Below are 121,896 nucleotides of genomic sequence, written 5' to 3' on the forward strand. Positions count from 1 at the left end.
TTTTTTGGGAGTTAAAACCCAAAGGTATTTAGAGAAGGTTATTGTCTATTATTCACACATTACTTGAAGCCAAAACACAGATTACAGTCTTTATTGTGCAATAATTATTTCAAAGAAATGAAATCAGGACGTTTGACTCAGTAGCTACCTTACTTACTGGAATCTTAACATTTCATCAGTATTTCTAAATTATCCATGGCTTCATAGTGTAGTGGTTTACACATTCACCTTAGAAGACTCCTGGGGATTCTATTAAATCAAATCAAATCAAATCAAATCACTTTTATTGTCACATCACATGTGCAGGTACATTGGTACAGCACATGTGAGTGAAATTCTTGTGTGCGAGCTTCACAAGCAACAGAGTTGTGCAAAATACAATAATGTAAACAAGCAAAATACAAGAATGGCTACATCTGAAACTAATAAATATATGTACAATATATAATAGTATATGCATTTCTGGATGTGTATACTAAATATTTTTCTACGTGTGTGTGTGTGTGTGTGTGTGTGTGTGTGTGTGTGTGTGTGTGTGTGTGTGTGTGTGTGTGTGTACACATATTTTACAAATTAAATAGAGTAAACAATGAATAGAATATATAAAATAAATAAAATAAAATATACAGAGTGAGACATGTGCAAAACAGTGGCATTACTGTACAGTATGGAGTGCATAATGTTAAAGTTCCAGTAGTGAAGCTGAGGTGTCTATGACGTGTTCAGCAGTCTGATGGCCTGATGGAAAAAGCTGTCTCTCAGTCTGCTGGTACGGGACCGGATGCTGCAGAACCTCCTTCCTGATGGAAGCAGTCTGAACAGTTTATGGCTGGGGTGACTGGAGTCCTTGATGATCCTCCCCGCTTTCCTCAGGCACCGCTTCCTGTAGATGTCTTGGAGGGAGGGAAGCTCACCTCCAATTATCCGTTCAGAGCACCGCACTACTCGCTGGAGAGCTTTGCAGTTGTAGGCGGTGCTGTTGCCATACCAGGTGGTGATGCATCCAGTGAGGATGCTCTCAATGGCACAGTGATAGAAGGTCCTGAGGATGCGGGGGCTCATGCCGAATCTTTTCAGTCTCCTGAGAAAGAAGAGGCGCTGCTGCGCCTTCTTCACTGTTTTGTTTGTGTGTACTGACCACGTAAGATCCTCAGCCAGGTGTACGCCAAGGAACCGGAAGCTGCTCACTCTCTCCACAGCAGCGCCGCTGATGGTGATGGGGGTGTGTACTTCTCTGCACCTCCGGAAGTCCACTATCAACTCCTTTGTCTTTGCGACGTTGAGGGTGAGATGGTTGTCTTGACACCAGTGGGTCAGGGCGCTGACCTCCTCCCTGTAAGCTGTCTCATCACTGTTGGTGATAAGACCCACCACTGTAGTGTCGTCCGCAAACTTCACAATGATGTTGGAGTTGTTAGTGGCTGTGCAGTCGTAGGTGTAGAGTGAGTACAGGAGAGGGCTCAGTACACACCCCTGTGGAGCACCAGTGTTCAGTGTGACGGGGGATGAGGTGATGCTGCCCAGTCTGACCACTTGGCGTCTGTCAGACAGGAAGCTAAGGATCCAGCTGCAGAGGGAGCTGCTCAGTCCTAGATCCTGCAGTTTCCTGTCCAGCTTCGAGGGAACGATGGTATTGAATGCTGAGCTGTAATCTACAAACAGCATTCTCACATACGTGTCTCTCTTCTCCAGGTGTGACAGGGCAGTGTGTAGTGTCAGGGCTATGGCATCATCAGTGGACCTGTTGTGGCGGTATGCAAACTGTAGAGGGTCCAGTGAGTCGGGTAGTGCAGAGCAGATGAAGTCCCTGACCAGCTTCTCGAAGCATTTGCTTACGATGGGAGTCAGGGCTACAGGTCGCCAGTCGTTCAATGAGGAGATGGTGGAGGATTTGGGTACAGGGACGATGGTGGCCATTTTGAAGCAGGCTGGGACTACAGACAGAGAGAGGGAAAGGTTGAAGATGTGCGTGAACACTCCAGCCAGCTGAGCCGCGCATGACTTGAGGACGCGGCCGGGAATCCCGTCCGGACCAGTAGCTTTGCGTGCGTTCACCTTCCTGAAGCACCTCCGCACATCCTCCTCAGACACAGTGTGCGCACTGACGTCATCCGTGGTGCGATGGGAAGGGTATCCAACGTTGAAAAACAGCACAATTACCCATTGCATGGTATGGTCTCAAACACAAAGAGTGAAATGTTACAATTAACCCCATAGTCTGGGTTAGTTGTAACATATCCTGGGGTGAAATGTAACACAATGAAATAAGGGTACTAACAAAACATTAACATGTAATCTTTGTTTATTCAACACATGAATGCACTTAGAGCCATTTATGTAGCTGTGTGTGTGTGTGTGACAGAATGCAGAAATCTAGCTTTTGAACATATTCCAACCCCCCAAAAAAGACAAGTTATGGAATTTTCTGCAACTGAATATTTCATTAATTTTGGTTGGTCTTCCTTGAGTTTGGCCTCATTGGCTCAGTGGGCATTATAACCTACAACTCTTGCACCAATTTTGAACATAACAATGAAGCTGGAAAAATGTAGTTGTTCACCAGCATCGCAATTCCATTACTTTTTATCATGGCTTACCTTGGTGTGGTTTGCAAAGTGCTTCAGAAAGATGAGGAAATCTGTTTCTTGCACCCATCCTGATTTATTTCCACTACCAGTACTTCCTACTGGTCCATCTCTGACACAGTGGTCTGCATAATGTATGTGTGGGAACACAAACAGTGAAGTAATTGTGTTGCCAATGGCATTAACCGCATATACAAATGAAACCAGTGAACCTCTCTCTGCTGATGTCGTTGCCCCAACTTGTTTAATATAAGTTAAAGTAATAGTGTGGTAAGTTGTAACATCTGCATTATTGTTACAACTAACCCAGACTGTTGCTGTTACAACTGACCCAGACTCCTATAGCCATGAACTAGCTAACATTACAGCCAACGGCTAAAACATTAGCACTAAAGACCTACACAGAATATATCCCCATAGACATACAAATAACACAATTTAAGTTTGATGAGTTTAACTGAAAAGCAAATAATGCTATTAGAAATTGAAATAAAGTAGAAAAACTTACTTTTTGCCATACAAATGACTTTTTTTCGTGTTAAATTGTCTGTGTTTGACAAAATGTGCTGATTTTTCACATGTGATAGCAGAACTGAATTGGGCATGCACAGGATGAGTCACATCATTTGAAACTTAGCCCTGACTGGAGAAATTGGAAGTGTTACAACTGACCCACGTTACAACTATCCCCGGTCTCCCCTACTCTGCTAGGACTTTACTGTAGTTGTAACTGTCTTCAGTTACTGCTTGTTGTGCTTGCAGTTTTGACTTGAGTAATTGGCCATTGAATAATACAGTATGTCTTTTATTTGCGTTGAGAAACCGTTGACTTGCTTTTGCAGTATTATTTTCTGTTGAGATGAAGTACCGTCTGATCAACTTAGCTGAATCTGAGCCGAGAGTATAGTTATATTTGAAGAATCTCTTAATGTTCACCTACATAGAGCGTTGTTCAGCCGGCTAGATTTTGGAAGGGGTTTTTCTTCACTAAGGCAATAATTCTGTCGCTATGTACTTTAGGTGTCTTCTATGGTTTTTCAGGTTTTTTGGTTCTAAAGCTTATTGCACAGCAAAAAAGTGGACAGGGCCAGCCTTTTCTTCTTGTGTCCACGGTTTGTGCTAAGATGACAAGAATAATAATTCTCATCAGCTCAACCAGAAACCTTTACTGTAACTACTGGGCCCAGTGTCATCAATTAAAGTATTAAAAAAAATTAGACCCACCAAAACGCATCAATTTCTTACACAGTAGCAGGATGTTTTAAATGATGTTCATGGTTGGAAATGAGGAAAATTAGCAGGGAGCGTAACGTATTAGCAAGTCATCAAAGATGATTTGTTAACTTTATAAAATATGACAAACCTCTAAGTTTATTGTGTTTTCTCATGAAGAAAATCAAAGCAATAAAAAAATTGTGAGAATCATCCTGCAAACTAGTGTGAAAGTGAAATAATGGGCTTTTAAAATATGTACATAACTAACAAAGAAATTTTCATTGTGTTATGTAAAATGTTAATGTAATTCCAGTTCAGCAGTGGCTTTATGAAGAAAAATCTCTGAATAAATATATAGAATAACTATAAAGATTTTTGTATATTATTAGTTTTATTCATGTAACAATCCATGTTAATATTCTAAAGCTTAAATTGAACTGAAAATTAAATCACCAGGTTTGACATCACATGTCAAAAAAGAGAAAACTAACTTAATCAAACAACAAACTAAAGGAGGTCTTTACTGTGATTCTAATTATTTTTACTTTTGAATGCTGCTACATATGTTGGTCGTATCAAGTAACAGAAATCAATTTTTTCATATATTACAGGAGATTATCTGCAGTCATACTTCAACACGTGGCTATAAATATTATTATGTTTTATCATTACACTGACTACTGCATTCAGACCAGGCACATTTACAACTTCCTGTGTAGGCAGAATCTGCTAAATTAATGTCAACAGAAGGCAATCTTCTTCCCCTCACCATAATCGATGGGAAATGTCCCACACTTATTACAGTTTTTTGACAAAGATCCTTTGTTCCCTTCAATATGTTTATGTTTGTAATACAATCAAATTCAGCCTCTGTTGATAGCCCAACCAATCCTGTGTTTTGTACAATAAAAATATTTCTAGTCTAATAAAATAAAAAACTTTAAAAACTGTTCACACTGCAGAGTGCAGATGATTTCCCGTTGCCATAGTCACTTTGAGCTTATTTCACAATCATTTTATTGGATCATCAGCTAGCTACTTTATTATTTATCTATATGCCACCAGATTAGCTGGAAATAATATAATAGGGGAACTCTGAAATGCCACATACTAAATCAAAGGAAATATATTTTCCTGAACTTAATCCAAGAGTTGATGTTGCTAATATCACATATTTAACACATGAAGCAATAGCAAGCTGTTGACTGACTTAGTATATCACAGGGCCTAAAGTCCAACACATGATGATGCCATTATAACTGTCAGTTAGCCAATACTGTGGTTTATACACAGTATAATTTGGACTCGTGAAACACTTTGCATCGCACACAAGACACATTGGTGATTCATTTATTATCACTTTCGCCTTAGAACAAGACGATGGTTTGAACCTACTGGGTTTTGTTTTGTTTGCATGCTCTGCATGTGCATGCATGGGTTGTCTCTGCATACTCCTGTGTCCTGTTACATTTCAAATACATGCATGTTAGGTTAGGTGGTGACTATATGCACTGCGCATGGCCGTGGATGCAAGAGTGTGTAGTTAGTGGATTCTCTGTATTAGCACTGCAGTGGACTTGCAGCTTATCCAAGGTCTACTGGGCACTGTCAGCAGAGATAGGCTCCAGAATCTATTATCTTAATATGATCACAGATTACAAATATACCTTATATGGATACTTCGTAATTGGAGAATTGAGGTGTTTTCTACTTTCTTGTAGTTTGCAATATCTCTAAAACTAGAACTATCCTCTTTCCTGTACCTCTTCGCTGGACTATCATATCATGTGATTTTTATTGTCCTGCAATAAAAATCACATGATGCAGCAAGAGTAGTGACAGGGACTAGAAAGAGTAACTGCATTTCTTCCATATAAGCCTCTCTTCATTGTGGATTTAGCTACCTGTTAAATCCACAATTGAATTTAAAATCCTTCTCTTCACATACAGGGTCTTACATAATCAGGGCCTTCACACCAAATCATTACCATATTGGCAAAATAAAGCACTTTGCTTGCAGGATGTTAGCTTACTTGTTGTTACCAGTGTTTCTATAAGTAGAATGGGAGGCATTCAGCTTTCCAACCTGTCTTCTGTGGAACTAGCTCCCAGTTTGGATTCGGGAGACAGACATCCTTGTTACTTTTAAGATTAGGCTTGAAACTTTCCTTTTTGATGAAGCATACAGTTGAGGCTGATCAGGTGGTCCTGAATCCTCCCTTAGTTAATCTTATGATGCTGAAGGCTTCCCATCATGCACTGTTTCTTCTTCACTCACTTCATTTCACTCTCCATTTGTTTATACAACATATTTTATTTTTCATTAGTAACTCTGGCTCTTGTTCCTGTGTGTCTTTTGTCCTGTGTGCATCTGCTCTCTTGTTTTTCACTCTTTCCCAACTGGTGGCTGTCCCTCCATGCTGGATGTTCCTCCTTGTTAAAAATGAGATTTTCTGTCACTGTCGCCAGGTGCTTGGTCTTAGGGGGTAGTCTGAGACTTGGATTTTATACTCTTTGTGTTTATACACCACTTTGCATTTACCTAAAAAAAAATGTTATGGTTTTGAAAGTTTTTTGTTTTTGTTTCACACAAAGTCTATGGAAGCATTTTCATGCCAGTAAAAATAAAAATAAAAATCTGTGACTAGACTAAAAAAAAAAGCAAGAAAGAAAAGAATTTATCCAACAATAACAGCCCAAAACAAAAGAATTGCTTTTCGTGCCCTTGCTCTCCCTCTCAGTGTCTGGGTCATAAGTCCTGCAAAACTACTCACTTTTCGGTCATAATGACAGCAATTTCCCAATTTATATTTTTCCATGTTTCAGGAAGCTACATAAACAATCAGCAGAGCACACCGGGTAACACAGAGGCGCGCACATTTTAAATTACATGATTACTTCAAAACAAAATCGCACACATTATTGACCCTCATAATGAGCAAAGAGCTCTACATGGAGCATTGCTCATGTAATAGCAGCTCTCATGCTTACTTCGCTTTGGATGACTAGCATGTTCTTCTTTATGTGTAATTTGCCAGTGATGAGCAAAGCCCTCATGTTGGGATGAGGTTACTCAAGTGGGATGCCATTCATACAAGTTTTCATGTGAGTGCTTTGCTGTGTTGCTCCAAGAGTCAAGTGTCACTATCATTTACATACTTGATCCATAATTTAACAGCTAAAGAAACATGATGGGAGTTGAGAGGGAAAAGAGTGGCAAAAGAAAACTTCCATCAACATACATTTGAATAGGAGTTTATTACAGCTTGCTGTCTGATTTTCAAAAAAAAATTAAAACAACTAATAAAAGACTGCTGCCAATAAAAGACCAATAAAAGTTACCCTGTATGAATACTAATTTAATATTTTGTGTGAGTCCTGACATTACAATAAATATGAGTCTTAGATACTTACTCGGCAGTACCTTGGCTTCAAGTAACACTGTGAGGAATCTTCAACTCATTTTTGACCAGAATATGTCCTTCAATGTGCATATTAAACAAATGTATATGACTTCTTTCTTGCATTTACATAATATCTGGAAAAAATAGAAACATCCTGTCTGAAGTGAAAAACTGGTTCGCGTCTAGTATTTATTACTTCTAGGCTGGAGTATTGTTCTTGATTACCATGAGATTGTTCTAAAAACTCCCCGAAAAAACTTCAGTTGATCCAAAATGCTGAATTTAAAATCCTTCTCCTCCCATACAAAATTTTGAACATTCAGGCCCAGTCTAATCTCAAAGACCTCATAGTACCATATGACCCCAAATTAGTACTTTGCTCTCAGACTAACCACAAGTTAGCCTGCAGTCTAAGTATTTCAAAGTAGAATGGGATGCAGAGCCTTCAGCTTTCAAGGCCCCTCTTCTGTGGAATCAGCTCCCAGTTTGGATTCAGCTGACAGACACTTTTTAAAGGTTAGGCTTAAAACTCTAGTATGCAGTTAGAGCTGGATCAGGTGGCCCTGAGCCCTTAGTTATGTTGCAATAGTCCTGGGCTGATGGGGGCTTCCCAGTTTCTTCTTCACTCACCTCTTTTATACACCACTATGCATTAAAATCATCCATCCATTCGCTTCCGCTTATCCTTTTCAGGGTGGCGGGGGGTGCTGGAGCCTATCCCAGCTGTCATAGGGCGAAAGGCGGGGTACACCCTGGACAGGTCGCCTGTCTGTCGCAGGGCTAATACATAGGGACAGACAACCATTCACACTCACATTCATTTGCACATTCACACCTAGTGGCAATTTGGATTATCCAATTAACCTATCCCCACAAGCTGCATGTCTTTGGACGGTGGGAGGAAGCCGGAGTACCCGGAGAGAACCCACGCAAACACGGGGAGAACTTGCAAACTCCACACAGAAAGACCCCGGCCTGATGGTGGAATTGAACTCAGGACCTTCTTGCTGTGAGGCAACAGTGCTAACCACCGTGCCACCGTGCTGCCCGCATTAAAATCAATTATTATTAATTATTATTAATCTCTGGCTCTCTTTCACAGTGTGTCTTTTGCCCTGTCTCCCTCTCCTCACCCCCAATAAGTCATGGCAGATGTCTGCTCCTCCCTAAACCCAGTTCTGCCAGAGGTTTCTTCCTATTAAAAAGGAGTTTCTCTTTCCCACTGTCGCCACAGCCTTTACCTTATAATATGTAGTGCCTTGCGGCAACAGTTGTTGTGATTTGACAATATATAAATAAAACTGAATTGAATTGACTTGAAAACAATACCAATGATGCCTTCTTCAAGCATATTAAAGGCTGCCGAAAATGTCATCCTGATACCAAATGAAACAGACACAGAAGCAGAAAATGCTATCAGCCTTTAATCACCAGTGTGAATGTCAAATGTAGATTACACAGATGCAATCACCGTCCTCTGACACTGCAGCACCAGCGTGAAAAGCCCTTTTGTTTTGTCACATCTGCATGTCACCCCGTGCATGTCACCGGGGCGCCCACATCATAGAAATGGCCTCCTGACACGAGTTGGGGAAAATTCTTACCTGCAGGTTCCACTTTGTTTTGTTCCTCTAAATTGAGTACTTTTAATTGATGCTATGCCCACTAAACGGCAGTTATCACAATTCAGTAAGTTTGAAGTTCCTGCGACTGCAAAAGCATCGCTCTGTTTTAGGAACATCAACGTCAGTACCGACCATTATAAACTTTCGCATTCACATAAAAGGAAGACATACGTGGAAGCTCTGAGTGAACCCTTAAAATGAGGTGGTGGTGGAAAAAAATGAAGACAATTACAGTGTGTGTATATTTTGTAATGTATGTGTGGCTGCGAGTTGTTTTTAGCTGGAAAAATAGTTAGCCTTTTAATGCTGTGCTGTGGGTCATGTTACAGACTTGTCCATAGACAAGAAAACAATAAATAAATAAAAAGGTGTATATTGCACACATGGGCTGTAAACAGTGTTATTTTTACACAAAAAATAACCCCCCCAAAATACACTAGTTCTTTTTCTGTGACTAAATGTGTGTAATTGTCACAAAATATTTACAGATTAAACGTTATTTAAATGTATGAAGCAGAATTGGCCAAGACTTAAATTCCTCTACATATTCCTCTATAGTGTATTATACTCCGTGGATATTTCCATTATTACAGCCATAACTCCATAAAATGTTTTCATGTCTGTACAATGTACATCAATGAGCTACAACAGAGGTTTTCATCACATCCTACACTGATGCTGTATTCATTTCCCTAAATAATGCATGACTTTTATAGTTTCTTTAACTTGGACATATGAGGCACAGTTTATGACACATGACAAGTGGTGGAAATGAAAATATGAAAGCACCCATTGTACACTTTGGATGTGTTTTGAAATCTCCCCATTTCATCACACTGAGCAAGTAGCTCTGAAGCTAACTGATGGTGACAGTGCACGCTACATACGCCAGCTGGGAGATTCAGCATTGTCTCTGCACAATAACTTCAACACAGCCATTTACCTCAAGGCATTGTCTGCAGATCAATGTTAATCCTTGATCTTAATCTGTGTCACATCTCTGACTCATTGTGTTGACATTCATTTGACTTGTTTATTGGTTTGCTTCGGGTCTCTGTATGGCCTCAGTGGACTTTTGCTATAAAACTGGACCACAAATATAATTTTATTGATGCAAAAAAAAGGCAAATTCATCTGTACAATACTGACAACACCCTCGTGTTCTTAAACACATGGTGTTTGGCCAGTGTATTTATGAAAAAAAAAAATACACATAAGCCATTGAAAGTATAGAAATAATATCTATTTCGTGGCTTAATAATGCCACCTGCTGTCCTTATCATGTTTGATCATGTTTGAATGACATGAAATTTTGTCATCGCCTGAGAAAGTTGAGCCACCAGCAAGGAATGAAATATTTTGGTAGCTAGGAAGGCTCCTATTTTTGAATCTCAGTTCAAAGACAATGTATATAACTTCACGATGTTACTTTAATTTACACGATATTTTAGTCAATATCAAAATGGTTATTGCACTTTGGCAGTTCTAACCATTTTATGCACCCCTCCTGCTGTCCAGCTGACCTATACTGGGTAAAGCCATGTTCTATTCAGCTGGTCATGGCAGATGGCTGACCCTTCTTGAATTAATTGAAGTGACAGAAATGGATGTCTCACTACAAAACTTTCCTCTTTCCTCTGTTTAGGGCATAAACCTTTTTTTCTCCTGCCATAATTAAAAAGTACATAGTTATGAGATTATGAAAGCTACATATATTCAGATCATTTATTTGAGCAAGGGTGTCAAAGTTATTGCTTTGGTAAATTTGACTTCTTTAAGTCATAAAAGACATATTTGGTTATCAAAACTGCACTTATGTGTTCCACAGCTTGACACTTGATCACAGCAGACTCAATGATTTTGATTTTACATTTATTTTTAAGACAAAGGGAATACTCACTATCAGAGAAAAATAATTTAACAGAAAATAAAACATTTTGTTGTCTGGCAGTGTTTTAGAGGAGTAGTTTTACAGATATCTCAGAGTTTCATATTTTGGTTTCATTTATCATACTTGAATCATACTTCAATGAATCTTGTTATTAATCTCTGGCTTTCTTCCACAGCATGTCTTTTATCGCATCTTTTTTCTCTCTCCCCGGCTGGTCATGGCAGATGGCTGCCCGTGAGCCTGGTTCTGTCGAAGGTTTCTTCCCGGTAAAAGGGAGTTTTTCTTTCCCACTGTCTCCAAAGTGCTGGCCTATAGCGGGGTCAGATGATTTTTGGGTTTTTCTCTGCATGTATTATTGTAGGGTCTACCCAGTGGCGGTCCTAGCCTGTTTGGCGCCCTGAGTGAACACTCCCTCTGGCGTCCCTCCCCCCCTCCTCCCCCCAACCACATAAAACTGTTGTCAGAACCATACTGAATTTCACCAGAGAAAAATGCGCACACACACGAACATGAAGAGAGAGAAAGTATGCATGGTATGCAAACAGCTACCAAACAGCCATCATAATTCGTCATACAATGAGAACAGGACAAATCAACAATTGACAATGACTAATTAATATTAAAAGCTGTAACATTATGTATTGTACTGTTACTATTTTTACCATTTCTTTTTGGAGCAACTGTAACCCACATTATTTCCTTAGGGATTAATAAAGTATTCTGATTGTGATTCTGATTGTTTCAGGATACATGACCTGCCATTATCCAATGACACATCTGCTTACCTCTATCTTTTGCTCATTTCTCTTCCTCTTTTTTTCCCCTATTTTTTCTAAACTGAGCACCTGATGGCTTTCAACTTTTCTTGTCCATCTTCCATTGGTTTTAATTTTGCACTCCAGTATGAACCTAATTGACCTACACCCTAGTTCACAGATTCACTTTGTCTAAGGTGTATTTCTGGAATTTCGCACAACCCAGGAACAAATCATGAATACATAATGGGCTTGGATTTACAACATTATGAATGAAATGTGCTCTATTTGGAAGCAGCCGGCCCCACTGCCCTGTCGACAGGTTGTGTGTGAGACTTTAAATCATCAAACTGTAAATTATAAATTTTAAATCGTTATTGATCCCTTTACCCCTGGTCCTAAAGTGTATATTTATTTTCTTACTCTTCTTATATTTGTTGTTTGTTTATTTGCACTGCTGTAACTGGAGCCTCGTCGTCTCGTCTCTCTATATACTGGACTGTATGTAGCGGAGATGACAATAAAGTTTACTTTGACTTCAGTGCGTGGGACATTGCGTCAACATGTGGTACAGGACTCAACTAATAAATGCTTTGTTGTTCAACATAATGAACATAAAGAACAAATCTACACTTCTGTAGCGAGGAGATCTGTTATATTACGAGGAGCAACTGTTAAACAACTGCACAGAATCTATGTGACTTGTAGTGTTATTTTTAGCGTTTGCTGGTGGAGGAGGATGTTGCTGTCACATGACCGCTCCATCTGAGGACCAGGAAGTAAGAGGGCGGTGCTTCGTAGGGCTGGAGGGCTGAAAAAACAAGGTAACCGCTATTGTATTATATCTCTGTTAAAATGGACACAGAGTGCATTTTGAATAAAAACCCTGACAGTGGTTTATACGAGTATTTCGCGGGTGTACGCACTCTTTTCGCCTGGTTTATGCAACCGGCGTCATTTATGCTAACAGCAGCAGCTAGCTTTGTCCAGCTAACAGACGCTAACCGACAGAGAGGACAGCAGGAAGGGTCACCGATGTCTCTGGGTTCAGGGCTGCAGTATTCACCAGCTGCCTCGAAAGCACGTTTATTTTAGTTTTTGGGGCACTGTGTTGTAGTTTTAATCGACGTCCTTTAAATATGTCAGCGTTAGAAATGCACAAAGACACAAAGCGACTATTTATGTGCATTGATGTAACCTCTTCAGTCAGGGATATGAAACTAAATGTACATCTTGACCACCCTTCATTTTGATCTTAATTGGGCTTAAAGTAACACAGCGTTTCAGAAAAAGAACATCATACCAACAGTAAAATGTGGTGATGGTGGTGTGACGGTCTGGGGCTGTTTTGCGGCCTCACAATCTGGAAGACTTACTGTGGTAAATGGACAGTAGAATTCATGGTTCTATCAAAACATCCTGAAGGAGAACGTCCGACCATCTGTTCGTGATCTCAAGCTAAAGTCCACTTGGGTTCTGCAGCAGGATAACAATCCAGAATACACCAGCAAGTCCACCCTTGAATGGCTTAATAAGAACAAACTTGAGACTTTGGTCTAGTCAAACTCCTGACCTGAATCCGATTGTGGCTGAATTACAACAATTCTGCAACAATGAGTGGGGCAAAATTAATCCACAGTGCTGTAAAACTTGCTGCCAGTTATTGCAAACACTTGATTGCAGTTGTTGCTAAGGGTGGCCCAACCAGTTAATAATAAACACCTTCATTTAGAAACTGAATTTTGTTTACTTATATTATCTTTCTCCAATATTTAATTTTATTTGATGATCTGAAGCATTTAAGCGTGACAAGCTTACAAGAAAATGGTAAATCGGGAACGGGGCAAACACTTTTTCACACCACTATATATAAAATAAAGAAATCAGTTTTTCTAGTATCCTGATGACTTTGCACTATTGTACCTACTCCGTCTTCTACATTAAAAGATCTTTATGGAACTGTCTTGGAAAAGGCATTTTTAGTGTCAGTTATACTTTTTACCTCGATAAATACAGGATATATAAATGTGAAATAAATATAAAATAATATAATAATATCAAAATCAAATAATTTTTATATGATACTACTTATCATTTTTTTTGGCACATCAGTTATAGTTAAGGCAGTGAAATGATGTTACCTTATTAAACTGCAGTGTGCATCCTGTTATTTCTTACCATTTGATACACAAAAATTTCCCAAAAGAGTATAAAAACCTCTTTGGGAGAGGCTAAACTTCTTTGGGGCAATCACCAAAATTTTCTGTATGAAGGAAATGATAAACTTTATTTATATAGCATTTTTCTTAAAAAGTAACAATGTGCTTCTAGGAAACATCCGATTAAAAAAAAACTTGCTTGGGCCAAGCTGCTGTGTTTTGGACCTGCTGTAGTCACCCAGGCAGTGACAGACTGATACTTGAATAAAATCTATTCAAGTAGTCCACTCAGGATGAAATTAAGGTGTGGATAACCATTCAAAGTCCCTAAAACAGACAACCAGCTTTAACTTTCCAAGTACCTGAAGTTGAAAGAAGCATTTATTTATGTCATGGTCTCTGTATGACAGCATCCATCATGACAGCCATAAAGCATGCTCTCCAGAGGGACATCTTCACACCCAATGATGAGCGTCTCCTTGGCATTGTTAATGTCTGCAAAGCAGGAAAAAAGAAGAAGAACTGCTTCTTGTGTGCTACAGGTAGTCACCATATAAATGGCTGTAAATAATGTGTAAGGATAAGAAGCCTTTTGAAGTAATTTTTTAAGTAATTGGTTTTTTTTGCTCTTCCAGTTACCACAGAGAGGCCTGTCCAGGTTAAAGTAGTAAAAGTGAAAAAATCGGACAAGGGGGACTTCTACAAGCGACAGCAGACCTGGGAGCTCAGAGACTTGACAGAAGTAGATGCCAAAGATGCAAGCAAGGTGAGAAATAATACATTTCTCTGACCTTTTTTTTGTGTTTTCACTTAGAAAACATGTTTTCAAAGCTGATATTGTTTTTTACTTTTATGGTTTAGGAAAATCCTGAGTTTGATCTTCATTTTGAGAAAGTTTACCGGTGGGTGGCCAGCAGTACAGCTGAAAAAAACTCCTTCATTTCCTGCATCTGGAAGCTGAACCAGCGTTATCTGAGGAAGAAGGTGGAGTTTGTGAATGTCAGTTCTCAGCTGCTTGAAGGTGCGTAAATAAATACTCCACCATTAGCCATCCCTGTGACGGCATGCCTCTTGCTACAATTTGATTGCATTTGCTTAAAGGTGTGTCTGTTTATCTCAAACCACTGCCGTTGACACTAGAGTGCACATATTTGAGGTAATCTAATATGGAAGTGAGAATTCCACCTGGATTTTTCTTTTTAAGTAAAATTTTTAATGGCATGTTTTCAAAAAGATTCTGCCTCTTCTCTGTTTCCTGGTTTGTGGTATGGTTTTCTGTGTTAAAGTCTTTCTTTATTCTCACTTTTTTCTCTTTAACTTTCTCTGGCCAGAACTTCCTAAAGCGGAAGGTTGGTAGGACTTAACTTCCCCCTCCTCGTTCCTCATGTGTTTTCATTACATCAAACCACCATTCTCACCAGAGACTTTCACCTCCTTAAAACTGCTGCTATTTGGCTCGTTGTCCTTAGAAAGTAAATAGAAATGATTCATTTTGTTTGTCTACAGACATTTAGATCATGTTTTTAATCTCCTTGTTTCCCATGTTCGTTCCACATTAAAATGACTGTTTGTATCAAAATCAAATTTACATACTTGTCCTCTGGCCTGTAGCTGTGTATCTGTTTATATTGTTTTGAGTGCCATCGCCTTAGAGCAAGAGCGTGTTTGAATTAAATCTGCATGCTTCCCTTGCACCTGTGTGGGTTCTCTGTACCTCTGATTTCTTCACACAGTCCAAAAGCATGCATGTTTAGTTGATTGGTGATTCTAAATTGGCCATTGGTGTGGAATTGAGTGTGAATAGTTGTATGTCTCTATGTGTTATTCCACCTCTCGCACTATGACAGCTGGAATAGGCTCCAGCTCCACAACAACCCTGAACTAAAAAAATTGGATGGAAGGACTCAGTTTTGGAGGAAATAACCAGTCTTCTCTTGATTATAATTGAACTAGATATCATGTGAACTTTGATGTGCACAGAATATTTTTGAAACAATCAGCAGTATACCTCTTTCTAGAAATCATGAGCCAATTACTCAAAAAAAAAAACAAGCGTTATAAACAGTTTGATGTTGGGACTATTTGCCTTTTGCTGTCTATACTGACCAAGCACTCTTACTTCTATTTGACATCATAGAGATACAAGAGTAAAAAAAACCCTCTTAATTGAGCATAAATGTACTTAAAAGCAAGCAGGTTGAAGCATGAGCCTTTGGTTTATCGGGTTTTCTAGCATATATATACTGACTGACTTATTTGAAACCTTTCTTAATGAGTAGCCACATCTGAAAATCGTAGGAAAGTATAATAGGTCTCCTTTCATGTGTAGATCCTGTGTCATTTTCTTGAGCCTTGAGCATGAACTTCTTCTCATGACTATGTGTGTACTTCCTTTTGTTGGGTGTAGTTTATCAGGTTGAAAATAGTTCCTACATGAAACTGCTCTTAACCTGGTGGGTACATTTTTTAAGTAATTGGATCATAATACTATGGAAAGATATTGATGCAGAGTTTTAAAATGTACTTATGTTGTTACCTGAGCTCCTCAAGGCATCTCTACAGCTGTTTATCTCCAAAACTGGGCAAGTCGCACTCTAGAGGCCAGAGTGAAAATATTTATATTTGATTTTGCTGTGAATTGTCCCTTTTCATACATATGGATATGTCAGTATATAACCTTAGTAATATATCCCACACTATTTAATGCACACCTGTAGTTTAATTGGAGCTAAAAGAAGTAAAGTACATTGTTAGTTCAGTTGTTTCAGCATACAGATTAATTATTACAGTAATTTCTTTACTTGGAAGCTGATAGACATGCTTCATATTTTCAACCTCCTGCCACTATCTAATATTGTTTTTCATTTGTTGCTCATAGTCATGCTACGCTTTCATCACTCATACAAAATAAGTACAGCTTTACTCTTAAAACCATGAAAGATCTGGGTATCCCTTACTCAGTGTAATTGTGCCTGTAGATGTTCTTTCAATAATGGAAGAAAACTGGATTGAGTCTGAAGATGCCATATCATGTGTTTTGAACTTTGCCACTCTACTTATGTCTCGCACATGTTTTTGTTCTCTTCTCCTGGGCTTAGAGTCTGTGCCAAGTGGTGAGAGCCAGAGTGTTGCAGGGGGAGATGAGGATGCTCTGGATGAATACCAGGAACTCAGCACCCGTGAAGAGCAAGACATTGAGAGCATGATGGTGACATGCGAGTACGCCATCTCCAATGCAGAGGCTTTTGCTGAGAAGCTCTTCAAGGAGCTTCAGGTTTTAGATGGGGTGAGTAAAGCCAGTTCATTGTCCATTTTTAAGAGTGACATCTGTTTAATGACCTAAAACCACTCTCATTAGTAATGAAAGAAAATGATAGTAATTATATCTCTTTATCTGTTCTTACAATAAGGCCAACATTCAGTCCATCATGGCATCAGAGAAGCAGGTCAATATCCTAATGCAGCTGCTGGATGAGGCACTGGGAGAGGTGGACACCATCGAGGGCAAGCTGAGCAGCTATGAAGAGATGCTCCAGAGTGTGAAGGAGCAAATGGACCAGATCTCACAGAGCAATCGTCTCATCCAGATCAGCAACACCAACAATGGCAAACTACTGGACGAGATCCAGTTCTTAGTGGTAAGAAGCACATTAAAATGTTTTCCAAAATAAGCAGCAAACTTTAAGCCTCAGTGGATCTGAGGGTATTGGAAATTTAAAACTTTTTGGGGAATGGCCATGTTGTTTTTCAGAGGAAGAAGAAGTAGTGAAGTAACGTACAAAAAGTCTTTTGGGGCGCCTTTTTAGTTCAGTTAATCACACGACAAGTAAAATTAAGGTGAAGCCACCCATGTCCACTTCATAGTCAAAGCAGACACACTCCTGATTTTTAGGACTTGATAAAGTTCAAAAGGTTGCGTTTATGAAATTCACTTTTAGAACCAGTCTAAAAAGGCCACTTGAGGATCAGTTGAGCAATTCTACTTTCAACCAAATTTAGATTTTGCTAGACAACGACACTTTGATTTGTGACTTTCATTTTGTTTTCCTTGTGTAGAACTACATGGACTTATCAAAGGGACACATCAGGGCCTTACAGGAGGGAGATCTGACATCCCCTAAAGGTATAGAGGCCTGTATCAATGCCTCTGAGGCTCTCCTGCAGTGTATGAATGTGGCTCTCAGACCAGGTAAGTTTAAAAATGACGTTTTCTTGATTACTTGCTGACTGGGTTGATGAGCCGGTGCTCTTTAAAAAAAACAAGTAATGAGATTAAAGTCTTGTTGTTTTCTTTCTGCAGGCCATGAAAAACTCATGGCTGTGAACCAGCAACAGCTCCTGTTTGCTGAACTGAGAGACACCTTTGCTCGCCGCCTCACGAATCATCTCAACAATGTGTTTGTTCATCAGGTAACAGGCATAGCTTGGTCAGGAATATATTTTCATTGTCTTATTCTAAACATTTAAAGAAGGAAAATCTCATCAGAATAAATGTCTCTTGAATCTCCCAGCACTACTGAACTGTGAAATTAAACAAGGTGTACTGATAACGTTGAAATTTGTTGGTTTCGTAAATGTTTGGCTGAACAAAGTAGTGTAAGCAGATTTAATAATGAAATGTTTTGGTATCCTCGTCCCTGGTCTGCTGTGAAATGGAGGACATCAGTCTATCCTTTGCTTTTCCAAGCTCTTTGTCTCTCTCTTTCTCCTCTACTGAGCTTTCTGTTTAGTTAAGACTTACTTCCTGGGCTTCCTTGTATCGTCTCCCTTCACCTATCCTTGATTCTCTGTGTATCCCACTTTGAATCATCCCACTCTGCTCTTTGTCTCTGTGTCAGTTCAACCACTTCAGTCACTTCAAAATGACCATCCCTCAGTTCTATAGGTCCTCCTGTCTGTCACTTCCAGTGAGTACCCTCACAGCAACCCCCACGTGCCCCATTTTGCTAATGTTTGAATTCTCACATATAACTCAAACATACATGCCATGAGAGCTCAAGCTTTTCACCATAGCACATTATGTATTGCATGGGATATATTTCTAACTACTGAACATCTCACATTTGATCTCAAAGCTGAAGAGGCTCTGTCCATCCTCCTCCTCCTCTGGCAAATGCCTCGGCTCAGGGCTCATTATGTTTGTGTGCTAACGTGGCTTCTTTGCTAATAGTCTCATATCATAAGATGCTGTGCCTGTCTGCGTGCATGTCTTGAAGAGACTGAACAAGCTTAGGGGAAAGTGGGAAGAACATCAGTTCGGTATCAAAAGAGATGCAGTTCAGGAAGTTGGCTGAGAATGTGGTGGCTCTGGAGTGTAAGAACGTCTTAGATTATTTACTTTAACATCATTTGGATATCCAGTACACTAAGGTAATGCTTCAGATGATTGTAAGAGGAAGCAGGCCAAGTCTTCCTTTTGCATAACATGTGTTTGCGTGCATATATGGAAAAATGCATATTATAACTTTTCTCCTGTAATGTATACTTCTGGTGAATATACTGCTAATGATTATCTGTTCTCACTGTGATCTTCAGGGCCATGACCAGAGCTCAACCCTGTCACAGCACACAGCTGAGCTGACCCTGCCCAAACACAGCCCTCTCCACAGGGACTTACTGCGCTACGCCAAGCTCATGGAGTGGCTGAAGAACACACACAGGGAGAAGTACGAAGGCCTGTCGAGGGTCAGTGCAGTGTTACTTTGCAAAAATACTTGAGAAACAGTTTGACATTTTGGGAAGTGTGCTTTTTGTGGGGTTTGGATAGTACAGCGGACATTTGTGAGCATTATTAATACAGTTAAAGAAGCAGAGAGTGGTTAAAAAAGACTAAGAAATAAACTAGAAGCAAAGAAAAGAGGAGAGAGCACATGATTCTTAGTATAATATAATGCTTTCCTAGAATGTATGTTTTCCAAAATGTTAATACACATTTTAGCTGTAACAAGTCGTAAATCTTAACAAATATTCTCTCATTTTTTTACAGACATATGTTGAATATATGAGCAAACTGTATGAGCGAGAAATCAAAGAGTTCTTTGAAGTTGCCAAAATAAAAATGGCGGGTACATCCAAAGACCCGAAGGGCAAGTTCGGTAAGCGCTATGATTCCCACGTTAAACTTAACATGAACTATGCTTGTCTTCCATCATGTAGTTCACTCAAAAGGAATGAATTTTGTTGCATTTCTTGACTGTTTTATCCTCTTCTTATATTATGTTCTCACACCTTTACAAACATTTCTGCACCATGTCTGGTACCAAAAGCATTACCAAAATCTTTTTAGAACAGGTCTCACAGCTCTGCATCCTTGGCAGCCTTCTTGATAATCCCTCTAGACACTTATTTGGACAGTTATTTTGAAGCTTTATCTAATGATCACGGCAGCATTAAAAACTGCATCTGTAGAATCACCAGTTGAATATGATTTTAAAAAACAAAACACTTGAAGATTTATGTGCTTTAGCTTTTAAAATAAGATTATAAATAGCTTTTTTCCCCCTGAAATTATTCTTATACCACCATCTTTGCTGTTGCAGGCTTCTCCATCTTATAATCTTATGCCTGCATCCAAAGTTTGTCTTTCAGTAATGTCTCCTTTTCCCTTTGCACAGGGACTTTACATGCTTTGTTTCTCAATATGTATAATCTGCACAGAACCCCTGGATGAGCTTAGGTTTTGGCAGATTTATAGGACTCTGCTTTCTGCACTCTGTATTAGCTTTTCCTTCTGAAAACAAAAACAAAGACTTTGTTTTCCAAAGGTTTTTTCGAGCTACTACCTAAGTCACTGTGGTGCACGTCAGCATATGTGTACATCTAACATCTAGCCTTACCCCTCCCATGCTGCATGTATTAAGCCTAACCTGTGTCTGTCTTTGATGCCCGCCTTTCTAACTGGCTGCAGCTACGCTTCCGCGGAAAGAGAGTGCACTCAAACAGGAAACAGAAAGTAAGTACGACATTTGAAATGGAGCTGTTCCACTGTCAATTTTCAACTGTGCTTCTGATCACTACATGGCTGTACTAAAATGAATCCTCTGATCAAACCCCTTTGCTGTTCCAATACAAGCCATTACCTCACCCTGTACCTGGTTGGTTGGGCTAAATCATCACAGTACATTACCACACATTCTGTAACAAATGCCAAAAATCTAACCATTTAATTTGATGTTAAGTTGGATTCCTTCACTGTAGAATTTTTGGAAAACTGACTTGTATTAGCCTTCCCACAAAACATAGCCATTAACTCATACCATATTTGTTGTGCTACATTAGGCCTACATGGCAGCTCTGGGAAGCTGACAGGCTCTACTTCAAGCCTGAATAAGCTCACAGTGCAGGGCTCCAACAGCCGGCGTTCCCAGTCTTCATCACTACTGGACATGGGCAACATGTCCGCTTCTGACCTCGATGTGGCCGACAGGACCAAGTTCGACAAGGTAACACTACCAGAAATTTAAGTGGAGTGGAAATAAAGCAACATGTGTGTACATCCTGAGAAATTACATTTATTTATTTATTTATTTATTTTTGTCTCTGCAGATATTTGAGCAGGTCCTCAGTGAGCTGGAGCCTTTGTGTCTTGCAGAACAAGACTTCATCAGCAAGTTTTTCAAGCTGCAGCAGCATTTGACAGTTGCACCCCCTCTCGCACAGGTATTTTTTTGATCACATACTGGAAATGGCTGTAACAGAAAGATCAAATGTCATCTAAATGAATTATAATACTTCACAACAATAGCAGTGCTTGTACTTGTGTGGTAGCATCTGAAACTGGAGCATTTGTTTCTCCTGAAAGCGTAGAATAAAACAGTGATGACAGATGTTAGCGTGTTATCAGATCCAGTGTCATTCATATATGCATCCACAGATGTTTGTTTAGGTTTGTCATGTTTGATCTCTTTTGTCCTGTCAGCCAGAGGCGGAGGATTTCGATGGAAGCTTGCCATCTAAAAAGCCTCCCCAGGCAGAACACAAACACTCCTTGTCATCAGAGTGAGTTCTTGCAGATCATTGCTAATATTTCTGATGTAATTTTTTATTTTTTTTAAATGCAATTGTTCGCTTCTTTTTTCTATTTCCAGGAAAGATATAGTGCGGCTGATGATGAATAAAATCTTCCAGAGCATCGAGACAGAGCTCAACAGCCTCATCGCTTTGGGCGACAAGATTGACAGCTTCCACTCTCTGTACATGCTGGTGAAGATGAGTCACCATGTGTGGACAGCTGAGAACGTTGACCCGGCCTCTTATCTCAGCACAACTTTGGGAAATGTGCTGGTGACTGTCAAGAGAAACTTTGACAAATGCATTGTGAGTAGTGCCTTTTTTGTTGTTGTTGTTGTTGACATCACTAAATTCAAGTCTGGTTAAGGAATATTATGTAGGTTTATTGAAGGCTGCCACACTATGTGTCTGTCTAATTTCTTAACTGCCTATCCAACTCCAGACCCACAAGCAACTCGGGGTCATGTGGAGGGGGGGTACACTCTGGACACTCGCCAGTCCATCGAAGAGACAGAAACACGCTCTGACATCCACACTTCCAGCCAATTTAGAATCACCACTTAACAAACACATCTTTGGCTTGTAGGAAGAAGTGAAAGTAGGTGAAGGAAAATCAAAAAGGCTGAGGGATAACATGCAAACTCCACAAAATAGTATAAAAGAGGGACAAAGTTTCTGGGTCTGAAAGGTAAGGGCAACACAGACGTGCCTTAAACCTGGAGTCACTAAAGTGGTAGAAAGCCTTGCAGCTGGGTGACTGTGGGTCAGGAATGGTTGTGCAGCACGGCTACTCATGCCTGGATATTGCATTCAGTGTTGTGACACCAAACACGTGAGTTTACAATGAAGTCATAAAGGCAAAGTGTAGTTTTCTGATGCTGAGGAATTTATTTATAGCGATCTACTCCTCAAAAATCATAACAGTAGTATCATTTTGTGAAAAGGCCAAGCAAAATTTTACTCAGAATTCATTTTCTGTGATAATCCAGGGCCTGTGGGAAATTACTAGTGTTGTTGTTTATTTGTTTGTTTTCAGTCAAAGGAGTCATTGCTGGGCTGAATTTGGGAATAAATTTTAACTTTCTTTCTTTTCTTTTTTTACAGTCTAATCAGATCCGACAAATGGAGGAATTTAAGATATCCAAGAAGAGCAAAGTTGGTATCCTGCCTTTTGTCACTGGGTTTGAGGAATTCGCTGAACTGGCTGAAACCATATTTCGCAATGCAGAGCGTCGAGGAGACCTGGACAAAGCTTACGTTAAGCTTATCAGGGCCGTCTTCATGAACGGTGAGACCACTGATCATTAAGCAAGTTTTTATTTATTGGAAAAGGATCATGTGAAGTTGATGTGGTGTCCTGGAATTTCTGACTTGTTTATTGTCTTCTCAGTGGAGAAGGTTGCCAATGAAAGCCAGAAAACACCACGAGATGTCGTGATGATGGAGAATTTCCACCACATCTTTTCTACGCTGTCACGTCTAAAGATTTCCTGCCTGGATGCAGAGAGACGAGAGGCCAAGCACAAATACACAGACCATCTACAGTCTTACGTAATCAATTCTCTGGGCCAGCCTCTAGAAAAACTGAATGTGAGAAGAGTTAAAGTGACCACAAAATTCAGTCATCTTTATTAGCCTGAGTTGGAGTATTACGAATATAAGCAGAGTTTTATAACAGGCAAACTGTCATCTCGCTTGCAGCATTTCTTTGAAGGAGTTGAAGCACGTGTAGCCCAGGGTGTTCGTGAGGAGGAGGTGAGCTATCAGCTGGCCTTCAACAAGCAAGAGCTGCGAAAAGTAATCAAAGAGTATCCTGGTAAAGAGGTGAAAAAGGGACTCGACAATCTTTATAAGAAGGTGGACAAACACCTGTGTGAAGAAGAAAGTCTGCTGCAGGTGAGAAAAAAACAGTTTAGGGGATTAAAATCATTGCATGCCTCTTCCTGCCTCTGAACTGTTGCACTTCCTGTCTATTCCTCTAGGTGGTGTGGCACTCCATGCAAGACGAGTTCATCCGTCAGTACAAGCACTTTGAAGATCTCATAGGCAGGTGCTACCCTGGCTCTGGGATCACTATGGAGTTTACAATCCAGGACATGCTGGAGTACTTCTCCAGCATTGCTCAGTCTCATTAATCTTGCTGCTATGCACCTTTCCTTAATGATTCATTACTGGCTCACACTGGCTGAAGATACACTAGCAATTTACAAACTACCATCTAATGCTTTTTGAATTAAGAACATTTCCTCTTTGTGTTTTTATTTGAATGAAAGGGAATTTGTACATAAGACAGTGCTAGGGATATTGCTGCATTTTTGTGTGTGTGTGTTTCGTTGAGATTTAACAACAGCTCTCTAAATACTTCTTGTTTGTCATATTTTTATTATTTTTTGATGCCATATGTACATAATAAATTAGCATCTGCACAACCCCTCCTAGTATTTGTCGCACATTTCTGTTTGTTTTACCGTTAAGTCAGGGGAGTGTCCTTGCTCTCGATACTGGATGAGAGCAGGGATAGGACCAGTGGTGGAGCGTAACTTTACTGAAGTACAATTTTAATATACTTTGTTAAAGTATATCTGTGTTATTTTGCTTTTTCTTTACAGTTGAATGCAAACATTGCATTTTGTACTGCGCACATTTACTTTAAAGGTTATACATCTCCAGCTGCATCAATAAAGTGATGTATACATACACTTGGTAGTGACTACTTTTGCTTTAGGTAATTTATTTTTTTTATGCTAAAACTTTTATACTGTTAGGCTACTTGGTTATGATAACTACAGTGTGTTTAGGAAAAACAACCCATCAATGGTAATAGTCACCCTCCTACTGAATACTCTAGTTAACACAGTATTAATTTAAGCAAATTTTTTATTGGTAATTTCAGTATTTATTTCCAATTTTTTGGTCAAATAAACTATTCATATTACAAAGCTATTAAATAAACCTTTGTGAGCCAAAAAAAACCCCATTAGAAATATAGTATAGTAACATGGTTAAAATTAGATTAACCAAGTTGAACAAGTTAACAGGGCTAAACTGATATTTTACTTTTAATTGAAGATCCTGACATAAATGTGGCAAATAATACTCAGGACCACAGAAATGTTGTTTCTCAGTTTTAGCAGAAAAAGATGCAAGCTGTGTGTTTTGTAAACCTCTGTGAAAGTCCAGGATAAATATAACTAAAAGAAGGAAATTACAGAAAAAACAAAAAGGTCGGCTGGGCCTATTAAACGTTTGTGCCCGACGGTCTGTGACTGTTTTTTTCAATGGTTTTCCAGTTCTTCTCTTCAGATGTTCTGATTTCCTGTTGGGTCCTCCCCTGCTTGATATTAGTCCCCCCTTCCCCGTTCGAAAATATCTGGAAACGCCCTTGCGTTAATATTTACTGTTTGGGCTAAATAACTTTGTCGACACCACCCGTCCGCTTTCAGAACGGGCAGCACCGGTGCTCAAAACACGCAGCTCCAAATACTTCCCCTAGACTCTTACTTCCATGGTGACGAATCCAAACCGGAGACCATCGGCGCTCTTTTCAAACCACTTTACCGCGGAAACGTGTCAACTCAGAATTGAAGATTGTCTAACACTACCAGAAAACATATATGATACGTTATAATGTGGCTCGTGCAAGTCATTGGTCAAAGGAAATGGAAACTTACTGTCGGTGATGTAGAATTACGCTGGACGGGCTAACGTTAGCCGCTAGGAAAGCACTTCCAGGGTAAGACAAGCTGTGATCGTTCTGGGATTTAACGCTAGCTCGTTAGTCGTCAAGCTTTGCTAACTAACAGGCTACTGCAGGCGACAAAACGACAACAAAAAGTTACCTCAGTGTTAATAAACGCATAAGGCTAATGTCTCTGATGAGCTAACATGCTTAATGTTAAACTTGCTGCTTAACGTTAGCAAACATTAAAAAGACTTGCTAACTTCTTTTAGCCATTCTATAAACTCAACACAGTCAATTATGAATAATAAACATTTTAGTAAATATCTTATGAATTTGTTTTCTTGGCTGTTCTTGCCACAGGCTAAATGTCAAAGTTGGAGTGGTCTAACTTGATTTGATACTTTATTTGGAGAGGAAACCTGGTTAAATGTGATCAGTGATAAATAAACCTGTCTTAACTCAGATGTGTTACAGCAAAATGTCTGGTCATGTTAAAATCATCTGGCACATTCAAAAAAATGCATTAGGTTAAGTTACTTATTGTTTAACGCAATAATGTTACCTCCAAAGTAGCTGGCAAACTAGAAGACAGTGATTGTATTTTTATGTTTAGCAGAAAAATTCTAAAATATTAACTTATGTATTTTTTTTTCATAGGTAGGTAATGTAAGTTCCATGCAGATCAATTGTGCTTGCATATGTAATCATCCTGAAGGGCCCGTTTTGAAGCACAAAAGTGTCTGGAACTTGAAGTTCCTAAACACATTTTGGGAATAAACATGACCCATTCTATGAGAATGTTTCTTTGATGAGTAACATTAAACCTATTGGAGGGGCAAACGTGTTTTAAATCTTTTGGGGCCTGTGTCCCCTGCGTATCCCCTGAAATTTACATTCATTTTTAGAACAGCAACAAACAGATGTGAGACAATACTGACATCCTTTTAACGTCATCTTATTTGCGATTAGGCTGATAGCAGTCACCAAGGTCAATATCGGCTCCCAACCATGACCAGCAATGCAGAAAGGAAGTTTGTTAATTTGCGAAAACGTCTGGACCAGCTGGGCTACCGGCAACCGCTGGGAATCGAGTCACTGCCACTTGTGGAGAAACTCTTCAGGTGTGAAACCTCTGAACCATGTACCCTCATTCTCTTAATATCACCATGTGGTCCAGTGTAGTTCAGCCATGTCTTTCTTTGTGTTACAGTGACTTGGTCCACACAACTGAAAGCCTGCGCAATGCCAAACTGTCAGCAGGGAAGTCTGACAAAGAAAACCGAAACGTAGACTCTCTTCTGGAGCCATACAGGACAGAGAATGCCCGGTTGGTCAGGGAAAACAATGAGCTACACCTTAAGCTTCTAAAATTGAAGGACGAGAAAGAGCGTGTCATTAGTGGTAATAACTGCGTTATAATAAGCAAGCACTGGCTCTTCAGCACAGTTTGAATCATTTTCCTCATATTCATCACCTGCATACACAACAGACAACATTTTTTTTCCTGTCTGGCTCCAGAGCTCAAAACCAACATCAGAAAACTGGACCATGAGACGACTGATCTGAAGTTTTTAAATAATCAGTATGTGCACAAGGTTCGCTGCCTGGAGAAGGATAGCAAGGCTAAATCTGAACGCATTCAGCAGCTTCAGGAGAAGAACCTGCAAGCTGTTGTTCAGACACCAGGTACTGACAGGGGAGGGGTAAGGCCTAAACTCTTAGATAGTGGACTTAAAATGATATTCCATCTAGGTATATTTAATCTTGACCCCTCTCGTGCTTTTAACAGGTGGAAAAAAACGCAGTATTCCTTTCAGACGGCAGAGAATGCAGATTGACGAGCTAGTACCTCCGTCTTCAACATCAGCTTATCCTGTGCAGCAACCTGATGATCCGTACATAGCTGATCTACTGCAGCTGGCAGATGGAAGGTTTGTTTTCTTTTGTGACTGAAAGTTGTTGTAGTTGCTTAATTAAATTGTTGATTATTAATGTTTGTATCTGCATTTATTCTGTCTGACTCGCTCCAATTTTTGTGTAGAATTCAGGAGTTGCAGGAAGGTGTTGTCAAATTGAAACTAGACCTTGGAAATGCTCAAGAAGTTGCAAAACATTTAAATACTCAGGTACGTTAAGTGGGTGCTTGTTACGTTGTGAATATTTTAAGTTGTCATAGAGGTAATCAGCTCTATTTTTTAAAACGCACTTCTGTTAGGTGGAGGAGAGGGACAAAGAGATTGACCGCCTGAATGGCGCACTTCATGGCGGCCGACCTCATGACATAATTTCTCTTGAGGCTCAGAACATCAGCAACGAAAAACTAATCGCCCATCTTAACCTGCAGGCAAGCTCTACAGTCACAGCATAAAAGTGGAGTAAAGAAATTTGGTTTGAATGGTTGCTGGTAGTTTAGTACAATCTCTTGATATGTTTGTGTGCAGATTGATTACTTACAGGAGACCAACAGGACGCTGGAGCAGAAAATAGACGGACTGCAGCAGAAAAAAAAGGACGCCTCCACCGAAGTAGCCAATCTGTCTTTAAAGAACCTGGAACTGTGTGAAGAGCTGACGCACATCGACGACCTCGCAAAGCGAATGGAGATGGACAAAGAGCGCGTGCTGGAAACTGCTGACATGGAGCTACAAGAAACTAAAGTAAGCAATGTGATGATCCTGGAGTTCTTGGCTTAAAAGCATTCAGTGTAATTCATCCATTAAGAATGGACTTCAAACTGTTTTCTCAACAGAAAGAAATTCAAAGGCAGCAGAAAATGATCGAAGATCTGGAGGCTATTATCACAAAGACAAGAAGGGTAAGTAGTAGTATACACTGTTCTAACTCTAGATTTCCTACTTTACAGTATAATATACCTTTTGCTTAAACTTCTATTACTTATTTACTTCAGGAGCAATCTGAAAGTGACTTTGAAAAAGATCGTCTGAGAGATCAGCTGGTGGAGCTCAAAGAGCAGAATGAGAAGATGGAGGGACTCGTGAATTTCTTGGAGGATGAGAAAAACAGGCTTCAGGACAAAGTAGAGAAAATGATGGCAGCTGGTGAGCAGCAGTGGAAATACCTCAGCAGCTATATATGCATTGCAGTGTTTATATACGCACTTGATGTTATATCCTAGACAAAGAGCTGGTGCTGGAGTTGGAGGCCATGCGTACTAAATATGGCGTTTGTGGAAGGGAACGCTCTCCGTCTCGTCTCGATGCATTTGTCAAGAGTCTAGAGGAGGAGAGGGATTACTATCGCAAAGAATCTGAGCGTTACAAAAGAGCCAGAGGAGCTGGCGGTGTTGACATAAGCCCTAGCCGTAGCCCAAGCAGGGGCAGGAGTCCTGGGTCCAAAGTAGTCAGGGTAAGAGTCAATAAAAAAGAAACTAGCAAATTTCTAATTGAGGTAGTTTCATGTTAAACTGATACTAAAGAACAATGACTTCAAATTTTCAGGGAGGTGCTGCAGAAGCGGAGCTGCTTCGTGTAATTCAGGAAAGAGATGAGCTGAAGGTTGCTCTCTTGGATTTTGAGAAGCACATGGAGGACATTCAAAATAATATAAAGGCCCTGAGCAATGAGAGGGATCATTTCAAAACCCTCTTTAAACAAGTAAGTTTTAGATGCTTTACATTTGCACCAATAACACATTTGAATAAATCTTTTTGTTTTTACATGATATGATTCTGTTTCATTCAGACTCAGGATGAGCTGAAGCTTACCCGCAGAGTAGATACGTCGAGTAATGTTGTGAAACTACAGGAGGAGATCAAACGAGCAGAAGCAAAGCTCGAGCAGATGACGACTGAAAGAGACACACTGATGGAGAGGTTAAAGGTCAGTGCAAGAATACAGCCTTTAAATCTGCACGTGATTCTGATGCGCCGTTACAGCTCTGCAGACACATGCTGTGCACATGTATCTGCAGGTTGCACAGACTTCAGCTCTAACAGACAGACAAGGGGAAGAGAGGAAGATTCTTAACCTGGAGAATGCTGTAAAGAGTGTGAGTTGGGATATTTCATTTAATAGGTTTAGTTATTTGAACCTTCCAGCACTTGAATTCTCACTATACTGTGATATTTTGTAATGTTCATGTATATTTTTGGAGTGCAGCTGGAACGGGAGAGACTGGATCTCCAATCACAAGTATCCCTGCTAAAGGAGAGCAAGGAGGCTGCAGAGGAGGAGCTGAAGGTTCAGTCTGCTGCTATGGTCCACAATGGAGAGGAGGTCGCCCAGCAGAGGGTTGAGTCTAATGCTCTGAGGTTTGAATTGCTGGTTATATCAGCGGTGTTCACTTCCACTTGAGGATCTTTATAATGTAACCAACTAATGGTGCCATAGTTCAGTTCTGTAAAATGCTTTATAATATTGTATCACAAATTTATCACATTATATATGTGGTGCAGTGGAACAGTTTCTCGACACTTCACAAAACAAAAAGTTACCCTATTTAAATTTGACCCTGGAGGATACAATTGTGTGTAAATCTGTGTCTAACCCTGTGAATATCTAATGTCTTTAAACAGTATTCTCTTGGTGGCACTCCTGACCACTGGGGTTGGATATTGCTGGGTTTTCTAAAGAAAACTGCTCATTAGTCACTGACTGGATCATAGCCAGATACACAGCTTTCATCATCAGTGATGATTCTTAGCATTAAACTTCTAGTTCAAGTTTATGTTTGCTCTGTGTGCAAGTCTCTGCAGATGGTTTTCTGTGAGTGGTCCGAACAGAACTTCTGGGAGCTGTGTTGGAAGCTGTCCTCGTGCACAAAGATATGACCTTGATTTATGATTTTTATAGGACGGAGTAGCAACGTTTTTGTTTTTTGTTTATTTTTAATCACACCAAATACAAAAAGTACCCAAAATGTACTAAGCTCAAAAATAGAACATATTGGTTTCTTTAGACTTCCTCATCTGAAACGTCATCATTCTTGATGCTGCACTAAGGGATTGTTATACTTGTCACCAGTTGTTGGAGAGCTGATGGGATTTTCCCTGCCTGTCTGTAGGCTGCTACAGGAGCAGATGGAGAAGTCACTGTCTGATACTCAGCACAGGCTATCTGTGAAGATGAATGAGCTGCATGCTTCCCATGTGCAGATAGAAAAACTTGAGGAGAGAATAGGTGAATATGTTGAAACAGTCATTACGCTTTTTTCTTTTTCCGTAAGGCTCTGTTTCCTGTTTGCTGAATTTTAGTTTGCCTTCCAGGGGAGCTGAGTCAGCAGAGTTCCAAGCACAAAGGGGAAGTAGCTGTTCTTCACAAGTCAATCTCTGCCCTGGATAAAGAAAAAGATGCTCTGCAGGATGAGGTGGATCAAAAGACTGAGAAACTGGTTGCTCTTCAAGAGGAACTATCCAACAAGGTAGTATTTTTTATTTTATTTATTTATTTATTTTTTTAAGGTTCAAGATTACAAACTTTTATGAAAGGATCGAATTTCATGTCCATATGTGAAATCTTAAAGGTCAAATCTCACATCTGACCCCTAATGTCCAGTTCATGTGACGGGTGTGATCGCTGGATACTGTGCCAGCTGTCTCTGTGAAAATTGCTGTCAAATAATTAACTCTTTGAGGCATGTAAGACAACCACTTCCATAACCACTTCCAAAAGAAAAATATTTCAAATAAAATCATGAGCCTCTTTGTGCTCTACAAGAGCACTTTTCAAAACCATGTGTGCAATTGAGAGCAACTACGAGAGAGGAGTTGAGATGCTGAGAGAAACACAAGCGTACTTGGACCTGGATGGGGAATTGTGCTTGGACGCTGTGTAAGTCAACTGTGCCTAGTACGCGTACACCAGTTCAGTGTTTTGTGGCCCAGTCTTTTGGGTCAAAAGAAGAGTGGATCTAACTAAATAGCTCTGTCTTCTTTGTCCCTCCGGATAAACTTAATGGATTTATTATGGGAGTAGTGGGTCTGAAGCTGAGACTGAATCCATGATCGAAACATTGAGTGTGTCACACAAGAACCGGTTTATAACTGAAAGCTTTTACATAACTAATGGAGAGATGTGTCCACTCTAGCTATTGTTTGCAAAGAACATATTATATGAACTAATCTGTGGCTCAAGAAACAAACCATGGATTTGTACAAAAAGAAGGCTTTGGATGATGAGTTGTACTCATACACTGGAATCACATGAGGAAGGAATAAATACAGTAACTAAATACACATGGGTTTTCTATTAAAATGCACTTTGCATTTGCATCTAAAACATGTTATTTAAAAAATTAATGAGGTAAACTCTTGATATTTACACAGGAAAAGACCCTTGAAGACGTGAGACTCGCAGTCACAAACATGGACAGCTCGTTAGCGTGAGTACTGTGTTCTTGGGGTTCAATGTCGGTTTTATTTAAGTAAATATTAGGATAAAAACCCAACGTAAGAAATAAAGTTTTTATTTTTATGAACCAATATTTTAAATTCTTTCAGTCAGCTTCAAGGAGCGTTAAACAGTCGTGAGAGGGAGTTGAACAGCCTCAGGAGACAGCTGGATGCGTCTCAGGAGGAGCTGGCTGGACTCAGGAGAGAGAAGGAAATTACAGTCCGAGAGAACAGGAGACTGCAAGATGACCTAGCCACAATGACCAGGGAGAACCAAGTAAATAAAAAAAAATCACAATTACTGTAATCAATGTTGAGTCTTCTGTGTCATGTACCAAAATAATAGAAGTGACACTAGCTACTTGCATCTTTTTTGTCCAGGCTGTACATGCAGAAATGGAAGAGTCTTTACATGAGAAGGATGAGCTCAAGTTGAGGCTCCATTCTTACATTTCTGAAGTGGCCAGAGTAGAGAAGCTGATTGCCACAAAGGCAAGAACATATCCCTTTGCTCCTGTATTTTATGTTTGCGACTTTACACATATTATAATTACCTGGAAGCCCTTGTAGAAGCCTTCTTCTGACAGCTCTGTTGACCCACAGGAACAAGAGAACAGGGATTTGTTGGAGCGGTTCAGGTTGTCCCACATGGAGATGGAGGAGCGGAACCAAAAGTTACAGCAGGCTGAAGGCCTCAGCAACTCCATCCGCCTGGAGCTGCTCTCTTCAGACACAGAACGCAGACACCTCCGAGATGCAGTCGGCCAACAGGAAAAGGAAATCCAACAGGTGAGATGTGGCACTGGAAAAAGATTACAGAGACATTTCTAGCTGCTATTCTAGGTAAACAAGTTAAATGAATGTTAATTTCAGTCTTTAAACAAATGTGTCTGAAATGCACCCTTTTTCACTTTTCTGTTTATCCAAGCACATGCAGGCGATCCAGGCTTACGAGGCGCAAGTTTCCTCGTTGGTTCGTGGGATGTCCCGATTAGAGGAAGAGCTACACAAAGCACAGGAAGAGAAGGCTGCTCTCCTCGCAGATCTGGCTTCAGTTAGGGAGCTATGTGTCAAACTAGACTCGAGCAAGGAGCTCACTGCACGTCAGCTCACCTCCAGGAGCATGGACCTCGAGCGGGTGAGGCTTGCTGTGGTGCCGGCTTATTTATTACAGTGTTTTTTCTGGTCTTGGCAGGAAACTGTTCACATCCTGTTTTCCTTCAAACTTAATTATGATATTTGCTTTTTGTTTTTAGGTTACAGGAGAACTGGAGGATGTCCGGTCAGAGGCGGAGATTCTCAAGAAGCAGTTAGCCAGCGAGCGGCTGACTGTGCGTAACCTCGAGACACTGCTCTCCACAAATCGGCAAAAGGAGTTTCAAACACATCTGACAGCCAGCGAACGAGAGTCAGAGCTGAAAGTGCTACGAGACAGGCTCACCTTGGCTGACAGCAAAACGTAAATAAATCCCGTTCACTCTACTTGTTAAAAGAAATCTCCTTCCTAAAGAAAAAGTTGGTAACTTGTGTGTCTGTGTAAAGTGCAGAGCATGCCAGGGAGGTGTCCCAGCTTCGCGGCAAAGTCTCTCAATTGCAGACAGAGATTGACGTTCTGAAAAGGCAGCTGACCACTGAGCGCTTTGAGCGGTGAGCTACACGACTGTTTGTCTTTACAGTGATGCTTATAACAGCAGTTTCTCTTTGGGGATTAATAAAGTAACCTATCAGTCTATCTGTGGGCGTTATTGATGAATCTGATAGCAATTGTTTCTAGATTAATCAAAAAGAAATCAATATTTTCATTACATGAGACCGAAAATCTCAAAAGTGCCAAAAAAAAGTATTTTTGCAACTCTATCCATCCCATGAAACCACTTACTAATACAGAGCAGGTGATATCAGTGTGTTGCATTGGAAAAATGTCATTATTAATTTTTTGGGTAATCACGTAATGTTAACTCTGAACCAGAAATGTTTGGTTATCAAAATTTCACCCTGAGTGCACCACATCTGTCAGGATTGATGCAATATTCCATCATATCACTCAGCTACTGCAGCTTCATAACACGAGTAAATACAGCTGATGTAACAGCAGTCTTAAATATCATTCCACTAAAAAAAAAAAAAAAGAGTAATTACATTGGGTTTTTAATTTTAGCTGTAAAAAACTGGCCAAATACATTTGAAGTTGGATGAAACGATTTCTGACATTTAATTCTCCAAAACAACCTCACTCTTCATTTTTACCCCTCAGCCGTAGAAGACTGATGGGGTTTTGTCATCACCCCATCAGGTCAGATCAACTTTGTAGCTACAAGGACGTGACCGCAGATACAAATATTCTGATGCTGTTTTGTTGCCTCCTTTCTCTCTCTCACCTCAGTGAAAGGGCAGTTCAGGAAATGCGCAGACAGGGTCTGTCGTTCTCAACCCTGCAAACCTCATCATCCCTCAGCGTCTCCAGCAGCTCTCACCACATCTCACCAGAACGCTCCATCCTCCGATCTCTTGATCACTCCACTGATAAATCAGCAGACAAGTAAGCCATAAACATAACAGTTTGGGAAATAAGGTGAAAGACATTTAAAACCAATATGATCTTAAGTTGAGGCTGAAAATGTTGAGGCTTGATTTATTGCCATTATTATGACTATTATCATGTGTTTAAAACCTCTCTTCCTCCCTTCTGTTTTTAGGAGTGTGAACTTCAAGGATTGATTGGAACAAAGATTAAATGAAGGCACTGACAAGTGAGTCAGAACCCACTAGAAGCTTGTGAGTGATGTCTTGACTTTGGACATAAAAAATGAAGGCCTCTGTAAACCACAGTTTAACCTGTGGAGTACCTCATAGAAACTTTATCGTTCCGTTCAACAAAAGGGCAACCAGGGCTGTTTAAATAACGTTTGTACTAAAGGTGAAGATTTTTCTAACATTTCTAACAATGTTTTTTGAATGTGTTACTTGCACTGTAGATTAAGTATTTTCTATTGATTTAAAAACAAAAGCTTCATAAAGAAGTCCCAAAAAAATGAATGTGATTCCCACCATCTTTAACCACATGTAGCAAGTGTTCATTTTGTGTGAGGTTTTTTTTGTATTATGTATATTATGCTTAAATTATTCATAAATAAAGTAATTAAAAACTGCAAACGAACATCAGAAAAGGTAAACTTCAGTTTTATTACATGGTAAATAATCTCAGTTACATCAAAGAGGGAGAGGAGCTGGCAACGAGAGGCTGCGATTGAGCATTAAATAAGCTTGATATGAAACCCTTGACCATCCCAGCACATGGTGCGTGTTTTAGCCTGCTAAACCACTGAATGCCCACTAAAACCACTGAACAATTTTTTTCTAAGGTCTACAGTGTATAAAGCAACAAATAACAACAGAGTTTGGTCTTGCAACCATATTAATATTTCCATTGTTGTATACTGAGCAGATATAATTACTGTAACAGCTGACATAACGTATGGTTTGGTTGACCTTTTCTTTTGAATTTGATTTCAAGCTTTAGTGGTTCTGAAGTCAGGTCTTTCTCGTCCAATAATCAGCACTTTTAAAAGGCACGCGGACATCAAGTAAACCTGTGTAACAGCTCTGAAAATACAATTTGTTCCTTAAAAATAGTACAAACGGTTTTCTATAAAAAAAAAATACAACTTTAAAGCATTGCTCATTTAATGCCGACAGTGTGCAGCGGTTGTGTTGGGGAGAGGGTATGTGAATAGAGAAAAGTCTAAAATGTACTTGGGCAGGAGTTCTCTCAGTAGCTTCTGTGGTAAGCTGCATAAATAATAGTGTATTGTTTCCGTGGTGACCGGCTTGTACCACGTTTGCCTTTCTGGAAAGTGAACATGAGGAGGCGCTCCAACATGCTGGAGCACAAACTCCGCGTCGCTTTCCAGGTGCTCGTAGGACCCGATGAAATCATAAGAAACAGCACAAGGTTGGCATAAGTTATATATGGGCATCCAGTGCTCATTCATGCGCTCCACGTCCTCGTCTAACAAGTAACGAACAAACTCTGCAAAAGTCACGTCGTCTCCTGTTATAGCTGCATCCTTAGTGCGGCCTTTTCTGTAACGCTTTATGATCTCCACGCCGTACTTTTTCTGGTAGGACTCTATCTCGCCAAACTTGTTCCTGTATGCGGAAAGCAGGCGCTCCATGGGCTCTCGCACAAACATGAACTTGAAGTAATGCTTGAGGCGGTAGCGGATCTCTTCGGGCTTCAGAGAGGACAAGAAGACCAGGTCGCTGCGGTGGTCCATCTTGATGTTGACGTCCACGTTTTCCAGGGCTCCGCTCAGGACCTTCAGAACCCTCTTCCAGTTGGAGCAGGCCACTTTGGGGACGTAGCAGTAGAGGAAGCGGTGCTCGTCGTTCACGAGGACATGCTGCAGCAACGTCTTCCTCTGTAGGAGGCTCAGTGACCACACACTGTGGGGCATGTTCTTGTGACTGCACATGGTTTTGATGGTCCGGTTACGGATCTCCTGGAGGATCTAAAAGTGAACAGAAATCAGTGACTTCAAGCTGTGTTCCATTAATTTTACACAGTAAGAACACTCCCTGTGTTCATATACCACTTTGCATTTAATCATTACTTATTATTTGTCTCTGGCTCTCTTCCACTGTGAGTCTTTAGTCCTATCTCCCTTCCCTCACATCTGCCATGGCCACAGCCGGTCTTGGCAAGCTTCCTCCTGTTAAAAGGCAGTTTCCTTCCCACTGTTGCCAAGCGCTTGCTCATAGAGTATCATCTGATCTCGTTTTCTCTGTATTATTGTCTGGTCTTTGCCTAACATTACAAAGAGCCTTGAGGCAATTGTTGTGATTTGGCTCTCTATAAATAAAACTGAATTTAATTGAACAAGCATCAAATAAAAAAAAAATACTGAAACATTTGTCACTGAGGTTCAGGATATCTCAGTCCTTCTGTTTTCCTCGTATTGTGTTCGCAATAAACCTGAAGTTGGGTATGGCAAATACATGTTTGCACAAGTAGAAAATACTTTGCCGAGCCAGCCTGAAGAAATTTTGACCGTGTCTATTAGCTGATAGACTGGATTTCACTTGTGATTCTACCAATCAATATAAACAGGGAAACCTTAATGGTGCTGTTTGAGGACAGCTGGACCATTTAAATCTTTTTATATAGATATTTGACTCTGGCTGTTTCTTGTATGTCTCCTCCTCCCATTTGTGGTTACATGTCAGTATTTGTGGGTTTCCAAAGCATTTCAGCAACTGTATAATTGCAAATAAAGCCTCGTATATGGTGTGAATCCCCTTTAAGAGGCCTCCAGTGGTGTGAAAGTGCAACACTTTTTACTGGGTAGATGTTTTGCAGAAAAATGTCACGATTTAATCTTTCGTTACAGACTCTGGCCACTTTAAACTTTTTATAGGTGGATGTGACTGGTGAATTTACTAAGTTGTTATTATAGTTGATTTTTACTTTATTTAATTACAATTTTTAATTTGAAGTCCCATTAGTTTCCAGTTTTAGTTTCTTTAAAATAATATGGACATTGAATTTAAGAATATAAACAGTGCTTTTTCAAGGCATTTGACTCAGTTGTGTGGACTTCCTGAGTGTCAGTAAATATCTGCACCAAAATCTCATGAGGCAGATAATGACATGGTCGTTTCCTGTGTATTTTTCCATTTCAGTTCACTTTTGAGTGCTTAAAATGATTTCTGGTTTGAGTTAAATTATTTATCCCAAAAGTTGGAAATGTGTTAAAGCAGATAAAGTATGGAAAAACATCTCAGAAGGAAATGTCTCAGAAATGTAGAATATTACACTTAACGGGAAAATCTCAGTAATTCACAATGTAATATGACAGTAAGGAGCTTTAAAGTTAACGTGAATGCTGGTATTAAGGTGGTAAACACTTTGTGCATCTGTCCCTGTTAGAGGGGAGCTGAAACGTGTTCAGAGCATGTCCAGTAAGTGTTACCGAGGGGTGGTCGTGTATTATTCACAGCCACTCACCAACTCCTTTTATTTCTAATTTTAGTTTAGTTTTAGTTCACTAAAGATCTTTAAATATTATTTACTGCAGTAATGTGGACAGGGGCATAAGTTCCAGGAGGGTTATGATTCCCCCCCCCCCCCCCCCCCCCCCCAATACAGTTATTAATAAATAGGCTGTTGATTTTGTTTACTCATTTCAGTTATTACCAGCAAAATAGTTGCATGTTTAATCATTTGGGAATTTACCCAGATGATTACACCCCCCACCACCAATGTTCAGCACAAAGTTACGCCCATGAATGTGGAGTGAAACTACATTTGATCAGGGGTACCATGATGTCAAAGTTGGCTGCAGGGATTCAAAGATGGTGTTTAAATCGAGCGTTCACGGAAACCAACCAAAAATCTACCTTTCAACCATTTCACTGAGGAAACTGCTCTAAGGCTCTTAAGCCTCCGGCTTATCACCGATCAGCAACTATTACGAAATGCTGAAATATTCAGACTAAATCTAAGCTAAATCTTCATGTGGGGTTACATTCCTCTACCTGGGACTCCAGGTCCGCCGCGTCTGGGCTGCGTCCCCCCGCCTGCCCCCGGTGGAAGTCTAGTCGCCTGCCGTTACTGCGGGGTGAAGGCGTCTCCATGCCGTTTAGCATTCCCTTCTCTATCATGAGCAGCAGGCCTCCGGATGCTACGATGACCAAGAAGGTTAACAGCGACGGCAGCACGGCGGAGCTGCGGCGGCCAGAGCTCAACTTCATCGCTGACCTGAAGTTTATAACCGAACCGCTCCGCGCTCCTCCGCTCCTCTTCATGCCGTACTCCTGCCTCCGAGGGAGCATAGTTTGTGTCCGGCTTGTCTGTTTGATGTCTACCAGGTTTTCTAAGTTGCTCTCTAACTACAGTAATACCTACCACGTACCCATACTTAAGTTCAAAAGTGCACGAAAAGTGTTTTTGTGTTTTAATATAAGCACTTCCTGTTTTGACTGTCAAAATAAAAACCCCTTAATCAGGGGTAAATCGGAGTCTCAGTTTTTGCTAAGAAAAAAAAACACTCAAAATTGCCTAACAAACCACAGAAGGTTTCATTTCTAATTTATTGAGAATACACTTACAACATAGACGGTAAACTACTTGAGATTTCATAAGAGAAATAAGTGCAATTTTTAGTGTGATGATTTAAGTTTTCCAGTCTTCGTCTGCATCATCTCTGAATACATGTGCATTAAGTTACAGATCATAGGAGAAAGGCACAAAACTTTGTGTAGTTTTTTTTCCCCATGTAGAATTTTTGTAGTAAAACAAAAAATGTATATTTTTTAAATTTATGATGCAAACTAGATTGTTTGACGTTGAAAAATAAATGTAATAATTTCTGTAAAGTGCTTTTGCTCGCTGTTTTTCAACTGCGCAAACTGATCAAGCTAACTAGAATATACAGTTTCAAAATAAAATCCTTACTGCTTTGTTTTAGGGAACCAAAGTATCCCTATGCATGCTGGTGTATGTAGTCCAGTTAGCATTTTCTGATTTTTATCTCCGCATTCAAACATAGCTTGGTAGATCCTCAACTAATCTATGGTCCTTAGACTGAAAACATTTATATAGTATGAATCAGCTGTGAACACAAACTGTTTATATTTCAAAACTATACATCCTGCTAGGCACTCAATACAAAGCCTAAAATGTACAGCATTCCTTGTTTTTATCCACCTTTTCAATCCAGCTGCACCTTACTTCTCCACAAAACTGTCTGGCCCAAAGCTGGAATCATTGATACCACTGTATATAAGAGAGACTACAGCTAGAAATTCACCAGTGACTGGCAGGAGATGCAGCCAAAAGTTAAAAGAACAGCTGAGCACCTCGGAAAGAGTTCAACACACCGGCTGGTAAAACACTGCCCCCTGGTGGTGAATTTCTTAGTTAAAATTTGCCAAAGTAGTTTATTTTTGTGATCTTTGTGTATTTCCCTTTTCTATGGCAGTAACTTTCAAACTACTGACACCTTTGCTGCTTTGCTGATTACAGATGTCTTTTCAAATCTTTTTTACTTAATTAGTTTTTGAGAGACTCGCATGCCTTCTTGCCTTTTGAAGATTGGAGACAAAACATGAGTCTTTCTCTTAATATGCTGGATGGGTGAACGGGGGGTGAATATATGTGCCCTTCTCCGGTTATCCTACACGCAGCCCACAGTACGGTGTAAGCGGTCTGCTGTGTAACTGTGATGCTTCAGGGTTGTATTATCACTGGGCATCATACAAGAAAACCACAGACTCAAGACACCCTTGCAGGATTTACACCTGCAGGAAGACCACCCTGCCCTCCCTTCCCTCCTTGGTGCTTTCACTTCCATTCAGTTCGTCATTCCTTTCATTACCACCCACAGGCACGAGCTTACGTTACAGTAACGTGCTCGCATCGTGACCGGAGCTCATATATGCGCTGTTACTTCGCCGACACTCGCCTTTCTCTGGCAGCCACACCCTCCCATCTTCATCTCCATCTCTCACGCGTGCAGCTGTGACCGTCGGGCGGTGCGTGCGTCTCCGTGTCGGGCACCCGCAGCATCAGCAACACAAAAGGGTCGGAGCTGGAGCTGGGTTTACCTCAGCGCGGATCGGAAGGAGGGGATCGCGTTTCCGAGCAAAGGTGGTGGGATTTTTTATCTTCTTCTCTTCCATGTCGGTTTGTGTTTATGGTTACTGACTTCCATTTTCACGACGCTATTGACCTTGTCATTGTAGACCACCCCTCATTTTACCCATTGACCTGCTCAGATCTTCTACTCCATCCATCGCAGATCCGTGTGTGTTCGTCTGTGTATGTGTGTGTGTGTTTGCTGTAAATGGGCTGGTACTTGCAATTTGATCCGGTTTGAAATGCGCAAACGCCGATGTCAACAGGCCAGGTTGTGCTCAATCGTTACTTTTTAAACCCCAAAACAATCCTCATCAATTAAACGCCGTTTGGATGCTATCAGTGAAAAATGTGAGAAAAGCAGAGGCCACATTCTTTGTTCTCCACGCGCTTTTTAGTCTGCAATTAATAGACTGTAGTCCCCGTGCGGCGGCATCCGCTAATCTGCAATCAGCGGTTAGGTATCGATCGGTGCCTTTAGGGTGTATGTTGATGTTCTCCTTTACTTTGTCTTCCCCTAAACGATGGGCAGTCGGTATGAATTATAAGGATGTTTATGCCAGCTTGAAAACCATGCGCAGGCCATATGGTGCGGGCCTACATGTGCGGGGGGGAAATGAAGGAAATTATGGATTTATTTTCCCACGCGTCATTTAAAGCCTTTAAATCAATGCTGCAACACTGTCGTACCAATGGACTTTGAGGCTGAGACACACAGGCAGCGAATATTAATGTCAGCTTGCCAGATATTAATTCACAGGTTACTGGTGCTGGGTTTATGGTGCTGGTGTGGAGTAAACTGGTCTGTTTTCTGGTTGGCTGATTCAGTGCTTGACTGACATGAAGATGTAGACTGCTGTAGTATTTATGTTTTAGGTCATCAATAGAAAGACTGAAGCACGTGCTTTGCAGGAGAAAGATATGATAGTAAAGACGATGATAGCAGATAAGTGGAGTTACTTAGCAGCTATAACAACAAGCCGCTTCATATCCAGCCTTTAGAGTATCAGAGTGTCTTTGTAGTGCCAGACATGAATTTATTTTATTTGAGTCATGTATGGCCCTGGGACCTCAAAATAAAATGATTTAATTTGAAATTCTGTAAGATGTAAAAATGTCTGTCTGATACTCTGGTCTCTGTGTGTTTTAAATATCAGGAAAAACAGAGCTGAAAAACCCCATGATAACCTAGAAAGGTTGGTTGTTCATTAAACGAGTGACTGTCCAAGAGTATGTGCACAGCGTGTGATGCACTGACCGGATCCAGCATTTGATTGTAGTTTGCATCTTACTGCATGACCCACCTGACTCTGTATACTGAAATGAAACAAGTACTACGATTTGTCCTCCTTTAGTTCAAAATAGTAGCAGAATAACTCACAGTATGTTATTAACACAAAACTCAATTGTATTCCATTTTAATTTATTTATATGGCACTATACAGACCCTACTGCTTCTAGTGAGTCAAAATGCCCCAGGGTCCTTTTAGACTGCCTAAATGATTTGATAAAAGTACTGGATTCTGACACCAGCCCGTACCACCAGGCTAACCAATACACCAGCCCCTGTAAAAAATGTAAAAATGATAAAGAATTTGCTAGATACCTAACCTGATTAAATAATCACAGTTTTAATCATGTTGTGCAAAGCTCCGCACTGCCCATCTAAAGCATAAGTTCTCTTATTCTATACAGAGGTTTGCATTACGATTATTGCTGTTCTTCTCCAAAGCTAAAAAAAAAATGTAATTACAGTCTGGCAGTCAGTTCCTTAGGAGGCCTGTCCTAATTATTCAGTCCTCTGTGATGCAAGTTAATATCAACTCTTTAGAAATTTCCTTCCTGGATGATCTTAGAAATGTTTATGTAACACATCTCTGACCTAAATAATATGACCGCACAGTGTTTATTGTGTTTATGTTGTTATTCTTATTTTCCTGACATGCGTCATATATTTAGGTCACCACAGAAATGTTAGCATATATCAAAATGACAAGGGATTGCAGCAGGCTGTAGATCACATATCTGTGTAGGTTTGTATATTTAATGAGATCCATTCAAAATGTTCTTATTTGTGGACATTTCCCCCTCTGTGTATTTCTTATAAATCACAAGATGACATCACATTGCATCTATACAAATTTCCGTGCTACGGAGAAACATATTCAGCCATGCTTTCCAATTTCCATAAAAAATTTGAATGGCTGCTTTACCACATGCCAAGTGTAGTGGCTGCTACAGTATCACTTAGCATAGAGAAGGCTGTTTGATCCTGGCCTTTTTCGCACAAAGTGGAATCGTTAAGACACTCTGCTCGCCGTGTGTGCGCGAATACACGAGGATGTGAATATCTGTACTAGAGCATGTTTGCGCTGCTTTACTGGGAGGTTTCTATTTATGCACATAGGCAGTCAGAGAACAGTCTGTCTTTGAAGTGCTGTGCTGCTGTAACATAGGCGGCATCCAGGTTGGTAAAGCCCCATCATTACCATATCCCTGTGAGACTGCAGTGTGATCCTGCCAAAACTGGAGAGTGGGGGGAATAGCCCTTATTACACAGTAACACTGTGGTGATTCTCTCAGCCATTATGGTACCACGTCACATTATTATAAATGTAAAAAAAAGGATTGAGGGCAATTAGCTCCTTTTGTTCTCCTAAAAAAGGATATTTACTTTAAAAAAAGCCACTAAATAGTTCCACAAGCTGACTTGTGTGTGTTGGATAGTGTTGGATAGCTCTAAAGGCTGTGAGCTTCACAGACTAGTCTATTACAGACATTTGTGACCATAACACTATTAGGGAGCTGTGATGGGGCGCATTACAGACCTTTATAATCACACATGTGCATCCATGATTGCAGTTAACCCACAAAGAAAGTCTTTATGAGCATCAGCCAGTTGAAATGCTGAATGCCACTCTGTTCTCCTGCACTGGATATCTGGCGGGGAAAACAAAGTGTCACTTTGTGCCTCCTCAGCACAGCAGCACTAACAGACACAGGAGAACGCCCATCTCTCTTCGCTAGGCACTCTCACTGCCCCTGTACCCACCGACACACCTCCTCCCTTCAGACTGTGCGTGTGCTCCACTCTCTGACACACATGAGCCAAAACTGACATGAGTTTTCATCATATGACGTCACCTCACAGGGACAATAATATTCTCATCAGCGTGAGAATATCAAGGGATGCTTACCGAGTCATTCTCCCGTGCGCCCACATACATGGACGTACATGCGCACACAACCGAGTGCTCACCGCATTTGACACCTGACTCCAGGTAATGCCCTAGATCCAAAGTGACAGCAGGCAGGTGGAACAGGCACACACTCACAGATCCCCTCGCGCACAAAGCGACTTCACAAGGGTAAGAAAGCAATCTTGAGCACACAGTTAGGTTTGCCTCTTCTATGCTGTTTGATGGTTGACTTAAGCTGTAGATTGGTGTAGACAGTCTCTCTCTGCTTGAAAGACACCTATCATGTTGCTCATGCTGTACAAGGTTATTATGTGCAGTAATGTTACTGTATGTTATTTGTCTAATAAAATATGCTGAGTCATGATGTTAGTGTGTGAGATGGTCAGGCAGGAGAAAAGGGGCTTTTTGCTTATTTGCAAAACTTAAGCATAGTCACTTAACACTTGCCTAATGTGGAAAATATAACCACGGTCATGTGATACATGTTGCACGTGACTCCTAAATCCATTGTTACACCACACGCAGCCTTTGGCTTTCAAAGGAGGGGACAAATACCAAGAACACTGCAGCTGGTGTTTACTCCAGACCTGTCCGACCAAACTGTACATTTAGTGCTTCTGTTAAGGTTTTTCAACACTACGCTTTATGGCTGCGGAGTTCAGGCAATAAGTTAATAATAAGACCATTAATGAGGTCCATGGAGAAATGTCAGTTACAGTCAGTTAACAGCTATACTGGCAGTTATACTCCCCAGATGGTCAATGATATTGACTACCTGCATCATGTTAGTTTGTCAGCACTGGCATTATGAGAATTTCAGTACAGTAATGTTAGCTCCAAGCACTACTGTGCACAGGTGCATCCTCATGAAGCTGTATGTAGTCTTCTAAATGCCATGTGCAACTCCAGTTCCACAAAAGTTAGAATGCGCATAACATGCCAATAAAAGAAGAATGCAAAGATTTGCATATCTCATATTTTTTCACAATAGAACATAGAAAATATATTAAATGTTTAAATTGAGAAAATTTACCATTTTAAGAATAAGAAAAAAGCATTTAGCAATGATGATGCCTTTGCAATTCCACAAGGACTACTGCACCCCTTTACAATCAGAGGCTTTTAAACTGAGTGCTGATAGCAAACTGGACTGTCCTCCTCCTCTTTAGTCTGAAAATAAATGTAATCTTTGCCTCATCTGAACACACAGCAGTATTAAACTGAGTTTTAACAGAGGTTTTTCCCCAGAGCCGACAGTGGTTTTTCTAGATCATGTTCAGATATGGCTTCTTATTTGCATGATACAAGTTTAAACCTGCATTAGTGGAATGCACGGCTGTGTTCACAGGTGATTTATGGAGGTGTTCCTGAGTTCATGTCCATTTTTAATGCAGTGTCCAATATTGACTTTCAGCCTTGTCCTTTACGCACAGAGATTTTTTCAGTTTCTCAGACTCTTTAATAATATTGTGTACTGTAAACGATGACATGTTCAAAGTTGTGGCAATTTTACTTTGAGCAATGTTACTTTTAAAAAGTTCCACAATTTGTAGATCAGTGTTTTTGAAGATTGAACCTCTGCCCATCTTTACTTCTGAGAAATTCTGCCCCTCTAAAATGCTCTTTTTATACCTGTTTTTTCAGTCTTTTGTTACCTCTGTTGCAAAATTTTTGAGACATGTTGCTGCCATCAAATTCAAAATGGGTTAAATATTTTTTCATTAAATAGTAAAATGTCTTAAGTTTGAAAATTTTGTACGTTTTCTATAGTCTATCAAAGATAAAATATGAGTCTATGAGAATTGTAAATCGCTGTATTTATTTTGTACCCAACATTTTTTGGAAGTGAGGTTGTAAATATCGGTGCTACTGCATCATCCATAAGAACGTTTCCTTATGGCAGTTTTTTATCTTTTGTCAGTAGATTATGCCTTAGCTCTAACTCAGGCAGAAGTAGGTTTAGATCTAACTCGCACAACTGAGTATGTTCACTAACTCACATGGGGCTCTGGTTTCATGGCAGCAGAAACAGCATCAGCACATGTTGGTGTTTTGATGTTTATGTTTGTCTTCCTTAAGCCCTGTACAGCAAGTGTGGTACAAAGGTTGTAAGAGGGGAGATTTGCATTAAAATTAGCTGCAAAAAAAGCTTAAAAAGACACATGTGGACTGAAATCAGCTTAGAGCATGGAGCTAATGGTTAATCCACCTTTAAATGCAAGTGAAAATGTGCAGCCCTGACAATAATGAAACTGCTAACAAATAATTTGATGAAATACTTTGCATCATCTTTAGATATTCAGGTTAAATTTAAAGTTGACTGTGACAGTAGAAGTCAAATGATCTGTAATTAACTCTGAATCCATCAGTGGACGACTGGATGGTCTGTATGAAAACCAGCCTGCTGCTGTAAAACCACTGCATTAGCAGGTGTAAGTGCGTCTGTCCACAGATATAGAAGACTGAAATAAAAAATAACAAATCAAAATAAGATTGTAGTACAAGTCACCAGCAGGTATTGATAAGCCATAGTCACTAGAAGTGTCAACAGTTTATGACCCTGGCGCCTTTTGCAGCATTTTCAATGCAACTGCCTAGCAAATTATATCTTTGCATACATATATACAGTGGGGCAAAAAAGTATTTAGTCAGCCACCGATTGTGCAAGTTCCCCCACTTAAAATGATGACAGAGGTCAGTAATTTGCACCAGAGGTACACTTCAACTGTGAGAGACAGAATGTGAAAAAAAAAATCCATGAATTCACATGGTAGGATTTGTAAAGAATTTATTCCTAAATCAGGGTGGAAAATAAGTATTTGGTCACCTCAAACATGGAAAATCTCTGGCTCTCACAGACCTGTAACGTCTTCTGTAAGAAGCTTTTCTGTCCCCCACTCGTTACCTGTATGAATGGCACCTGTTTGAACTCATCATCTGTATAAAAGACACCTGTCCACAGCCTCAAACAGTCAGACTCCAAACTCCGCCATGGCCAAGACCAAAGAGCTTTCGAATGACACCAGGAAAAGTATTGTAGACCTGCACCAGACTGGGAAGAGTGAATCTACAATAGGCAAGCAGCTTGGTGTGAAAAAATCAACTGTGGGAGCAATCATCAGAAAATGGAAGACATACAAGACCACTGATAATCTCCCTCGATCTGGGGCTCCACGCAAGATCTCATCCCGTGGGGTCAAAATGATCATGAGAACGGTGAGCAAAGATCCCAGAACCACACGGGGGGACCTGGTGAATGACCTGCAGAGAGCTGGGACCAAAGTAACAAAGGTCACCATCAGTAACACACTACAACGGCAGGGAATCAAATCCCGCAGTGCCAGACGTGTTCCGCTGCTGAAGCCAGTGCATGTCCAGGCCCGTCTGAAGTTTGCCAGAGAGCACATGGATGATACAGCAGAGGATTGGGAGAATGTCATGTGGTCAGATGAAACCAAAGTAGAACTTTTTGGTATAAACTCAACTCGTCGTGTTTGGAGGAAGAAGAATACTGAGTTGCGTCCCAAGAACACCATACCTACTGTGAAGCATGGGGGTGGAAACATCATGCTATGGGGCTGTTTTTCTGCCAGGGGGACAGGACGACTGATCCGTGTTAAGGACAGAATGAATGGGGCCATGTATCGTGAGATTTTGAGCCAAAACCTCCTTCCATCAGTGAGAACTTTGAAGATGAAACGAGGCTGGCTCTTCCAACATGACAATGATCCAAAACACACCGCCCGGGCAACAAAGGAGTGGCTCCGTAAGAAGCATTTGAAAGTCCTGGAGTGGCCTAGCCAGTCTCCAGACCTCAACCCCATAGAAAATCTGTGGCGGGAGTTGAAAGTCTGTGTTGCTCAGTGACAGCCCCAAAACATCACTGCTCTCGAGAAGATCTGCATGGAGGAATGGGCCAAAATACCAGCTACTGTGTGTGCAAACCTGGTAAAGACCTATAGTAAACGTTTGACCTCTGTTATTGCCAACAAAGGTTATGTTACAAAGTATTGAGTTGTATTTTTGTTATTGACCAAATACTTATTTTCCACCCTGATTTACGAATAAATTCTTTACAAATCCTACCATGTGAATTCATGGATTTTTTTTTCACATTCTGTCTCTCACAGTTGAAGTGTACCTCTGGTGCAAATTACTGACCTCTGTCATCATTTTAAGTGGGGGAACTTGCACAATCGGTGGCTGACTAAATACTTTTTTGCCCCACTGTAAGAGGTGTCTTTGTTTTTGGTATGCACCTATACAGCCTACGTCTGACTAGCTGGTGCTGTTTGGATTTTTTGGAACCATATTTGCATATTTGCTGCACCCATATGGGTGCAGCAAATACGTACATGGAAAGCCACCTGCTAATTAATACTATGTAACAGCAACTAATAAAATTACAAGAATTTCCTTCACCAAAATTAAAGCACAAACTTCATAGATGAGCTGTACTTCTTAGTGGACCATGACATTTGCTCGATAGTTCCATTAAAAATTCTTCAAAAGGCGCCAACGCTACAAACGCAATAGCGAGGTCGTATTCAGTTATTCAGATCAGTGGAGTTGAGGCCTAGCAGGCAGCTGCTGTCTGTCTGTTTGGCACACCTGTCAAAGCTTTATGAAAAGTGCAATTGTTAAGAAAGGGGAAACTACACATAGAGATCAAAGCTATTTTTTGTAGCAGGCTGTAAATGTGATGTTAATTCTGTTAAACTGGTGATTTTATCATGGCTGCAAATTGCCACACCGCAAACTGCAGTTTTTGTCATTTCTGTGGCTTTCGGCTCACTTCATAGAAACATTTAACATGAGGAACTGATTACACCATTACACTTGCTTTGCCACTGATATTTATTTTAACCAATATAGGGTGCACTAGATAGCAAGTGCACATGCATGCTCCTTTTACTATCATTGCTTGCCACTTTGTGCTGCTCTGTGCAACTGTTCTTAAAACAACTACATCAGGAGAACCAGGAGCAGTGTTTGCACATATGCAGGTGTGCACCTAGAGAACCATTTCAGTCTATTTGTAGTGATAAGCACTTGTTCTGTGTACGTTCTCGGTCTCCTTTGGCCCTGCCTGTTTCTATGATTAGTATAGGCTGAGACACGATCGAAGTCCAAACCCTAAGGGCACCTAACAGATCTTGGGATTGCATCTCCTTCCTCATCCATCGCTTACCATCTCACTTTCCAATCCATGCTCCCATTCTTCAGTCTACACCTGATGCTTATACACCTAACAAACCCAGACCTGTTGTTTTGTCACTGCACTGTATTTATTTCACCGTTTTTCTCCCAAAGACACAGCGGAGGCAGCAGGAACATTCATCTGGGTAAAACGAGCTTTGTGCAAAAGGGCAGATCGATGTTCCCTAAGGTTTTACTGCAGTGGTGCGCAGCCATCTCGAGCTGCGCAGCTGAAATAGGTAAACTGTTAACACAGCTCCAACACGTTCGTCTGTCTGCTTTGTCAGCAAGCTACCTGTGCTGTGCGATTATGGCACATAGCTGCTACAACTCTGAGCTATGCCATCAGGACTCTGGTAGCTGTCTGGCCTGAAGGATGTTGAGCTGCTGAGTCGTTCAAAAGCGCTGAGACGCAGCATCGTGTTATGCCACCGCCATACTATGATGCAGCTGTATCCTTGTCAAAGGCATTTCTCTGCTTCTGTAGAGCACATGGCTGCTCCTCGTGCTTCTCTCATCCCATCTCTGTCCTCTGCAGCAATCGGACTACACATAAACGCTTCTCGGCACACAGACACTTTCTCAACATTGGCACAAGCAGCCAAACAGACAAACAATAAAACAAGATTCCACAATATCTCCGTTTATAGACACAAACACATGCAGTCTCTTTCCTCAAAACACGCTCTCTCTGTCTGTGTTCACACTCCTACTTCCAAACATGCTTGTTTGCTCCTTGTCCTGTGCTGGCTGGAGTCAGACAGGACAAAGAGCCTTTTTCTGGAGCGAGACATTTCTGAGAGAGTCTGTGCAGCTCTGTCACACTCAGGAAGGAAGCCCACGACATGCTGATCCCACTGGAGGCAGCGGGCTTCTCTCCAGCTCTCTCAGTACTGTCTCTGATATTCTCTGGTTTTATCCTGACCACTTGTGGTTTTTTACAACACAACACACATTCTGCTGTACATCAGAAAACCTCTGGCTCGGCCGGCGTGCTGCAGACAGGTGTTGACCAGAGGACGCTGGGGTTTCAGGGTTCAGGAAGCCATCTGTGGTGTGTTGGTTCCTGCCAGTTTAGGAGTTGCAAATAAGAGGTGGTTTGTGTGGATCTCTAATTATGAGGCAACTTATAATACCTGCATCTTAGCTGAGAACTATTACTTTGGATAAACCTGAGTTGTTGGGGGTTTTAATCACTATTTTTGCAGCCACAGCAGAGAGACTTCAGAGAGCTCATCTTGTTTTTATCATACCCCAGGAAAGCCAATCACAAGAGCCATTCTGCAAGAGCTAACAAAGCCGACCTTTCTGATGAGAGTAAAATGGAAAGCGCACAGGCCCTTTCCTCTTCCTCCTTTTCCCTGAATTAAAATCTTAATAGCAGCATCCCCATGTTCACTTCCTTTTTTCTCTCATCACAGCCAAGGTGGGCAGTGATCATAGCAACGGACACCATGGAAACTAAGCATGACATGGTCCTAGAGGTAACCGAATCCAAAGGCCCAGGTAAAGTAGTTTTATAGACATCTTAAAGAGACGGCCTTTTAAAAAAACATGTTAGGTTCATCGCATCATGACCTTTTTTTTTTTTACTGTCTCTTTAAGAACTGCATGGTGTGGTGATGGGTTTGACTTCATAGAAGAGATTTACTTCATTTGTGGTGTGGTGTGTCCACATTCTGACTTCTTTAATCGCCTTGTTCTTGCTTGTCTGTGATCCCTGCAAGGGTCACGATGACCCTCATGGAGAGTGAGTACAGCATAGTGCAAACTGAACAAAGTAACACATCAATGTTAAAACATCATGAAAACACATTTGTGTTCAGGAATTGCAAGTGTACAGATTCTGTACATTTATTGGTGGACATAATCGATAGCTGTCTTAATGATAATGTTAACAGATTCGACTATTTGACATATATGCTGTTTCAGTGGTGGATACTTTTACTCTTGGATCTTTGTGATGTCAGTGAGACTGGATATCCCTAATAAGGTCATCTTACAAACATGCAGTGCAAACCTTTTAGTTGTGAGGGGCAGCCAGTCAGCTTACAGGTGACTTTAAGTGAGAGCAGATAAAATGTCACATTTCAGACAAAGATAGAACCAAGAATGAGGGGGAAAGGGAGCTGAAAAGGCATAATAAGTGTATATAATAAAATATTATGGACACAAAATGAAAGAATTATCATGCCCTTTTTGCATGCACTATTTCCTGGCAGCGATCACAATTTGAAACTGGTTGTAAATAACATGTCCAGGAGTTTATAGTGGCTGTAAACCCCATCCTCTATAGGCAATTTGGGAGTTTTGAATGTTGCTTATTCTGAGAAATATTTTTTAAAAATGTCCCTCATCAGTTTCATACCGCTTATTAGTGACTGTAAGATGAAAACCATGGCTTTAATGGTTCACTGCTCTGCTGATGCTTTAAGTAAAAAAGCTACAAAACTCTACTTTATACTACCTGCCCAGCTATAGACAGTGCATATTTTTGCTGTTGTTATAAAAGCATAAAAACATTTGAAAAGATTAGACACTAGTTGGGTTTTTTGTAGTTTTTTGAATCTCCCAGCCTTCGATCAGGTAATTCATTTACAGCAGTTTGAAGCTTACAGATAAAACAAAAACAACAACAAAAAAGAAATGCACAGGAAAAAACTGAAGAAGAGCTGAAGAAACCAACTATTTAAAAGATGAAAAAATAGGAAAATAACTCATTAGATTATATATGGGAGTAAACTTTTCATCTTAAGGGTCTAGTGAAGAGATGGCTGCGGACATTAGGGAATGTACTAGTGTGAGATGATGTAAAGGGTGGGAACAATCAGACATGATGGGTTTTGCTTTCTTATGTAACTGCAGGGTTTTCAGTGCTGTTCCAGTTATTTTGCTGCAGATATTAATCACCTTATTCAGTATGTTTTCTGTTTGATCTCGAGAGACTGATTGCAAATGACAGCTTGGAAAGTGAGTTCAAATTCAATAAAAGAGAGATAAAGTGTTGTCACCAGGGCCCTGTCAACCTGGAGCTTGAGGAGTTTGTCGATATAAAAGAAACACTGTAGGTTTTCTTATTCTCATGTCAGTATTAATATTACTATTAGAGTGGACCTGTGATGCTTCATATTTTCTGCATTAGTGGTTAAACTTATATATATTAAATATGACTATGTTTTGAATAAATAATTTCAATTAATTTACATGTAATTCTTGTCAGCTAAACGTTTCAAACTGCCGCAGATTCTTTTCCCCACTTTTGGCTCACTATGATGTAAGTGACAGCAGATATTCCTCATATAGTCATCTCAAATCAACATAATTGGTTTTGAGCTCATAAGTATGGAAGCCCGTTTCCGCCACTAAAAAAAAAAAAAAAGGATCCATAACTCAAAATTTTGAGTTATTTTCTTGAAATTTCGAGTTATTTTCTCGAAATTTCGACATATTAACTCAAAATTTTGAGAAAAGCAACTCGAAATTTCGAGTTAGCGCTGCCAATCAGTAATCTACGTGAATGACGTCATTTCCATGTTACCCGGAAGCTGAAGCCCTCAGCTACAAATGCTACAGCTAAGCTACCGGTATTACATCCAGTCGTGAATGCACAGATTGCTGAGTGTTTTCAGCCTGGCTTCACAAATGATGTGTTATTAGCTGAATCACATGGTGTTACTATCAGCAAACATACTTTAATTTGTTGGGATCCGTTTTTGAGTGCGCGGTCCTGCGCCATATGCTTCCGGGTAACAAGAAAGCGACCTCATTCACGTATATTTTTGATTGACAGAGCTAACTCGAAATTTTGAGAAAAGTAACTCGAAATTTCGAGTTATTTTCTCGAAATTTCGAGTTATTATCTCGAAATTTCGAGTTATGGATACTAGCTTTTTTTTTTTTTTTTAGTGGCGGAAACGGGCTTCCATACATAAGTCCCTCCTGCCTGCTCTTCAAAGTGTTGTTTTTAAGAAGCAACCAATCAGGAGAAAGTTAGCTTAAACGAGGGGAATGAGGCCCAGTATAAGATAAATAGGGATTATTGTGAACTGTGAATGCTGCAGAGCATTACGTTTACCATTAAAAGTTGTCACTTTGTATTACATATGAGGGCTAGGGTTACATAAGACATTTCTATGGCTTACACCCTTTCTGTCTGAAATATAGCAAGTTTTAGTTTTAGTCTGGCACTGCTTGTTTTGTTATGATGAGATAGAAATGAAAAGTTTGAGTCTAAAAGTAGTTTATTTTATATTTATTGTCTTTAATATGGTTTCCAAATACATGTAGAATTGCAGTGTTTGTATTATTCTGAGCATCAATCACTTTATTAAAAACCAAGTCCACTATGTGCCACAGATTCCTATTTTAGGAAAAGGAAAGAGTGGACATCTTATACTTCTATTTCCTAGCATGGTGGCAGGGGCCTAGGGCTGTGCAATATGAACAAAATCTCATATCCCGATATAAGAATTCTATCGTCCTGATAATGATATAAATCACAAAAATGTAACATTTTCTGTAAATTCTGTGAATCTCGGGCAGCTCGACTTGCGGGAAGTGTTTCCAGCTGCGCGTCATGTAGCTGGAGTCGAGTGTTTTAACCGATGCATGAAACGATACATTTTTAGACATAAGTTGTAACGGCCGCCGTTTTCTTTGTGAGTATTTATTACACGGCGTGCTGCGGGGAAAAGCCTGTTCTAACGTTTGAGTCTAAGGTTTATTTTTTTTAGCACCCGACGGCTCTTTTTTTACTTGTCATCCGTAAATAATCTGCTCTTTCATGTGATTCAGTTTATTTTGAAAGGTTTCAACAGGCTCTTGAGCTTTATTGTGAAAGGTTTATGTGGAACATAAACAAGCGGACACGCGATGCTGTTACCGTCGTTGTTGCTAACCGCAACGCATAAAAACAGGCGCTTGTCCATCCGTATTGTGGTTATATTAAATATACGAGAAAGAGAGAACTTTAAGAAATTAATATAGCCACTACAGTGACCATCAAAACGATGAAAAAATATTGCCGTAAACAGTTTATTTTGAGAAACCACGAAACAAACGATAGCGTAAAATGAAACAATAGATGTTTTTATATCGTCATCTGATATATATCGTTATATCGAACAGCCCTACAGGGGCCTACCATGTTTACAAAAAGTACTATATTTCAGCAATGCTGCACTGGTGTGATCCATTATGTAGCAGCATGGAAGGAAACTGAATGCAAAACAATAACCGATATGCATATACAGGCAGTTCTGGCAGATAAAACTCTACAGGACTTGATTGTTAAAACAGGAAATCCATGGGTAAAAGCCACACTAGAGGTTTGGAAAATGGTAATAAAAGAAAATAAGTTGGATATAGATAAATACTTGGTGTGCTGCTGGCTGCATGTAAAAAGGCACTGACCAAAGGGTGGCTAACACAGGATTCACCAAGTGAGTCTTAAAATTAAGGTATGTGTCAAGTGATGTACATTTTATTTCAGGTTTAACTTCAATAAACACTTAAATTTAAAAAAAAAAAAAAAAAAGGTATTATCACCTGAATATTACACAGCTGCTGTGTTTTGGTTTCCCCCTTACATTTATGGATCAAGGATCACAGACTGCATACTGCATAAATAGTTATTTTTAGCTTGCTTCCTCCTGCTTTGTTCTGCTTCCGTCTTTTACCTTCACCAGATGTGAAACAATCCCAGATCGAATGGCTAGAATGAAAAAGCAGCAAGATTTTGAATCCTGGATTACCAGGGTCAAAGCATCCTGCATTGCGAGCACATGGGAAGCAAGACGTAACCCTCAAAAATAGGTTGTGCTGCTGCACAGTCTTGTTCTCTGCAGAAAAAATGTGTCCTGCCTTGTTTCATGCATGAGTGTGTGAGCATGCCCATGGCGGTGTATTATGAGCTTTGTACCACTGGATTGGCCCTCATGCTGGAAGAGCGTGCTGCAGGGAAACAGAGCATCACCGTCGTACCCATAATATGAGTCGCTGCACTTGCACTGAGAGTGAACAGGTCGATGCCACCAATTTGATCAAAAAGAGACATAAGAATGGCATGAAAAGAAACAAAGCCAAGATAAAAAATATCAGAGGCCTCCTCATAATCACTCTGTAATATATCCCAAAAGTACTGCTTTGAGATTATCCACAGATTAGGCAGTCCACTATTCTGTCATTCAGTGAGCTGTTTTTTACCAAATTTAACCTGATTCCAAACTAGGGTGTTACAATAGTGGAAATTTACACTCAATACTGATAGAAAGGAATGTATTTGATTCTATTTTGAAAAACCACAGGGGACAAATGACAAAAACATAAGGTATTGCACAAAAAAAAAAGATAACATCAGTGACAACACTTTTTAAGCTGTCTGGCGCAGTGCAAAAAAATGCTGTAACTGTAAGGTATCTTATTCTTTCGGCTGCTCTCTTTATGCGTCATCACAGTTGATCATCTGCCTCCATCTCACAGTCACACTAACCCTCTGCATGAACCTCCGCTCAGGTTTTCTCATTTTTCTCCTGCCTGGCACCTTGATATTCAACATCCTTTTTCCACCATCTTTGCACCATCCCTCCTCTGTACACGTCCAAATCATCTCACTCGTTCCTCTTTAACTCCCACTTGAGCTGAGCTGTCCCTCTGATATATTCACTTCTAATCTTGTTCATCCTGGTCACTCTCAGCGAAACTCCTAGCATCTTCAGCTTGGCCTCCATCTCCAAACTATACATCACAGCAGGTGTCTCTATCACCTTGCAACCCTTCCTTTTCATTCTTGCTTCTATCCTTCTGTCACAAATCACCCCTGACACTCAACTCCACCCACTCCACCCTGCTAGCACTCTCTTCTTCATGTCTCTTGCTTTTGATGTTTGACCCCGGGTATTGAAGCTCATCAACCTTTTCTTCCTCTACTACTGGCAGCTCAAACAGCTAACAGATCATCTGCAGAGGAATGGCTTATTTGAAGAGTTTCAGTCAGGTTTCAGAGCTCATCACAGCACAGAAACAGCTTTAGTGAAGGTTACAAATTATCTTCTTATGGCCTCTGACAGTAGACTCATCTCTGTGCTTGTCCTGCTAGAGCACGCTGTAGGTATTACAGATATTACAGGTACTGCAGTGGTTTGAATCATATCTATCAAATCGACTCCAATTTTCTGCACGTAAATGGAGAGTCCAATGGTCCTTTGGAGGTTTCTGTTTACATTACATATGCTTCCCTTAGGCAGTATCATTAGAAGACATAGTGTACATTTTCACTGCTATGCAGATGACACCCAACTATGTCAATCCATGAAGCCAGATAACACACACCAATTAGTTAAACTGCAGGAATGTCTTAAAGACATAAAGACCTGGATGGCCACTAACTTTCTGCTTCTTAATTCAGATAAAACTGAGGTTATTGAAAATCTTAGAAATATGGTATCTAACCAGATTCTTACTCTGGCATTACCTTGGCCTCCAGTAACGCTGTGAGGAACCTTGGAGTCATTTTTGACCAGGACATGTCCTTCAATGCACATATTAAACAAATATGTAAGACTGCTTTCTTCCATTTGTGCAACATCTCTAAAATTTGAAATATCCTGTCTCAGAGTGAAGCTTAAAAACTAGTTCATGCATTTATTACTTCCAGGCTGGACTACTGCAATTCATTATTATCAGGAAGTCCTAAAAACTCCCTGAAATGCCTTCAGTTAATCCAAAATGCTGCAGCAAGAGTACCGACAGGGACTAGAAAGAGAGAGCATATTTCTCCTGTTTTGGCTTCCCTTCATTGGCTTCCTGTTAAATCCAGAATTGAATTCAAAATCCTGCTCCTCACATACAAGGTCTTAAATAATCAGGGCCCATCTTATCTTAATGACCTTGTAGTACCATATCACCCTATTAGAGCACTTCACCCTTGCACTGCAGGCTTACTTGTTGTTCCTAGAGTATTTAAAAGTAGAATGGGAGGCAGAGCCTTCAGTTTTCAGGCCCCTCTTCTGTGGAACCAGCTTCCAGTTTGGATTCAGGAGACAGACACTATCTCTACTTCTAAGATTAGGCTTAAAACTTTCCTTTTTGCTAAAGCATATAGTTAGGGCTGGACCAGGTGACCCTGAATCCTCCTGGATTGAATTGTAACTGCTATTGATCTCTGTCTCTCCTCCACAGCATGTCTTTATCCTGTTTTCCTTCTCTCACCGCAACCGGTCGCAGCAGATGGCCGCCCCTCCCTGAAGGAGGTTTCTTCCTGTTAAAAGGGAGTTTTTTCCTTCCCACTGTCGCCAAAGTGCTTGCTCATAGGAGGTCAAATGATTGTTGGGTTTTTCTCTGTATCTATTATTGTAGGATCTACTGTACAATATAAAGTGCCTTGAGGCGACTGTTGTTGTGATTTGGCGCTATATAAATAAAATTAAATGGAATTGAATTGAATCCACTGTTACAGATCTCCCTCCCACTAACACACATGTATTCTGTCTTTAATTCCTCTTTTCTCTGGAGCAAGCCTCCAACTCTCCAGATATCCACCTGCTCCCACCACACTCCTACTGCTTACTTTAACTGTAAGGTATGACAAAATTATTGGACCACTTGTCATAAAAAACAAGAAAACACAAAGATTGTAGAAAACTGTTAAAAACCTCATGTTTTTATTAGGCATATAGCAAACTGAAATCTTGTTTTAATACCCAAATTTGAGCCAGCACTGGACTTCTTTGAGAAATCAAAAAGTAATTAAACATTCAACCGTTAAAACTAATTTTTCTGTTCAGGAATGCATTTAGTTTTAATCGCTAGCTTAACAGCTGTAACTATTATTATTATTAACAATAATAATAATAATGATAATAGATTTGTATAGTGCCTTTCAAAGGGCGCTTTACACAAGAGTAGAAAAAAAACGAAGGTTTTGTTGAAGAGGTGAGAATTTGGTAGCCTAATAAATAAAAAATACTAATAATAATGATGATGTGCTTTATGTCATGAGCTTTTTGGAAAACACAGCATTAAAATTTAGCATTAAAATGCATAATTTTGATTGAGGACCTTGTGCATGTACTGGTGGTTGAACCTTAATAGAAATATTAAAAATTATTGCTTGATTTCTGGCAGCTGGGAATAAACCTTTCATTTGGTGGTCTAACAAATTTGTTGTCATTACTATATATTCTTATTATTTTACTTTTGCTTGAGGCAGTGCTGTACTTCTAGACCCTTACCTCCATATGTCGTTGCTCATCAATTAGAGCTGTTAAGGTAGGCTGCCAACGTTTCTGTCTACTTGCTGGTAGGCTTTTATCAGCTTCAATCTTTGACTTCAAGAGAAACACAACACTTTTTAGCTTAACAAAATGGGTTATTTTGTCAAATTCACGCTGTTTATTACCGTTACAGATCTGCAGGACTGATAACGCTTGCTACCTAACGTTCACATTAAGGTTTAGCCATAGCCGCTAGCTGCTACCGTAATACACGCTAATGTGGCTATCGGGTAATTGCTAGTAGTTAAACGGCTAAGATTAATATTTATAATTCATGAACTGTTTCACACTTAAAAGCATTAGTGACCTCTCGAAAGTTCTCGTATGTTTTTTTTTTTTTCAGTGTTGTGAATCTAAACTACCTCAGCAGCTGTTGACAGGAGCAAAGACAGCGCTGTCAGTCTGGATGCAGATACAGGGACTCATGATTTTAGTTATCAATCCTATTCCACTTCCTCAAATATAAGAAATACCTAATACTTGTTTATTTTACGATTTTAATAGATTTGCGTATTGCTCAGAGTTAGATTTAGATACTAATCTAACTCTAATGTGTGTTTTGTAACCATTTTATCAAACGCACAGTTTAAACCCAAATCCATTTGACTCGTGTGGACATAATGTCTCGATTGATTGATTGATTGATTTTATCAATTTTCTTCCATTTTGGTCATTTTAGGGTGCATTACATAACAAGAAGCCACGTTAGGCAGCAGAAACACAGATCAGCCACAATATTAAAAACAATAATTAAATTATTTATTTAGAGTACAAATGTTTTGTGCAGTAGACCTTGTTTTGTCTTGAATCCTTTACAAATCTTGACTTAAAAATTTGTTTAGGTTGAAAATTTATTTTATATTGAAGGGCGGTTTCGTAGCACAATGTCTGAAGGTGTTTTCTGTTCCTTCCTGTTTGCCTTTGGAGTAACATATGACAGATTGCACCTACATGTGCTATATCCATAAGAAACTGGGAAAAAAAAATACAAATATGATACAAAGTCATGTAAGCTCATTCATCATTTTCATAATATCATCGCTGACCAAAGACAATGACTGCTGGTGATTCACTGCTTTACAAGCAAACATCTACCTACAGGTTTTACACTTAAGTATTACTATGACAGAAGCAAATAAATATAAAATGCTGATTTGTGTGCCATGGATTTGCTAGTTATTATTATTATTATTATTCAATTTGGAAAGAGCCATGGTGGCAGTTTCTCCCATAGATTTAAGCTAAGCTTCACATTAAGTCATGAAAGTAGCTAAGTCTCGAAGTCTCTGCAAGAAAAGGAATGAACATGTTCTTCTTTGGGATCTGGGGCATCACAATGGAAGGTAACCCTGTCACATCCATGTTTTGAAGAAAAACAACAGTAGTTTTAAGTTTTTATAGAAAAAAATGGGAATAGTTTTTATCTTGGCTGATACTTGTGAACATTTTTCAAAAAGAAAATGAGGGTTATGTTTTTTAGGTAAGATTTAAGCTAGGGGACAAGGTAAAAAAGATAAGGTGTATATATAGATCTTTATATAGATCTTTTTTGGAATGATGGGGGACTTCAGCAGAGTCAAATATAAGATGAACAAGATGGAAACATCTGTCCCTTGACACTGAGTTTCTAAAATATTTTTTTGTGTAAACATGTCCTCTTTCATACACAAAAAAACCCTCGAGTTCTTCAGGGTCAAGGAGTGGGGAAATTAGTTTACTGTATCATTTCCCATCATGCCTTTCGTTTAGTGAGCAGCATGCAAAGTGAAATCCCACACCGGTTTCTACTTATAGCACTGAAAGGGATACCCGCAGAGCCCAGAGAATGCCTGTCTGCACAGTGGTGTAGAGTAGCTTTGTAGCTTTGTAACCTCACTCACTTAGTTCAGGGAGTGGACCTTCACAACTACACAAACACACAGAAGTAAGACACACAGCTGGGTAGCTGCTGTAGTTTTGAAGGAGAAATGTTCTGCAGTACTTGTTGAAACACCTCAACCAAGGCTGAAAAGTCCCTCCACTCTGTGGACAAACTGAATCCCTGGATCAGGAGAGAGAATCCAGATCCAGATTAGTTTGTGATATTAGCTTAAGAACATCAGGGGATGTCTCCCAATTTCAGTTAGGTATGTATTTGTGATGATATCACATAAAATGTCAAAGTTTTGCTCTATATCTCAATGATAAAGAATCTGCTAAAAAACTTCCTGGATCTAGCAAGAATCCAGGAAGTCTTTAGTGACTGGATTGACTCCAGAAGTTGAAGCAAGCCAAAACTCTCGTAATTTGTTTTTAACTATTTGATCCTGGTAACCAAGAGGAAAAAAAACAGGAAGCAATCACATTATTTTCTTGGAGGAGATCATTAAATTGTTTGTCTACAGTTTTAGCCGAAGAACCAATGAGCTCCTGCCATAATGTGTCATCCGTCCATGTTCAAATAGCAAGAATTGCTTCTCCTGCTACAGTAGTGGTCAGGATTTAATCACACTTAAACACAATTATCATCTAATGCATCTTCAATCAAATTGTGCTTAAGGTCAGAATCATAATTGTTTTGTTTTTTTTATGCGCAATAAGCTTTGAATTATGATGGATCGCGAATTGCACGAGCTACTGTTTCAATGAGGTTCTGTTAAATGTTTTCAAGCAAACTTTTATTGTTATGTTATTGTTTGGATCCTGAGAAGAGAGCGCACAGACACGTTTTCGCGTTTACACATGGGAAAGTTTAGTGTAAGAGTTTATAACTTACTGGCATGAACAATGATGAGGTGGTAAAGATACCTACTGAAAGTCCAAAGTTAAATTCTTCGCTTTTGTCAAACACTTCCTCATGAATCAGCACTGATCTTGGTAGCAATAGCAGGGTTTATGACAGCTGCCCTGTTTTATTGTGTCTAAATCGACACACTTGAAGTGATTACCTCACAGACTGATAGATTAGCGAATCTTCCAGTGGTACCTGTGATATGTGTAGCCTTGAACTTTTATATTTACTGTAGTGCTGCACACATGTGGCTAGTTTGTAATAGCTTTTGGAGTTGTGACGATAACTGAGCTTTCCCTACTTTCAGTTGTGCATTTATTTTCAGTCTGTAAGTAGGGGAGCTAGTGACCTCCTCCTTTTTTTTTAATTGCTTTGGCTGTTGGTGCTCTATTTTTTATGTGTGGTGTCGATCTTTCACACTTCCTGTAAATACAAGTATGAACCAAAGAGCCAAGGTTTTCTTCTCATTCCATCTGCTGTTTTCTTCGTTTTCTTTTAACTCCGTCAAACACATTTCATTAAGTACACGCGTGTAACAATGAATATGCTCATAGGCACAGTCCTGCTCGTTATCTCGCCCGAGGGTGAGATATAAAGATTAATGATGTGATTGCATGTGGCTGTGGTTGTCATCCATTCTCCTTTCTACCGCCAGAGAGAAGGCGACAGGGCAAGTTCCAGCCGTTCAGACGACTGTTTGGGAAGAAGAAGAAAAGACAGGCGAGAGAGGGCTTTGATGGAGCAGAGCTAAAAACCAGTTTTTCCACAGGGGAAGTGTGCAATGGTGTTACATCTGATGAGGAGTCCGATCAAAATCTGAGGTTAGTACATGGATCAGTTTTTTTTTAAAACATGTATTCATCTATACTATACACACAGAAACTGAGCTTATTGTCCATTCACTACACTACCAAAGGTTGGAATTTGTTGCTTTTTTAAAACAGTACATTGTTTTTTTTCTCTGCTAAAAGCAACTCAGCTTCTTATTCACTTCTAGACAAATGAAAGTGTTAAATCACGCGGTTGCAAAATGCTGCAAGGTGACATAATCTGTAAAGACAAAGGTGAGGCTGTGCTTTGAAATGACTTTAAAGGCAAAAGGCTTCACTGACAATACGAGCTTACCTGTAACGACTTGTAACAGGACTGCGGGGTCAATCATTTCACTGTGTAAAGTTTTTTGCTGCTGCAAGTTTGTGATAAATGCATGAATGACTGACAGATGACACGCTGCAGCACTGAAGACAATCTCCTTCTCCTGCAGGGAGTTGAATCCCATCGGATCTCGAGCTCTCTCACACGACAGCATCTTCATTCCAGAGGAACCGGTGAAGGAGGCTGGTCTGGATCACAGCATGTCCCAGGAAAACGTGTCGGATAAAGTTAGGAATCTGCAGGTGGGCCGTGCAGAGGTGTACACTCACTTCTCTTTTTGCTCCAACTAGATATGTTGTAATCATTAATTGCTTTTTATCCTCACAGAGGCAGATAGCACAAGGTATAAAGTTTGGCCAAAGGCCTCCTTCTCTGAGAAGAAGTGAGGGAGATGAGGGCAGCTCAGATGAGGAAGAGGTTCCGCGTAGCCCTCTGAAAGTTTTGGCCCAGGTAGAAGCGGAGCCACCAGGAACAGAGCCAAAGGTATGAGTTGACTGACTGGTAGGTTTTTTGTTTGTTTTAAGTTTGATTAATTTAACACAACATTTGTTCTGTTTAAGTCTTGGGTAGCACTAAACATGTGAAGAAGTTGCTTAGAACCTTTTGTGATTCTGGTATATCACTCCACATCAGGGGATTGTATTAATATTAAATAAACACATAAATAAATAAACAACCTTATCACACCACGGACACCTCTGCTTTCTGTGTACTGTGTCTACAGAGATCTCTTTAAGTCGTAGTTTAATTGCTCTTACTGTGACATAAGCAGGTGCAGGGAGGTCAGCCATTTGGACCACACAGCCCCCCTGTGAAGTCTCCAAGGTCCAAACGAGTTCTTCCACTCACCGGCACGATTGAGTCCATCAACCTTGATGCCGTCCCTCAATCAGTTCCTCGCTTAGACAACGCTGCCGCCAAACATAAACTCTCCGTCAAGCCGAAAAACCAGAGGATTTCCCGCAAGCACAGACGATTCACACAGGTGAGTTTCTTTTAATGTGGGTTTGCATGTTTGTTTATTCTGTGACACCCTTTGTTATTGTTAAAAAAAGCTGACACTACTTGGACTTTTGCATTCCAGGACCTCCAAGAGGTATCCATTCCTGGTTTGGTCCAAGATGACCTCGAAGCAGCTGGCATCTCCACAGACGACCAGCGTAGAGCGTCTGTTGAGTCCCCTGAAAGCTTCAAGAAACAAAGACTCCATGAGGAGGAAAGACAGGAGGCGAGGAGGATGAGAGAGCTTGAGGAGCTGAGGTTCAGACAGGAGGAAGAAGAGAGGAAGAGGAGAGCAGAGGAGCTGAGGCTGCGTGAACTGGAGGAGGAGAGATATCGTATGCAACAGCAGGAAGAGGAGGCAAGGAGGCTGCGCGAGGAGGCAGACAAAAAGAGAATGGAGGAGGAGGAAAGGAGGATCAGAGAGGAAGAGGAAGCAAGGAGACTGCTAGAGGAGGCAGAGAAAAAGAGAATAGAGGAGGAGGAGGAAAGGAGGATCAGAGAAGAAGAGGAGGCAAGGAGGCTGCTAAAGGAGGCAGAAAGAAGGAGAATGGAGGAGGAAAGGAGGATCAGAGAGGAGGAGGAACGGAGGTTCAGAGAAGAAGAGGAAAGGAGGATCAGGGAGGAGGAGGAAAGAGGATCAGAGAGGAGGAGGAAAGAAGGCAAGAGGAAGAGCGCATGAGAAGGCTGGAGGAGGAAAGGAGGATGCGAGAAGAGGAGGAGCGTCGGCAGAGGGAAGAAGAGGAAGAAAGGAGACGACTAGAAGAACAATGGAGAAAAGAGGAAGAGGACAGGAAGAGGCAAGAGAAGGAGGAAAGGAGGAAACATGAGGAAGAGGCAAGGAGGCAGCAGGAGCTTGAGGCTGAGAGGAGGAGGAAGCTGGTAGAAGAAGAGGAAAGAAAGAAAGAGGAGGAAGCAGAGAAACTGAGGTTGTGGGAAATGGAAGAAAAGAAGAAAAAGGTAGCAGAGGAGAAGAGGAAAAAGGAGGAAGAGGAGCAAAGAAGGATGTCATTGGAGGAGGCTGATGGGAAGTTTGATCCACAAGAGATGAAGAGAAGAGCTGAAGAGCTACGCTGGAGGGAGATGGAGGAGAGACAGAGGCCATTTACTTTTAAAGTGTCCTCTGGTGAGAAACAGATTCTCTTCCAGAAGGTCAATCTGACGCCTGTTACGCCGGCCTCCAGCCACCAGAGCGCTGCTGTCGCTTATCAAAGAGATGGAGCAAAGGCTTCCTCCTCTGAAGGACCAGACTCCCCCAACCTGCCAGCATCTCCATATGTCCCCCATACAGCTATCCTAGTGACAGGCGCCCAGCTATGTGGGACAGCTGTCAATTTAGACCAGATCAAAGACACCGCCTGCAAGTCCCTGCTGGGTTTGGGAGAGGATAGAAAGGCCCAAGGAACACCGCCAACAAAGAGCAAGACTTCCCCAGAACGCAAGTCTGGAAAAACCAAATCACTCAATGAGTCTGTGCTCTCTACCGATCAGTCCAGTGCAGCTGTCCTGGCAGAATGGGCAAGCATCAGATCAAAGATATTCAAGGGGGTAGAAGAGGGGAAGTACGACGAGTACCCAGAGCCGAGCAGGAGCCAGTCTCAGTCCAGCGCTGAAGAACAGCCTCTGTTTGCCCACACGAACCTCAGGAAGACCATGTCTGCTAGCGCCAAGTTCTCCATCACCCCTGCAAGGAAGAAGTTTGGAGATTCAAATAGGAACTCTGAGGTGTTTGGTGCAGAAGATAAGGAAGCAGGAGAGGAGGTTGCTCCACCTGGAAGCCCCACTGTAGCCTCTCCTTCTCCATCAAGTAAACCTCAGAACAGGACAAGTAAAAGTGTCCGCATCATAGAAAGAGGGTCAGATGAGTGTATGTTTGCCAAAGACCTTCCTTCTTTCCTCGTTCCCAGTTCTGAAATTCAATCTGAAGAGGCAGAGTCGAAGAGCAGGGTTCAGAGTGAAACAGAGACATCTGAAAGCAGAGTGGAGGGAGAGGAGCAGGGCCAGGACAGTGAGGAGAAGCCTTCTCCTTTTGGCATAAAGCTGAGGAGGACCAACTACTCTCTGCGTTTTCACAGCGAGCAGTCCACAGAGAAAAAGAAGAAGCGCTACAGTGCTGGGGACAGCTTTGATGGCGTCCCCTCGCCTCTTACCCCCATTGAGCCAGACTCTGATGCCTCTTCTGTCTTTTCTGACAAATCAAGCCCCACGTCACCTCAGAAAGAAGGCGCGGTCAGCAAGTATTTACATGCATCTGCCTCTCCTGCATTCCCCCGGGGTAAACTGACTAAGTCTACCAGCCCGACTCCACACAGTGAGGGTGAGAAAGTGTTTTCCAAGCCACCGCTCTACCGCAGACCAGTGACATCACCTAAGCCTACAGGTGCAGCCCCAACACCTCCCCCATCACCACTACCTAAGGTAGCTCATGAGTCTCCCAGTGATGATTCAGTGGAGAGTACAATGGGTGTGGATTCATCCATCCAGGAGCAAGCCGGAAGGAGTGAGGAACCTTCAGCCCTGCTGCACAAGAGCAGCCAAAGTCATGTCCAAGGGGAAGAAGAGCCCAAGGAGAAGAGGTCATTCTTCCCCTCCATTAACATACCCTGGAGGGAAAAGGCAGACAGAAAGACAGAACTCATCAGGAAAGGTCAGCATCTTTGTTAGTTAGCTGAAATTATCACGTGAAATAACGAGCTTTAGATGAACCTGTAAGCTTATCTTGATACTTTTAGACAAAACTGTGTAAGCTGCTTCATCCCCAAGCATCTCCAGACCGTAGCTTCCTATTTAAGTAAAGAGACATAAGCAACAATCTTCTCATCTACATAATGCAAATCCATTTGATTTGCCAATACCTTGGCAACATTTACTGCTTAAAAGGATGTTCCATACCTAAATCAAATTACCATTTATCCATCTAGATTGTTTTGGCATGAGTTGGTGATATTGGCAGTAGAGATGTCTGCCTTCCCGTGAATATACTGGGACTAAATGATAAATCCGCAAGCAATTATGTGAATAGTTTTTATGTAAATGGCTATTTTCTTTCTACTAACCTACACGCATTGTCGGACAGAAAGAAAAAAAGGTCCTGTGGAAAAATTTGGAATATGATTTTGAGATGAATGTTTTGTTAAATTAAAAATAGTGTTTTGTAGTATCAAAGCTTTCCAACAACATCTATCGTGTGTTCATCTGCAGAAAAACCATCCCTACAGAGCAGGCACTCACTGGACAGTGCGAGGGTCCAGGAGAAGGAGGCTGGACCTTTGTGGATCACACTGGCTCTTCAGAAGCAGAAAGGCTTCAGGGAGCAGCAGCAGAACCGGGAGGAGCGTCGTAGCCAAAGAGAGGCCAAGCTGGCAGAAAAACAAGCTAAAGAGCGAGACAGTGTATGCCCCACAGATAAACGTTTACACACTTTCTCGTGATCTCCGTAACATACTGTCCATCTTCTGAATGGATCCCAAATCTCTTTTGCAGGTTACACTGGTGAGCCCCACAGACAGCAAAGGAAGTGGAAGCACCAGTCCTTCTTCTAAACCTCAGACGCCAGAGGAGCCCAAGAGACCAGAGAGCCTCCTGGGAAAATTTGAACGCCGGGAGCACCTAAAGAAGGCCAACACTCTACCGAGCTCTGTCACTGGTAAAATTGTCATATATCGTAGTAAAGTGAATATACTAAGTAGCTATTAGCGTCACAAACAACAGGATGAGCTCTTTTTCTGCGATTTCTGGTTATTCTGATTACAGTTGCTGTTATTAGTCAGGCAAATTTCTTTATTTCCAGAAGCTCTTCTTCAAAATTAATCTGTTTTTTAAAATGAGTTTAATAATGGGATATAGAAAGCAAACAGATTAGTAACACATTTTTACATGTTTGTTGTTGCAGTTGAGATTGCAGACTCTACACCGTCGCCACCTGCTGTCAAAGAGGTGTCAAAGCGCTTCCCCTCCAGTGACTCTCCGCAGGTTTCCACAGAGCCGGCCTGGCTTGCTCTGGCCAAACGAAAGGCCAAAGCCTGGAGCGACTGTCCTCAGATCATCAAATAACACCTCAAACCACCAGCTACACACGACACTCCGGCCTGCATCAAGAGTGTACACTGCCCACAGACTCTGAAACACTTGGAGTGTCACCATTAACTGTCCCCCCCCTCTGAGAACTCCACCTCTCACTTCTCACAATGAAAACTCTTCCCGACTGTGAAACCAGTAAAGCTCTCCATCTCCTCCTAACCCCCCCACATACACTGGTTGGTACTATTATCATGTTAAAGTGCGCTTCACATTCACTTAATCCGATACAGCCACACAGATATAAACAATTGATGCGAGCATGCACATACTGTATAAAAACATAAATTATATGTCTCTTAAACTCCTGCAGCCAATCGCAACCATGGTTGGCCACTGCAATAGCCAACCTTTTTCTTTTTTTTTTAATTGTGTAGCCAACTGTGTCACCATGGTTGTAAATAAATCATTTGCTCAACACAATATAACACTTCTTTATTATAGAGGTGAAGCTCTGATCTATGACAGTGTTTAATCAACAGAGGATAACTGTCTGAATCATGTTTTAAGGGCTACCAGTTTAAACTCAGCACGAACCTGCTTCTGGAAGTGTTACAGGCATCCCCTCTGTCCTTCTTGGCGTTATTTATGTAAAGCAGCAGCTCTCCCTCTCCTGTGTCTTTTCTCTGAGCCTTGTTTTTCATCTACAAGAGATGCCTTTTTTTTATCAACACATACTGGAAAATCTTAGCTTAACAATTCTCACTGTGCCCGTGACGACTGTGATAGCTGTCCAAGGAGCTATTGTACAATTTTGCCATGATTTAAAAAGAAAAGAAACATGGTGGGTGCACCTAAACACAGCACTGAAGACCACAAGTGTTACTGGGCATTTATGGTGAACCTGCACCTCATCCTCACAGCTGTGTGCCGATGTAATTTGGATTTTTTATTTTTAGGCTTTGCTTATTGGAGACAGATGTGACACCTCCTAGCTGTAGACCTACGACTCTTATAGCTGTCCTCCTGTAACACGCTCGTCTTAGTAGGCTTGCGCCATCACTTTCTCTTAAATGTGATATGATCCTACATAATGTAAACATTTCCTCTATGAAGAAAAAAAAAAACTTGATTCTTATTTCCTGCCACTCACTTAATGATCTGTATCTATGTAAGTATGTACTGTATGTAAGTGAAAGGCATTGCCGGAGGTTCGGTCAAAAAGAGGGCCCTAAAAGAGGTGGACTCACTGTCATTTTGTTTCTAACTTTGGTCGTGCACAATAGTGTAGTGTACGCAGTGTTGTATGTAACAAAAAATGTTTGGTATTATTTGCACTTTTTTGTCCCACTTACAGATATGAAAAAAAAAGATACAAAATGTTATGAATAATGTAAATTAAATACTGATGTCTGAACCACAGAACTGCCGTCTCATACTGTTCAAAATCACGAAGGGGAAAGTACTATGCTCATTACAAACTCCATATTTCTATTCTTGAAGTGGCTTTACATGATTCATAATTCAAATTAATCAGTTTACCTTACTGCTAAGTCTCGGTGCAGCCCTTGAGTTCATATTTGAATGAAACAAGCTGTTTTAGCTCGCTTCCTTCTCTGTTTTACATTATTCTAATTGGGACATAATCTAAAAATGGTTTTGATATACTTTTGGTAAACTATATCATCAAAAGTATTCACTCACCCATCCAAACCACTGAATTCGGGTGTTTCGATTACTTCCATGGCTACAGGTGCATAAAGCATGGTGCACAGAGGCCTGACCTCCACCCAACAGAACATCTTTGGGATGAATCAGAGTGGACACTGTGAGCTAGGGCTTCTCCTCCAACATTTATATGCATGTGAAGGCAGATGAGCAAATACTTTTGGCAATATAGTGTATGTTCACTAGATTTGTCCCAGTGTAAGTGTAACCCAGTGACCTGCGACGTGCAGTAATCAGCACAGCTGTTTCCATTTACAGCTCTGTGTGTTTTGGCGGGCCCCAACACCACCCTGGTTTAAACGGAAAGTGGGTGGGGCAGAGTGCATGCCTGAGATGGTCACATCAGGGATGTGGACTCCCTTTGAAATTATAAAGATTGATGAGTTCTAAAAAAATGCCTCAACTAAGCTTGTATGTGTAACAAGACATATGGATCTCAGAAAACAAGTAGAATTGACTTAAAAATCCTATTTCCCAAAACACCTCACTTCACTGACAAACAAGTTGTGTTTATTGTTTTTTTTTTAAAAAAAGGTACAAAAATAAAATATATCCTTCTACGTTTCCTCTTTTACACTCAGGCTCAGACAATACACATAGTCATTACGACATCCGACTAGGAGTGACCTTTCCCACACCACCGGGGATGAAAACAGCTCCCCGGGAAAGGTATGCGAGGCCAACATCCGTCCGTCTTTTCCATCCAGGATCCAGACTGTGCCGTCAGTGGAGGCCAGGCCCACCAGTGAACCCCTTTTTCCCACAGCTGAGCCGTCAAACACAAATGGGGTGGAGTACACCTTGCCTGTCGTCTGAAAAGTCCAAACCAAAGAGCCATCTGCACAATTCAAACAGTACAGGCAACCGTCATGTGATCCACACAGAAGTCTCTGCTGGTCTGACGTGATGCATGGAGAGGAGAAAACTGGACCCTTTGTTAGAAACTGCCACAGCTGCAAATACACACAAGGGTCATACAGTTATGAATTACACAGAGGATTCAGAAAATAGCCAGGCCCCTTCCCCCCTTTTCACCATACGAGTACATTTGAATGTTGTCGTAATGAATGGTTGTGACTTTAATGTAAAAAAAACCAAAAAAAAAAACCAAAACCCCCGAAATCGCTCAAATCTTCAGCAAATCAGGTTTTGTATATATAGTAACTGGAAAATATTATAACAAAAAGTGAGCTCCTTACAAGTTTCCCTGTGTTGCTGAAGCAGCAGATGTGTCCATCAACCGAGCCGATCACAATGTGCTCAGAGAAGCAGTTTGGTGAGGAGAAGAAAGGAGTGTCTCTGCAGTAAGACCACAAGACATCTCCACTGTCCTGGGAAAGAGAAACACACGTGAGACATGTAGGGCCATCACTCTTATTATTCTCCTTTTTTAATGTTTTATAGTCAGTAGCAAATTTCTCTTTTGAGACAAATGTGCACATAAGGGAAAGAGGAAGGCTACAGAGAAAGTTCATGAATGTAGTGAAAATGGACATGCAGAGGGTTGACGTGACAGAGGAGGATGCTAGCGATAGTGTGAGATGGAGACAGATGATCTGCATGGCGACTCCTAAAGGGAACAGCTGAAAGATGAAGAGCTTTCTCATTTTAAACGTTAAACTAACACCCTCAAAGTCATCATAGAAATATTTTTACAAAAATTTCTGATTCAAACAGACTCGTGCCTCTTCCTTTCTTATTTCCACTTGTGCACCAAATGGCAAAACGACCTTCACTTACGATGCTGAGACAGAGCAGGCGTCCTCCCAGTGAAGCCGCGTACACCTGACGGCGTGACGCGTGAAGACGTGGAGAAGAAAACACAGCTCCTCCACCACAGTGACACTTCCAAACACACTTCTGAACCTGAAAACAGAAAATAGAGTGTCTGCTTCAAACACGTGAGACAGGTATCGAGTGCAACCATCAATCTGTGACTTTTCTGAATCATTCGAGTCCTTGTGTCTCTTTGCATCGAGCACTCACCTCTGAGTTTAGGGCGTAAACGTACCCATCGTGTGAGCCCACTACCACCAGACCAGTGAGAGGATCCACAGCAGGACAGCTCTTCACAGCATCTCCCGTCTCAAACACCCACTGTGTCTTTCCAGTTTCAGTGCATAAAAAATACACACAGCCGTCATAACATCCTGTGAAAGAACCCCCCCCCCCCCCCAAAAAAAAAGATATAGAAATATAAAGTAATAAAACCTCCTGAACATTAGGTATTCACAAAGCTGACACTTACCTATTACAACAAGGGCGCCACAGTGAGACACGGCAGCAGAGGCCTCGATTCTGTCTCCAAGAACTCGCTCCCACATTAGGTTTCCGGTGGCGACCTCTAAAGCCTGGATCCTGTGGGAGTGTGAGCCGATAAACACTGTTGCTTTGAACAAATCTGACCTGTGATCAGCTCTGTTTTGTACTAGAAGCACCGGGGAGGCGTCCACACATCTGCCTGTGTCTGAGGACCAGCTCAGACTGAGGCCCAAATCAGCTTCTCCACAAGACTCCCTTTCTCCGAGGAGTTGATTCTGCACTGTTTTATCATCTTCTGTATATCTGATGTTCATCTCTATCACCTCGCCCCCTCTTCTTATGACTTTCACAGCCTGTTTCTCCACCTGCAGACTCTCAGCTGCTGTCCAGTCTTTGCGCACTCTCTTTTCTAGTACCTGAGACGTGGATTCGACGTGCCGTCTCTTGGCCTGAGACGGCGTTGACTGGCTGTTCTCATGCTCCAAGATTCCTCTTGCTCTGGCAACATGATTCACGATGTCAGAGAAGGTCCCATCAAGTATAACCTCCAGGAGCTCTGGTGAGGTCACTTCCACAGCAGTGAGGATGTCTTCACAGAGACGCAGAGCCTTCAGAGAATCTCCTCCACTGAACAGGAACTTGGACTTCTCGTCAACGGTAACATCTACAGCAAGATTTAAAGTATCCTGTTGATAGATAGTTTAAAAGAGAATGAACATAAGGAGACAACGGTTTATTTAAATTTAGAGCATGAATGTTGTCATCAAAAATGAAAATACCCGCCACAGAGTCTGAAGAATTTGCCTCAGTTCACTGCGATTTCTCTGTGAAGACTCTAAACACTGTCTCTGTTTTTCATAAACTCTGACTAATGCCTCCATGTTGACTTTGCCTATCAAAAAACGACAGTTAGAAAGGTGAATGGATAAAGTGGTGAATGAATTAGCTGCTGTTTCTCCTCAGCAGTGACAGCGTGTCTAAAGCTCACCGTGAGCAGTCAGGCATAAAGCCGGGACGAGCACCAGCGTGTCAGGAACGCTGTGAGCAGGCAGCAGCAGAGACAACTGGCTCAGAATGAGCTTCTTCAGATCTCCGTCTGCACCGCCTGACTCCTCCAGGGGGGGGTTGACAGAAGAGGGTAGGTTCTCAGCATGCTCACCAAAAGCACAAGCAGAGGGAATTTGTTCTGCACGTTGCTGTACAGATGCGGAGGTGGAAGCTGCCTTCTGGTGTCCAGATGTGGATGCCACGACAAAGGCGAGAAGTCGAAATCCTTGGTGCAGACCCACAGCGCAGGCTTCCACCTGAGGGAGACTCAGCAGGACCTGCAGGAGGGGAGATGTAAATCAAAATCAAAAAGATGTTGAAAAGGTATTTTGTTTACAAAGAATTAATGAAAAGTATCCACATTAAAGTACAGCATTAAGAAAAGGTGCCACCAGTTTAAAAACGCAATTATTAATCAGCTAAAACTGCTTTTCTCTTGTTTGCTCTTTTTTTCTTATTGCTGTGTGTATGTGACAATAAATTGAAAAAATAGTCTTTCATTATTTTTAGTAACAGTGAATCTGAGTGAGGAAACTGGTTCATAACAGAGACACCAGATTTCTTTAGGGTGGGGGTTAAGGATTCAAATCTTTCCTTTAATTTACCACAATCAGTACATCAGCTTTGCCTTCAGTATGTTAAAAAAAGGATCCAGTTGAAGTGGCTCGAGAGACTGACTAAGGCGCCTCCCAGTTGAGGTATTCCAGGCATGTTCTAACAAGAACAGGCCCTGGAGCAGACCCAGGCCAGGCAGAGAGATTATATTTCTTGGCTAGCTCGGAAACACGTTGCTACAACTCTGACTGAGCTTGGGGAGGGTATTCTGGGGAGGTGGTCAAGCTCATCCCTCAGAAACCAAGGTCTGGGCTTCTCTGCTGACACTGTGACCTGGATAAGACGTAAAAGTTGTTGGATGTTAAAAGCACGAGTGATGTGTGTTCCTTCATGTGTCAGTCTTGGTCTAACATGAGGCTAAGCCAGTGGAATTATTTCTTTTTTGAATCAATCACATGACTTATAATTACATACAGTGGGGCAAAAAAGTATTTAGTCAGCCACCGATTGTGCAAGTTCCCCCACTTAAAATGATGACAGAGGTCAGTAATTTGTGAGAGACAGAATGTGAAAAAAAAAAATCCATGAATCCACATGGTAGGATTTGTAAAGAATTTATTCGTAAATCAGGGTGGAAAATAAGTATTTGGTCACCTCAAACAAGGAGAATCTCTGGCTCTCACAGACCTGTAACGTCTTCTGTAAGAAGCTTTTCTGTCCCCCACTCGTTACCTGTATGAATGGCACCTGTTTGAACTCATCATCTGTATAAAAGACACCTGTCCACAGCCTCAAACAGTCAGACTCCAAACTCCGCCATGGCCAAGACCAAAGAGCTTTCGAAGGACACCAGGAAAAGTATTGTAGACCTGCACCAGACTGGGAAGAGTGAATCTACAATAGGCAAGCAGCTTGGTGTGAAAAAATCAACTGTGGGAGCAATCATCAGAAAATGGAAGACATACAAGACCACTGATAATCTCCCTCGATCTGGGGCTCCACGCAAGATCTCATCCCGTGGGGTCAAAATGATCATGAGAACGGTGAGCAAAGATCCCAGAACCACACGGGGGGACCTGGTGAATGACCTGCAGAGAGCTGGGACCAAAGTAACAAAGGTCACCATCAGTAACACACTACAACGGCAGGGAATCAAATCCCGCAGTGCCAGACGTGTTCCGCTGCTGAAGCCAGTGCATGTCCAGGCCCGTCTGAAGTTTGCCAGAGAGCACATGGATGATACAGCAGAGGATTGGGAGAATGTCATGTGGTCAGATGAAACCAAAGTAGAACTTTTTGGTATAAACTCAACTCGTCGTGTTTGGAGGAAGAAGAATACTGAGTTGCATCCCAAGAACACCATACCTACTGTGAAGCATGGGGGTGGAAACATCATGCTATGGGGCTGTTTTTCTGCCAAGGGGACAGGACGACTGATCCGTGTTAAGGACAGAATGAATGGGGCCATGTATGGTGAGATTTTGAGCCAAAACCTCCTTCCATCAGTGAGAACTTTGAAGATGAAACGAGGCTGGCTCTTCCAACATGACAATGATCCAAAACACACCGCCCGGGCAACAAAGGAGTGGCTCCGTAAGAAGCATTTGAAAGTCCTGGAGTGGCCTAGCCAGTCTCCAGACCTCAACCCCATAGAAAATCTGTGGCGGGAGTTGAAAGTCCGTGTTGCTCGGCGACAGCCCCAAAACATCACTGCTCTCGAGAAGATCTGCATGGAGGAATGGGCCAAAATACCAGCTACTGTGTGTGCAAACCTCGTAAAGACCTATAGTAAACGTTTGACCTCTGTTATTGCCAACAAAGGTTATGTTACAAAGTATTGAGTTGTATTTTTGTTATTGACCAAATACTTATTTTCCACCCTGATTTACGAATAAATTCTTTACAAATCCTACCATGTGGATTCATGGATTTTTTTTTTTCACATTCTGTCTCTCACAGTTGAAGTGTACCTCTGGTGCAAATTACTGACCTCTGTCATCATTTTAGGTGGGGGAACTTGCACAATTGGTGGCTGACTAAATACTTTTTTGCCCCACTGTACATCAGAAAACATCTTACTTGCTGCAGGCTGTCTAAGTTCACTCGTTTTCCATTGCGTTTGATCAGTCGGTCTCTCCGTCCCAGGTAGTGCAGCTGTCCATCTTTAACATTCACCCAGTCTCCTGTAGCCCTCATCGTCCCAGGGACAACAGTGTCTTCATCATCCAAGAGACACACTCGGTCCTCTCCACCTGCACAAACGATCATATGAATTCATGAGGTTTTTCTTCATCTCAATGTGATTAATTTGCAGAGAACTCACAGTGTTTTTCCTACCTATGAAGATCTGTCCTTCACCCTCTGAAACAACACAGCCATGTTCATCTCTGACTTCTACCACTGTGCCCATCAGAGGAGTCCCGAGAGGCACAGAAGACACCGTGCTGTGAGATGTTTGTAATGTTAGATAACTCCTACATCTGTAGGACAAACTTGTAGAAGTCATGAACATTTTAAAACGGGGGGTCCACTCACAGGTTACTTGACCGCAGCAGAGACTCTGGTATTCTGTAACAGCTGGCCCAGCAGGAAACCTCAGTGATCCCGTAGATGTTGTAGATTTTGGTTTTATTGTCCTCATGTCTCCAGCTCTCCAGCAGAGTGGGCGACGGGCAGGCTTCTCCACCCAGAGCCAACACCCGCAGTGAAGAGCCGCACGACAGCACGTCCTGTTTTAGAATACGATGGCCGAAGCGCAACAGCAGAGTGGGCGTGACCTGTGACAACAGTGAAAATGAAGCATTGCACAAACAAGGAATACTGCCTCACAAACACAACTGGCTTTACACTTGCCTGGAGGACAGTTGTCTTGTGATCGTTGAACAACAGTTCAGCTAGTCGATTGGGCATTTTCTTAATCACATTAGGGACAATGAGGAGTTGAGCCCCAGATGATAAGGCGAGAAAAATATCCACTACTGAGGGATCAAAGGTTAAAGGTGAGGCGAGGAAAACCACATCATCCGGCCTCATCTGAAACAAAGATCTGAGCAGAAAGAGAAGGGATTTGTCTTGGACTGAAAATGCCACTCTACAACAGGCAAAGGCATAAATGATTCCTTACTGACCTCAGATGCAGTATGTTGGGAAGTATACACCTGTGTGGTACCCTCACAGTCTTTGGAAAGCCTGTTGTTCCCGATGTGTGCAGCACATACGCCAACTCCCTGCGCCCAGCGTCGTCTTGCTCCACAGCTGAACCGCTGAGATCATTTACTGATGAAGTTTGTCCTGCTCCTCGTTCACGCTGGGCGACTCGCAGCGGCTCGATGTGAATCAGAGTCAGTTTGAACTTGAGCAGCTCCACACAAACTTCCACAGTTACGTGTTTGATGAGAGCTGCCTGAAATTGCTTTAAGTTGAAAAAAACAATAGCAATATAAATATTCACAAAAAAACACAATTCATTAACAAAGAATTTACAAAGGTGTTCTGATATTGCATTAAAAAAAAAACTCTTAATATTACAGACGAGTCATCTGTAGGAAACATACACTTGGAATATTTTTTGTTACTGCACAGGAGGGGATCTTGAATTGGGTTTTGTAAAGAAAAATTCAACCCAAACACCCCAAAATCCACAGTCATCTGGCTAGTAAGATGTTCTCAGGTTACGTAGCTGGATTAATTAATTAGAATCTTGGGTTGGCTATTGCACAGATTGTTATACTAGATGGACAGAATCAGACAGAATCAAAGTCCCACTGTGGAGCCCTTGTTGTAATAGGTCAGTGTCAGCTTTGTGAATATCTAATTTTATCATTATTTTATATTTCCATGTCTTTTGGGGTGGGGTTCTTTCTCAGGATGTCTCCATGGCTGTGTGTATTTTTATGTACTAAATCTGGAAAGACAAAGGTGGCTGTTGGCCTTAATAAATAAATAAGACCATGGCCTTTCTCGTGTGTTTTCATCGTCTGGATGGTTTAACCTTTTAACCCTCTCAAGGCAGGCGTTGCAGATTTGCAACAGTTAAAAACTAAAAACCTGATTACCCCACATACATATTTTTTATGAGTTTTTTTTTACTCTTTTACTCCGAGGGTTAAGTGAGGCCTGAGTATTACATTTGCAAAATTACTCACAGCTGTTGTATTAATGCTGATAAAATATGACAAAATTCAACCTGCAGGAGGTCGGTCTGTACAGCACAGTACTTGAGGCCACATTGGTTCATGACTCTGGCAGAGAGGAGTCCAGGAGATTCTGGGTCCAGTGGGACGTAAGCAGCAGAGGATTGCAAGATCCTGACAAACAAAGCAGAGTCATTTGTGAGTTATGATTTGTTATAGAGCAGTGAGGCACATGCAGCCATAACACACAAGAAGCACATAGGCACTGACAAATATTAAAATAATGAGAAGTTCTGAATATGACAGCTCTTCAGCTCTGTTCTAGGATGCCCTCTGGACCCAGTGGAGGTGGTGAATGATAGGAGAATGGTGGCTAAGCTGTCATCCCTGCTGGACAACATCTCCCACCCCATGCAGACTCTGACAGCACTGAGCAACTCCTTCAGTGGCAGGATGCGGCACCCACGATGTGGGACGGAGAGATTTGCAGGTCTTTCCTCCCCACTGCTGTCAGACACCACAACAAAGACTTCCAACTGACCAAACACACGCATGTGCAATAGCAATAAAACTAAGTGCAATACTCTTTTCTGACATCGTTGTATTATACTCAGTTGCATATAGCATTTGTTTTATTTTATTCTTTATTTTTAATTTTATTCTATTCTATTGTGTACAGTATCTTATCTTATTCTATTCCAGTGTTTTCTAAATTTTGCTATGTAACTTTGCACTGTCCACTTTCTGCTGTAACAAAACAAACTTTCCACATGTGGGACAACTAAAGGTTATCTTATCTTGTCACCTGCAAATTCTACTCTACTACATCCTTGAATCTTCTGTGTACTCTCTTTTATTAACATGCATTGTACCTGTCACATAAATAAGAATTCACTGTATATATTTTGATATAAATTATCGTAGCTTGGAATGACAACTTTCCTTTTTGTGGGTTTTTTTTTTTTTTTGCCTCAATTTCCGTCTCCTTGATTCTGATCACTAATATCGCCCATAAATAAATTACAGAGGTCGATCTCTAAGGTTTGCACTCACCCCAAAATCCAGACAGGTACAAACAAATCATCTCTGCAGTAAAGCCCGATCACCCCGCTCCTAGGAGAACAGTTATTTTGCAAAGCACGAGAGAATTCATCGGCGAGTTGAACCAGGTCTCTGTAGGTGAGGGACGCCGATGGTTTTCCGGACACCGAGTGTGTCACAGCCAGCCTGTCGGCGTGCAGGGAGGCAGCGGCGGCGACCAGCTCCTGCAGCGTCCGAGCAGACATGTTGAGAAGCCCTTTAGTGACCAAATGCTCATCTTCTGTCGGTGTACATTCTGGCAAAACCCGAAAATTTTTAAACATTCAAGTGTTGCTAATTTCAGAAGAAGCTGGATTTGTTTACAAGCACATTTGTCGAGGATTGATGACGCGGATTTTACAGTAAGCAATGAACGGTTATTTCAAATGCTCGTCTCAAAGCTCGGCCATAACAACAATTTGTCCTTAAATGTCGTTTTAAAATTTTGCTTACAAAATATTATTAATACTTGCAGTCATTTTCATATGAACAATAACCGCTACGTGTTATCACTGCTAACATCCCGGAGTTTTCTATTTTAATTTTGTCTTTCAAATTAAACGCAATAAAGAAACAACCGCAATTTCCTAGTATCAAGGAAGGCACCATATGTCCACTGTCCAATCACATTCCACTATTTTGTGACGTAGAATCTTTAAAATCGAAAGCGCCATTTTTCTTCTTCGTTTAGCTGTTCTCTTTCTTTGTCGTCTTTTTGATAAAAAAAAATAATTTTATATGCAAACATGGATGAGCTTGTGAAGACACAATTGCAAAATAACAATTCAAAGTTCAAACTTTCCCTGGATCGAATCATAGACAAGGTGTGTGAATAAGGCTATGGACGGTTAGCATGAACGTAACTATCAGCGGGTTTTGCAAATGAAAGCAACAGAATTAACCAACCTCTGTTTCCTTCTGATAGTATTCAAAACTTCAGTACCAGGACGCGGGGACAGAGGTTGATCTCGACGATATAAGCCCCACAAGTAAGTGAGCCGGAAAGGTTTTAATAACATCGTCTGTGTTAGTAAAGGTAACCGAAAACTAACTAATTAGATGCGTTTGTAAGCTAGATCAATCACAGGACTTGTTTTCTTTCTGGAATAATGAAGTTCAGTATTATTTATATATTAATTCACAGCAATAGTCGCCTGAAGGGCCTTTTATTACAATAAAAACAATAGACTTTAATTATAAATCTTTGAAAAGTGTTTTGAGTTTGCAAAGCAGTTTGACAGACAAGCAAAAGCAAAATGCTAAATTCAGAAACAGTGAAAAACGGAAAACAAACATTGAGATGAGAGGACAATAAAGTGAGATAATAGTAGCTTGGAAATGTGGAGGTATGCTCTGGAGAGGACAGGATTAAAAGTCAGAAGCAAGATAGAATGTGTGTGGATGAAGATGCAACGAGTAGAGTTAAGGAAGGTAGATGAGTTTAAATATCTTGGGGTGCGTGAGTTTTGCAATGTGTACTTTAGAGGTGGTGACACTGACAAAAAGACGGGAAGCACAGCTGGAGGTGGCCGATTTGAAGATGTTAAGATTGTCATTGGGAGTCACCTGGATGAACATGATTTGAAATGAGAACATCAGAGGGACAGCTCTGGTTTAGTGGTTTGGACATTATTTAAAGAGGCAAGGCTGAGATGGTTTGAGCAGAGGAGGTATAGTGGATATACTGGACAGAGGATGTGTTGAAGGAGGACATGCAGAGGGTTGATGTGATAGAGCAGAAAGATTGGCTGAGATGAAGGTAGATAATCTGCTAAAGATAATCCCTAAAGAGAGCAGCTGAAAAAAGAAGAACAAACAAGATAATATTTCTGCAAAGTATCTTGGAGACGAGATCAAAACATATCTTAAAAGTGATCAGTAAAACCTTAAAATCAAATGTACTGGGAACCAGTAGAGAGGAGCCAGGAACGGGGGTAATGCAATGCTATGTGCTAAGTCTTGCTGCTGCATTTTTAATTAGTTGAAGGTGAGATTTTTACCAGCAGTAAGAGATTTGAGGTGGTCTATCCCAGAAAAAACATAAACCTGGATGATTTGTTTTCCCAGATCTAATTTTGAGTGTTGTTTTAATTTTGGATTAAAGGTTTGGATATAATTTGAAAGAAGCAAAACTGCAGAGCTTTCCTTTAATGTCATTCAGACATTAAGGCCATGTCACATGATACATTTTACTGTTTCTGTCAGCTCCAATTAGAATATTAGTGGTTGATGCAATTTGCATGATTTGTGATTTTGATTGTATTTAATGGAAGAAAATGTTACGTCCTCCAGCTGTTATCTTCTTCACCAGATTTCAATTATAGGTATTTGTGTGTCCAATGGGTGAAGGCCTGATACCTGAAACACTGCTTAATATTTGACGATCTGTAATGTTCACTTTTTTTTGTTGTCTGACCACATTGTGTATATTTTCTGTCCTCAAGAGCTTGACAGCTACATGACGTTATCTAAAAAGAAGGTGATCTCACTGCAACTGAAGGTTTGGGTTACTAACAACGACCTTTGCAGCCATGCACGACACAAAATACCATAAGCTGCGTTTACTACTATTTAATCACCCACATTTTCTCCTCAGAGCTCGACAGATGTCAGAGAGGAGTCACTAAGAGGTAATTTCTCAGAATTAAGAGTTTAAATGACAACATGCATCTTTTTCTTTGCTTCACTGTGTAGTTCATCTAATACAACTTGAACATTTCTTACACAGCACAGGACCCCACAGGAGACTCTCAGGTAAATATACCTGCAATTACCTTCTGTATCAAAATATCTGGCATAACTTGAGTTAATGATGGTTTGTTTTTGACAGCTGGACTTGTCATCTGATACCAGCATCCAGCTGTCTATGGAAGATGGTGGTAAGAAAAAGGAAATCCTTTTGTTTCAGTGTTTTCCAGTCTTGGATTAAATTTGTGACAACAAAGAAATGCACAACAGAAATGCGTGATTGCTTTCTTAAATTACACATGCACGCTCTCTTTAATTATTAAATAATATATTTAATAAGTTTTGCCTCCACAAACATTTTGATTTCCCTGTACTTTGTGATAAATGAATAGTTGACCATTGTGGTAGTTTTAAGTGTTAGACTCCAACACCTTGAACAGCAGCTGGCAAAGGTAATCCTTGTTCTGCTCTTAGCTTTGGCGAGGGTTAATTAGAGTGGGCCTCCAGCTCACAGTGAACCCTCGGAGCAAAAGAAACACCACTATCGCCAACTGCAGTCCAAGATAGAAGATTTGGAGTACATCCGGTTACCCCAGTTAGGTAACCTGGCCCGTGAGGCAGCTGGAAGCTGGTAGTGTGTGAACTTTCCAAATAAAACAGAGGGTTGTCCACTAGTGTATATATAAAGATTGTTTATCCAAGAGAAGCACTGAGTATATTATTTGTCTAATTCCCAATTTTGTTTCCCCTTGTGCATCACACACAGGGATGACTAGAAGTGATGTGACTCAGCTGACTGTGAGCTCACTGGATGAGAGTCAGAGAAACTTTTCCAATGTGGACCTTCAACCTGAAGACCAAGATGAGGAGCTGGAAATGTCTCTTAGAAGTCATGGCAGTTCCTGGGTGGAGCTCTATCCAAGTATGATTAGTCGGATAAAGAGGGCCTGGGATCGGCAGCATGTCTCTACAGCCGCTGATTCTGTGCTGAGGAGGTACCGCAGATGGCGTCAGCAATCAAACAGAAGTAACCTCAACAACACCTTTGTCGTCCCACTTAGACACACAAACAGCAAACCAAAGATGACCACAAAAGCATTTCCAGAGAAAAGCTCCAGCAGGCCTATGAAAGAGCAATTCACGAGGACCAAAACAACGCCTATGCAGACTGTGACCTGTCCTAGAGACTGGCACGAAATGCACCAATCTCCTGATAGGGAGGAAAACCTTATGAGCAGGCACCAGCATAAGCCTGTCCTTGTAATGGACTTCTCTGCTTCCTCTGTGTCCTTTAAACCAAAAGAGATACCATTAAACAAGACTTTCACTGTGTCTCAGCTGTCCTCTCGTAAACAAACCCAGCTGGAAGACCAGGCCTCTGCCTATAGCGTCAGTCCTTCACGACCTTGTGCTAAAGCCTCTGAGGAAAGATCAAGTCTTTCTCTATTAGAGACAGCTGGGAGCTCCATCCTTGCACCAGAATTCACTGCTGCAATACAGAGACCTGATATCTATGGCTCCCCAGTCAGGCAGGAGGCGCCGAGCTTTAGGGACAGGAGTCCCCTAAAAGCAAGAGTGGTGACCAGCCTGGGAAGATCACCTCATTTGTTTTCCAGAAGCCCCAGTGAATATTCTGTGACTTCCAGAGAGCCTATGAGGCCCAGATCACTCACGGCCTCTCTGTTTTCCCCGACAAAAAGGCCTGTTTTGCCACCGAAGATGCTTTACTCTCAAAACTCCCAGCAGTCCTTCCTGCCACACTCACCGCAGTCAGCCTCAGCAGCAGGGGGTCATCGCAGGCTCGTACGACACCTCTCCATTGATTCCGTCCTGCCTTCATCCCCTGGCTCGTGCTCACCAAAACAAGTTGATGAGGATTTCATGAAACTTTACCACAAGTTTGTGTGTCAGAACAAGTCAACTTTCTTCAATGGCCCTCCATGCCGTCTCTGTGCTAGAAGCTCTGAGGCCAGCAGAGGTCACTCTTCATCAGCTCTGGCTGCTCTTGCACTGTCACCACACCGGTCTGTCCTGAGGAAACGCCACAGGGACCTAGACTGGAGCAGCCATCCACAGTCCAAACGCTTCAGGGAAGTGTATTGCACATACTCCCCAGGGTCCAAACGCCACAGCAGAGCGATGCTAAGGCCTTTGTCTGAACTGGAGCTGCCTCGTGGTGGTAGCTCCAGTAAGCACAACATGTTTCAAAGGTTCAGCAGCCAGCAGTATCCAGCACATGAGGAATATGTGGAGGCTGAATCTGCAGCGGATTTTTCTGGCATGGGTAAGCCTCATCCTTTTTTTAAGTCAAGTGATAGTGCTCAAATTATGTATTTTTGCATAGCTACAAAAGTGCAGTTAAGATGCCTCCTAAACATATCAGGTGCAGGCAGGTATTTTGGGAAGAGGACTTTGATGAGGACACACCCACTGAATTTGGATGCATGCATGCATGCATGATTGTGCATGTTTTTTCTAGGGTGCAGCTTTCTAAGGAACCACTCACCCAGACAACACAAACTAAAGAAGATACAAATATATAAACTGATTGTCAGCTTACTTTGTAAGAACCCCCAATATTTCTTTAAAGTTTGGGTTTTGAAATTACAAGTCAGACTTATTTTATGCAAGTTTAATCATCACAACTATGTAAAGAGTCCATCGACGTGTATTTTGTCAGTGAATTTCCACTTGGGGAAAGAGAAAGAGAGCACGCCTGTGTGTTTGTATGAGAGGCCGTACAAGCCAAAATTCATTCTCATACTGAGTGGAGCAGACAGAGGTCACTGTAGCATACAACTCGCACAAAAATGACAGCTACTAAATGACCAACACTGCACCTGTGAAGTTTGTCTGTCCCTTCACATCTGATCTTCATAGTTTTCTTGACTTGTTTCTGATTACCTAATCATTATGCTTTATTCAACAGGAAGTTCACTAGAGAGCAAAATGACCTGTGGCTACTCTCCCAGGTGACTAAAATAATTCCCATGTACAAGATATTTTTGGCCTCTGGGGGTTGATGTGTTCTTACTCACCTTTTCCCATCACATACAGAAAATGGCGATGAAGGGGATCATCAAGGAGATGGGCCGATGAAATTTAATGAAATGTATGACCATCTAGTTCTGCGATGGAAACCCGCTGATAATTAATCTCTCTGAACTATTTTTAATTGATTATAATTGTTCTTATATGTTCTATCATTTCTTGAATATATGTTTGATGTCCATTTTTTCTGTCTATTCATTATTGAAATAAAATGGTCAATGGGAGAATGTAGTTATTTAAAAAAAAAAAAAAAAGTACTTGTCATTGTAGTTATTGTTTATTATTCATACATCATATTCCTGTATTGTTCAAATTTGAGCAAACAGCCCAAAACCCAAACAAAACAGTCTTAAGTAAATAACAGAAATAAAGATGATTTAATGTTTTGGTCATTTATCGTGTGCGCTTTTTCTGGCATTGTAAATGCTTTGAATACATGTGGAAATCTACTTTTCAAATAAATGCAGCTGCAAAACAAAAACATACTTGTGTGGTAAGAAATACACACCTGGAATTAGTCACATCCAGGAACAGGAAAAGAAAAAAGCTTAGCCACCACAGGTGAGAAAAAGCATCACTTTTAGCTTCCTGAGGTTCTGAATAAAGTAACCTTCTGTAGTTGTGCAACATCTTAGTGTTCCGGCTGGCAATGTTGAGATAAACCATATGTAGAACAGGGGGTTTTTTTTTATTTAAAGTTTGCAGCACCATCCACAGTGCTACTGTTGGTGCAGCAGTTACCACTCCAGCTCCACTGGATATTTCCCAGTCAGACAGGCAGTGCAGTGGCCCACTTTCCTGTTGGACTTGTTATTGGAATTAATTTTGTCCTTTTCAATATGGAAAGCAATACCCTCCTGGACAGCAGATACGAGGCCCTCCACAGTCAGATATTTAACACTGTCAGCACCTGTAAACAGCGTTAGCATTAAACACAAGCTTTTGTTCTGACCAGGCAAAGAAATGAATGGTAGATGTGCATTTTTAAATACCAATATAACCAGCAATGTCCTGAAACTCCGGCTTGTTGGCAATGAGCTCCTCCTTGGTTGGGATGTTGATGCCCATGTAGCAAGGGAACCTGATTGGTGGAGAAGCCACCCTGATGTGGACCTGTCCAGAAGAATAATTAGGTTACTATAAACACAAAGTTAGTGTGTGACTATATTCTGGTCACACACAGTTAGGTGCCCTTTTCAGGACCAATATTTGTTCTTCAAATGGTCAGAAATAACAAAACAAAACGTATCTTCCGTTAATTCATGTAACAATGATTATTTACCTTTACTAAGTGTGGCAAAAATGTAGCATTTATCTATTCTTCTATACACATCAAGCACTTGATGTGTATAGAAGAAGAGACAATAAAGTGCTGCATGAATGTTTGGTTAAAATGTGAATTACGGTTCAGATCAGATTGACTAGTAGGCCCAAAAATGATGAATGAGAGTATGTTACTCATGCCATAAATCTGATTAGGGACCGATTTTCATAAAAATGGTTTACCAGACGTGGGGCTTGGCCCAACTTTTAAAAAAATCCAAAAGTTAATCACTTCCTATCTTTAGTATTACAAGATTAGATATTCCCAAATAAACATGTATCAATGAAATAATAACTGGGATGTTCAAGAAAATACCCCCAAAATTTGGATCCAGATATCCTGGATTTGGGGTTTTAATTCATGCATAGTGCGGAGGGAATTTTCTGTCTTATTGGAAATACAGTCTCAGACTGCTCTTGTGGTATGCCCACTTTTTTGAGTTGACAGTTAATGAGCCTAATATTTTCTATGAACCCCTGATGTAAGTATAGTACGCAATGTGACAAACACATGGGCTTTTCTCACTTATTCCACTTACTGCCATTAAAAGAAAAAAAAAAAAAAACTCCAGTTTTATGTTACTTTCCTGTGCTTCTAGTCTACTTACAGTCTGAATTATCAGACAATCCAAACCAACCAGTTTCTGAGCCACTCTGCCAAAATGTTGTGTGTGCTATATCAACAACTATTGCCAAACACTATTAAACGAACCTCTTTGGCACCCGCTTCCTTCAGCAGCTTAATAATAGGGGAAATTGTGTTGCCTCTGACGATGGAGTCGTCAATGAGCACCACTCGTTTCCCAGCAAAGTTGTCCGTCAGTGCTCCAAACTTCTTGGCCACTCCTAGCTGCCTCAAGCGGGTGTTTGGCTGGATAAAAGTTCTTCCAACATAGCGGTTTTTACACAGAACCTCAATGTATGGAAGACCAGACTGTGAGAAGAAGACAGAAGAAAAACTAGTGAGACTGTAAGTCCACCCGGTATATTATAAGATTACTGAGGTGGAGCAGACACACTGTAGACAGACCTGCTCAGCGTAGCCCAGAGCAGCAGGGGTTGCAGACTCTGGCACAGTGCTAACAACGTCTGCATCAGTCGGAGACTCGATGGCCAACTGCCGCCCACATCGCTGTCTGGCAGTATAGACCATCTGCCCTGTAGTACATTGATATTTCAGTATTAATACATTTAAGAAATGAGTAATCAGTAAGTGTGTTACCCATAATAAATATGCATACCTTCGAAAATAGAGTCTGGTCTGGCAAAATAAACATATTCAAAAATGCAGAAGGCTGGGAGGTCTCCCTCAGGTCGGGGCACAACACTCAGAGATTTGACACCATGTCTGGATATCTGGACTATCTCTCCTGGCAAGACCTCTCTGTAGTACCTGTTAATCAATAACGACAAAAAAGTACAATGAACGGATGGACTCAAGGAATACCATTTCACTGTTCATGCATTCAGATTCAGAAGAATTTATCCCCAAGGGGCAATTAAGAGACTGACCTTGCCGACCGTATATAAAATACACAAACATCACATTGGGGAGACAAGTCAGGCTAGGTAGCTGGCCGCACGAGCAGCGACCCGGAACCGAACAGCAATGGGCGTGCATCAAAAGCTATGTCGTTACCACTGGGAAACACCAGAACTATTACGATGGTCATTGAATCACGTCTTTACTAGAATATACTAAGGTGTCAAAACTAGGGCTGTCGGCATTAATCATGTCGGTCGTTAACGGAGATATGCTGCGTTAACGCGGTTTTGCCGTCAACGTCATTTTAACGCGATTAACACTGACAGCCCAAGTCAAAACTTGTCATTTAGGTTACAGGATTGTTATCGAAAGCCATCTTTATGGGGGGGGGGGGGGGGGGGGGGGGGGGGGGGGGGAGTGTAAAGCGCCAAAATAGAAAAAAAAAAAAAAAAGTACTCGTGGCCTAAGGCAAATGATATGAAACCTTTGGGAAAGAAAGAAAAATAAAAAAAATAAGGTTATAAAAATGATTTACACCTGGCATTACGGTTCCTTTTATACTAAAGAATACTTTTGCAAAGGTAACAAATGCTTACTTGGCACCAATCGACTGGAAGCTGCACGACTCTGATGACACAACCCACCCCTCAGTGTCTTCCTCTTGAGCGCCTGCTTAAAAAAAAAAAAAAAAAAAAAAAAAAAAAAAACAAGAATCAAGTTAATCATTCACCAGCTTACACATCTGACCTCTGACAAAATCAAAAGGGCCAAAAGCTCTGCTGCAACCATTGACCTCTCGTGAGGCGTCCTTTTTATCAGTAAAGCTAGTCTTTTGAGAGCAAACATGCCTGTGTTCTGCAGTTGCACTAATTCTGATGCAACGGTCACATGCAACAACTGTGTAGATACCTGGATTGTGCAGTTTAGAGATGGGAACGAGCTGCCCAATGCACAGTGGCCTATTTCCATAAGGGTCACGCACTGCGTAGATTACATCTTTGAACATGACCAGCAGTGAGTATGATGTTGGCGTTTCAGTCATGAGGTTTTTAATTCTACAACAAAAAACAAAAAAAACAAATAAAAACAGCATTAAAGTAATGTAAAGCAAAAATATTTATGCTTATATGCTTATGTATCATTAGGTCACAACAGTCACCTGGCAACCCAGTCAGGTGAGTCTAGCTCCTCCATAGGTGGAGTCAGTGCCAGCAGCTGGGTGATGAGCTCACTGTCTGAGCTGGTGGAGAGGCCGACACCATGGCGCATCACCTACAAGGCACATTTATAGTGACTGATTAATTATGGAATAATGTTATTTTCTGTGGAATAGCAGTCTTTGGAAAATTTTATAATGGAAATGGTTGTCACACCCCTGCCCTCAAAGAGCCACTCAACAGCCACTCTGGGAAAGAGACACAGGCCAATCATGTTGTTGCACTGACGTCTAGGCTCGCCTGATGTTCATGATAGTTTTAACTGCGCTTAGGCACAGCTGCTATATAATGACACAAAGATATACATAAGTCTACTTATTATTTTTCCTTCAATTATTGCATCTATAATGTGAGTCAGGACTCTGGAGAAAAGTGTTTTGTGTTTTTTACATTTTATTTCTAAATCAGTCCTGCTTTTACGTCTCAGCGGCCATCAAAATGAAATTTATGGGTTTTTCAGATCAGACAAAGCTACTTTAAGATTCTGGCTTGTCACAAGAGGTTGGCCACATGTTTAAGTTGGCAGAGATTTATACCGGCTGACTTTCTTGATGCACAAAGAGGATTTGTGTCTCTGGCTGGAAATGAAACAGTGACCTTTACTTGCCAACTGAATGTTATCAACTAAATCACTTTAAAATAATTGTCCACATAATCACCTGAAGCAGTTTCCAAGATGGCTGCTGAGCATAAAGGACAACTAAGAGTATGAAGTTAATCCATTGGTCTATTGATGATCTATTTCACCGTCCAGTTCAATAGGTAGTACGTACTGTATATTCCATATAAAGGTCTGGCTTGTCTTAAAAAAACAAACAAAAACACAACACATATACATGACACACAGATTTTTGTTAGTGATCACAAAGTGCACTCGAGAAGGGACGTTGATGTGATCCAGCTGGACTGAGCATGTTTCAGTGCCACTTATGAATAGAGATACTGACTTCTTGTTAGGAAAAAGGGGAGGCAGTCTAAATTTACCTAAAGAATAGGACTTATTTGATGTAAAGCTTTAAATTTCCTTCTGAAAGGTTAGTTATGTATAATTGGTTAAAAACCAAATCCAGCTGACAAGGTCTGCGTTAAAAAAAAAAAAAAATCTTATTAATTCATCGTAATTGGTCGACTAGATATATAATATAAAGTGCATGGATTGTCATAAGATTACTTTAAAGAACAAAAAAAAAAAAAAAAAAAAAAAAAGAGGACAGTTATAAATATGCACTCAGTGAATGTGCAGGTTTGTATGAAAGCATAATCATAGAAATGGCAGTGTCGAACGAGCAGATTATGGTAATACAGCTTTCTCAAGATCCACTTATACAACCAGCATGAGTAAGTGTCTCAAATCACCTTTGACAAGGTAAATGTAATCGATTTACTGAACCATCAGAGTGATGGCAGAACTTCAAAAAGCCTGTTTGAGCGTTCAGACTTTTGAAATTTGGAGTGAAGTTTAAGAGAGCAGTTAATGATTTGGTACTGATTTTTCATGGCAAATCATGTGTGGAATTCTCACTCAGTGCACATTCTCATAAATATAGTCAAAACTTCCTGTGTATTTTAGCCTCAGATTGGAAGAGAGGTTGCTGAGAAAAAGACAGGATGGGAACACATTTGTTAAATTATGCTAAATGGCCTGTATTTGTATAGCGCTTTACTAGTCCCTAAGGACCCAAAAGCACTTTACACATCCAGTCATCCACCCATTCACACACTGGTGATGGCAAGCTACATTGTAGTCACAACCACCCTGGGGCAAAATCAGTTTAATATAGCTTACATTTTATAGATTGGGGTTTTTTTGGGGTTTTTTTTTAGATTTTCAGCCTGAAATGTTCTTAAGAGATATACATTTTAAAAAGCTATTCATTTTGTTTCTCATTAATGCGAGCATTAACTGCAGATACAAATTCTTTTGAGAGCGCAAAACACTTAATAGTCAAACAAATCCTTTGACTGGATGATGGATGCAGCTCTGGTATGTGAAAGTGTTGACATCCAGCCCATAACCTTCGTTAAGATTGGATATAGCAAATAAATATTTCAGCAGAAAGAAAAACTGTGTCTGTGTGTGTTCAGTTCATTATTTTTATGTCACATTGATATGCGCAACATTCAGTGTGGACAAGCAGAGCCCCCTCCTCACCTTTTTCCGCAGGGCATGGGCATTAACCAGCTCTCCATTGTGTGCTACAGCAATCTTGCCATGCAGTGTATCCACCACAAAGGGCTGGCAGTTCTGCAGCTCTGAGATCCCAGTGGTTGAATAGCGTGTGTGGCAAATGCCGAGGTTACCATAGCGCAGTTTAGTGAGAGCCTCTGGTGAAAAAGCGGTGCTCACTAATCCCATTCCCTATAAAATGACAACATTGCTCTGTGAAGGTTTTAACTTGCACAAAAATATTTTAAAATAAATAAAAGTGATGTTAAAAAGCAGAAAATCAGCAAACAATGAGGATGTCTGAAGGCTTTAAAACATGTCTGTAAAGGCCAAACATTAAAGTGCTCAGTGTGATTCTGACCATCTGGGTTGTTTTGATGTAACTGTGCCAAATGGAAATATATTCAGGACGCAACCCAAATACGTCCTGGGTCTGTTTTTGAGATGCTGGGTTAAACTGTGCTTCTGTTTTATCATATAAGAAGCTTCTGATCATGATTCAGTGTTACCTTGTGTGCTGTGTACGTGGGTGGACTGGCTCCATTACTTGTGACAATCCCAGCACTTTCCTGTCCCCTGAGTAGAGACACACACACACACACACACACACACACACACACACACACACACACACACACACACACACACACACACACACACAATTACAGTGTAAATTTTCATGTATTAGTGGGAAGTGTGTTTTTTTGCATGAATGATTTCTGTTTCTTCTCTGCAAGAATAAACTTGAGTCAGTTACGGTTGCCTTGAGGCAAATCAAAACTGGTTTAACGAGGGCCAAATGGAGCAGAAACAAAATCCCCCCCCAAAAAAGGAAAAAGCAGATTTGCTTCCCTGCGGTGAGGCTGCCATATATGGAGAGTCGCCTTGCTGCAGTTTCAATCCATTACCAAGCTGCTTCTCAGATTACACTTAGTCCCGCCCCCTCAGCACACAGCTTAAGCCAGTGGTGAGGCTGCTTTTCAGCATGAAGGCGTTGCTTTCAGGCTTAACCGCCTGGTTGCCTAGGGAACCGGGCAGCAGAGACAGACAGGCTGGGGGAAAAGAAAGCGTTTCCAGGTCAGCTCAAACATGGAGAGAGGAGCAGAGAGACAAAGAGGAGGTGATAGTGAGGTGGGGGAGGAAAAAGGCTCAGTGGAGAGGCAGTGGGGGGAAGCAGAAGTGCTGGCTCTACTCTCAGTGTGGGACCAGGTTGGAGCTCAGCACGTAGTAGAGAGCAGAAGCACATTTGAGGTGATTTCAGAGCGTCTGAGGAGGCTCAGTGTTGTGCGCAGCTGGAGGGAGTGTCAGGCCAAATGCAGAAGCATGAGACTTCAGAGCAGGAAGGCTGACGCAGGCACATCGGCAAACTACAGCCAAGGAGTGGAAGAAAGGCCGCTTGAAAGGCCATGGGAGGAAGAAGATGTGGATAATCAAAGAAGAATCTACCCAGTCCAGGAAGGTAAACATGTACAACACCACTGTACTATTGATGATAACAACATGACTTTTTCCACCTTGGGAAAAAACAAAAACTGGTATCCAAGGATAAACAGACACGCCAGTTAAAACTAGTCTTAGCTTGCTTGTGCTAAAAAGTAATTCAAACACTTACATAAAAGTCATCTTGTTCTTCTTTGGGTTTTTTCTACATCAACATTTAGCCAAAATTTACAATGTTTTCATGTGTGCACAGGAATGAAGACTCGATTTCATTCAGCTGTTTCTTACTCTACTAATGTGGCTGAAGAGGGAGGCCGCCACTGGACGGATGACGAGGTTAGAGCGCTGCTGTGCGTCTGGGCTGACCGCAACATTCGGGAACGTTTGAAATGCACGCTGCGCAACAAATCCATATTCCAAGAGATGGCTCGTCAAATGCAGAGAAACTTTGGGGTGATACGGAACTGGAAACAATGCCGTACAAAATACAAGAATTTGAAATATGACTATAAGACTGCGAAAAGTGCACACGCTGCGGGAGGCAGCAGTGCAGGAAGCCCGGGGAAATACATGAAGTTTTTTGATGAAGTGGAGGCCATTCTACTGGACAAAGGACTGGAAAATGGGACCAGGGAAATGCAGAAGAGACTGTATGATGGTGAAATGGAAGCAGGGAGGCTACAAACAGCAGCAGGCCACACAGGGCAGATAACGGGCTCTGAGAGTGAGGTGGTCATTGAAATTGATGATGGTAAGCATCAAGTTTGCAAGCAGTTGTTTTAGATTCAAGACTTCGTGAAAATAATTTTCTTATGTATTTATCATTTAAGATGACAACAGTGACGATTACGACATGGATGGAGAAATGGAAGTAAAATGGAGAAGTGCAGGTATGCCGAAAAAGAAAAATCTGCCAAATCAACTGTGGAGTTTAGCAGCATAATTAAACTTTTCCTTCCATATCTGTTCTTCTTTTATCCCAGACGCCCATCTAGCACACACAGACTCCAGCTCTGACCAGTTCCAAGTAGTCACAGTGTCGGACACGGGTCGAAACTGGAGCGACCAAGAGGTGCGAGCCCTGATCCAAGTCTGGTCGGATGAGCGCATACGCAGGCAGCTGGAGAGCTCAACCAGAAAGAGGGACATCTTTGTCCAGATCTCGAACAGGTTAATGCAACAAGGCATTGAACGTGACTGGAAACAGTGCCACACAAAGTACAAGAACCTCAAGTACCTCTACAGGTCCCTTCAAAGGGGCAAGACTGATGAAGCTGACCCGAGACGCCTCATGAGGTTCTATGAGGAAGTGGACTCCATTATGAATCGCACGGCTAACGACTCTCTGCGAGACACAGGAGCAGCCGAGTCTGCAGATTCAGGCGGACTTACTACATCTGACAACTGTGATGAGAAAAATCACGTGGACGGCAAGTTGACAAACACGAGGAGAGCTGTGGAGGGAGCCTTGGAGGACAAAACCTGCACCTCTGATTCGGACTTATCAGTAACCATCGAGGCTACATCAAATGCTTATGAGCCAAAGCGACATAAAATTAAGGAGCATTATCTGGATCAAGAACACATGTTGATGAGTGAGCTGATCATTTAATCATCATCATTATTATCAGCATGAATTAGATGAAAAAGATTACATAATGCTTTCAGTGGTCAGTTACCATGAGTAAGATAATCAAGCAGGACCATCTTGGACAGCCAAAAACAAATGTGTTTTTTTTTTTTTTTTTTTTTTACATTATGTCTTAATATATTTCCCATACACAAAACAAACCGATGACATTTAGTTCAGGGTTCTCCCTGGCTCACAACAGACTTTTCTTGGTTTATGACACATGTATGCAAGATTAGCCCCAGCAAAGTCAAGGCACTGAATCTGTTACCAAATGTGATAGAAAATGCACAGATTTCTAACCACTTCATGAGAAATCAATCAATGCATCAGCTGAACTTTAGGTTCATTATCTTGCCCAAGGATACTTCAGTCCAGAGAAGTCGGACATCAAACCAACAACTTTCCAATTAGTAGACAACTTGGTCCAACTTGGTTTTAAAATATATTATTATATACATATAAAATATATTATTATTATAGTTTAAAGATTTTATTTAAAAAGGAGTCCCGAGGTGGTCTTAAGCCAGTCTTACTATGTTTAGTACCAAGACAATTCTTTTCTTTTGTAGCAAAAAATGCATATTTGTATTTTTGTAACTACCTTTAATATTATATTTTTGCAGGTGCTTCTGAGAGTGTGGTGGAAAGAGAGGATACTACTTCAACACACAGAAGAATCAAGAGGAAAGCTGTAGATGAAGGTCTGAAATATGTCTCCTTCTGTAATCCCTTTTAATGTCACGTGACATCCACAATTGACTGAAGCTTTTGTAATTTCTGGCTAAGTCCCATGATATGCCATGGTGCTTCATAATTAAATTATGGATAAGGATATGGTCATGACTTCTAATAAAATGCACAACTCGCATAACCCTACTAGGAGCTAACATGTTACACTAGTAGTACTTAAAAAGTAGGTTAATGTAAACCTTTGTCCTTCTTATTTCCAGACCCTGGACTGCACACACCACTAAAAAAGCTGAACATTGGGCCTCTCGTTGCTGAAAGACTCCACAGCCAGTGTAAAGAAGAGACGGACCATATTCCAATAATAAAGATCAACTCAGTCTGTTCAATGGCCACCCCTGCTCCGTCGCCAGAATTACAGGTAACATATACTGATCTCATGTGACCATTATAAAACTGAGGTATTTTTTAAATAATAAAAGCTGTTGTGGCAACTTTTTAAAAGCTACCCCAACTACTTGATTAATCGAGTGACAGATTATTTGGCGAACATTGTGATAATCAGTTAATCATTTTTTAAATAAAAATGCCGAACATTAAAATTATGATTGCAAACTTGAACATGTTTAGGTTTTAGATTGTTTCAGATTGCAAAAACAAAGGTGAACTGATTAATGCATATATCATAAAAAATAAAAATAAAAAAAAAGCTGCAGCTCTATTGCTTTTATGAATGAAAACTGTTATGTCTTAAGGGTTATTCACTAATCCATGTCAGAAAATCCCAGAAAGTTGATTTTCTTCATCTGGTCACAGCATTTTCAATGGAAATGTTTCATCGCTTATCCAGGTGACTTCTTCAGTATCGACTGACTGCAGTTTTCCACAACTTTACAGTACAGTACTTGAGCGGTATAGCTGCATAACAACTGAAACCAGCACCATTGACTAACAATGAGCCACAAATTCAGTTCCATGGTTGTTAGTATGCAAACTGTCATGACCATTGGTAGCATGAGTACCATTTAGACAGTGTTAGGAATTGGCTGCAATCACATCACTCTAAGATGATGAACAATAGTTCAAAGATGTCATCCCCTTTTCACATAACGGCTCGCCACTCAAACCAGGATGTGCACATCGTCACTGAAAGAGTGGCCACTGGCCTGTAGGTGTAAACAGCCCTGTCCTGATGAGCTAGCTCTTCTGCGCTGTCCAATCTGCTAACCGGAGGTTGTCGGGTTGGCTTTCTAAATTCAATGAAATTGGGAGAAAAAGAATGATATATTAAATTGCAAGCTAGATGAAGGAAACCAGGCCTTTTGGTTCTTGAAGACATTTCACCTCTCATGTGTGAAGCTTTTTCAGTTCCAAAAACAAAGTATTTTAACCCTTAGTGGGGTTGTGCTCTTGGAGGGTGTCCTGAGGATCGTTGACCCACCCGGTTTTTATGCAAGTCGTTAAGGGTCACATCAGTTGAGCTGACATGTGACTAAATGGATGGGTTATTTCGGTCACAAGACCTAAGTGTGAATTCTATGTGGGACAGCTTCATGAACCAAAAAAGAAATCCAGTTGCCTTCAACTCAGTAACTTAAAACTAGCATGGTCTCAACAACTGTATCGAATATTTCATCAGAACCAAGAATGTGGCAATCATATGATATGTTTTCAGAAAAGCTGCTTGATAAAATGTTGCTAACTACAGTGACACTTTAAAAGGTGTTTTGTGTTTCCACTGTACCAGAGTCGATGAGAAAACAAAAAATTGCTAACTGCTAGGCAATCAAATCTGGCTTTTATGAGTGTAGACTCAAAAATTGTACAAAAAAGAGAAAAGCTATTGAGTAGTCTTTTTCTCAGTGTGTGCTCAAGAAGAACAGAAGAAAGCAAGGCCTTCATTGCTTAAGAATGTATGCTTCAAGTATTTAGCCCAAGAACATTGAGCTTCAAGAGGTCATGCTTGGTAATATCAGAAACCTGTGCCAACTTCTTAAACACAAGGCAGAAGGTAAGACAGCCTTTCAAAAATGGCTAAAGACACAGCCTGAATTATGCCAGTCCTATGATGTAGAGCAAACTGTCAGGATGCAGGAGATCAGTTTGGAGAGCTACAAAATCTCAATATTTATCTCCAAAGAACGTCACAAACCAACTCTGGTATGCAGGCTGTCTGTTGAGTCCCACACTGAGGCAAAAAAGGCAAAACTAATGATGCTTTCCAAAGCCTTTTTGAGAAGGCATCTACCATTGTGGTAGATCACAGTGCCACAAATCAGGCAACCACCCAAGTAAGTGATTGATGTTTTTCGCACAGCTTGCAAAGCATTTCAGCAAAATGGTCTACTGACACAGTAGAAACTGGAAAAAACCCTGCTTATTGAAAAAATTGATTCTGTGGTAGATAAATATCCAGAAATTGTCCTACCCGTGTTCAGGCTTTACTACCCAATCAGTCACAGGACAGAACCTGTAGAAATACAGGTTTTGCAGCAGAGTTTAAGGTTGTTGTTTATTATAACATTCACCTCCTCTGAATCGGGAAGGTACTTTACTGCGCTGAGCAAGTGGATGACCTGGCTGCATTCAGAAATATATAGCACTTTGTCATAACCACCAAAAAAGCTGGTTATCCCAAAAAGAAAGTTAGTGTGCAAAGAAGCATGTGGCATATTTGGTGCTTTTATATGAAGTAATCCAATGCCCACTCAGAAAGAGTTGAGTGCTTGGTTGCCAGAACATTGTAGAGAACCATGGTGTGGCTGCAGCTCTTTACACTTATCCTTGCCTGGGATCCTCTAAGAATAACATGTCCTTCTAATATAGATAGCTAAGGGAATGTTCCATTTTGAAAACCAATAACACTGCAAGAATTATTACAAAACATTAGGGATTAAATACAGTCAAATTATGGTATAGCAATCAAATGGCTGAGTACTCTCCAATACTGGAACAACTAATTCATACATATGTTTTTTGGTTTTATACAAAGTGATTTTTTTTTTGTTGTCCACAGTGTTGAACCTAAACTTATGCACATGTACATTTATATAGCTAAACCTTAGGAAATATGCAAAGCTCACTTTTATTCTTGCCTTAGTAATGTATTTACACATACATAAGTTTTTTTTATAGTTTTCACTAGACATTGGCTGCTCTTTCACTCCTTTTCAGTGTAGACCTTGTCACTGAGCATTTTTAACTCTTCATGTTTTTCATTTTTCAAATGAACAAAAAATGTGTGTGTGTGTGTGTGGGGGGGGGGGGGGGGGGGGGGGGGGGGGGGGGCTGTCAAAGGACCTAAGAGATGGATTTGGTTCTTCAGTGGTCAGTGGGAGGGTGTCTGTAAAGATGTCATTCTTAAGGAGGGGGAGCATGGAGGAAAAACTGAGGTATGCCAAATAACACAAGAACTGGACTGAAAAATCTGTGACGACAGTGATGTGATTAATTAATATTCAATTGTCGGTTCAAACTGCCATCAGTGTGTTCAAAAAAAAGCAAGAGGTAAAATAGAGAGCCATCTTTAAAACACAGTGGAGGTTCTATCATGGTTGTATTGCCTCTGATTCAATTATAATAAAGAAAAATACTGACAGATTTTGATCTAGCATGGCGAGGAAGCATCTGATTGATGCCTCATTTTTCAGCACAGGAGTGATTCCAAACACACTGCCAATGCAGGAAATGCATACCTGGACAGAAAGAACACACACACAATGAAACATGGTCAGTCATGGATTGGCCTCTCCAGAGCCCAGCCTCAACATTTTTAAAGCAATGTGGGATGGCAGAATTGACAGACTGAGGGAAAACAGAACAAGGAAACAAACATCCAAAGACAAACTCTGAATGTCCTTCAACAAGCCAGGAGAACTAGTGTCGAAGGCTACTTACAGAAGTTACAAGAAAGTTTCCATAAGAGAATTCAGGTTGTGTTGAAGAATAAAGGTTGTCATACTAATATTTGCTTTGATGCTCTTTAGAGTAGTAAAAACTCAGTTTTTGTCATATACAGCCTATTTCTGTGCATATTTAAAAAGTCGCTAATTTCTCTGCAAAATATAAAGAAAAGGGGGAGCGGGGGTCAATATTTTTGCACAATACTGTAGATGCATGAGGTTGCTTTCTGCAAAAATTCACATCTTGCATTTTTGTTTTTCTTGCTCAAGTTTGGGTCAGATTCAAATTTAAACCAAACATTTCATCTAAAATGCAAAGCTTGGACGTCATTAACTAGTGTGGTAACTTTTCAGTCGTTACCAATTTTGGAGTAACTGGTTTTCCGTTACTTACCTGTGCTGTAACGCCACCAACCCCAAAGTTAAGACCTGAGCCACCTCCAGCTGTGTGGGCCACTCTCCCGCAGCGACACACCCAAAGACTCCGCACTCCTCTCCAATACCCGACTCCTCGAACTCCATGGGCTCGCCTGTCGCCGATGCCTCTCGTATAAACTGCGGTCTAGTCTCGCGCCTAGTTGTCTGTGAGCAATTACCGTGCGCGCGCGTGTTTGTATGAGCGCTTGCCTGATACACGTTCGTGACCAAACACGTGCTTGCAGCGATACAACGTGGTTTGTTAAAACATACCAAACTCAGCTGACACTGCTGAATTGGGCATGAAATCACGAGTAACAGAGTTAAATCAGACTAGATACGTTTTAACCTAACAACCGGTCCGCCATAACTAAAATCATAACGAATTAAATGGAATACGTGGAATTTACGAATAATTCTAATCAAATTAATCGATTAGGTCAAAAACCACACTATTTAGTCCTGTTGGAGCTTTTGATAAGACAACCTTCTCATCAAAGAGTAAAAGGATGAACTTTGGTAGAAAAACCTCCAAAAGTTTTTTTCTTTTTCTTTTTTTTTTTACGTCTTCTCTTGACGTTTGAGCGCTTCCCTTTCACGTGGTAACAGATGCGCCGCTGTGATTGGTTGTTTAGATGAGTTGAGAACTGTGATTGGCTCCCGGCGCAAGTATGACACGGCCCACTTCCCCTCCCCGGCTGCCTGCACACCTTCTGCTTCTCAATAAGTTAACTGGCGTGTTTTGTGATTTGTCTTTCAGGACTGTTCAGGATCGACGAGCGCTATGGCATCCACCCCAGGTACTGCACGATCCTTAATACACACGTTAGCGCTTAAGTTAGATGTGCGTGTTTTAACTTTTTCCTCTTTTTTTTCAGAGTTGAAAGTCGGCCAAAAGCTCAATGAGGGCAAGACAAAACAGATTTTCGAGCTCTTGGACCAGCCGGGACTGGTTCTAGTCCAGTCTAAAGACCAGATCACGGCTGGGAATGCCGTGAGGAAAGATCAGATGGAGGGCAAAGCTGCCATTGCCAACAAAACTACGAGCTGCGTGTTCCAGCTGCTGCAGGAGTCTGGTGAGGACTTATTGAATGTTTGTAGGGGGGGGACAGTATTCTGCAGTCTGAGTGGGTTGGGGCAGTTCTGTCAAACGCATGTGTATAATTATTGCAGCTCTTTTTTTTCCCATTAATAAAAAAAAAAAAAAAAAAAGTCCCTTACACTTGGCCAGTATCTAGGCACATTGTTTCTGCAGAAGTTTTTGTGAGCAACAAACTATCAAAGGTAAATTGATTCAGTAGAGTTTACTGGAAAAAAAACAAACTTTGGACTCATTGATCTTTTCAGTTTCAGTTAATGTGGGGGCTTGAATGTTAAGAAAATATAAAACGTTTGTCACACTTTGTCAGAGCCCTGGCTCACTTATTCAGTTTGCAGGATTTTTCTGAAATGCCATTGGATTTATTTAAATATCTCAGAAGTACATGGTAATCAGTTTTCCACACATGGGAAGCAGTTCGGCTCTTCTCATTTTTGCAACTTTTTAAAAATGACTTTTTTTTTTTTTAACCCTCTGAATGACAATCCACTAAGAACTGAATTTTATGTTGTGTTTCATGGATGGATGGGGGGTGAATTGAACAGAAATGACAATCTTGCAAAAATACTTAAATGTGAAGGGCATGCAAGATTTACATGATCCCAAAATTACTTTCCATATGACTTTAATTTATAAGCAATTGGCTAACTGTAACCATCTTGTGTGTGACGCGTAGGTCAGTCAAGCTGTAGTAATGGCTGCCTTGTGACTTGATGTGTTTCCACTTAGAATTAACCCGATCCAACCAGCCACATCCCATCCACTTGACCCTAATCAAAGATAGGTTTAAATCATGGTAACTTGAAGAGCCATCTGTGTGCCAGTGTATAAAAAATTAAATAAAATCTATATTTTTCTAATCTGACATGGTTGCACATATTGAAATTTGTCCATTAGTTTGAGGTTGCCCTAACATCCACCCTCCCCCCCCCCCAGGCATTAAGACAGCTTTTGTTAAGCAGCACTCGGACACGGCGTTCATTGCAGCGCACTGTGAGATGATACCCATTGAGTGGGTATGTCGCAGAGTGGCGACTGGATCTTTCCTCAAGAGGAATCCAGGAGTCAAAGAGGGCTACCGCTTTTCTCCTCTAAAGATGGAGATGTTCTTTAAAGTGAGTCTTCCAGGCATGCAGTGATTCTCTCGATGCATTTTCAGTCTGTGAGTGTTGCATGCAAACTCATCAATGATTGTTTTTAGGATGATGCCAACAATGATCCTCAGTGGTCAGAGGAGCAGCTGCTGGAGGCCAAATTCTGTCTGGCTGGGCTCACTATTGGTCAGTGTGAGGTGGACATAATGAATCGCAGCACTGTGGCCATTTTTGAGATTCTGGAGAAGGCCTGGGCCACTCAGAACTGCACCCTGGTGGACATGAAGGTAGGCTGTGCAGCACCTCCCCCTGCTGGTTAATTTCATATCTTGGTGCAATCACTTTTCTTCTGTACCTACAGCAGAACTACAATTAAGGACTTTTTTCTTTGCTTATAGATTGAATTTGGTGTCAATGTTAAAACTCAAGAGATTGTGCTCGCTGACGTGATTGATAATGATTCATGGAGGCTTTGGCCAGCTGGAGATCGGAGCCAGCAGAAAGATAAACAGGTCATGCATTGACTTTCATTTCATGCTGATATGAGGGGGGGGGGGAAGATACAAGCCTTAAACTGTTTTTTTTCTTCCCCTTTGTAGGTGTACAGAGACCTGAAGGAGGTTACCCCAGAGGCAATGCAGATGGTGAAGAGGAATTTTGAGTGGGTCTCTGAAAGGGTCAAGGTACAGCAAACAAACTCTAAATTCTTCTTTATCTTGTAGGAGTATTTTGCTTTGAATATCTTAACCAACAGACATTGTTTAACATCACAAAAGCCTGCAGCTGCTTTTTATGCAATTCGGGGAAAAAAACGAGTACAATTTGAGCAGTCAAAAACTGAAATAAACTGATGATTCAATGGTTTCTGTGCCTCTACAGTTGCTGCTGAAGCCCCAGGCAAGCAGCAGGGTGGTGGTTTTAATGGGTTCCACCTCAGACATGGCCCATTGTGAGAAGATAAGAAAGGCGTGCACCTCCTACGGGATCCCCTGCGTCCTCAGAGTCACCTCGGCACACAAGGGTCCAGATGAGACGCTCCGAATCAAGGCTGAATATGAAGGTGTGCTTTAATATTGACATAATTCCATCTTTAAACTGATCTAGGGATTCTTGATAATGTGATAATTTCTCTATGCTTTTTTGCAGGTGATGGGATACCCACTGTATTCGTGGCTGTGGCTGGGAGAAGTAACGGCCTCGGCCCAGTGATGTCTGGTAACACGGCTTACCCTGTTATCAACTGCCCTCCTCTCACTCCAGACTGGGGATCGCAAGATGTATGGTCATCCCTCCGCATGCCAAGTGGTGAGAAGAGCTCTTTAGAATAGAATGCCTTTATTGTCACTATACAGATGTACAATGAGATACAGATGATCTCCTACTCGGTGCAAACATGTTGGAGAAGAAGGGGGGGGTGCATCGTTTCTGCAGCAATATATACATGTGCAGTGTGAATCATACATACGGTTTTAATTTTTTCCCCCTTATGGTAACCAAGTCTTTCTCTACTTTATTTGTCCTGCAGGTCTTGGCTGCTCCACAGTATTGTCTCCAGAAGCTTCTGCCCAGTTTGCAGCGCAGATCTTCGGGTTGAGTGACCACCTGGTGTGGTGCAAACTGAGGGCATCCATGCTCAACACCTGGGTGTCTCTCAAGCTGGCTGACAAGAAGTTACAGGCCTGCAGCCTCTGAAGAGCCCAGCGTGCTTCACACTTTAACACACTGTCTTTGTTTACTATTAAAAACCCATTAAATGTAGTTGCTTGTCACACACATCATTCCATGAAGAGACAAATGATTAAAGCTTATATGTATTTCTGCGCATTTTCTTTCTTTAAGACTAATTTTTATGGGTTTATATACTCATATTCATGAATCCCATGATAGTTTGGAGGATTTCATGATTTCTTTGAACTTTTGTTTTTCCAAGGTTGTAATGAGTGCACTTCATATGTCCTTAATGATTTAAAAAAGGTGCAGAGCTTTGAGATAATTACCCAGGTTCTAAATTATACATACTGGCTCACCTACATACATGCATACAGATATGAGTGAGTGTATGCATGTATTTAAAAAAAAAAAAATGGAGTTGAAGGTTCTACGATGTCTTAAGCTGAAAATGCCAAGGCCTGTTAACTCCTTATTAGACCACTTCACATTATTGTCACTGTTTGGCTTTCAAGCGTAACACTGTACCAACTGTTGTGTGTCGGGGTGGTACTGTCATGCTCTCGGGCTGTTTTGTTGCCAGCAATACTGGCACATTGCACAAAAGCGATGGTATAATGGACTACCTCAAAATTCAACATTAGCTATATTTAACATCTATGGTTAAAACTTGGACCCAATTGGATGTTCCGACAGGGCAATGACCACAAATACACATTAAAGCTGTTCAAATAATACATGAAGCAAGCCAATATTAAACTGGCGTAATGGCCTTCCCAAATCCCTGACCTCTCCTCTACTAAAAATGTGCGGACTACACTTAAAGGCTGGGTTAGTGCCAGGAAATAAACTCTACCAATCCAGCCAGTAAGAGTGGTCATATATCCCAACCAGAACTATGTAAGAAGCTTGTTGATGGCTACCAAAAGCCTGGTGAAAGTGCACCTTGCTAAGGGACATTAAATCAAACAGTAGTAGCCATGAAAATCTACATAAATTGAAAATTGTGTACCTAGTTCTTGTTTTAGATCTATGCTGTACAATCATTCAACCTTGTAAAATGAATAAATTACCAAGACATTTAATGTCATGGTATACATTTGGGAACAGTCAGATAACTTTAGGGCTATTTAAATCATTAATGTAGGGAGATGAGGAGGAGCAATTTTTACCTCAGTTTAAAACCAGAAGAAAGACAGTTTTTCTGCAGATACTTTCCCAATGGTTTTATCACCATGAGCAGGATTTCATCTTAAGAGATACTGTGGAGTAGCTTTGCTAAATATGGATAATTTCAACAGAGGACAAGTTAAAAATAAGCAAAATGTTGGGCATGGTATAAAAGACTAATGTTGGCACAGGTGCAACATCTTCATCTGCTCCTTACAGAGTCGCTGCATCCTTTTTATACCTACAATATCAGTCTAAGCACTTAAAGCATCTGTACTTGTATTTATTTTTAAAAATCAAAAGGGTTCCCGTGTGAATCTGCATGTAGTAAATATGGCGATTTGTTGCATGGAGGCATGCAAGATAGCTGCTTTTCACCTAAGCTAAGTAGCTTGCAAGCAAGTCATGAACTGGGATGCAGACTTCTTTTCTATTACTAAACCTTCACCTTATGTTTGCGTCTCATTCTTATGCCTAACTTCATGTTCTACATGCTGCAGGACCTGAAATCAGCCACACGAGGGAGCTTGCACCCCATGTTCACGATCCAAAATCGTAACCTTTCATTTCGTTCCAGTAGTTTGCAGCCAAGGGAATGAGTCAGAATATCATGCCACCATTTTATTTTTTACTTGTATTATAGCCCAGTTCTCCCTTTGATAACAAATGATGGGTATAATGACCTGTGATGTGCTAAATCTTTGTTCACGTGTGGGTGTCAGTGGGAGGATGGAAGTGCTGAGGGTTCCGAGCGTGGTTCACATGAGTGCATGGAGGCTGATATCTGATAATAATAATAATAATAATAATAATAATAATAATAATAATAAAAAGTCTTTGCATTTTAATTTGGATCGAATTCCATACTTAAAAATATGATTTGCTGCACGAATCATCCTTCTTCTCTCGCAGTCGACATGCACCAGAAAGGGTAGAGGTGCAGTCACAGAGCTGAAATGGACATAATGTGTAAGTCTCAACGATTCCAGGTTTCCTTGACAACAGTAACATGGCAACAATCACTCCATATACAATAATCTCCCTTTCTTTTTTCTGCTCCTTTTCTTATTCTCATGCTGGGCTCTTTGAGTCCATTTTTAAAAAAGAAAGCTCTTTAATTCCTGCCTGTCATCACTGGCCTTTCACTGTTTTACTGCGCACTATAATAGCTCACGAACAGTGAATGAATCATCAGAAAAGCATAACCTGTAAATGAGTTATGAAAATGTGTGGTCATGACTTTATCTGGGGCTTGGACTGTTTTTAATGTGATTTCCTATTCAGTGTATAAAACGCGTGGCAGATAGTAAAATAACAGACCTCAAGGCCACTGTGCACTCACTTTCTCAAGACTCAAAAAAGCAATTTATTTAGTTCTCAAAGCTGTGAAGGTTGCAGTTAAATGTCACTACTACAGTTTATTTACATGTTTCTACAACGGTATTTTATCATCTCCTTTTCTGTCTACAGAGTTTCTATATCATCCTATCAACAATTATCCTCTGATGAGTGAGCCTCACAACATTGTCCTGTTATCACTGTTTCCTTCACATTTTCTTAGTCACTCCTCCTGTCTTGTCTACTCATTTGCATCACTACATCTTTTTCTCTTTGTTGGTATAATACATCCCTTCCAGCTATCCCTGTTAACAATCTAACCACTTGCTCCCCGTGGGGCACCATCACAGCGCTCCCAGATCGTGGCAGGAGCGGGACTTCTGCCTCAGGAACTTCCCCACCTCTCGCTCTCGAGGGTACCGAGGCACCAGACTGGACAGGAAACGTTTGGCACGAGATGTGATGCTTTCACGTTGCCCTCCTCCGCTCATGTCCTCGGCGCTTGTCCCCGGAGGCCAGGGAGACTGGCCCCTGGCTAGTCGCACCGCACACTCCAGGAGTTCCACGGTACGGTGATCCAGAGAGGCGGAGATCTCCAGATACAGACAGTTGAAAAGGGCAGCGCTAGACATGGCCTCTGTGAGAGGAAAACAGGAGACGGAGGAGATCAGAAAAAAGGCAGCTGTCACAGCTTATATTCAGAGCCACATGTCTTTTCATCCATATAAACCTTTTGATACTCCTTCACCTGTAATAGATTGTTGGTAGTAGAGGTTCCAAGCCAGGGCACGTCTAAGAGGAAGAGCTGCATGTCAGCCTTCAGTGACGACTAAGAAGGCTACTCTTACAAAGCACAATACTTGGGAAATATGTGATAAAAATGTTCCCGCTTAAGGTGGAAACAACAAACATGTTTCACCACTTGAGGCAAAAACACACCAGGGAATACAACCAGATGTCCAACACAAAAACAAATGAGTGACTCCACTGAGATTTACTAACAACACTCAGTACATGCACTCCATGTACTGAGTCAGGCAAGCATTAAGAAAATGTTCAGTTTAAAAAATATGTATACTGTCACAAATATTATGGTCACAAAACCTTCTTGAAATGTTGAGCACTACGTTGCAGGTTTATGATCCGTGCCTTAATCTGTGTTCAGAATACAGAAAAAGGCCATTATAACAACATAAACCATCACACGAACCTGGCCTTAAGCAACAAAAGGGTGCCCATTTATCCCAGGCCCACCGCTGTTTCCAGTCAGCACATCGTAAAACACACTGTAAAGTATGGCTGAATAAATGAAATAGATTTGTGTGTACACAGCTGAATCAATAAGGACAGGTAGCTGTAAATATTGTGATTACACCGTAAGTCATTAGCAACCATGATATGTTGTGTATCATCTAAGGCTTGTAGCTGGGGTTATGGAAGGATCTTCTACTCAAAGGAGCAATTACCCTTTAAAAGTGAAAATTTCAGGGTTAAAGTCTCAAAAAGATAACTAAAACAGCAAGAGCAAGCTTTTATCTCTTGGTAATGAAAACTGTGCTGGAGGGAAGATGTCTGCATGCTAAGTGAGATATCTTTCATAGTTTTCCAACTGTGCAAAACACGCAATACGAAGTATGTCATCAAGAGGTTTATACAACGACTGGATCGCCTGTGATAGTGATAGTTAATATTTACTGATTAAGTAAACAGGACAGAGCTTGTATAAAGTAAGCTAAATCAAGCTGGAATTTTTTGCTTTAGTTTCTTTATATAGTTCTGTAGCACATTTGTCTTTAGTTTCATCTTCAATGCAGACCATGATCTCCCTCTGCAGTATTGGTCTGCAGGGTCATTTAAATAAGGAAGAATGGCATACACTGGGTTGAAAAGTATGTAGTTTCATAGCCTGTGTGATATAAAACTGTGGCGTGTGGACAAGCAGCGTAGTCACGGTGAACAGGCTTTTGCTTTAACTGTAATTAAACTCCCACACTGCAATAAAGCATGACATTCACATTTACGTTGTTTATGGAGAGAAAGAAAGAGCGTAAAATGTCAATGTCAAGTGTAATGAAGAAAGCCAAAACAGAACTAAACTGTGAAAAGAATCTGCTCCCAAAGGAAATGCTTATACATATGAAAGAGTAATGTAAAGTGTAATGTATCAAAAAAAATATTTTTTTTTAGGTGACTTGGAAAAGATAATCGTCTCACCTTGAGAGGTGACCTCACGCGTGCGAACGAGGTCACTCTTATTACCAACGAGGATTATTGGAGTCTGGGGCTGAGTCTCTCTCAGGAGAAGCCGAAGTTGCGCGGTACGGTGGAAGCTACGCCTGTCAGTCACCGAAAACACCAAGACGCACACCTCACTCTGCAGAGCCGACAGGTCCTTAATGACAAGCACAGGGACAGAGGATGATGCATTTTTGTTCTTTGTGAAATATAAGACACTAAAATAGAAATGAAATTTAAAAAACCCAAAACAAACTCAAAGATTCTAATTCAAACTGATGTAGTGTTTTGCATATGAATCAAAATCTTTTTCCTTCATAATGTTTTACTTTCCAGTGCTCTGATGAATATTTCCACCAACCCTAAAAATACAGAAAAGAGAAAGATTGTGTTTGAAGAACCAGCAGGTGGCTGATCTGTCTTTTTAACTTTACCTGAAACCCTTGTTAGTCAACAGCTGCACACTCCTCTTCCAGCAGCAAAGGGACTCCAAAAATATCAAATTCCTGAGTGATTTTTTCACACAAACTGAACTCACCATCACTTTGTCTTTAGTCAGTGCTGCCATGGTCCACTGAGTTTTCATTAAATTTTAATTAAGTCTACAACTGAGCACAGACCAAAAGGAACGTATGAACCCTAATGGTGTAACTGGGAAATTAGATAAGTAGATTCCTTGGTGTGGTAGTTAGCGCTGCAACCTCACGGCAGATTTGAATCCATGTGCCAACTGAGGCCTTTCTGTGTGGCATTTGCATGTTGTCCCCGTGCCTGCGTGGGTTCTCACAAGGTACTCCAACTTCCTCCCAGGGTTCAAAGCCATAATTGGTGTTTCTAAATTGGCTGTAGGTGTTAATGCGAGCATAAATAGTAAATTTGTCTCGCTATGTAAAATCTACAACAGACTGGTGACCTGTCCAAGCTGTACCCAACCTCTCTTGCCCCACAACAGCTGGGGTAAGCTCCTGCCACAACCCTAAATTGGACAAGTAGTTAGAAGGATGGACGGATGGAGATTCCTTATAAAGCCACAGTTTTAGTGTGTTTTAGCATTTCTCACATCTGGTAGCACAAGGAGTAACACATTATAATCCCCCACATCAGAAAAGACAGATTGTGCCACAAGAGTGTAGCTTCAGCGTTTTCGCACATGCACCTACAGTAAATCAGAAACATTAATGTAGTCATTTGGCACACCAGCTCTGTGGGCGACTCCTTCTCTGTCTTTCTGTATGTTTCTCTCTCTCCTATTCACATCCTCACGCTGATGCCTCAGAGCTGCACTCACGGGAAAATAAGAAAGTGTGGAAAACAACCTGATAATGAGCTTTCCTTCAGTCGACCAGATGCAGATGCTGCAGATTGACTGTCCCCTTTTTGTCCAACAGTTCTCTGAGCTTGACAGTTTTTGTTACAGTGATGGCAATAAACAATACAGGGTGCTCCAAATACTGTGCACACTGTGAGCAGATCAAATGCTAAATATGCAGTAAGCATTTGTTTATATATTGTAACTGAACCATTTTTTATGTCAAATGTAAGCTGTATTAGTAATCTATCAGAGGCAGTCTACCCTGCCCCCAACAATAAAATTGTGCTCACGAGTGCTGTGATATACTCGTGTTCATGCATTAATATGCTGTCAGTTCTGCTTGCAAATTTCTCTACACGCTCTTTCAAACTCTTTTTCTATTACCCCAGTTAATCTCTTAATACAGCGAAGCTTTATTCCTCCCAGCACACAGAGTTCTTCAAATACTGAAAAGCAAATGAAACCAAGTGCTGAAAAATCTAAACTGCAAAGGAGCAATTTAAGCTTCTTCTTCTTAAAGCAGTCCAAGTATTCAGCACAGAGGAGCAGCTGAACACACTGTATACAGCTGCACAGAGGGCTCACTGGCCTAATGAGGGAGCAGGAAGCAGAGTGGGAGCTATGAAGTGTTGTTTGGCTCACCTGTCTCCAGTTGTCATAGATAATGATGGTGCTCTCCTCATCATCCACGGTAACTGTGTGCACATAACCCTCCCCTAAGGACAAAGGGAGCAGCAGTTAGGTCTCAGGAGGGAAATGGGCACTGTGATTTATTTACTTGCTGCTCACTTACTCCACTGCAATACATTGCTCTGCATACAAACAGCACTGTACCATCAGAATCCACAGATGCAGTCCTGTCCATGTCTCCCGCGAGGGCCAGGGCCAGAGAGGACTTCCCGACGCCATTCTGCCCCAGGAGAGCAATCCTTAGTGGCCCGTCAGGTCTGCCCTCCACAGTCACGGTTGGAGTATCATCCAAGGCAGGGCTGAAACTGTTTGGGGACACCGAAGGCCCGGCCGCACCTGACGCCCAGTCGCATTCATCGTGGACGGCTTCTTCTCGCCTGAGCTGGTGCTTAATTGGCAGAGGAGTGCTTCCTCTGCGAACGGTTGGAGTGCTGGGCAGAGTCATACTGTCACACTGGTGGGAAAGAAGAACATAGACAGACAGTGTAACACTCGTGAAATAGTGATTCCCACATGCCAACCAGAGCAAATCCCAAAACCTGATCTACATGAACCTCTCCTTATTTTTTCCCTATATCTTTACTGTTGTGGATTCTATGTGCAAAAATGTTTGTGATCATAAAGCTCGGGCTCTAGGTTGTAGATATCCCTGATAGGATCATCAGGCACACAGCACTGGCTGTGGCTTTGCCCTAAGGTTTGGGATAAAAATAAATAAGGATTATTCTGAACTGGAAAGAATGTAGTTTTAAAAATGAGCAGTTCCCCTTAAATGGACTTCAAAGACAGAAAGAACTTCTTTTTAAAACCCTGAAATTTCAAAGAGTGCACAGGGAGATATACTTATTAGTCACTAACACAAGTGAAGCATTGGAAATCCTTGCTTCAATAAATCTCATAATGACAACACAGCAATACTAGGATGGAGTAGAACCTGACTAACCGCTGGCCTGATATTACTCTTTGCAAGCAGCCCAAGCGGAACACATTACATATATAATGAATTATGACATGGCTATTGTCTATAGACTTTTTAGCAATGCATTCGATTAAGTAGTGAAATAGCCTACACAAAGACAAGTTTGCTTAACTGTAATACATAGTCTGCTATTTGTGCAGTAAAATCCCCAAAGTAGTCAAACTATGTGATGATACTATTTCAAATTGATCCAGTCCATCATATTCTTCATGATATTCTGTGAAAATGTTTCTCACATTAGCAACACACACATACTGTGAAGTTTGGGTTCATGTTTTAACACCTAGAGAAACCGTTTAGTGTCAACCTGACAGCTGACTAAGGTCAGCGAAAGGAGGCAAGCAATGTGGCCTCACAATAAATAGACTCTGGATATAAATATGCAGATTCTGTGGGCAAGAGCTTTGGTACTGAAAGCTTTTTGGTTTTTGTTTGCAGTGCTGAGCAATCATGTTTGAGTAGATTTGGGTTGCATGGAAATAAACAAACCCTGCAAAGAGCAAAAGAGAGATTATATTTGCTTAGATTAAATTTCAAGACCATCAGCTGTCATGTGATGAAGAGTTATGTCTTTATTAGGTTTTTTAAAAACAAATTTATCTTATTTATCTTCATTATCAAACAATTACAGGTGCACAGAACAGGAATTCTTGGCCCAAATAGGCTTTGTTGTCCCAAAGGCTGAGTCATCAGATGATAACACATGGGTATCTGGGTTAGGTAGCAAGTGTTGTAATCTTAGCTTTTCTTCTCCTGCTACTATTTATTAATTTACCTTTGAGCAAAAATTGAGAGTTGTGTTATAAGACACCCTTTTCAAAAGGTTTACAACTATGCCTTACAATTTTTTCCACCATTGTCACTGGCATGACACCACAGGGCAGATTTGGCTGTAAGTCTTAAAGATATTAAATGAGTGTTGGATGGGTTTAAATGCAATGCCAAGTTATTCGGACATCAATAAACTTGTTACACATTGAATCAGCTGGGATCAAATTTGGCATTCTGTTTGTGCTATAGATTGTCTATAAAAGCTATCCTGCCATTGCCTTTTAGTTTATGAAGTCCTGTGAATTCATCCCAATTTAGCACTTTGAACCAGATGTGATGAGTGAGGGTGGGATTCAATGGAGAAACCAAAAAACACTGTAAATGACCTCTCAGTCATAAGGTAGACCGGCCCTAAAGCTCTGCTTAATTGTCTCTCTGTATCTAATTAGAGCCATTATTTAAAAAAAAAATGAAGACCCTGGTGTATTTAACATGATTTGAGACAAGCAACTGGGACCATGACTCACCAGAAACATCTTAAATGGGACCATAGAGCAAGAGAGCATTATGGTCTATTTCCTACAGACTTCTTTTCAATGGCAACCAGATGACTCAGCCTCTGCTGGTGTTTGGAAATAATGCAGGTCTAAGGCACTGTGACTGTCTTAAATCTCAGTCCATTTAGAACCTACCTCAGTCTTTTAGATATATTTGCGATATTGCATGGATCCAATGCCAAGTAAATAGAGGGCCAGTATTGCTGATACCGATAGCGATACTGATAACTTTAACCTATAAAGGCAGCTTATGTAGGTGAGATCAGTATGTCATGTTTTATGAGATCACCTCTAAATCCCTGTGGTTTTTATTTTCCATAATAATAAGTTAACACAACAAAACAGGCCTTTCAGCTTTTCATGTATTTTGAAACTGGATTTCTTTTTTTGGAGACCTGAAATGTAAATGTGTGCTGCATACTGAATCCTAGTGGTTAGAAATAAAGTATCCTTTCTATTGCGCTAGTATCGATCAGATACCGATAGCACCGTATGTATATCGATAAACTATTGGTATTCGGATCAGTTCTCCCACCTCTAATATTTAGTGTAGATTTATGTCCATCTGACAATATTTATTCTTGTTTTAGCTGTTTCTGAAATTCTTAAAGAGAAAAATTTGGCATTTTAGCTGCTAAATTCTACTGTGTCGATTATTTAGCCAGAGGGTGTTTTAAAACACACCAAATTATTTTATCTACTGAGTGGTATAATTTTTTTTTTCATTTTTAGTGGCTGCCTTGACAACAATGGCAACTTAATAAGTAATTTTTGAAAATGCATATATTTTCAGAAATTAATAAATCGATTTATTGGTTGGATTTCTGAGGATTAATGTTAATTAATGGGGTAAACCTGTTGCTTAAAGGATAACCTTCAGTTCTTGGAACTGAGCAACAACCATAACATAGCAGATCCCGCCCTCCCTGCAAATAGACGTAACTAAGAATTGAGAAGTGGTGACAATTAACCTGAGATTAAAGGTTGAATGAAAACCAAAATCAGTCGAAAGGCGACATAAAGTTCTTGGAGGGCTGAAATGACATTTAAAGTTTGAGCTGCACTAAGCCACCGAGTAAGTTAATTATTGAGCACCATTATAATCGGTTGTTTATTGCATTGTGGTTAAAATTAGTCATTGTAGCCGTAACTCCATTATAAACTGACTCCTTGTATTTTGTAATGCAGGACACCCCCTCCCTGCACCACCACCACCTACCTACAACACTCACACACACACACAGAGATTCAGCAAGAATACCATACACCGTCAGCACATAACCTCAGTTCCCTTCTTTTTTTTTCTTTTCCTGCACCTTACCGTGGCCGCATTCTCCTCGCTGTCTTCGGGCACATCTGTCGGCATCTGCAAACTGAAATCAAGCGATCGGAAATGAGGACTCCAGAAGATATACAGGGAAGAGCATCATCACCATTCTTCCTCCTCACCCATGCCACCCCCACCCACCACTCTCACTTTATGAACCCCTTATCAAACAGCCCGGTATGATCTCTCACCTGTCAGGTGGTTATCAGCTACTAAAAAGTAAGCACTAAGCGCGGTCTCTCTCTCTTTCTCAATCTTCCCTCCCTAGCTCTCTCTCTCTCTCTCTCTCTCTCCCTCTCTCTCTCACTCTCTCCCCCCTCTCTCTATCTCTCTCTCACTCTCTCTCTCTCTCTTCATTTCGCTCTTCGCTGTCATTCTGTGTTCTCAGGTTAGGGCCCAGGTCCAGATCGGTAAGTCAGTACTGCCATTCATCATCAGCACTCCACAGACTGACTACTGTGACTCACTGACTTGACGCCTAAAAAGCTCTCCAGATCTTGATTTGCTGCCTAGAGAGGAGAGGTGACACCACTACCACGTGCTGGAAATGTTTACTGCAGGTGCATGCAGCCCGGTGATAGCAGTGAAGCGTGATGCATGCGTGCATGTAGGGAGCAGTGCTGTAGGAAGATGCTCAGAGTCACGAAGCATTCACTGACCTCTGGTAGATGGAGGCGATGCAGGAAGCGGCCGCTAGGGGGCATTATAACATAAGTAATCACATTCCTAATTGACTTTTTTGTGTGTGTGTGTGAGAATGTTTAAAATGTGTTATTAGGTTATCCCTGCTGTAAAACAGAGACTTGATTGCCTACCCATTTGCTTACAAAGTTTAATAGCCCTATTTTTTTATTTTCTTTGAAGACACTCAATATTTTATTTGACAGATTAATTTCCAGTTCACCAAAGTATTTTCTAGTCTGTTATCGAAGGAGTGTATATGAACATGTTTTCTGTCAGAGTGCGAACATGGCCATGAGCAGTGGTGTGTCCCTCCCACACAAAGCCACAATAGACTCCGGCAGTGAGCAGCCAGGGCGCTATTATAGCCCTAATCCTGCTCCTATTATACAGGCCAGAGAGAGAGCGAGAGACACAGAGAGGGAGGTAGAGCTGAAGATGAGGTCATCCCAAACAGCACACACCCAGGGTCACTGCCTCACTATAGAGGGGCAGAGATAAAGAGAGAGATGGAGCCGGACATGGTGCTACAGAGAAAAGGCTTCCAGGAGATTGACAGTGGCAGATGCTAGGATAGGTGAATCGAGAGATGAGGTTTAAACCTGTGTGCAAGGTGTTAAAAAAAACCCTGACACATCACAGGGATGGTAAAGTAATTGGTTTATTGTATATGCATATGAAACCACACTACAACAGGAGCAGGAAACCATGATAAGGGCCTTTGTTGTAAAATAATGTTAATTCTAATCACAAATGAATAAAAGAATAAACTGTAGGAAAGTAAAAATACACGCTAATGGAATAAAACCAAAAAAATAATTAGAATCAGTACATAAATAAACAATAAATACCAAATAAATAAGTGAATAAATAAAACAACAATTTATGTAACCTATACCCAAACAAAATAAATAACTCTAATGCATTAACCCTGGCAATAAATTCATGGGACAATTAAGAATGTGTCTCCATGAAGATTTTCTTTTAAATCTTTTTTTTGCATTTTTTTTCATCCCTGCACCATAAATTTTCTGTTGCATCAGTAGCCCACAGTACCCGAGTCCACAGTGACCAGCTCTGTGGTGCTGCATGTTGTAGTAATATGAAAATGATCTGTGTTTTCACAGAGCAATGCTTTTTCCTTTTTTCTCTCTCTCTTTTTTTTTAACAGAGGTATTCCTTCTGCCCAAAAATAGCTTCCTAGTCTGAAGAACTGGACACAACCACACAAATCATGCCACACTTTTTTTTCTTTTTGCTTGCTGAAATGGGTTGCCTCTTTTTTCATTTGCAGTTGCTTGAGTTAAGCACACTACCATCCCCGTGTCTCTGTATGTAAAAACCCATTCTCGAGAGCACACAGCAAGTCTGTTAATGGCTGAAATTTGCCAATTCCAACTGGCAAAAGTACATTTCTTTTCTAAAACAAAAGGTCAGTTTCCCCGCTATTCATTTAACACAATCACTGGAAGATATTCTTGTACATTCTTTAATCTATGATTATTAATCTTACAAAGAATACCAGGTCTTGGTGAGCTTAAACACTTTGGTAGGCAACTGTGAAATATTAGCTTAACTGCATGCCATGGATACTTTATCCAAGCCCATACCACTCCACATCCAACACCACTGCACTACTCAGACCTCTGCAGCTTTAGCAGCTTAATATAAAAAGAAAAGAAAAAAAGAAAAAACAACTACACTGAGCCTCAATCACTCACTTGCAAAGTACATTGCAAATATGTAATATTGCATAGATAACAATATCAGACACTATAATAGTTTTATTGCAAGATAATGCTGTTTTTTAAAATCCATTTTCAGAGTAGTGTTTGTCACCTGTTGCACTGATATCACCAGCAGAAGCTCTCAGGAAACTCTCAGTCAGTTTTTTGTGCAACCATGATTCACATTTAAGTAAATCTGAGCCTGTGAAGCAGCCCAGGGCTGAGTCTAACCCTATCAATTAACAGTCAGTTCCCCTTTAGTCATTCAAGGGTGGTTTTCACAGTTGTATGATCCCCAAAACAGCCTTCCAAAGTCTCTCTTCCATTTTCTCTTTCACACACACACACACACACACACACACACACACACACACACACACACACACACACACACACACACACACACACACACACACACACACACACACACACACACACACGCGTTCTTGTTTCTTCGCTCCAAGTCTGATTACTCATTATTGATTGCTCCACGCTGGCTTGTCTATTTTCTTTGTGCACCCCTGTGGATTAAACTCAGAGGAAGTAGTCAGGGGGCGGGGAAGGTGGGTTGCTGGTGTGGGTCGGCTGGGCGTCACCACCGGTACCATGGTTTGTGCTGAGCAACTTCTCATAGCGAGCCTTGTAGGCGTCTCTCTCCCTCAGCACTCGCGTCAGCTCGCACTGTAGCTGTTCCAACTGATGAGAAAGGAGTAGAAAGATTGTAATTTATCTGCGCTTCGCTGAGCTAAAGTGCAAAGATGCTCACTTGGAGTGCATTATTTATTCTATCTGCAGAGTGTGTCAGCAGTTATGTCAGATGCTGCATGTTTTTGCTGTCCTCACCTACTTTAAAACCAGAATTTCCCATTAAAAAGCTGGCTGATATTAATGATTAATGCCAGTGTAGAAAAAGAGGCAAAATCTCAGGTTTGACACTTATGAAAAGAAATTGAAGACTGTGTACCTGCTGGGTAAGCAAATGTTTCTCAGACTCCAGAGCGTGCCTGTGCTGTAAACGCTTGTAGCGGCAGGACTGGGCATAGCCTCGGTTCTTTAGCGTGCGGCGTTTCTGCTTCAAGCGCACCACCTCGTCCTTGCTCACTCCACGCAGGTGTCGGTTCAACTCGCGCACTGACAAGCTCACCAGCTGCTCATCAGAGAAACGCTCGTTCGCCCCGCACTGAGGAACAGATGGAGACGACACACATAAAGAATATGCTGTTTCTCACCATTAATTGGCAACAAGACACATGCAGGAAATTATGGGAGGGTGTGCAGGGTGTGAAGCTGGTTCTGGCAAAGCTTTAGATTCATATATGGCATGAATGGTGTACACATGATGTGTCAAACTGAGTGTGTGTGTGTGGTGTGTGAGCGTGCCTGGCTGTCAGGGGGCACATTCTGGCACCACATGTCTATAATCTGTCATGTAATCTGACTAAGTGTGGGAGACAGTTATCAGGATTACCCACAGCAATAATAGCAGATATTATCATAAGCTCACACTGTGTTCCATATAGAGATCCACCCAGACATCTTGATCAACCAGAACACAGATTACAAAGTTTATTTACCTTTTACATGCAGAGCAGAATATTCACAACTGAGTTATTAATAAGATACTAATGTAGTTTTAAGCAGAAATACTTATCGACAAACATTTTTCTTCCTGAGGACACCAATAACAGGCCGGCTGTATATACAGTTAATGAATGAAGGGATGCACCACCCATGAGCTTCTATGCCTTTGCTTCTATTTATTCCCCATTATTTGTAACGAAAACTGAGAAATTATTACAAAGTAATTAGAAAAAGTGGCTTAACTTTTTTTTTTTTTTTTTAGGTCTTTCAAGATTTAGTCACCACCAAACTGGCATCACATAACAATCTGCAACATTGAGCCAAAATCTTGGTGCATCCTTTATTGTAATAATGCAAATTTACAGTATACCTTTTAAAATACTAACATTTAGAGATTTACAGATGTCAGATTATAACTAAATTAAATTACAGAATACCTGCAGCTGCTAAACTGTTTTGGGAAAAAATGTTCCCAAATTTTCCCTTAGGTAAAGATTTATCTTCCCTTATTGTTGCCATGTGGAAAACAATCCTTAAAGTGATACTTCAGATAGACAAAGACATTAATAACCATGTTGTAATGGCCTAATCCTAATCCTTTGCTGGACCATCGCTCCCTCCTTCCGCCCAGCCTTTTAATGCGACTGTTTTCTCGCTTCACGTCTTTTCCCTCCAGGAATTTCTCATGGTTTACTGATTAACGCTTCCTGCTGAATATTATAATCATAATTAGGCCCTCTCTTCAATTCTGGATAGATTTGTACCTGATTGGTTTGTGGGTGGTGATGATGGTGATGGTTGCCATGCATGGGGTGGTGCGGGTGATGCTGATGATGGTGATGCTGGTGGTGATGCTGGTGGTGATGAAGGCGGCCCTGGGGGCTGAGGGGTTGGGGGTATGGAGCAGAAGCAGGGTTAGTGTTGGGGAGGGAGGGAGGGCCTGATGAGAGGAAGACGAGTGGGCGATGGCAGATGTCTGCTGCTTTGGCGCAGGAGATGTCACCTCCGCTGTCGCTGCTTGAGTCTCCCAGGTTGCTGCTTGAACTCTGAGAAAGACCTGGGAACTGAAAAGAGGAGGTGCAAATGATGAAGGGAGAGAGAAGTATAAAGTCAGTTGTTTAGTGGGTATATGTATAATGAATAATAACACTGACATAGCATAAGAAATTCTTACCTGTGAGCTAACAGCTGCTGCAGCTGAGTTCAGTAGAGCCTCCACAGCATCCTCACACCCCAGGAAGCCATTCACCTGCCCTCTCTCTCGGTCCCCTCTCTCTGGCACCCCTCCCAAGGCTCCCAGCAAAGTGGCGGGCCCCGTCACCTCACCTCCAAACTGTTGCTGCAGTGCGGCCAGCCAGATCAGGTCCTCCAGAGAGGCTGGGGTCGGACCTTGAGGGCCGCCATGGGCTGGACTGCCTTCCACGTTCCCCTGAGAGCCGGAGCTGATGTTGGAAGTGAGACTGTTGGGTATGGAGAGGGGAAAGGAGATGGAGGAGGACGATGAAGAGAGAGAAGAAGAGCCCGAAGGGGGTGGGTGGGCATCGCTGAATGTGGGCGAAGGTGGCAGTGAGTTGTAAGGGCTGGAGCTCAAGCTGGAGTCCTGTGGTGGGTGGCTGGTGTACGGAGAGCTGGAGGGGTCATGGGTACCAGATTTAGGGTACGCACATGGAGGAGGGAGCGGAGGAGTGTCAGATTTGACCTCAAACTTGAGAAGGTCAAAGTCGTTTAGGTATTCCATGGCCAAAGGGCTTGGGGGGAGAGAAGGCATGGGGAGGGAAGGAGAGGACATGATGTTTGTCGCTGCTGCTGCTGGCGGGAGCTTCAACAGGGTTTTTACGTGTGTCAGGATTGTTGAAAAGTCCAGTCCTCTGACTCAGTGCAGCTCATAGACAGCGGCAGCGGTGATGTCAGAAAGTCCACTGGTTGGTGAGTTTCTTTTGTGAGAAACTGTATGTCCCCTTTTCCTTGTCTCTGTTTCTTTTGTCCTGAAGAAACAAAAAGGGAAAAAAGGGTTTGGATGGAAGGGATAAGAGTAATGGGTGGTTGATGTTGTCTATAAAGAGCTGATAAGCTGTAATTAATGTTACTAATTTTGTGCAGCATAGATTTAGCACTCATAATTAATTAAAAGAAAGCTAAGAAATGATGCATCGAACCAGAAATATGTGTTTTTTATTTAACTTCACTCGTTCTTTTTCCTTATTAAAACTGGAAGCCTACATTACCCATAATAAAAGCTGACAATGATCTTTGAGGTGTGTTGTGTTGCAGGCCTTAGGCTGCAGAGGAGTGGTAAGCTCCTCCTACATCTACATCCAGATTATTTTCATTTGAACTTAATTTCCAGCCTTGAATTTAAATTAGATATTGCACTACTCCCAAGCTCTGTCAGCTCATTCATGAATACATCTAAAGACCCCCTTTAATTTAACCATTTCAGTTTGACTGAAATATATATATATATATATATATATATATATATATATATATATATATATATATATATATATATATATATATATATATATATATATATATATATATATATATATATATATATATATCAGTCAAACTGATTCTATCATGAAATGCCTTAAAAAAAAGGATCAGTTAGAAATGGGTAAACATCAAGGTAGGCTGTGTTTGTATATTAACACACGAATCTGCAGCACACACCTCTTGCATCCCACACATGTAAGCAGTCTGTGTACATAAAAAACACAAAGTTTCGTGCACTTAAAAAGTGCATTTCCTCTCTTGTAATTATATCAGTACTGAGCGTCACATTTCTTCTTTTTAAGATCTCCTTGCTAAATGAAGAAACTGAATAAAATGTGCTGCCAGATGCCTTTTGACAACATCTTCTTCTGCATGTCAGGTTTTGCATTTGGAATACTTCCATGTAGAAATACTTTCCAGGTTGCTCAGGAAATGCAATATATCTAGAAACATCCGCTCGCTGAACTCATAAGCAGTTGAAGCAGAGGAATTCACAGGCTTAATCATTTTTGACAGAAAGATCCACAGGTCTCAGAGAGCAAATCCAATTATCGAGCACTTCAGACTTTAATCCAGAGGCCACGACTTTCTAAAATTCTATACAGCTGTAAATTTACTTTTAGCAAAAATTGATAACAAGTTAAAAGTAACATATCAAGATAGTAAAATGTGACCTTTTTTATGCATTTGCTGTCAAATTCATGTTCAAAAACTCGTTTTACACAAAAAAAGAGTTACATGACAATATTTTAGAGTAACTTATAGAAAGTCTGAGACGATAAATGAGTTAAATATTAACATAATAAGTCAAAACATTCAAAAACAAATGAAGAGGCTAAAAGTAGTGTCCTCACAATATAACTGAAAAGTTCAACACTTCCATTATGCTACAGGGGTAAGTGCATCAAAGAAAGCTGTAAGTGGTTTCCGCCAATACTAATTACACTCCTTCAGATGTAATAGTTGTTATTAATAAAATGAACACCTAATTAAAAAAGTCCACCTTTGACTAGTGCCTCTGCTTCACTGCTCATTACTTTCACCCCCTGTGGCTCAAAATGGATTGTAAAAGAAAGCAAACAGTGACAGGGCTCCATGGAGGCCTCAGTCTGGCTCCGGACCAGAGTTACAGCAAAAACACACACATGAGAGAAAAAAGTAGAGTGAAAGCAGGCCGAGATAAAGGCCCGGTGTGAGAGACGGTCAAACAGGCAAAGTGACTGAAAAGATCTTACCGTCGGTCATAGAGAAGAAGGATGGTTACGAGCTCTTGTCAACGTCCCCACTGAACACACACACAAACACAAATAATCGACTGACTGGTTGACTGACACGTTTGGAAAGAGACACAGAGGAAACAGCGTGTGTGTGCATGTGCGTGCGCATGTGAGTGTGTATAGCACTCTGCTACTGAGTGCCACTGCCCCCTTTCTTTCTGTCCACTCTGCTGCAAATCCCTGTTTGCAGCAATCCCCTCCTCTCTCTCTCTCTCTCTCTCTCCGTCTCTCCCCTCCACATCCCTCTCTCATAGTTCACAGGCATGTTCACGCTCTCTGGCAGTGTTTCCCCCGCTTCACTCTGTCACCCCATCCCATATTTTGTACTCCTTTTTCTTTTTCTCTTCTTGTTTTACACGTTTCTGTTTCCTTGCATACACCCCACACACATACCTCCAAATTCCCAACTCTCTCCTTTGATGCGACATAAAATTTCTTGCAAAAGAAGCAAAAACACTTCATACATGCACCGCTTCCTTCATCAACTACATTTCAAAACTGTTGTTCTGCAAAACAAGTATCGCTGACACTTCATGAAAGTTTACTCAACTATCTCTGAATATTTATCTCTCGGACATAACAACTTTAACAATTGTGTTGCTGCAAGTTGGACTGTAGGCTCTGTGGTGCCTCACAGTGGATAGTCACATATCCTGAACTGAAAATGAGTCAAGAGCAGCTCTGCTTTAACGCTAAAATGCTGTTAAATATTGAACCTGTGAGTTGTTACAGTCAACCAGGTTAAAGACAAAGTTTTAAAAACTCTCTAACCCACAGACCCTGTCACTGTAACCACATAAGGTCAAATGAGTCTAAAACCATACACTTATTGTGTTGTTTTTCCATCTGATTGGTGCCTTTTTGTTCAAATGTTTCACTGCAATGGAAGATGCTTTAAAAAGAAGAAGCTGTAGAGTATTACTATTAAGGTCACTGGATGTTTACTCGAGACTCACAGATTATACAGGTAACACAAAAACAACAACAACCCACAGAAGAACAAAGAAAAATGGGGGAATTTATTGAAAAAAATTGTTTTAAATTACAGGATTTAGATAAAAATTGTGTTGCAGCAATTGGACACTGTCAATTTAAACCAGTGTCCAACGTACTTGTCAGCAGAGGTGCAATCTGCTCATGTACTGTGCTTTGGTTCAATTTCAAGGTACTTTTATCTTACTTGAATATATTCACTTTTTAAAATTCATCGTGGTAAATTTCCCAGAGAAAAAAAAAATATATATATAACACAGGTTTTGAATATCTAAACCAGCTGGCTGTTGGTTTATTCTAACATGGTTTTATGTTGACAGTCTACAACATAAAGTAATTATATCCACTGATACAATACAATATCTATAATTTTTATAGTATTGCTTTTGTGCATTTGATGCCTAATATTTCTCATTATTTTCTCTGCATTATTGTAGGTCTCTGTCTTACAATATAAATTGCCTTGAGGTGACTGCTGTTGTGGTTTAGCTTTATATAAATAAAACTGAATTGAATGTTTTCTGGTGTAATTTCTATTACCACTGTTTAATATTAAATAAATACATACCAGCAGTGATTCACCCATTAAGCTCATCCCATTTATGGATTTATTCAAACAAAGTAATGAGTCTTAATTATGTATTGCCTACTGGCCCCAAAGGCAAACAGCACTTCTGTGCTTCATTATGTCTGGATTAATTTGTAGCAGTATAAGTTAATATCATTTTAAGCATAAAAGACTGATAATTTAGATGTATGACTGAAAATGTATCAGTGAACAATGATCTCACTAACTGGATATGTTTTCAGCTGGTAGATATTCATCTCTGTGGGTACAGACCCAAAACATTTCAACAAAGAGGTTCGTGATTTGAAATTAGCACCCCCCGCGTCGCCTTACTACCCTGCCTCTCACAGTTAGGATCAAAATCTGTGAACTAATGCTGTTTTTTTTTCTTCTTCCAAGCCATTTAAGTCTGCAGGGAAATGCACAACAAGCGTTTCTTGATGCTCCTTAAAAGCTAAACTTGTTAATCCCGAGTCTCTCAGTGTCTTAATAGCGTCTCGTTCAGGAATCAGTAAGTTAATAGTGCCTTCACAAATCTGATTTGGACTGTAAACAAAACCTTTATTGAAAGCAGACATGCTGACTCGTG

At 41.0% G+C, this 121,896-nt stretch overlaps 10 protein-coding genes across 13 annotated transcripts; 5 read left to right on the plus strand and 5 right to left on the minus strand.

Annotated features, from left to right (window-relative positions):
• Positions 1–12,191: 12,191 nt before the first annotated feature.
• Positions 12,192–24,343, plus strand: exoc1 (exocyst complex component 1). Of its 2 annotated transcripts, XM_080879014.1 has the most exons (19): positions 12,192–12,299; positions 14,045–14,176; positions 14,270–14,400; positions 14,496–14,655; positions 16,733–16,920; positions 17,045–17,272; positions 17,691–17,823; positions 17,935–18,044; positions 19,170–19,319; positions 19,621–19,729; positions 20,542–20,586; positions 20,913–21,076; positions 21,180–21,293; positions 21,553–21,632; positions 21,722–21,950; positions 22,749–22,932; positions 23,035–23,234; positions 23,346–23,540; positions 23,627–24,343. In XM_080879014.1, the coding sequence occupies exons 2-19, from the start codon at positions 14,053–14,055 to the stop codon at positions 23,777–23,779; spliced, it is 2,697 nt and encodes an 898-aa protein (XP_080735140.1). In that variant the 5' UTR covers positions 12,192–12,299; positions 14,045–14,052; the 3' UTR covers positions 23,780–24,343. The 2 variants fall into 2 exon arrangements, with proteins under 2 accessions (XP_080735140.1, XP_080735141.1); XM_080879015.1 differs by lacking the exon at positions 20,542–20,586.
• Positions 24,344–25,078: 735 nt separating this feature from the next.
• cep135 (centrosomal protein 135) lies at positions 25,079–34,842 on the plus strand. The gene is made up of 26 exons (XM_080877790.1): positions 25,079–25,377; positions 26,296–26,447; positions 26,537–26,727; positions 26,845–27,012; positions 27,116–27,257; positions 27,368–27,452; positions 27,542–27,670; positions 27,768–27,983; positions 28,076–28,141; positions 28,235–28,385; positions 28,463–28,692; positions 28,785–28,940; positions 29,028–29,165; positions 29,257–29,334; positions 29,445–29,596; positions 30,349–30,464; positions 30,551–30,705; positions 31,610–31,665; positions 31,784–31,952; positions 32,057–32,167; positions 32,279–32,464; positions 32,604–32,813; positions 32,932–33,134; positions 33,218–33,322; positions 34,059–34,214; positions 34,372–34,842. The coding sequence occupies exons 2-26, from the start codon at positions 26,335–26,337 to the stop codon at positions 34,391–34,393; spliced, it is 3,504 nt and encodes a 1,167-aa protein (XP_080733916.1). The 5' UTR covers positions 25,079–25,377; positions 26,296–26,334; the 3' UTR covers positions 34,394–34,842.
• Positions 34,840–38,644, minus strand: chst14 (carbohydrate (N-acetylgalactosamine 4-0) sulfotransferase 14). The gene is made up of 2 exons (XM_080877791.1): positions 38,213–38,644; positions 34,840–36,186 (listed from the first exon to the last, which is right to left on the minus strand). Exons 1-2 carry the CDS (start codon positions 38,507–38,509, stop codon positions 35,359–35,361), a joined length of 1,125 nt encoding a protein of 374 aa, XP_080733917.1. The 5' UTR covers positions 38,510–38,644; the 3' UTR covers positions 34,840–35,358.
• Positions 38,645–50,160: 11,516 nt separating this feature from the next.
• On the plus strand, positions 50,161–69,012 carry cracd (capping protein inhibiting regulator of actin dynamics). The gene is given in 10 exon segments (XM_080876811.1): positions 50,161–50,218; positions 61,410–61,575; positions 62,019–62,151; positions 62,237–62,392; positions 62,682–62,894; positions 62,994–63,543; positions 63,546–65,555; positions 66,110–66,300; positions 66,392–66,554; positions 66,801–69,012. Coding segments are annotated over 10 exon segments (3,795 nt in total). The 5' UTR covers positions 50,161–50,166; the 3' UTR covers positions 66,962–69,012.
• Positions 69,013–69,146: 134 nt separating this feature from the next.
• Positions 69,147–78,009, minus strand: aasdh (aminoadipate-semialdehyde dehydrogenase). Of its 2 annotated transcripts, none has more exons than XM_080876813.1 (14): positions 77,704–78,009; positions 76,704–76,824; positions 75,646–75,929; positions 75,371–75,563; positions 75,053–75,294; positions 74,855–74,961; positions 74,597–74,769; positions 71,904–72,240; positions 71,695–71,807; positions 70,902–71,601; positions 70,640–70,803; positions 70,394–70,519; positions 69,853–69,984; positions 69,147–69,606 (listed from the first exon to the last, which is right to left on the minus strand). In XM_080876813.1, exons 1-14 carry the CDS (start codon positions 77,934–77,936, stop codon positions 69,211–69,213), a joined length of 3,321 nt encoding a protein of 1,106 aa, XP_080732939.1. In that variant the 5' UTR covers positions 77,937–78,009; the 3' UTR covers positions 69,147–69,210. The 2 variants fall into 2 exon arrangements, 1 of the variants encoding a protein (XP_080732939.1); XR_013970943.1 differs by having other exon boundaries at positions 69,466–69,606; positions 69,853–69,979; positions 77,704–77,958.
• A 367-nt stretch (positions 78,010–78,376) lies between these two features.
• Positions 78,377–84,131, plus strand: LOC308393217 (uncharacterized protein). Its single transcript, XM_080876814.1, has 9 exons — positions 78,377–78,554; positions 78,656–78,719; positions 80,175–80,230; positions 80,327–80,360; positions 80,459–80,484; positions 80,561–80,609; positions 81,185–82,702; positions 83,348–83,390; positions 83,476–84,131. Exons 1-9 carry the CDS (start codon positions 78,477–78,479, stop codon positions 83,486–83,488), a joined length of 1,881 nt encoding a protein of 626 aa, XP_080732940.1. The 5' UTR covers positions 78,377–78,476; the 3' UTR covers positions 83,489–84,131.
• ppat (phosphoribosyl pyrophosphate amidotransferase) lies at positions 83,728–98,298 on the minus strand. 2 transcript variants are annotated; one of them, XM_080876816.1, is made up of 11 exons: positions 97,719–98,298; positions 90,172–90,238; positions 89,648–89,854; positions 87,438–87,550; positions 87,188–87,333; positions 86,875–86,947; positions 86,034–86,185; positions 85,823–85,950; positions 85,505–85,726; positions 84,462–84,582; positions 83,728–84,379 (listed from the first exon to the last, which is right to left on the minus strand). In XM_080876816.1, the coding sequence occupies exons 1-11, from the start codon at positions 97,844–97,846 to the stop codon at positions 84,207–84,209; spliced, it is 1,530 nt and encodes a 509-aa protein (XP_080732942.1). In that variant the 5' UTR covers positions 97,847–98,298; the 3' UTR covers positions 83,728–84,206. The 2 variants fall into 2 exon arrangements, with proteins under 2 accessions (XP_080732942.1, XP_080732941.1); XM_080876815.1 differs by having other exon boundaries at positions 86,875–86,950.
• paics (phosphoribosylaminoimidazole carboxylase, phosphoribosylaminoimidazole succinocarboxamide synthetase) lies at positions 90,332–101,748 on the plus strand. Its single transcript, XM_080876812.1, has 15 exons — positions 90,332–91,121; positions 91,356–91,853; positions 91,933–91,992; positions 92,086–92,697; positions 93,359–93,436; positions 93,686–93,843; positions 98,502–98,541; positions 98,620–98,817; positions 99,777–99,955; positions 100,042–100,221; positions 100,333–100,446; positions 100,534–100,617; positions 100,814–100,994; positions 101,081–101,239; positions 101,460–101,748. The coding sequence occupies exons 1-15, from the start codon at positions 90,752–90,754 to the stop codon at positions 101,624–101,626; spliced, it is 3,078 nt and encodes a 1,025-aa protein (XP_080732938.1). The 5' UTR covers positions 90,332–90,751; the 3' UTR covers positions 101,627–101,748.
• Positions 101,749–104,130: 2,382 nt separating this feature from the next.
• Positions 104,131–112,282, minus strand: LOC308393745 (GTP-binding protein REM 2-like). Its single transcript, XM_080877700.1, has 6 exons — positions 112,173–112,282; positions 111,976–112,027; positions 108,492–108,801; positions 108,300–108,373; positions 106,325–106,502; positions 104,131–104,747 (listed from the first exon to the last, which is right to left on the minus strand). Exons 2-6 carry the CDS (start codon positions 112,018–112,020, stop codon positions 104,455–104,457), a joined length of 900 nt encoding a protein of 299 aa, XP_080733826.1. The 5' UTR covers positions 112,021–112,027; positions 112,173–112,282; the 3' UTR covers positions 104,131–104,454.
• Positions 112,283–113,327: 1,045 nt separating this feature from the next.
• Positions 113,328–119,897, minus strand: nrl (neural retina leucine zipper). The gene is made up of 5 exons (XM_080876908.1): positions 119,705–119,897; positions 117,145–117,955; positions 116,735–117,034; positions 115,354–115,569; positions 113,328–115,085 (listed from the first exon to the last, which is right to left on the minus strand). Exons 2-5 carry the CDS (start codon positions 117,757–117,759, stop codon positions 114,924–114,926), a joined length of 1,293 nt encoding a protein of 430 aa, XP_080733034.1. The 5' UTR covers positions 117,760–117,955; positions 119,705–119,897; the 3' UTR covers positions 113,328–114,923.
• Positions 119,898–121,896: the final 1,999 nt, after the last annotated feature.

The sequence above is a fragment of the Rhamphochromis sp. 'chilingali' genome (genome assembly GCF_963969265.1).
Source record: "Rhamphochromis sp. 'chilingali' genome assembly, chromosome: 3".
Taxonomy (NCBI): domain Eukaryota; kingdom Metazoa; phylum Chordata; class Actinopteri; order Cichliformes; family Cichlidae; genus Rhamphochromis; species Rhamphochromis sp. 'chilingali'.

Bases quoted from the DNA above. Each gene is read 5' to 3' on its own strand.
- cep135 (XM_080877790.1), top strand. From the start codon at position 26,335: ATGACCAGCAATGCAGAAAGGAAGTTTGTTAATTTGCGAAAACGTCTG. The intron at 27,671-27,767 runs GCAAGCTCTACA...GTTTGTGTGCAG, and splicing joins TCGCCCATCTTAACCTGCAG to ATTGATTACTTACAGGAGAC. The intron at 33,323-34,058 runs GTGAGCTACACG...CTCTCACCTCAG, and splicing joins ACCACTGAGCGCTTTGAGCG to TGAAAGGGCAGTTCAGGAAA.
- exoc1 (XM_080879014.1), top strand. From the start codon at position 14,053: ATGACAGCCATAAAGCATGCTCTCCAGAGGGACATCTTCACACCCAAT. The intron at 14,656-16,732 runs GTGCGTAAATAA...TCCTGGGCTTAG, and splicing joins CAGTTCTCAGCTGCTTGAAG to AGTCTGTGCCAAGTGGTGAG. The intron at 23,235-23,345 runs GTGAGAAGAGTT...TCTCGCTTGCAG, and splicing joins AGCCTCTAGAAAAACTGAAT to CATTTCTTTGAAGGAGTTGA.
- nrl (XM_080876908.1), bottom strand. From the start codon at position 117,759: ATGTCCTCTCCTTCCCTCCCCATGCCTTCTCTCCCCCCAAGCCCTTTG. The intron at 117,035-117,144 runs GTAAGAATTTCT...TCCTCTTTTCAG, and splicing joins CAGCAGCTGTTAGCTCACAG to TTCCCAGGTCTTTCTCAGAG. The intron at 115,570-116,734 runs GTACAAATCTAT...TCTGTTCCTCAG, and splicing joins ACCACCCACAAACCAATCAG to TGCGGGGCGAACGAGCGTTT.
- paics (XM_080876812.1), top strand. From the start codon at position 90,752: ATGGAGAGAGGAGCAGAGAGACAAAGAGGAGGTGATAGTGAGGTGGGG. The intron at 91,854-91,932 runs GTAAGCATCAAG...TTATCATTTAAG, and splicing joins GGTCATTGAAATTGATGATG to ATGACAACAGTGACGATTAC. The intron at 93,437-93,685 runs GTCTGAAATATG...TCTTATTTCCAG, and splicing joins GAGGAAAGCTGTAGATGAAG to ACCCTGGACTGCACACACCA.
- ppat (XM_080876815.1), bottom strand. From the start codon at position 97,846: ATGGAGTTCGAGGAGTCGGGTATTGGAGAGGAGTGCGGAGTCTTTGGG. The intron at 87,551-89,647 runs GTGAGGAGGGGG...TGTGCCTTGTAG, and splicing joins CCCATGCCCTGCGGAAAAAG to GTGATGCGCCATGGTGTCGG. The intron at 87,334-87,437 runs GTGACTGTTGTG...TTTTTGTTGTAG, and splicing joins TCACCTGACTGGGTTGCCAG to AATTAAAAACCTCATGACTG.
- aasdh (XM_080876813.1), bottom strand. From the start codon at position 77,936: ATGTCTGCTCGGACGCTGCAGGAGCTGGTCGCCGCCGCTGCCTCCCTG. The intron at 76,825-77,703 runs GTGAGTGCAAAC...TTTGTTTGTCAG, and splicing joins GTACCTGTCTGGATTTTGGG to GATCTTGCAATCCTCTGCTG. The intron at 75,930-76,703 runs GTTGAATTTTGT...TTCAACTTAAAG, and splicing joins TACAGACCGACCTCCTGCAG to CAATTTCAGGCAGCTCTCAT.
- chst14 (XM_080877791.1), bottom strand. From the start codon at position 38,509: ATGCTCCCTCGGAGGCAGGAGTACGGCATGAAGAGGAGCGGAGGAGCG. The intron at 36,187-38,212 runs GTAGAGGAATGT...GTTCACTTTTAG, and splicing joins CGGCGGACCTGGAGTCCCAG to ATCCTCCAGGAGATCCGTAA.
- LOC308393217 (XM_080876814.1), top strand. From the start codon at position 78,477: ATGGATGAGCTTGTGAAGACACAATTGCAAAATAACAATTCAAAGTTC. The intron at 78,555-78,655 runs GTGTGTGAATAA...TCCTTCTGATAG, and splicing joins TGGATCGAATCATAGACAAG to TATTCAAAACTTCAGTACCA. The intron at 80,485-80,560 runs GTAAATATACCT...TGTTTTTGACAG, and splicing joins ACCCCACAGGAGACTCTCAG to CTGGACTTGTCATCTGATAC.
- LOC308393745 (XM_080877700.1), bottom strand. From the start codon at position 112,020: ATGCCGACAGATGTGCCCGAAGACAGCGAGGAGAATGCGGCCACG. The intron at 108,802-111,975 runs GTAAGGTGCAGG...CTTTCCCACCAG, and splicing joins GCGAGGAGAATGCGGCCACG to TGTGACAGTATGACTCTGCC. The intron at 108,374-108,491 runs GTACAGTGCTGT...CTTTGTCCTTAG, and splicing joins TGCATCTGTGGATTCTGATG to GGGAGGGTTATGTGCACACA.